Source organism: Acinonyx jubatus, chromosome E4 (assembly GCF_027475565.1).
Source record: "Acinonyx jubatus isolate Ajub_Pintada_27869175 chromosome E4, VMU_Ajub_asm_v1.0, whole genome shotgun sequence".
NCBI classification, from domain to species: Eukaryota; Metazoa; Chordata; class Mammalia; order Carnivora; family Felidae; genus Acinonyx; species Acinonyx jubatus.
Window position 1 is genome coordinate 13381680 of NC_069395.1, and position 144179 is coordinate 13525858.

At 42.2% G+C, this 144179-nt stretch overlaps 2 protein-coding genes and 1 long non-coding RNA gene across 8 annotated transcripts in view; 1 reads left to right on the forward strand and 2 right to left on the reverse strand.

Moving 5' to 3' along the window:
• Positions 1 to 4368: 4368 nt before the first annotated feature.
• Positions 4369 to 89692, reverse strand: TGFB2 (transforming growth factor beta 2). Of its 3 annotated transcripts, none has more exons than XM_027074984.2 (8): positions 87957 to 89692; positions 73331 to 73414; positions 37996 to 38159; positions 15306 to 15438; positions 15072 to 15182; positions 13395 to 13457; positions 12042 to 12195; positions 4369 to 8717 (listed from the first exon to the last, which is right to left on the reverse strand). In XM_027074984.2, the coding sequence occupies exons 1-8, from the start codon at positions 88300 to 88302 to the stop codon at positions 8693 to 8695; spliced, it is 1080 nt and encodes a 359-aa protein (XP_026930785.1). In that variant the 5' UTR covers positions 88303 to 89692; the 3' UTR covers positions 4369 to 8692. The 3 variants fall into 3 exon arrangements, with proteins under 3 accessions (XP_026930785.1, XP_014932862.2, XP_014932863.2); XM_015077376.3 differs by having other exon boundaries at positions 13395 to 13572; positions 87957 to 89691; XM_015077377.3 differs by lacking the exon at positions 73331 to 73414 and having other exon boundaries at positions 13395 to 13572; positions 87957 to 89690.
• Positions 89693 to 101275: 11583 nt separating this feature from the next.
• On the reverse strand, positions 101276 to 143696 carry RRP15 (ribosomal RNA processing 15 homolog). The gene is made up of 5 exons (XM_015077385.3): positions 143511 to 143696; positions 131536 to 131810; positions 128947 to 129044; positions 126361 to 126562; positions 101276 to 104532 (listed from the first exon to the last, which is right to left on the reverse strand). The coding sequence occupies exons 1-5, from the start codon at positions 143653 to 143655 to the stop codon at positions 104389 to 104391; spliced, it is 864 nt and encodes a 287-aa protein (XP_014932871.1). The 5' UTR covers positions 143656 to 143696; the 3' UTR covers positions 101276 to 104388.
• Positions 143697 to 143737: 41 nt separating this feature from the next.
• LOC113603931 (uncharacterized) overlaps positions 143738 to 144179 on the forward strand; it is a 38217-nt gene continuing 37775 nt past the window's right edge. For all 4 annotated transcript variants that reach the window (XR_008293297.1, XR_008293295.1, XR_008293296.1 and 1 more), the window contains exon 1: positions 143738 to 143809. This is a non-coding gene — a long non-coding RNA (uncharacterized LOC113603931). The remainder of the gene's footprint in view (positions 143810 to 144179) is intronic.

Sequence of the window (144179 nt, forward strand, 5' to 3'; positions counted from 1 at the left end):
ATACTGAGAACACTCTCAGACAGTGCCTCAGTTACAGAGTTGGGGCTGTAACACTATCCCAGGCCTTTCCTCAATTGAACAAACATTTATTAGACTTCCATGAACTAAATTGTGCACTAGGTGCTGGGAACCCAAGATAAATAAGGGCTGGTCCAAAGTAGGAAACAAAGGATTGGGATGGCTCTATTCTGAGAGAGATCCCTGGGGATGGGATGTGACCATGCCCAAAACCCCCCTGCAGCAGGACAGAGACAGAGAACAAAGAGCCACTTCTTCTGGTCACATGCAAGCAGCAGGTTGGCTTTTAAAGACTCCTAGTAAAAGATAAGAGCACCATGGGATTCCTCCTTTGAATCTTCCCCATGAAGTGAAGCCCAGTTGACCACTTTGTTTTGTATTTCTCACTACACTTGTTTGGTTGCTTTGGTATCACATACAGACATCAAACCCTTTGGTTAAATGTGAGCTCCCTGCATAGGTGCTCACTATCCCCCCCCCCCAACCACACATGCACTTCCCTTCCTGTCCCTTTCCCTGTGTCCCCTCCTTCCTTTCACTTCCACTGTGCCCTTAAGTGTTCACGGATCTCACTATTCCAGATCCCTGATGAAGAGTAAATAAATCAGAATCGATCCTAGCACCTCTGAGTTAGAGTTGGTTCTTGTGCCACACCACAACAAAATTGAAACACACACACACACACACACACACACACACACACGGAAAATCCTACAGGAGTAATTCCTCATTGTTGACTATCAGAGGCTGTAAGTAGGCATATTCAGGGGATGGCCAGACCTCCCTGGGGCTCCATGACACCTGCCACAGCAGCTTCTATTGAGTTCACCTCTGTCGGGCTCTGAATGCAGCCAGTGGTTTCTCAGAACACCAGGATATGAGCAGGGGGAAGATGCCCGCACACACATGGCGATGTGAAATTTGGTATTTCGCAAAATGAACCACCACCACTTGATTGAAAGTTCTCAGTTTTCTGTACTGTTTAATTTAATTTTGTTTCAAATGAAGAAATTAGCGTTACACCCATATTTGAGGACTAGCCAAACTGCATGACTTCACATCGCCTTTAGAGCAGTATTGGATTACATAACTTTTTAGCTTGTTTGCTCCCAACATCCTGAGATCCGGGATTTTCTATATGGTTCAGAATGGAGATGTGGGCCTGAGAGGGTTTCCATCACTGGGGCTGGCCAGACCTTCATGATGTCACCTGAGTAACACATCTGTGTTCTTTCAGTTGGGTTGGCATGTGTAGGAGAGAAAATCCTACTTTGGGGGAAAAGCCGGAGAGATTATATTGGGCCTTTTTCTTTACCACTAATTTCTTGCCTTGCTCTTTAATTATGTCTGTTCTCACAGGCTGATTTCCCTAGTTTTGATCACACAGTACAGAGCCTCCCTCAGTACGTTCTGTTCCTTTCACTAGGTCTCTGACCAATTACAGGAACATACTCCTCTCTTCTCCAAACAGCCATTACTGGCTGAAATCAAGAAACCAACTCAAAGTATTTCAGGGAAATTAAGACACAATCAGGAAAAAACCTGAAGCGATTCCTTCATTTTTTTAAAAATGCCATTAAAAAGGCATTCTTATTATAATTTCAGGTAATAACTTTAATAAGTTATTCATATCTATTGATATAATTATCAAATATGTATATTAACAATTTCTGCAATCTCATGGGATCTCGTTGGATATTTCAAAAGAGATCTAAAAATAACATTTCCTTCATTATCTCTGACCTGGAATATTATAAACCAGGATCTTATTTTCCTTTGTTCAGCACAAAAAACATGGTTGCAGAGTCACAGGGAGGGCAGAAAATAGAGCAACTGATTTAAAATGATTTAAAACCGATTTTTAGCAGATTAACAATAAAGAGATGAAACCCAGTTTTAGCTAGAATTACAAAGTAATAGTCTTTGATAGAAACAAAAGCATGTGTCAGCTTAAAGCCCAGAGGCAGGTTTGCAGTAAAGCTCTTAAAATTCACAATGTCCTGGCTTTTCATTTTTATAGGCCCTTTCTAAGGCTCTGAATCAAATTTTGTATTTGTAATTTCTATTCCTTAAAAAAATGACAAAAAACACAACTCCTCCCTTATGTAAGTTTCCTGAATATAAAGCCTAGATGCACCCATCTAAGGCCTATAAGCCAAGGAAGCTCCAATACACCTTATTTACAGATAGAAAAGCCATGTCTTCTCAAGACCAGTAACTCAAATGAGCACAATGAGTGTTTTGACTTTTTTCCCCCTTAGACACAGCAGTAAAAGTTCTCACAGGTATACAGAGAAGATTTCTATGGACTGAAAACAATACACTATTTCAATGACTCTAGAAGTAGGTTATACTGTCCCTCTTAGTAGCTTTGCTGCTATGTAACCATCCATTTTATCAAGAGTCTTGTCAGTGGGGCTTGTATAATATTTGTATTTTCATTACCACATTAGTCAATCGGTGCCAAGCGTTAGGTTGAACCCTAAAGAATTGCCAATATACAACAAATCATGACCTGAAAAACTAGTTTCATAGGGTTTAGCTTAATGGTGTTCAACCATATGTTAATTACAAAAGCAAAAGCTGGCAATATACCTTATGGGAGTAGTTTAGCTTTTGTTTCTAAAGAGAGTTGCTTCCAAATTCTACACTAGAGCTGTCTAATAGAAAAAGAACTTCCCGTTTCTGGTTCTGCATGTAAAGAGCTTGGAAGTGGCCACTTCATCTTAACAACTGGTACAAACCTGAACAGTCTGAAAAATCAGTAAGTCTTCTCGGATCCATAAAAGAGGAGAAAACTGCTGCCTCTAGAATTGGAGAAACAGACAGGCAAATACAGGCCATCACTGCTTACAAGGCTAGAGACTCACGGGGTGTCTGGGCGGCTCACTAGGTTAAGTGTCCAACTTTGGCTCAGGTCATGATCTTGCAATTCACGGGTTCAAGGCCTGCGTTGAGCTGCATGCTGACATTTCAGAGCCTGGGGCCTCCTTTGGATTTTGTGTCTCCCTCTCTCTCTCTCTCTCTCTCTCTGCCCCTCCCCTGCTCTCTTTCTCTCTCTCTCTCTCTCTCTCTCTCTCTCTCTCTCAAAAATAAAACATTAAAAATAAAAATAAAAATAAATAAAATAAAATAAAAAGACCAGAGATTCACAAGCAGGAACCAGTGCAAGAAACATTGCCAGGGTAGGAAAAACTGAACCATAATGCATGAATTGCAGAAGATTCAGTGCAAACAACTCTGAGAGATAAAAACTCTGGAGGGACACAGTCACACGGGGGACCCCACAATATTGTAAGATTTACCTCCAGGAGCTCTACCATGGGAGAACAATTCCATAGTACATCCAGCATGGAGAGCAGAAAAGTAGCCACTTTGAAATATACCCAAGCACTCTGCTCTTGACATGGCCTACCCTTGAGGGCAACTAATTAACCAAAGGTTAACTAGCTGGAGTATCAGAACTTAATGGACCTAGAAAAGGGAAAAAGCAACTCCAGCCCACTCTAACCATCATGTGCCACCTAATGGTGGTGGAGAAAAAAACTGGGAAACTCTTGTGAAGTTCACAGTCCAGAGGCAGAGGTTCCATAAAAGACTGAAACCTCACCAATAGACTACAGAATGCTTCCCCTGCTGACTCAACACTAAGCTAGTAAGACCTGTTTATAGCAGTTTCTTTTCCCCAATGTCGTGTATAGCTAGCAAGAAACAATTACAAGGCATACTAAAAGGCAAAAACATAATTTGAAGAGCCAGAGAAAGCATCAGAATGAGGCATGGCAAGGATGTTGCAATTATCAAATTGGGAATTTAAAACAATTTTGATTAATGTGTTAAGGGCTCTAAAGGATAAAGTAGACATGCAAGAACAGAGAGATGGATAGATGGACAATGTAAGCAGAGAGATGGAAATCCTAAGAACAAAAAGGAATGCTAGAGAAATAGAACACGGGGTACAAATGTCAGCCACGTATGTAATTTTAAGTTTTATGGTAATTGTATTAAAAAAGTAGAAAGAAACAGGTGAAATTAATTTTAATAATATACTTTATTTAATCCCATATAGCCAAAATAGTATTATTTAGACATGTAATCAGTATCAAAAATTAATGAAACATTTTACATTCTTTTTTTGTAGTGTCTTTGAAATATGATGTGTGCATTTACACTTTGTTATATCTCAGTTCAGATTAGACATATTTCAACTGCTCAAAATCCACATATGCCTAGTAGCTAGTGTATTGAAATTCTAGACCCTTCCCTTACAAACTGGGGGATCCTGGACACATGATTTAACCATTCTGCATCTGCTCACTTCCCTGTAAAATGGAGTTATATATATTTAAAAAAAACCTACACCATAAGGTAATATGTGAGGTTAAACAGGTTAACAGAGAACAGTACCTGGTAGGTGCTCAGCAAACTGCAATTATAGCATCATCATCTTAGGAAATGGGTCATTCAACTAGCCATTTTGTCTCTTTCACTTTGAATTTTAGTTGGTAGACATAAGCAAAGACTTACACGAACATTTCCCCCGCTATTTTTAACAATTTCTGGTCAGACATGTAACCAAAAGTTTAACAAATAGAATCACAGAATATTCTCAGAAATAACTGATGGTTTGATCCATTTATGAGATTAGAGTCTAGAGGGCTTACACATTCACTCTCAAGGTGGGGAAATATAGGCCCAGGTTACAGTCTGAATATAAAAAGCTCATTACAGTGGAATTGCTAAGAAGCCAAAGACAGAACAACTTGAGAAATATCAAGACTACCATTTACTGATCAGCAACTACAGGCCAAACACCAAAGGAAATTCTTTTCATGCGTAGATTCACTTAACAACAAGGAAGCAAAACAAACTGTGCAAAACCTGTAAAGCAGGCAGTCTCATCCTCATTTTAAGATTAAAGAAACAAGGCTCAGAGTGGTTGACAAGCTTGGCGAAGTTGATATGGCCATTAGGTGATTCTCTTCTTTACCTCGACACCCTCTTTTTCTTATTCATCACATGAAGGTGATGTGGGCTGGGGGGGATAGGCCTGGCACTGGCCACTCTGCAGAGAAGTGTGAAATAATTGTGCTCAAGTGAAACACTTCCTTTATCAAGGAGTTGAGTATGAAAGATGAAACACAGAGGATCACAGAAAAGGGACTATTCTCTATTCTACCTAAACACTTGCATTGATGGTTTGTTTCCATGTGAGGTTTAGACAATGGGCACAAACTGGTTCTTTCATGAGATAAAGCAAGACAACCAGATTGAGCCCCAACTGCTTTTCTATTTGTTCCATTTATTAAGAGACTGGCAACTCACTTGCAAAGTCTGGTCTTATAGGCAACAGCCAAAGCACTTTGCAGGAACCAGGGTTTTTTGGTGCAGTGGTCTGGGTGAAACAGAAGAGTAGTTGCTCCCAACACCCATCCCAAAGAGCAACGTGGCTCTTGTTATATCTGGCTGGCTCCGCAACTATCCAAGTTATGGGGCTACAGGGGATACTGTCTAGACCGGTTCTTTTGGCCCTGGGGTTGGCAGAACATGGAACCAGAAAGCCGAGGCATGGCTCAAACATCTCTCTGCATTTTTTCTGGTAGACAGTCAAGCTGGATGGAAACTAAATCTCAAACAATGACCAAATAGCAATAAACAAGAGAATAAAAAGACTGCACAGGGCTTTCTTTAGTCCTTGGTACATATGCCCTGGCTCATGGGCTATAAACCATGACATTTCTGAAGTGAATATCCTTGAGAATAAGAGCACAGTCTTAAAGATGTATGACTTTCCCAGCTTGAGATGATTCTCATTGCAGGAGAGGTGTTCTCTAGTCTCAATGATAACACCATGATAGGAAAAACACATCAACATAGAATTGAAATAATTTATTTACCACTAGAGCACCACAAAACAGACATACATCATGTTAAAATACAGCATAATCAGTCATCAAAATACAAAACAGCTAATCTTATAGTCCATTTCTTTTTAAACCATGCCAACCAGAAAACTGTACTGCTGCTTAACATATAAAAACTGCAGCCCCACCCCACCCGTATACTAACATCTTCCCTTTCCCTCCCGCATCCCTCCCTGCCCGTGGCAATATTTACTTATGGGAAGTAAAGACCTTACAGAACCCCCAAACTTAAAAAAAAAAGATTCAAGAGATCTTAAAATAGAGCATTTAAAATATTATCAGTGCATTCATGAGGAAAGACAAAATAATACAAAACAAACGTCATTCTATCTGAGAGGAAAACACCTGCAGAAATAAAAGTGATTTACATAGAATTCATCGAAAACGGAAGGAAAAAAAATCAACACACTCATTTCTGGGATTGGGTTACCCCCAACACAAAGATTGTTCACCGGTAGGGCGTCCCCCCTCTCGCTTTTCCAGTTTTCAAATTTGCGAATCCAATTTGTCATTTAATTAACGGCCAGGAAAAGTCAAACATCTAGAAGTACAGGTTATCAGACAATTTCACTTGGATTCGCACCTCACCATCCTGCCCTTTAGGTGACGCTGCAAATATTCCATTGGTTTTACCTATTAACTTTCATCTTACAGTTGAATAAGGGACAATTGGCAAACTGTCATCTCCTACAAACCCTGGCGGAAGGGTACCTTCCCTGCAACGATGTGGCAAATCATTCATTTATTAAAGCAAGGTAAATTCTCGCCTCAGATCTAGAGAAGTCTCATTCAGAGAAAAAAATCACTTTTTGATCATGGGAGGATTTGGCTTGTACCTTTACAACCCTCAAAGAACACACATGAAAACCTTAACTTCCGTGAAATAAACTGAGTGACTTAGGCTGACCAGGGCGTTTTTTTTTTTTTTTCTCCCTTAAAAAATAAATCAAGAAATATGTAAATCTTTCCATTTCCCCCCCAGAACACTAAAAACCTGATTAAAGGAAAAGATGTTTCCTATGAACTGTCTGATCTCTACTAACAATAGAATTCGGTGAGCATACTGTTTAAGCCAAGTTGCAGAAACCTTTCTTAACTCAGCCACAAAGATTCCGAGTTACAGTCAGATCCTTAGGCCTCTGCTAAAACTAAAATATTTCAGCTCAATTATGTATACATCTATAATATTCCCCAATTTTCCTAAAATAGAAGACTGTTAACATCTGAACTGATTAGTAAGGATGCTTAGAAGATGGAGGAAGACTACTGAACTTGAATCTGTCCTTTTTATAAAAGAAAATCTACAGGACAAGTGGACTCAGGTAGCTTATGTCATAATAATGGACAATGCACAAAGCACAGTGGAGGAAACACTATAAAACACAGATTTGTAGTGCAAGTCAAACTATAGGGGCTTTACTCGAAAGTACTGGCCAGCTAAAGGAAACACACAGTTCTGAGCGATCATTAAAAATAGAGCCCCAATTTAAGTCCAATCTAAATCATAGTTGACATTATTACAGAACATTAAAAATATGGTAAAAATTTACACATTGCATGTAAAGTAGTTAACGTTTTGATTTAATAGTTTGCAAAGGAGATCTGCAGATGTGTTTCCAATTATACTGGCTTCTATACCCATCTATTATAATAATATAGGTACGGTTACATATATCTGAAACGAAGGAAAAAACCAATAGCATAGCTATACGGCAATACTTTCAGGTCTGAAGTTTGACCAGTACGTATCAAAAACATTTCAACATTTCACTGGTTTAACTAAACTGACAAAGAACCATTTACAATTAAAAAGAAAAAAAAAATCTTCCAGACTTATTCTGACTGAAAGTTCCTTTATTAACAGGCTTTTCAGTTTTGAACCATACAAGAAGCTTCCTTAGGCAGTTGGTACATAGCATGTGCTTTCAGGGTCTTTATCTTAATGCAGGCTGGCTTGGTCATATAATAACTCGCTTGGGTTTTCATCCCGTGAATATGACCTCTTTTTTTCTGGCTCGTTTGAGTTCAAGTTCCTTAAGCCATCCATGAGTTTCTGGCAAAGTATTTGGTCTCCACTTTATACACCTGTTTTATTTTCCAAGGGCAATGAAATGTTCGTTATATAGTAACACACAATAAATAACTCACTGTTAACTCTAAAGGTAAGAACGGGAAGGGTCCCTATTGCATAGCAATACAGAAAAATCAAGTGAGGCATGGGATAGGAAAAGTATGTACAGCAATTCCACTTAATGGGATTTTCCTGTTTGTTTGGTTGTTCCTTTCACATAATTAACACTAACAAATTCTTCCAGTGTTTATTTTTGTCTTAAAAAAAAAAAGGTTTTGCTTCTTGTCTCTCTCACTTACAGAGTAGATGAAATGTAGAATAAAGCCTTCAATTTTTTGTTTTGTTTTGTTTCAGATGCCATTTTTAACAAACACAACCACAAACTTCCAACGTGTTTGAACTAGTACCGCTTTTTTCAAAATGTTTTTAACACTGTTGAAGCAAGGCTCTCTTACGTTTTCTTGTTACAAACATTGTCATTGTTCTTGTCGTCCTCCTCATCATCACCACCATGTGATTACCGTCCTGCTACTTCTCCAAGAATCTTAGCTGCATTTGCAAGACTTTACAATCATATTTGAAAGCTGTTCAATCTTGGGTGTTTTGCCGATATAGTAGAGAATGGTTAGCGGTTCTAAATCCTGGGACACACAGCAAGGAGAAGCAGATGCTTCTGGATTTATGGTGTTATATAAACTGAGAACCTGAAAGGACACAGGAGAAGGAAGAAAACATAGGAAAAAACCAAAAAAAAAAAAAAATGGGGTGGCAATTACTTTAAAAAGAACCATTCCATACTGTTACCTTATCAGTCACAGTACTCAGTAGACAATTTAAATTATTTTTGGTCAATTTCCTTCTCTTAACCCCCAATTATGGTCAACTTGATATGTGTTCCTAGCAATCACTGAATTCATCATTTTCCTACAGAATCCTTTTCTCATACATCGTAAACAGATGATTTTGTAGAAGCTCAGATCGCACAAAATCATTCATTCAACAGATTTTACAGTTTCCCCAATAATCCTTCACTTCGATCTCTACTTTGCTGCACATACTTGCCTGGCCATCGAAAAAGCTGATCCTCTCAGTATCTGTTCTTGTGTCTACACTTCTTTGTAACCTAGTGTATATTTCCAATTCCCACCTAGATTAGAGTTCCCTTGTGGTCAGAGATTCTCTGGACTTTGTTTTGACCTGATGGCCCTAGTAAGTCTTCTCTGGATGAAAGGAGACTCCTGCACTCGGTGAAGAAGTGAATATACGGAGAAGTGGAAGAATCACACGTTTCATTAAAACTACCACCCAAGCTTTCGTCTACCCTTAGCCACAGAAAAAGACACCTGTCTGCAGTGTGAAACCTCTCTGTGCTGTGTCCTCTCAGGCCAATTTAGTATCACCTACATTTTCATTTAAAAGAGAAAAAGATGCAAGTCTTTTCACTTATCATTGCTTCATAAATACGATCGAGAGTTCAGCAGTTAAGAGTTAATTAAGAATGATATTAAAAGAAATCTGTATTTTTACGCATTCACTTTCTTACGTTTTGCTTCAAACAACAATGATAATCAACCCTCCATTTAGATTTCACGTGGCAAATGGTAGTGCCTAAGTTGGAGGGCGGATAGCCAGCCCTAAAACGGAATGAAGAGAAAGTTCTAGAGTCGGTTCTATGTATGCGACTTTTACCAGTGGAAGTATGTAGGTTCCCCAGTGATGATAAAGAGACATTTCCAAGGATTCCATTAATGTGTTAGGCAAACAGCAAGTGACCTTTTCCTCGACATTCACGGCCATTTTTTCAGCCTAAGACAGAAGGTCTGTTCAGTGCAGCAACACTGACTACTTTATTAAACTACCTCTGGCTCCCTGGGTAACTGTCCAAACCACATATTTGTGACCATGACAGTTATTCTTCCTCTCTCCTTGAAAAACAAGCATGGTCTCAGCCTTCACACACTCCCTCTGTGTATCAGGGAGGGGAATTATGTTTCTACTTGGCAATTGGGCCTTGCCCACATTACAGCTACTGTGGCCACAGCCCAGTTGAAGCAGGCTGGCCAGAGAGCTCAGACAAAGGGACAGACATGAGCAAGCTTTCCTCACATGGCCAAGCACATGGTCAGCCTGGAGTGCCAAAATCTACAGGGGAGTTGGGAAAACAGCTGAAGGAAGGAGAGTCCTATTTGTCAATTTAAAGTCGAGCATATGTAGGCATTTATAAATAAATAGACTTCATGTTCTGCTAGCACATGATTTTTCATATGCATTAAAGAGAAATTTTATAATGCAGATGTTCTAAAATAATTGATAACCCCAAAACTCTTGAATTCAGCTGAATGCATTATGTGATCCTTCTGGCAGCAGATTCATTTTCCTACCCTGCAGTGAAGGCAATTTTTCTAATGCCTCTTTAATAAGGAGATTTACAGAGGCATAACCCCAATGTGTAGCCACATTTCAGGAATTAAACTCAGTAAGACAGAGCAAACGGAGGCCTGGTTATAAAGCCAGGAAGCCTGCCTTCCAAATGCCTTCCAAGTTTTGGTTTGTCACCAACTGTTTGATCCGGGGCAAGTAATCTACACAATCTGGACCCGGATTTCTTTAGAAAAATGAGATGTTTGGACAAGATAACTTTCCATCTCTAAAACCCTACATTATGAGGTACCAGGAAAAAACACTTGGCTTGGACAGGCATCACTACATAGAAAAAGTCTTTGCTGATCTGGGCTACTAACCCATGACATCCAATCTAGGACTTGCTCTCTGAATTAGCCTTCTACCCTCACTGAAGTAACTTGACAGAATATTTAGATTCTTGTTCACTTTGGGTTATAAAGACTTGGAGATCCTAATTTTCAAATCATTTTCACTTATTTCATCGTCTTGCTCTTTACATCTATTCTTGAGTTTGGCATTGTTATTTTAAAGATCACTTTTAACATAAACATTCCTTGTTACTGATAAGAAATTGAGGCTTAGAGAAGTTAAATGACTTTTTAATGTTTATTTTTTTTAATATAATTTATTGTCAAGTTAGCTAACATATAGTGTATACAGTGTGCTCTTGGCTTCAGGAATAGATTCCCATGATTCATCGCTTATATACAATACCCAGTGTGCATCCCAACAAGTGTCCTCCTCAATGCCCATCGCCCATTTTCCCTTCGCCCTTGCTGCCCCCATCAACCCTCAGTTTGTTCTCCGTATTTAAGAGCCTCTTATGGTTTGCCTCCCTCTCTGTAACTATTTTTGTCCCTTCCCTTCTTCTGGTCTTCTGTTAAGTTTCTCAAGTTCCACATATGAGTGAAAACATACGCTATCTGTCTTTCTCTGACTGACTTATTTCACTTAGCACAATACCCTCCAGTTCCATCCACGTTGTTGCTGCAAATGGCAAGATTTCATTCTTTTTCATTGCCAAGTTTTATTCCATCCATTGTGTGTGTGTACACACACACACACACACACACCCCACATTTTCTTTATTCATTCATCAGTTGATGGACATTTGGGCTCTTTCCATAATTTGGCTATATAAATGACTTTTTAATTGCCATATGCTTGTGAGTCACGATGCCATGCCATCAGCTGAGGTCCTCAAAGTTTTCTTTACTATGACAGTCCCTGATGTAGGTGATAACAGGTCCTCTTTTAGATGGGGACCTGGCTCCCTTCACATCCTAGCTGTATATGTGACACTAAGTGACATATTGATTTTTTATAGCTACCAATCACTTACAGCTGTTGAGAATATAAGATAAAAAGAAAGCAATTAAACAACACTGTCTTCGGGTTGCCTATAATCTCATCGGGGAGGCAAAACCTACTCTTCAAACTGGTCATTGTTACTTCTGATTTCACCTGCAGCCGGCATTCTTCCCCATCACTCAAAAGGATCTCTCCAGCACCCATTCAAGTGTGTTGATGAGTGGGCACCAGGCTAATTAGAATTCACTGGACATACTCTCAGCAGGTACACATTAGCAACCCAAGAATAGAAGAGACACAGGCCAAATACTTACCCTACTGTGCTGAGTGTCTGAACTCCATAAATACGGGCAAGCTCCAGCACAGAAGTTGGCATTGTACCCTTTAGGTTCATGAATCCATTTCCACCCAAGATCCCTCTTGAAATCAATATAAAGTGGACGTAGGCAGCAATTATCCTGCACATTTCTGTTAGAAGAAAGAGCGGTGGAGATTTTAAAGCTGATTTCCCCCACCCCTCATTCCAAGTCAGAAAAATGACTCATTCACTCATTCAAATGGCATCCAATGAGCACATTTCATGGGTCAGGTTTGAATGGTTTTATAGTAATCTCGAACGACTTCCACGATGGAGTGTTACGATGATTTGCTGGACTACTTTCCCTTGTGAATTCTATACCCTGAGTCTTTTGCCCGTACCCTTCAACGTCAAACCTTTCCCCAGAATGACTATGTAGACGCAGAGAGGTGGCTGGAAGAGATCAGTTTTGCCAACCAGCCTCGATTGTCCTTTCAAATATAAAATGAATCCAGTACGACAGCTATTTTCAAAGAACCACCTAAGACATTTTCCTTTGAGAATGAATCCTTCATTTTGTCTCATGTCTCTTGATCCAGGAACGAAACAGAGATCAAAAAACGTGGAGCCTTGCTTAGTGCAACCATCGACTGTGGCGAGCAAAAAAAAGCCATTTTACTCAAGAACTCTTGGAGCAGTTCTCGTCAGTGAGAACCCCTCACTGCCCACCCCCCTGCCCCAGCTCTCAAAATAAAAAGAGAAACTTCCTCTTATGAGGCTTGATAGGAAACCACAGGAGAACACTAGCACTCTCTCCACCATGAACTCTTATAAGAATGGGAAATAGATTTGAGTTGCCTTTAGTCCCTCATATTCTGTAGCTAACGACACAATAAATAGCATTCTACTTCTATTTCTCTCATATCTGTTACTATGACAAAAGGTATGACCATGGGCACTCTACTGTTGGGGGTGGGGGACGGGAGGGCTTTCCAATACAGATAGTGAGTCTTTCCAATTAAGGACCCATCACCATACCCCTCAAGTAAACTTATATTTGCTTTGGGGAGCAAGGGGCTCAATTTCTTCTTCAGCCCCCAGGTGCTTCCGAGAGATCTGGGAAACAACTTCAGGAGCTAATTTTCTGACTTCACCCTTGGTTCATTGCAAGAAGCCAATGACTACAACACAGAGAAACTGTTTCAAGCCTCTGGGAAGAATGACCTTGGGAGATATGATGGCTATACTGTACTGTATGTACCTGGCCTCAAGCAATAAGTGCAGTTTTTAGGTCAATTGGTAAGAAAGGGCAAAGGCAGTACAAGAGTCAACAGACATAATTACTTCGTCTTATTTTTATTTCCTTTACCTAAAACAATAGGCTGCATCCAAAGCACGCTTCTTCCGCCGGTTGGACTGTTGTGACTCAAGTCTGTAGGAGGGCAACAACATTAGCAGGAGGTGTGGGGTCTTTCCACTGTTTTTTTTCCTAGTGGACTTTATAGTTTTCTGATCACCACTGGTATATGTGGAGGTGCCATCAATACCTTGAAAAAATGCATTTGGGTAACAAACATTTAGCTTTACCTTCATCAAATATAACCAGCCTTTTTTTTTTGCTTTGTATTCTATCACAAATGGCAGTGATGACCACAACAGCATCATCACCTGGCTACAATCATTCCCCACGTAAATAGGACATAAGAAGACAATTGGAGGTGACAAGGAACACTTCTAACTGCAGCTGCTCTTGTCAGGAGGCAGCTCGGTGTCCAAGTCAGGGCTTGTTGGTTATGAGGATCACTACAGAAGAGGCCTTTGACCATAGTCCAAGGGCAACCTAGGTCGTTTATTTTAGTCAACCCTCAGTTGAGGCCACGTTCAGTCCCTCAGCGACTGAAAAGAACATGCCTTGTCACCCACCAGTCCACTCTCTTCCTAAGACTACTAAACTCAGAAGATTTCTCTAATGAACATAACCCGAGACTTACACTAAATTGCAGTGAATTAGGTTCAAGTGAAACAGAAGTCACCCTTACCTAATGCTATTTTGGGAAGCGGCGAAGAAAGGGCTTTTTCATTTATTTTATGGCATCCTCAACACTTTCCTGATTCCATCTGAGATTTAGAAACTCGAGCTCCCCAAAGCATGCTCAAGAGACTGCCAGTTTAAGCATTTAATCTCCACACTCTAGAGAATCATGGCTAGGTTAGAGACTGAAATAAATCTCTAGACTTCTGGGAGTGTTTTTCCATGAGTAAGGGCCACTGTAGCCTTCTGCATGAGGATGAAGGTCTCAGGTGGTGGTGGTTGGGAAGGGAACTCAGCTCCCAGATGCGGTGGTATGGAGTCCATACAGCACTAGCCCGCAGCACACTTCCTTCTTAACGCTCATCTCCAAGCTGGTTATCTAATAAGAGAAGTTGCCTCAAACCCTTGGTATCTCTTCACTCTCCTTGAACTTTGGCTAATCACTAAGAGGGAAGCAAAATAGGGGAAAACTAAAGACTTATAGTTATGTGTTTTTTAAATGATTATAAAAGTCTGATAAGGAAGCCGTTTGCTAGGAAAGGTGGAGTGTTCTGATCCGTATAAGGTTAGTTAAAGAGGCTGTGGTGTGAAGAGATTCCCTTCTGTGAAATACAGTTGTGAGCTCCCGACATTGGGTCTGGGGCATTATCAATGGATTTCCTTGAATGTCCGCTATCGTCGTCTCTAATACCAGCACGGGTGGAAAGTTGGTTCGCTTAAATGAAGACCAAATGGGTTAACAGACTAATAGTTTGGGAAGTTGATGAATCAAGCCAGTTACTACTGCCCGGTCATCACCGGGCACTGAGCAACATAAACAGGGAACCAATTCCTTTGTCCCAATCCTTTCTGCCTTTATATATCTTTATCCAACCATTTTTTTACCCACACAACTAAAACTCCCCAGGTCTCACCAAACAATCCCAATTTCACCTGCAAACTGATTTCGTCCCCCATGAGACTATCAATATAGGCCCTTCCCTCCCCCACCTCAAATGACCAAGTTTCAGTTACCTGCAAATCTTGCTTCTAGCTCTTCACTTTTATTGGGAATGATGTAATTATTAGATGGCACAAAGGTGCAGCAGGGACAGTGTAAGCTTATTTTAAATCCCAGGTTTCTGTCTGGAAAACATGAAGTCAAGGAGGTCATTTGGATGTGTGACAATACCCTTAAATCTGCAATCAACTTACAATAACTTAAGGTCACCGAACAGCTAGGGATGAACACAGAGGGTGGTTGTAAACCTTTATGGTGGAGCCATTCGTGAACGGCGTCAGTTACATCGAAGGAAAGCCATTCGCCTTCTGCCCTTGTCTTCACGACTTTGCTGTCAATGTAGCGCTGGGTTGGAGACGTTAAGTCTTTGGATTTGAGAATCTGGGGAAGGAAAGGAGAGAGAAAGGAAAAAGCTCAGCTGGCATATGGACAGCATGCCTAACCCAAAGCCATTAACGCTATTCCAATTCATTATCTAAACGTAGCTCCACTCTGGTATCATCCCCATGTATTGTCATTTAATAGCATGGCCATGAGCATAAAAACATAACACCAGGCCATTTGCCATGAAAAATAGAGCTACTAAGTCATCTGTGTGTTAGGATAAAGGTGACAGGAACCTTAAAGCCAAGTGTCTAAAAGAAAGTGACAGTAATTATTTTTACTTTGCTGATATAAGCTTTGCAAGATTTCAGCCATAAATTCTATTCCAATAAGTTAATGGCTTTGTTGTTCTGCTTCTCCACTTTTTTTTTAAATTTGGGGAGTTGGAAGGTGGGGAGGGACAGGAGGAGCGGGCCAGTTCAGAGGATCTATGCCCACACTCTGGAAGGCTCTGAATTAGAAATCTCCTTCTAATAAAGACAAAAAGGTCTCACCCTGGTTTCTAAATCCACCAACATTAATATATGTGGCATGCCTCAGCTTTTGAGGTAAATCTCTAGCTGGGATTTTTACTCTCAATATGACTTGTTATGATTTATAAAGATATTCCATATCCCACAGACCAAGAATGAATTTGGGCAGGAGCAGTCTGGCAGTGTGTATTAAGAGCCTGAAAGCAAATCAGCCTGAACACTGAGACTTCAGAAGGATTCATTTATTTCAAATACATAAAGAGCAACTATAGGGTTTCTATAGGAAGTGAATATTTTATGTGGTTTTTAAAAATTCTGTCTGTCTTTAAATGATAGTGTTTTATGAACCAGTCAAACCAAGATCCCAGGTCTCCTAGAACTTTATTAAATCCCTACCCAAACCTGTATCTTGCCTTTCCTTAGTGCCTGGGGTCTCAAGCCCTATTATGTGATACCTGCCCCTCCTGATATTAAGTCTAACTACTCTGTGCTCATTTCATACATGTAGGTTTAGTCTCTCCATCAAGTTCATAAGCTTCCCCATGGCCATGATCACATCTTTGATTTGATGCCATTTCAAAGCACTGCACTCAATTTAATCACTGTATATTACATGACTCTCTGAATACCCAGAAGACTTATTTACTCTCCTTTAAACCTTGCAAAACAAAAATGCATACACTTCTTGCTGATTTCAAAATGAACTTTTCTTCCCTGTGTATACATGATTTGTTTCAGGTACTTTTGCAACAAACGCTTCCTAAGATATTTGGCGTTATGGTCGACTTTTTTCTGGATTAAGTACATTTAGAAAAGGAGAGACATTCACACAATTGAATTTTGGGGGGCCTTCAGTGAATTTGAGACAAAACCTACTCTACAGTCTTGCCCCTGAGGTTCAACAAATCCCCACTAACTGAAGACAATCTAGAGGCAATCGTGATTCTACCACAGGCAAGAGATGTTCTTTGTGAATTAAAGGAAGCAAGTAAACATGGCTTGAGGGCTGTGCACACTGGGTTCTGGGCTTGGCACACATGATTTCATTTCATTTAATCCTCAAAACATTCCTGTAAAGTAGATTGAGGAAACAGAGACCTGGGGAGGTTAAGTAACTCATGCAGTGCCTCATGGTGAACACGTATTGAGAGAAGATTCAAAACAATCCCCTAATTTTCCTGTTTCACTGCTGGATTTTGAAGGCCAAAGAGTTATGGGGGTCAGTTTTGAATCATGATTCATGCTTACCCCTTTCCAGGTAACAAAAAACATTCAGTGATAGAAGCAGAGATTTTTTAATAAGATTATAATAAATGTTGGTACAAGACGGAAACATAATGTGTGGAATGTACACACAGTTAATGCAGTCATAAACCTATAACTTTAAAGGTACAGCTTAAAAGCAGTCCACTTCTCTGTAAATCAAACCATGTTTTGAAAACACTCCCAGTTGGGCAAATAAGACACTACACATCCAATTCATAATTAATGGTATGATTAATCTAACCTAGGATAACAATGATATAACAATGGTTGAGAAGTTTTCAGCATTTCCATCTGCCTCACTGCTTAAAGATTAGTAGGAAATCCAGGGGCCCTTGGGTGGCTCGGTCAGTGGGGTGTCTAACTTCGGCTCAGGTCATGCATGATCTCTTGGTGTGTGGGATCTAGATCCGCATCAGATTCTCTGCTGTCAACGTGGGGCCCAGTGTCTCCCCCACTTGCACGCGTGTGCACGCGCACGCGCTCTTTCTCTCAAAAGTAAACATTAAAAAAAGATTTTAAAAAATCAGTAGCAAATCCAGAACTCATTTTTCTGATGTTAAATTTCTTCCCCTCGTCAACCTCCTATAATGATGAATTATTTCATAATGCTTTTATTGGCTTTGCTCCTAATCAGCACATTGCTTTTGCTGTTGTATTAATTACATATTTTGCATATATAAAATATATCAAATGTCTATGATATCTAGCTCTGATATAAATATATAGAGAGTCCCACTGAAGACACAGAATTTGTTTTAACCACCACATTGACCAACTCAGCAGGGAAAACACAGACTGGCAAGTCTATGGAAATTCTTCACCTAGAAAGAAGAGGTAAATTTAGATGATCTTGCTTTAAAAGCAGACCAAAATGGAGCGAGAAGATTCTGATACTTGTTTTCTTTCTTAAATCTCATTTTCTAGTAAGTGGTCCCTCGGCCACAAAACACCAGGAGGTTCTGACAGCAGACAACTTCATATTCTCATAGGACTGAGAGGTTCTCTATGTCTTCTCACCAGCTCAAGAACAAGCCCATTTAAACCACCCAAGAATGACAGCTAGTTAGCTGCCCACTTCGGAAACAGAGAGGTGGCTTTGGTCTTGTGGGTTTGCTGTCTCAAACTTTATGGCCAAGGAGGTCTTAAACCGACTTGTTGCAGTGTAACTCCATTCTTTCTTACCCAGTCCTCAGTGGAAACAGGAAACAGCTGCTCTCCATCACTCATAGACTATCCTTCATATTCTTGGAGACTATTATTAAGTCCCCCTCAGCATGCCTGCTCTCTCTCTCTCTAAGCTAAATAAACCCTGTTCCTTTAGCCCATATTTAGAGGGGCAATTTCCCAAACCTTTAATCAGTTGGGTCACTAACTAGGATGAATGATGCTATGTAAAAATACTCCTCCTACAGCTTCATGGTGCTGTTTCAAAACTGGCTAGAAAACCTTCTAATCACATCTCGGAGTCTCAAATCTTAACTTGAAAGGTATCTTCTTTCTAAGAATAGGCACAGCCTCCCTATTCCCTGTTTATCTTCCATTTATCACCCACACAAAATTAAACTGGAAGGGAAGAAAATCAACCCACTGCTATTATCGATTAGTACTTCCTTAAATTCAAGAGTTCATACAAAAATGACTAGATCAGTCAACTCCCCACTCTATTTTAGCTTTTGCTGTCTGTCTCTCTCCTATCTCCTAACAAGTGTATTGAATGTGAACAGTCATGGGAATGCAGCTGTTGTTTTTTCTAGAGCCAAAGTCGCTTCTAAATTCCTTTATAGATATCGTATCATGACCAAGATAGTTTAGTTGAACAGTAGAAGCTTTCTTAGCTGTCCTCCACTTAGCTGGCCAGATTAACCAGGATTCTCCATTTGTTCTATAATATATATTAGCTTATGTTGGGGTTCATTTGCTGGAAAGCTACTCTCTACTATGTTCCAAGCACTTCTGATCTTACCCGTTGAGTCGTATGCTTAGCAAGTATCAATTGTACATGTTTCTAAACTTGTTTATGATAGCTGGACTTGATATTATAATTTTACAGGTGAATTAAATGGCCTAGAAATGATGAAATACAGGACCAAAAGTGAAGAGAGCTGTTGCTTCTGTGAAAACCAAGTTGAATGCTTTGGAAAGTCTTCATACATACAAGTTGCTTTAAAATAGTTTTTTGGGGGGGTGCCTGCGTGGCTCAGTCGGTTGGGCGGCTGACTTGGGCTCAGGTCATGATCTCGCAGTCCGTGAGTTCTAGCCCCGTGTCGGGCTCTGTGCTGACAGCTCAGAGCCTGGAGCCTGCTTCGGATTCTGTGTCTCCCTCTCTCTGACCCTCCCCTGTTCATGCTCTGTCTCTCCCTGTCTCAAAAATAAATAAACGTTAAAAAAAAAAAGTTTTTTTTTTTAACAGTTTGGTGGTTCCTCAAAAAGGTAAACATAGAATTATCATTTGATTCAGTGATTCCACTCCTAGTATATACCCAAAGAACTGAAAGCAGGGACTCAAACAGATACTTGTACCCCAATGCTCATAGCAATGTTACTCATAATAGCTGAAAGATGAAAACAACCCAAAGTGTTCATCAATAGATATACAAACAATCTAAATAAAATGTAGTATATACACATAACAGAATATTATTCAGCCATAAAAATGAATGAAATTCTGACACATATTACAACATGGATGAATCTTGAAAACATTATGCTAAGGAAGCCTGGGAGGCTCAGTTGGTTAAGCATCCGACTCTTGATTTTGGCTCATGTCATGATCTCACGGTTCATGAGATCGAGCCCCATGACTGGCTCTGTGCTGGCAGCGTGGAGCCTGCTTGGGATTCTCTCTCTCCCTCACACATGCTCTCTCTCTTTCAAAATAAACATAAAAAAACAAAAAACAAACAAAAAAAACCCCATTATGCTAAGTGAAATAAGCCAGACACAAAAGAACAAATATTATATGATTTCATTTACATAAGGCAGCTAGAATAGGCAAATTCATAGATACAGAAAGTGGAAGAGAAGTTACCAGAAATGGAGGGTAGGTAAACAGGGAGTTATCATTTAATGGGTACAGAGTTTCTGTTTGGGATAATGGAAAATTTCTGGAAATAGTCAGTAGTAACGGCTGTATGACATTGTGAATGCACTTAATGCCACTGAATCGGGTACTTAAAAAATGGTTACAAGGTAAATTTTATGTATATTTTACCACAACAAATTTTTCTTCTAATTTTAGATGTCAGAGAGACAGCTGTTGAAGAAATAACAATAGGAAAAATCTGATAAAAACCTAGAAGGATCCTGCACGCCCGTCGCTCAGCAAATTGGCCTGAAACTTCTTTCTTATTCAAAGAAACAAAAAACCCCAAATTGTAGATGATGCCTAATGGATGTTGTTCACGAAAAAAATACAACATGGGTTGGCAATAGGCAGAGTCAGAGTCCAAGAAAAGCCCTTGGCCTTTTATAAAAAACACATATATATGGTTTAAGTTAAAATACTCATCCCCCACACTCACTCACTCCTGTTTCTATAATCCGCCCGCCCCTTTGACTTTTTTCAAGTAACAGACCAACAACTGTCTGACCGAATTAGAAAAGACAGCTTCTAATACACTGACAATGAGATTTAGCTGTCTCTCACTTAGCTACCACCCACAGCGGTATGAATGTTACCTTCATTACATTATTGATATACACACATTATCTATAATACGTGCAAAATACCCACATACTGCCTTTGGCAAGGCAGTGAATTACAAGACTCCCTACACAAAAGGATCCATTCATCTCTTTGCCACTGGAAAGCAGCCAATCAAGAGTGGATGGAGGCAAAAGTCACTGATGTTACCCAATCTTTTGGGGGGAAAAGAAAGAAAGAAAGAAAGAAAGAAAGAAAGAAAGAAAGAAAGAAAGAAGGGACTAGATGCAAATTACAGCCAGAGGAAAGCTTAGTCTTAAAGGTATAATGTTGTAAATCAACTCAGGATTTGGCTTAGACACCAAGGGCGATACCCATTCCGCTCCTAGGAGAGGCTGCAAAGAGGTATAGAAAGCATTAGGTATTTTATTTTACTTTGCATATGCAAACATCAACGGACCCACAGGAAAACCAGGGGGCCAATTCAACCACACTTCTAATGGAGAGAGAAATGTAACAATAGGGCTGTAGAGAAAAACCGGATCCTGGTTAACCAGTTGTTGTTTTTAAAGGCATTTAATGTTTTTATTGTACTTAACATTTAAGTGTATTTAAATGTTTGCGGTTACTTGCACAAAGTGATTAGCAGATGCTGAATTAAGCGTTTACTCCATTGGCCACATTCTCTCAGATCTGCCTGACCTCACATTCTCTAACTTTACTGGCATGAAGCGTCCGTGTTAGAAAGGCACTTGGGGGCCATGTGTTCCAACCCATATGATGCATTCTCTAACATTTTGGTCTCTGTCTGAAGACTACTCATGAAAGTAGCCTCACTACTTCTTGAGAAAGGCCATCTCGCTTCTGAGTAATTTGTATGCTGTAATTTTCCTTATCTGGGATTTTCAATATCGGAGCGCCTAGGGGGCTCAGTTGGTTGAGTGTCCGACTTCGGCTCAGATGATAATCCCGTTAGTGAGTTCGAGTCCCACGTCGGGCTGTCTGCTGTCAGCGCAGAGCCCTCTTTGGATCCTCTGTCGCCCTCTCTTTGCCCCTCCCTCTCTCTCTCTCGAAAATAAATAAACATTAAAACATTTTTTTTTTTTTTAAATAAAATCTCCTCGGGGCGCCTGGGTGGCTCAGTCGGTTAAGCCTCCGACTTTGGCTCAGGTCATGATCTCAAGGTCCGTGAGTTCGAGCCCCACGTCGGGCTCTGTGCTGACAGCTCAGAGCCTGGAGCCTGTTTCAGATTCTGTGTCTCCCTCTTTCTCTGACCCTCCCCTGTTCATGCTCTCTCTGTCTCGAAGAGAAATAAATGTTAAAAAAATAAAATAAAAAATAAAATCTCCATCAACTAGCCTTCCTTAATGACAGTACCACTGCTCCACGTTCATACAATCACTTGCATTTATTCAAACATTTGCACGTTTTCATGTTTTTTAGTCTTCCAAAGAACGCTGTGAGGTGGACGTGATTATCTACAGTCTTTATTATCTACAGTCTTCAGCTAATGGAAAGAGGCTGAAGTACTTACTTGGGTTACCAACGCCCTGTAGGATAAGTCTGGACTGACATCTTGCCCTCTGAATTCCAGCGGAAAGGGCTCCCCCATGTTGGATTTTGCTCTCCGGAACAGATGTAAAATGCTTTTTCCATGTCAGGCACCAGCCATAAGAGGTGGCTTCTCTCCACTGCTCCTTCAGGACAAGGTTTGAGGTCCCTCACCATCTTTGTCAAGCCCCTTTTCAATACTCCTCTATAATAATTTCCTCAACACACTCAGGTGCAATCTAGCAGAATGTGGAGAATATTACAGAATGTGCCCCGTGTGGAAGAGAGGGGCTCTTGCCCTCCTTGTTCTGGTCGCTATTTTTGAAGCAAACTATTTACTTTTGTCACCAACCACACCACACCATTGAGTCAGGGTAAACGTTGTATAAAATAAAAATTTTGTCCTGACACAAACTGTTAGGTCAGATTTTCTACCCCAAATCCTTTCTGGAATGACATGGAATAAAGAGAAAGAAATGAAGGAAGGCCAAGAGGGAAAGGAAAGTTGGTTTATCTAGGCCCATGGTTCCCTAACTTCAGCCTGCATTGGAAACACCTGGAGGGCTTATTAAAACACAGATTGTGGAACCCCACCCCCCAGGTTCTGATCTAATAGCAATTTGCCCTTCTAACATATTCCTAGGTGATGCCCAGGCTGCTGGTCCACTCTGAGAACCACTGCCCAAGTCTATGCTTATGCAGTTCATTCTTGCAGTTGGTTAAGTGCAAATTACACATTATCTCTCTTAATTTGGAACTTACTGGACTCTGGCCTTTTGAGATCTCTCTGAATTTTGTTTGTTACTCAACGTATATGCTATTCTTTGTGGCCACATAGCATCAGCAACTGCGTGCTTCATCAAGGTGATGAGAACAATGTTAAGTTACCTAGAGCCAAAACCATACCCTGTTGCTGGGTCCTTGGGTACTTCTTTCCTGGTGGGCCCTGTTTCTTTGATCAACATCCTGTGGTTATGTTGCACGTGGCAGCAAAAAAGGAGAACTTTCACTCGTGTAAGTTGTGAGGCCCAATTTAGGCCAGGAGTCTTGCCCATCTTTGCCAACTAATAACCAGTCCTGTGGTCCCTTAAGTTTCTTTGAAGAACCCACGGGGTTTGCCAAGTGCCTTTGGAAATCATTAATGCAGTGAAAAGTTTCATAGGCTTTGAAGTCAGGCAAACATAAACTATCACTTACTGGATCTGTGATTTTCTTATTTATGAAATGGGTTAATAAGACACCACCTTCTATGTTTGTTAAGAGAATTAAATAACACACAAGCAGAGAAAGCACCTATCACATTGCTGGTATTCAGTAAATGGGAATTATCATGATAATTATGTTCCTTATCTGGTCAAACTCTTCCAGAGGCTTCTACTATCTAATGAATAAGCTTCAGATTCCATAGGTCAGTATTTCAGACACAACTTGTCACCAATCCGTCATCCCAGACTCACCTCTCATCCCTAGAAACCAAATCTAAAGAGTATCCCTAAAATATATATTCCACATCTCAACTCTGCATTTAGACCGGTATCCCTCAGGACACCTTCCCCACTCCTCCCATTTTTACTTAAAAACAAAAACAAACAAAACAATAATGAAAACCTTCCTATTCTTCAGCCTAGCTTTTCAATGAAATGGTTACTTTCACTCTGAAGTCAGTTTTCTTATCCTGGGCCCCCAGCAATTACTGGGGGTGCTGAATAGTCAGCCTTTTGAAAACAGTGGCCTCGAGGGTAATGCTGCATGAGTGTAAGTATCCATTTTTTTTCAACAGGATAGTAAGCTACTAAAAGAGAGAGGGAAGCATGCCCTTATTTATATTTCCATAATCCTTGCATTCCAGCTGGTTGACACTGGAGGCTTCAAGAATAACATTCACTGGGGTGCCTGGGTGGTTCAGTTGGTTAAGAATCCAACTTCAGCTCAGGTCGTGATTTCACGGTTCGTGAGTTCGAGCCTCATGTCGGGCTCTCTGCTGACAGCTCAGAGCTTGGAGTCTGCTTCAGATTCTGTGTTTCCCTCTCTCTCTGCCCCTCCCCCACTCATGTTTCTTTCTCTCTGTCTCTCTCTCAAAAATAAATAAACATTTAAAAAATTAAAAGAAAAAAGAATACATGTTCACTGATTTAATTTTGGAGATTCGACTCTCTGGGTCGAAATCTTGCTAATACCAGCATTTACTCTCATGCAAAGAGACACTCAGCACACTGATGAAAGTGTTTCTTGGCTTATCCACAGGAGGAACAACAGATTCTCCAACATACCACTTACATTGACTGTGGAGGAACCTTTCGCCCACATAACAAAAGCCAAAAGCCAAACCAACCTACATGTTGTAAAATATTTAATACAATCAGTTAATTTGTTTAGTTATTCATCCATTTGTTGAAAAATTGCTGGGACATCTTATATGTGCCCGAGTCCTCATTTATTCATTTGTTCCCATTTATTTTAGAGCTCACTCTCTCCAGTTTAGTTCAACAGATATTAAGCACTTGCTGTGAGCAAGGCATCGCCCTTCTGTCCAGGACAATAAGATGGTCCCTGTTCTTAACAGTCCACATGCTAGTAAGGGAACGCAGACCTCTCGACAACAATTTAAAGCAATGTGTTCATGGGGCAGAATGAGGTCACCGAAGCCGGGCACTTCCTGGAGCAAGGAGATAGCTATCAACGAGGTAAAAAGTTTAACTACTAACATCTGAAAGGCTGGCAAGAATCCTGGGCACTGTGAGAACGCAGTCCAGGCCACAGAGATGTGCTGGCTCATTACAAAAGAGAATAAATAAATGTGTTTTCCTTTCTCTGCAGGACTCCTTCATCCATCCTAAGCACTATAAGCTTGAACTTAGGGAGAGTTTGCTCGGTAGGCATGTTAGACTGCCAGGGCTGCCTTAACAGAGAGGCTTGAACAAGCAGAAATTCACTTTACCACGGTTCTGGGAGCAAGAAGCCAGAAATCAAGATATTGACTGGGCCATGCTTCCTGGGAAGCCTCCAGGAAGCCTTCCTTACCTCTCCCAGCATCTGGTGTCTTGCCAGCAATCGTTGGCATTCATTGCTTTGAAGCTACCTAACTTCAACCTCCGCCTTTGTCTTCACATGGCATTGTCCCTGCATGTCTGTCTTTATACAGTCATCTCTTATAAGGACGCTGATCACACAGAATTAGGGGTTTACCCCCTACTGCAGTAGGACCTCATTTTGACTTAACTGATTGCATCTACAATGACTCTATTTCCAAATGAGGTCACATTCTGGGGTCCTGGGGGGTTAGGACTTCAACATATCTTTGTCGAGGGGACATAATTCAAACAGTAGGTGTTCACAGGTTATCCTGGGTTGCGTATGTGCTAAATGCTCTATGAAGTCCTTCAGAGCAAAGGACATTCTGGCTCGTATTCCGCGGAGTCTTTTCCACTGAATTTGCACAGTCCCTTCTTGGTAAATTCCGATCGACTCATTAGAAAGAGGCACACAATCAAGTGACAAATAAGCCCTTGGACAATCAGTCTTTGAGAGTGATAGAAACGACTTCTTGGAATTTGGGGGTGCCAGGTGAGCATCCGACTTCACCTGTGAGTTCAAGCCCCACATGGGGCTCGTTGCTGTCAAGGCAAAGCCCTCTTCAGATCCTCTGTCTCCCTGTCTCTCTCGGCCCCTCTCCCGCTGTCACTCTCTCTTTCTCTCTCTCTCTCAAAAATAAGATAAAAACATTAAAAAAATAAACTACTTCTTGGAATTTTATGTACACACATCACAAAGATTATGTATGTACGTGTGTGTGTGTGTGTACATCTCAAGGACAGAAAAAAATCATCATCACTGTAAGCAATTTTATACTGCATTTTTACCCTTCTATTTAATACATCTCTTTGTGGAATAAATATAAGGGAGAAAAGGCAAGAAAGAGCATCTGCAAGGGAAGAGAAAGCAGGGCCTTACAAAAGAATCAGAAGTGGGTGCAATGGCCTTTCTTCCGCAGACACAAATGTAGCTCTCTGTTCCTGCTGCCCCGTAGCCCCCCATAACAATGCTGGGTCGCTCTGGGGGTGCTTGAGAAACTGACTGCTGATTATCCTTTAGGAGTGGCTGAGCAGACCTGGTACTTATCTTGCTGTTGCCACCGCCCTGTCTTGTAGTTGCCATGGCTCCTTTGAAATTGCATCCCTCTAAGGCTGTATATACCTCACAAGAGCTTCGAGAGAGTCTGCGCAGTAGACTCCCAGGGAGTACGTATCAGCTTCAAAAGAAAGACACACATAAAAATACAGTCTCTCTGGAGCTCAGATATCTTCATTATTATGTCACTACCTTAAGTCTTTCTCCTTATAGTGCAGAGTTCCTGTATTACGTATACTCACGTGTAATTATGATAAAGAGTGGCACATATAGATCATTAGTGGTCTTTATGGAAAGGTCACCAAATACGTCTTCAAGCTACACACACACACACACACACACACACACACACACAGGAAAGGCTTTCCTCTGTGATGAAAACACCTTATAATTCTCTATTGTTTCCTTCACGTTTTTAAATTCCTCTACAGATGGGCCTTTGTACTGACTGCACATATGCATAAACAAGTAAATTCATTTCCACAGGTCTGAGGAATGAAGGAGTCCTTTGTGAGAACAGAAAGTCTCTCAGATGTCACAGCTCAATAGCATTCATAAGACCGTCATATATAAATCACACAGCAGAGAAAACACATTCAACTGCACACAAGTCACATCGGTATAGGCAAGGAAAGAGATACGTGCAGGACAACCTTCAGTGAAAGCATCTGAAAGGAAACTATGTCAAGACATGTAGTCATGTCAGTCCTTGTGGCTGGACCACACAGCCTAGTGCTATGGAGTTTGATAATTCCAGTTGTTTCCTGCTGTGAGGGGAAGGAGTGTCCCCAAGAAGACTGCAAGCTCTCTGGGGCCACATCTTCTGATTTTCTTGACTGATCTCCCTTTCCAATTCCACTCTGACTTAATACCAACATACACATACTTGAAAACCACACTTCCAACACCCTTTCCTACTTCCTGGCTACCAATAACACATCTGGCCTACATTATAATTTAAGTCCCTTCTTATATTCAGCTGAGAACTTTAATTTAGGGGGTGTGATTATAGAGCAATGAGTCAAAAAAATAAAGTAATGAGCCTGGTTTTTCTGCAAACAGGGAGAGTTTATGGGTTACCTAAGAATATCAGTCTAATTAATCTCTTACGTAATTTTCTTTTACCTCCATGGTTATTATCCACTTAACCAGCATTAGCTCTGAATATATAGCAAAAAATGAGCAGGTAAGTGCTTCTGTCTTTATCAATAGTTAGATACCTTTCAAACAAATGTAGCAGAATTTCCAAACCCAAATAAAATGTTTCTCAAAAGAGTCCCCTTGGGATATGACACACTCATCTCACAACATTTCCTCGTACTTGAATCTTAGTTTGAAATGTTTCTTAAATTCATTGGAAAATGTTTGTTGAGCACCCACTACGCACCAGGCACTGTGTTCGGGGAATTTGTCCCTCAGGGTGGAGATGAGACCAGAAATGAGATAGAGACACAGCAGAAGACCAAGCACAGCTAAATGAGAAGGGAGGGAGCAGGGTGCAGCGGAGGGCGGAAGTAGGAAGTATCGGGAAGAGGGGCCCTGAGATGCTCGGGTGACCACGAAGGCCTCTCTAAGTGGGTGACATCCAAGGAAGCACCTAAGTGAATAAGAGAGCAGGAAGAAGCGTGTGGGAGAAGGGCACAGCGGCCATAGGCTTTAGGAGGGAGTGAGCTCAGGTGTTTGAGGCACAGCAAGGAGGCCAGTATGGGGGAGGCGCCTGAGTGAGGGAAGTCAGGCTGGGACAGGTCCAGACACAGAAAGGACTTTGGCTCCTAGGCCAAGTGAGGTGAGAAGCCATTGCAGGACTTTGAACAGAGGATTTAGATCTGACCAACATCCTAACAGGAATCACTCATAACTGCTGTGCTAAACACAAGCTCTAAGGGGGCCAGGGGTGGGAGTCGTGGGGGGTGGGGAACGGCCAGGCCAGCCAGAAGGCCATTATAGAAATTAAGAGACGAAAACTGCTTAGACAGGCTAAGTAGCAGCAGGCATGGTCTGAGAAGCAGCTGGATTTCAGATCTACCTTTTGAAAAGTGTTATCATGTAGGAAAATTCATTGCTTTCTCTCCTCCTCTTCAGCAGAATTTTGGCAGTTTTCAAAAATTAACACTACGTTTCTCGGAAGTTTGGATTTGTTTCCATTGAAGGAATTCCCAGTTATGTAGCTGTAGGCTCTGAGCACAGCCCTAGAACAGCAGTTCCAAAACCAATTCTGAAAACTTGCTATCAAGAAATAAACATCTGTCCTCCTTTGGGACAGTCTTCACTCCAGTGGAGGTTGTAGAAAAGTTGGCATACATTAACAATATTTTTAAAAACTGGAGCCTTATTAAAATCAATCCAGGAAGTATATATCATGCCTGTTCGTATGGTGGTGAAGCAGGAAGAGGTAATAAAGACGCCCGCCCCGGGTCGGCCACTCCATAATCATTCTTCGAAAAAGCTTTCTTCAGAAGAAAAGCAAGACACATCATGGCCCCAGCCCGCCATTGGTGCCCTTAGAGTTTCGATACAGCAAACACGTGGGGCACTGCAACCATGCCTTCTCCCCACAACCTTGCACTGCCCCAGTGATAACAGGAAATCGGTCAGAGGAGACCTCGTCCAACCAGAGATGACTGACAAAATCACAAGCCATCTCTAGGGGAAATACAACCCATGTTCTGGATGACATGCAATAACGCATGCCTCACACATCCAACGCGCCAGGCACTTTACATGGATCCTCCTCGTGGTAACTCATCAGACAAGCACCAGTATCTTCATTTTATGATGGAAAACAGGCTCAGAAACATGAGTAATTGGTAAGAGCAAAAAGCTAATAACCAGAGGTGGAAGATGAACCCAGGGCCCACCGGCTGCAAAGACTCTCTTCTCTCCCGTATGGAGCTGCGCATCGGGAACTGAATGAGACCTCCATGAGCAGAACGAGTTGGAAATAGTATTTCAGGAGGCTCTGAAGCAAACTCCGGGGACAGCCATTGAGAACCTGACCCTGCAGCAGTAGAGGCCAGGCTGAGTTTCCATTTTTAAGAGATTCTGAGCAGATCATACATTTAAGAGACTGTTTCTTGTAAAATTTCAAACTCAGTGCTTTGGAAACGATAGGAATAATAATGATAGCAGCCACGGAGTAGACCTGCCTTGTGCTAGGGGTTTCCATGTGTTCTCTTTTTGCTTTCCAAAGTCCCGGCCAAGTAGGTGTTTTTACCCACATTTTCCTGATGGAGAAATCGTCTCATTGACGTGAACCCACACTGGCCCAAGTCCAGAGCCCTCAGTGTTCCTACTTGTATGGTAAAGTGGTCCAGAGCATGGCCTCTGGGGCCAGTCTGCCTGGGTTCAAACATGGTCTCTGCATGGCCTGGGCAAGTTATTTAACTTCTCTGTGCCTCAGTTTCCTCATTTATAAGGCAAAGCTAAGAACCCACCTCATAGAGTTATTATAAGGATTAAACAACTCTATTTAAAGCACTTAAAAAAGTGCCTAGCATACAGTAAGCCTGTGTTAGTGATGATTATCATTACTGTTACCGAGTTCTATTACACAAAGCAAACATGGAATTATTAATTACTATTGCATGATTATCAACATTTCTTTGAATACAGTGGGGAACGACTACTATTCACATCACTTTTGGGGTCCTGTCTGCTCACAAGGTTAACAGACATTTGGTAATTTCATAACAATGCAAATGATAACGATCCGATTTTCTGACGAGGCAAGCATGTCATTCGATCTGTCTGAAAAAACCTGAGCTATTAACAGCCTTGTGCAAACAAAATATTGATTATACATACCTCATGGCTTTTTTAACTGGGTTACTTTACTGTATGTGTCTCCAATGTGGCACCAAAGTTAGGATCAGCATTAAGGGGACCGTATGCTGTAAAATTCTGTACAACAGGAGCAAAGTATAACTTTTTTTTTTTTTTTGGTAGCACTTTTTGCAAGTCTAATTGAACAGTCAGTTTTTTTGGCTGACCTCTTTTTATTTTACTTACCCTTGGGCTACATGAGAAATGAAAACCGACCTCTGTGTGTATGTGTGTGCCCACGCACATGTGCACGTGCATGTGTTTGGGGGTAGGGAAAGGGGGGGATTTTTATTAACCCCATTAGTGCTATGCTCCCCACAATGATAGGAACCTCACCCTTCATTCTGAAGCATTAGAGTCCCTTAAAAAGCAGGCCTTGACCGTCAACCTTGAATTTGCATTGTAAAGCCTCAGGGGTAGGCATAATTTAAAATCTTTTGCAGAGATTTTATATGTAGCAAATGTTTATTAAGAGTGGCTGGTGATTCACTCCTCCCTACTGAAATTTTTGCTTACTTATTTCACTTCACAAACATCAATTCATCCTTTCACCCCCAAATATGAAAAATCATTTAATATTTCCTGAATAGCTTAAAGCCAAAAGTAAACAGATACAAAACAGATACACTGTTTTATATATCCTTGCAAGTGATCTCCTAAAATGTGATTTCATCACCTTTGACAAACTGGTTACTGTCTAAATTCAAACTCAACCACGCATTAAAATCCAAATATCATAGCGCCTGCATGGCCCAGTCGGTTAAACATCTTCCCCTTGATCTCCGCCTAGGTTACGATCTCACGGTTCGTGGGTTCGAGCCCCGCATCAGGCCCTGTGTCGGGCTCTGCACTGACACGGAGTGCTTGCTTGGGATTCTCTCTCTTCTTTCTCTGCCCCTTCCTCCCTCTCTCTCTCTCTCTCTCTCAAAATAAATATTTCTTAAAAATAAAAATAAAATCCAAGTATTAAAGAAGAAGGTCAGAGAAAGCCGGAGGACGGATTTTACTTTATTCTTCTTTGTCAAAGGTCTAACAGAGTATTTTGTAAAGGGGGGGGGGATTTCCTCTTGTCAGGACGAAGGTGACCAAAGCTGGGTGTTCTACCTCCCTACAAAAGAGTGCCATTGCTTCTTCTAAGGTCACGGACAGGAACTCTAAGGTTCCTCTGAAATCCATTGAGCTCATTTCATCTCAGCACGTTTATCTTCTACTGACTAACAGGGACCCATCAGCAGATTGTATTCTACCAAGCTACCTGGCACCAATCCTGGGGGCCTCATACCTGGTGGCCATGTGAAAAGGTGACATTTTTCTCCCGATGCTATGAGGTATGAGTTTAGTACATCACACTGTCTCCCAAAGAATTACTCTGCGTGATTTTGTCAGTGGTCAGAAGCTAACACATTAATCTGAAAAATAATCTGGAAACTGTCTTTGGCTGATAATTCTGTAGACGACTCTTCTGCTTAGAGAAATCAAAGACTTTGAAGCCAAATTCTAAGAGAGGACATGGAAGGGAGCGAACTAATAGATGTCGCGTGCCCACTCTCCATCTGGCAGTTAAAAACGTTGCTTCATTTCACTCTTACAATAAATACCAAGCAAACCAGGATTATTACACAAACTTAGGTCACAATGTTCATGCCACTGGACACTCCACCGTGTTGCCTCACAAAGGGTGAACAGACAGCACAGACATAGTCATCGAATCCCACGATGTTAGTGTGCACATTGAAACACCATAAAAGGGGTTCCAACATGAATAAAAGAAAATGCTGTGCATATCAACTACCCAAACCTGCTCCAATCTCAATCCAGTTTATTCAGATTTCCCTACTATAAATATTGTTGGGCTCAAAGGAATCTCTTGATTTCGATAGATGGCTCCACCCAAGGAGACCACCCAAGACGTCAGGCTGCCCCCCCGCAAATTCTCACAGCACCCTTTCTGGAAGGAATGAGTCCTGAGGTATTTCTCTGGATCCTCCAGCTTTTGTTTTAAGAGCACCTTGGGTCTATCTCTATTAGTGGGAAGACTGTACTTTTGAGACATAGTGTCAAATAACCAATTGTTGTTTGAGGCCATGAAATTTTGGGGTAGCTTATTATTCAGCGAATAGATTGCCAAAACAGTCACAAAGGTACAAGTCTTATTATCCCAGAGGTGGTCAAGTTTGAAATGAGTAGTTAGTGTGAAAAAGGTGTGAGTTAGTGAGAGCAAGCTAGAAATATCTGAAAGCTCCAAGGTCCTCTGAAGTCAGTATAGCTATCTTAAGTATTGGTTGGTGGTCCCATGGGGCCATGAAGTCATGAATGCCCTTAAATAAGTTATAAATTTCTCAGGGACTCATTTCTTCACTTGTAAAATTGGGGCTTTACCCCAGTCCAAGATGGCGGGTGCCCTGGCTCATGTTGGTGATTCTCAATGTGAAGAATATTTCTTTCCTTTTCTCTCTCTCATAACTCTGGGCATGATTTTAATCATAAATATAGGAGCAAGCTAATCAAAGAAAGATGTGTTCAAATTTCCAAATGAGCTGAGAGCTATTCTAAATATTGTAGGTTCGAAGGGACTCCCAGAGCACTGGGGCTTTATCTGATCGTATTCCAATAAAGGCTGCCTTTGGCATAAAGCTTTAAAAACATGGTAAGGGTCATTCCCATTTGGAAAAAGTTCAGTTTTTATCCCTTTTTTTTTCCTTTTCTTTTTCTTCATCAATCAAAGGGCTTTATCTCTTTATTCCCTCTAATATTGGTGTATATTTGAAGTCATACAGTGATCACAACAGTATATGCTATTTAGAGTCTGTCAACAGAAGTCAGAGAGAGCAGGAGGACAGTAAGGCTTTATTTTACCACCATTCATCAAAGTTCTGGCAGACTATTCTGTAGAGACAGGAGAGCAGTGACAACTCCGAGATCCTTTGCCAAGCTAAATAGGACTTCCACGGAAGCTCGGGTGTCCTCACCCTCCCAGGCAAGGAGAATCAACAGATGCACAGCCCTGGACAAGTCAAGCTCTGAACTCACAGAAATGCTATCTTACGCCCTTCTAGCCTAGTATTCTGACTCTAGAGAGAATACCTATACACATTTTATGATACAGAATGACTCCAAAACCCTTCCTGAAATCTGTGATTCCCAGTGGAGAATGATCATATCCACATAACTATGAGAGCCTTTTCAAACCACATCTGTCCAGAAGCAGTTCTTTTTTTTTTTTTTTCTCCAGGGAGAATCAGAATCTCCAGAAAAGGACTGGGGGAGTCCTTGCAAAAGCTCCCCGCTGCAGGACTTTCATAGTTGGGGGAGTGCCTGTGCACACACATGAACCTGCATGTGCACACACATAGACACACACATTCTCCCCCTGCACAAAACCAATGCCCTAAGGAATCCTAACACATTATCCATTCAACCATCTGAACAGCCTGAGAACTTATTCAGTCACCCCACCCTTCTTCATCTAGGGAGCAGAATGTCAATTATGTGTCAATTAATATGGTAATCAAAGGGCATCTAGAAACTTTAGAGGCTTTGTTCTTCTGAAGAGTTGAGCTTTCCAAATAGCTAAATATCTTCCCATGTAAGCACCAAGCCTTTTTTCCCTCAAAATAACATGTCAAAAATTCTGGACATTAAACTCTCTGAAATTTTACTGCATGTGTTTAGTTTCCTGAATATAATTTAGCCTCACCTTCATAATTCAAGGCTCTTATCATGAGCACCGATTTCCATACTGGGGCTGGAAAAGGGAGTTTACTCCTGACGGCTGCAAAGGCCTCCAAATGGCTGCTAAAGGCAAGTGGAAAGTCGGAGAACAAGCCAAAAATGGGACTCCAGAAAGACACCACAGTAGACGTCAGAAGGCCAGGTGGGATGCCATAGGTATAAGGACCGGCTGGGTGAGTTCTAAACAGGGTAAGATTTAGCGAAAGTGTCCGCAACAAGCATTGCATTCATTCTGTGACCTGACTTTCTGGGTAGCATCACCAAGGTGCATGGGCAAAAATCTCGAGTCTAAAGCATCATATGCTCCCGTCAGAGTATCTCCCTCCAGCCCTCCCCTTCTAATTCAGTGCTTCTAATTTCCTGTGGTCCTAGAGATAACCAATCTGGTCACAAGTGAATAAAGGGCCAAAGACTGCCTTTCTGGTAACTCAGCTGTCTATGTATTTTGTGTCTTCTGTTCGGGTGTTCAGGAATCTCTGACTGACTTCCTAGACCTTGGCTGTGTTTCAGGAGGTTAGACTGCTGCCCCGCTGAGTTCCAGATAGATAAGGAGTTGTTTTCTTCTTCACTTTTCCCCTAAAATTATCTCCTTCCAGGTTCCTGTGTTCAGTGACAGTGAACCCGCCCACACTCCCCCTCTTCTTAAAACATGCTTCAATCTTTGGCTGTACCTTTTCCACCTGAAGACTCCAATCTGTGGATCTTATGGCCCATGGGATGGGGGCAGCAGGTGCTGCAGTAACTCTAAGAAGGTACACATCCTCTAAGAAATCACTAAGGACCTCTAAATTACCAGCCTCAAGGGACACATCCCTTCCTGGAGGTGAGATGGCCTCTGTGAGTAAGGCAAGTGATCAGTAACTCCACTATCAGAGGCCACTCCTCAGAGCACCGGGCCAGGGGCCAAAGAATGACAGCTTATGTTACAGGCAACAAAATGTAAGAGATCAGGCAATTGAAACAGGGCCTAGGAGAACAATCCATGATGCTATTGTCCCTACAGAGAGGCATGTGTGAGCAACTTAACTGAAAAAGAAGAAAAAAGAGAACAAGGAATCATATTCTTGTTTTTGTTGTTTGGAATCACCTTGCAATCTACCTGGCTATCCTTGATCTAACTTCTTTTTCAGAGAACCAGTCTTTGCTTTCTTTCCAAACATCAATCCACCTTCTAGCTGGCCTACTTTCTCTTATTTTTCTTCTATTCGAGCTGATACTGAGGCACAGACGGAGAGAAAGCACAGTGTGTGGTGAGAAGTGAGCATCTGGGAGTCACAGCTGGATTGGTATTGCCACCCTGCCACTTTCTGGCTGTGTGATCCTGGCCAAGTGACTTACTTTCTCTGTGACTCAGTGTCTTTCCCTGTGGAAAGGAGAAAGGGCACAGTAATAGAAAGAATACCTTAAATGGGTGAACGTGGGGTCAAAAGGCACAAACTTCTCGTGATAAGATAGATAAGTCCTGGGGGGTTAAGGTACAGCATGGTGACTATAGCTAACAATATCATGTCGTATATTTGAAAGTTGGTAAGAGAGTACATCTGAAAAGCGCTCACCACAGGGGGAACAATGTGTAACTTTGTGAGATGATGGATGTTAACTCAACTTACGGTGGGAAACACTTTGCAGTATGTACGTCTATCAAATCATTATGTTGTTCACCTTAAGCTAATATAATGTTATATTGCAATTATATTTCAATAATTTCTGGAAAAGAAAAGAACACCTCATCATGCCAGCTTCACAGTATAGCTGTGAGTATTAATGGAGACAATCCTTGTAACATGTTGAGCTCCAGTACCCAGGAAGCTGACTGTGACACTATCCTAGGGGACAGGAAGCAATGGCTGCCCTCACGGTGCTCTCAGAACATGCATTAAGATTTGAAGCTCTCCAAACACTAGGTCCTTGTGGATTCATTTTAAGAAGTAAGAATTATTTTTCATGAACACACATGTAAACTAGTACTTGAAGACTCTTTTCAAAACTTTAAAACTTATTGTCTGTGGGACGCCTGGGTGGCTCAGTCGGTTAAGCATCGAACTGTTGGTTTCTGCTCAGGTCATGATCTCACAGTTCATGGGTTTGAGCCCCGCATGGTGTGGAGCTTGTTTGGGATTCTCTCTCTCTCTCTCTCTCTCTCTCTGCCCATCCTCTACTCATGCACTCTCTCATTCTCTCTCTCAAAATAAATAAATACAATTAACAAAACCATATTCTCTGCAATCTCATCCACAACATTTATTACTATGGTAATTCCCCATTTTCATAATAAACACAAAGAAGATTCTCATCCAAATACTGAAGTTTCCAAGTTTTAGAATCCGGAACATCTAGAGGTTTCTGCACACAGATGCCGATTCCTTTCTTTTCCTCAAGTAAGCCCTCTCATTAGCCATGGAGTCGTACACGCCTCCTCCTTAGCGTCGTGGTTCTCTATCAGTTCTGAACACTTTTTGGCTTCCCCTCCCTCGAGTGTCTCCTCACCTCTCCTGAGCACCATCCATGCGGTTCCCTCAACAGGCCCTTCAAGACTGTTTTTGCACAGGTCAGTCCTCTGTCAAGAATGATCGTCCCTCATCCTGTTTCAAAAGATACTTCTCAAGGCCCCCTGCTCTAGAGTCCACTCCCTGGTGAAATCTCTCCAACTCTGCTCTCTACACACACTGTTCATACGACACAATGACACACGTAAGTTCCCCGGGCACCGGTCTGCCTCCATCCTCAGACTCGGGGCTTTTAGACCAGTGCTTTAATATGTGCGGATCACCCAAAGGCCTTGTGAAACACGTAGGTTCTGCTCCACATTTTGTGCATTCTGGTTTGGTGAGTCCGGGATGGGGCCTGAGATGCTGCTTCCCTCACAGCTTCTAGATAATGCTGATCTAGTGCCCTGCAATCCCCTTGAGAAGCTTTTAGGAACCTGAAATGTCAGTGACTTGGCACTTCTCCATCATCATCATCATCATCATCATCATCATCATCATCAACAACAACATCTTTTAACACAGCTGCCCAGCAACTGTACTTAAGGGAATGAAAGAGATGTCAGAGTCGCCTGAAATAATGCAGGTGAGGGGCAGACAGAGAATGGGGACAAGGATGCACCGGAGAGAGTGGGTAGAATCAGAAAAGGAAAGGAGTCAGAATGAGGTTAGTGAAGAGGCGGAGACAGCAAAGAGAGGAAGAAAAGGAAGTGAAAAACTACAGGAAGAGAGATGATAATAGGAAGGAGGGAAAAGGAAAAAAAAAGGAGAAAACGATATCCATAGGATGAGAAAAAGAAGGGGGCGCCTGGGTGGCTCCATGGGTTGAGCATCCAACTCTTGTTTTCCTCTCAGGTCATGATCTGAGGGTTGATAAGCTCCAGCCCACATCAGGCTCTGCACTGACAGCATGGAGCCTGCTTGGGGTTCTCTCTCTGCCCTTCCCCCTCTCGTGCTCTCTCTCTCTCCCTCTCAAAATAAATAAATAAACAAACATGAAAGGAAGAAAGAAAGAAAGAAAGAAAGAAAGAAAGAGAAAGAAAGAAAGAAAGAAAGAAGAAAGAAAGAAAGAAAGAAAGAAAGAAAGAAAGAAAGGAAGGAAGGAAGGAAGAAAAGAAAAGGAATGCCAGCTAACTTCTTCCCTTGGGGTGGAATTGAATCTACATTGTCTGACTTTCCAGATTGAGGGGTGGACTTCTGGACGCCATCCCTCCCAAGGGTGGGTACTCCAGCCATTTGTGCCATTGAAGAAGTGCGCTCAGACCTCCATCACTTCCTTCGAAAAGTTCTTCCTTCCAGACTGACTGTGGAATGAGCTGTCACTGGCAGAGTAATAGCAAATGAGAGCCTCTGTCAGGATTGTGCATGTACAGAGTGGTTGATATCAGCTCAGAAAATCTATGACCAAGACTTCACACTGATTTTCCACCAAAACAAACCCCACAAAAGTTACCTGATACAGTTCGATCCTTTGTTCGGGCACTCTGGCCTTCGGGTTCTGTAAACGAAAGACTCTGAACTCCGCTTTCACCAAATTGGATGCATTCTTCTCCATCGCTGAGACGTCAAATCGGACAATTCTGAAGTAAGGTCTGTAGAATGTGGGCGGGATGGCATCTGTAAAAAGTTAGGGCGATCATTGAAAATGATAAAATCCATTGTTCTCTCAAAAAGACTGTGCAGCATGAGATAGTCTCAAGAAAACATAAGGGATATATCTACAAGAACCATTTAGTTTCCAATGGCCAATTTAATACCGTTAACAATTTAACCAGAAAAAAAAAATAATAAACATGTGCATGTGGTTACAGGGGCAGCAGATTAGTAGAGATTAACAAACCACTTCCAACTCCATTTGAGGGCATGCAGTTAACCCTATCCTTTGAAAGTTGACAGCACAGTGGAAAATCCTAGATGGTTCTGAACTGGATCAAGATCTTGACAGTTGATGCCTGGAGAGAGCTGTTGGGCTTGCATACACTGTAATCAGATGTGCCAAGAAAATAGCTCCTAATGGCCAGCAGTTTGCCCATGTATTTTTTTTTTTTCTTGAAGTTTTGGCATCCAAATACTCTACTCTATCCAGGTTCATGTATTGCCTCTTTTCTGTCTTCAATATTTTGGTTTTTCCCACACATATGACCAAATGCACCCTCTAGTTAAGTCAGGGTGAGAAAAATTGAATTCACAAAAACTGAACCCCCAAATTGGCTGTATCAGGTCCAATCTTAAAATTCTTCACTTAACATAACGTCCATTGGTGGGAGGGAATCCCGGCTAATGAAGGGAAAGAATCAGCCCCACTTCGTTCTCTTCTGAGCCATGAAAACCACAAAGATGCAGATGGCACACAACAATTTCAAGTTCATGGGTTGCTAGAGTTTCACTATTGTTTTGGAGTAATCTGCCGTTGCCTTTGAATGCACCATTGGGCCGCACCAACAAAACCAACGGAGGTCCTAATTCTCTCCACGTGTTTCACACCCAGCACCCATTTATTGAGCACGTACACTGGGCAGCCCACGTGTTACAGATGTTTCTACGATTCTCTTCTATAACCTTCTGCAAACGTTCTCTCATTATTCCGGAATGCTCCATCCAAATCTTGTAGTTCCATTACTTTCTACCCTACTTCTCAACTATGTAGCTTCATTACAACATAATAATTCACAGTTGTTTATGGCTTTTTACAAGTGCTTTTATTACTTCTGTGTTATGTTTGTTTATTTTGTTTCCCCCCAGGAAATTTTAAGAATCTTGAGGGCAGAGACCATATTTGTCAGGTCTTCCCTATTCCACATACCTAGGGCAGGGCCCTGCACACATGGAATTCACCAACTACCCACTGTTTGTATAGTTGGTCATCAATGGGAGTCTTGAAAGACTCAGGCATCTGGCTACTGGCAAGACTAACTTCTTATTAAATAAATGAGCCGTCTTGCCAATCTTAAAATAGAAATAAATACCTTTCGTGATTTCTTGGGAAATCCATGCCCTGACGATTACACTGGGAAAAAAAAAAAATGCTAGGAACACACCGACATTTGCTGATCTTAAGAGCCCAGCACTTTTTTCCCTGAAGGGGGCTTTCCCCCGTGCCCTTCCCCGCGTCCTGTGACTCTCAGAAAGCTGTTCATGGGGAGGCAGTGGACTCCAAGCCACGTTCTGCCCGATGACTGCTTCACACACGCCTATGTGAATCGAAGCTTTGTAGCTCGTGAGCCAGGAGCCTCAGAAACAAACAAACAAACAAAATAAAAACCCCAAAAATCTAAAGCATCCCGGTGTCAGAGAAAAGGAAGTATTCATGCAGACACAGTGATGGCCCGCTGCGTTACTACCGTGAGTTAGCTGGTGGATGGTTTTCAGGCAAACATTCATCCAGGCAGCCAGGATTTTGGAGCCCCCTAGCACTGCAATTTGAAAAGGTAGCTGCTGGGAAGAAATCGATCTTTCTCTCCTCTGGAGCATGCCCACCCCAGGTGACTGGACAAGCTGGTACTGGCCTGACCAGCTCAGCTGAAAACCGGCCAGATGCCCAGGCAGAGAAGCTGGGGCGAGGCTGGAGCCAGGCTCTCTGGCTTTCTACACCCTCTAGTTTGGCCAGAACCTTCCACAGGCCTAGTGGCTGCATTCTGCCTTCCCGTTAGACAGCAGAAGCTTCAAACATGCTTTGAAAGAGCATCCTGAAACAGCAAAGCTAATTCAGCGCATTTCCTGTCATTAGGAAGAATAAACGTCCTGGGTGTTCTCCCCCCGCCCCCACTCAGTGGAACCCCACAGGCCAGCTCTCCTTCCCCAACCGCCCATCTTTCACACCCACCCGCCCCAATCTTATCCTTCCATCAAGTTTGTAAATAAGTGCTCTTGAGATTTATTTTTATTCTCTTTTGTGTTTATTAAACTTTGAACCACTTTCTTCCCTTTCTGGTCTTCTGCCCGAACTCACTCTTTCTTTTTATGGCTGCTTTGGACCATGAGGTCAATTTTGTTTCTTCTTCTTCTAAGCAAATCGTCCAATGATCCTGTCCTAGGCTTTTGAGCTTTGAAGGGGCGTTTGCAAATATTTACAGGGTAGCTTGATTAGTTAAGTGCAGCTGTTCTCTGCTCCCTATACGTTGGCAAACAGCCTTCCTCTCCTCTGGCTACTAAAACCAGTCATCTGTCTTCCAACTGCCTGGTAATACCAATCTGAGTGTGTTTTGTTTTGTTTTGCTTTGTTGGTGCTTGATTGAGAAAGAGAAGGAGTCAACGCACCAGGTGACATGACGGCTCAGCAGCCCCCACCAACGACTCTGCTTTGCTCTTGTCACCACAGTGAAGGGACCAGGCCAGGAGGAAGCAGCAGCCTCCCCCACACCCCCTGCTCCAGCGCATGAGAGCACGAGATCATTGGGTAAAGATCGTTGACCAAAGAACTGACTACCGCTTCCAAGGGCCGCCTGCAGCTGTCCCCTGCTGTCATCTGCTATGGGTCACCAGCCCCCTGCCCGACAGAGGAACTTGAATGACTTGGCATATGTTTCTACAATTGAAAAAAAAAAAAAAAAAGGCACAGCAAATTGCTCCGGCCTCGTCTGTGAACCTACCCTTACCTCATAAAAGCTTTTGGATGCGTGGTGTGGGGAGAACAGACAGTGGCCCATCTACGCCCAGCCGGGAGGCAGCAGGCTCGCTCCCTGGGCTCAGGGCGCAGAGCGACAGGGTAGGTATTTAATGGCTTGTGCAGCCCTGATCCACCCACTTAGCCTTGGAGGGATGGAGCTTTTTCCTCTGCATTCTCCAAGAACTCATTTCCCCCTTTGGAATGGGAGTTCTCCCCAAAGTCCTCTGTAATTCCAATCCCAGTTCCTATTCCATCGCCAGGTGGTCAGGTACTTGGGCTTGACCCTTGCCAACTTACCCACACTCACATCCTGCTTGGCTCTTCCCTCTCAATTTCTGACCCACTTTTTTTTTTTTTTTTTTTTTTTGGTTCAATCAAATCGATTTTCCTGCAAGCAACCCTTTGGATCAGACCACCAGGCTGATTCTGCCCCTCCTCCCGGGCTCTCCTGTGTGCCTGCCTCTCAGGGAAAATCTTACGCATGGGAGATTCCAGAATGACATCAAGTGAGTGGTGTTCCCCTCACCTCAACCCTGGCCACACATCCTTACCGAAACAAATTTTGGGGAATGGACGGAGGGGAAAAAAAAAATGAGGAAATCTAACTAGTTATTAATTGACAAAGTAACAGTGCACAGAAAGCCTAATTCTAGCACTTCATCACAAGCTGCTTTTTATAAGCATTGTACATTGACTTGTTATCTGTTCCAAATGATTCACTATTAGCTCGTTGTATATTATCTTCTCCGTAAGTAACCACTTCAAGTTCAGGAACATTTACTTGCGATTCTTTGGTTCTCCACAGCCCAGGGCTGGCTTCATGGATATGGGACCAGTACAGTTACACAGAGGCTCCATGCTCAGAAAAGCCTCACACTGAAGTTTAATGCTCTATGCTCACCATCGCGAAACCCTTAATAATTTCATCTTTGAATTTCAGTTTCAGAAGTTAAGTCTGATGGGATAGTGAAACAGGGGCAGGGGACATAAAACTTGGGCCCCTATGCTATCCCACCTCCCATGACCTGCAGGCTTCCCTAAGATTGGTCTTTGGCCTCCTACCACTCACCCTCTGGTGCCCCCAGCCTCACCTGGGAGAGTCAGGGTCATGTACACATAGCCAAACTATCTCAGCGCAGCTGCCAGGCTGCCCCACCCGAGGCTGGCAGTGTTGCAGAGCATTCAGAGGGCAACTCTGGCCCACTCTTGATCCGGGTACCAAGCACGTCACAGAGTTTGCAATCCTATGGGTCGAAGCGGTGGTCCCATAGGAAGGGAGATGCCAGGTTCGGTGTGGCATCAGCCTGGTAGCTGGAGGCAGGGGGAACCCAGCTGCCCAGCACCAGGGTAGTGGACAGGGCCCCCAGTGCCTGTGAGCCTGCTCCCACTCTGGGAGCATCCCCATACCCAGGGAAGCACGACATCAAAAAGCACATGGAGGGGCGCCTGGACGGCTCAGTCGGTGAAGCGTCCGACTTCGGCTCAGGTCATGATCTTGCGGTTTGTGAGTTCGAGCCCTGCGTTGGGCTCTGTGCTGATAGCTCAGGGCCTAGAACCTGCTTCGGATTCGGTGTCTCCCTCTCTCTCGGCCCCTCCCCTGCTCGTGCTCTGTCTCTGTCTCTCTCTCTAAAAAGTAAATAAACATTTAAAAAAAAAAAAGAGCACATGAGGGGCACCTGGGTGGCTCGGTCTGTTACGCATCGGACTTCGGCTCAGGTCACGATCTCATGGTTTGTGGGTTTGCACCCTGCATTGGGCTCTGTGCTGGCAGCTCAGAGCCTGGAGCCTGTTTTGGATTTTGTGTCTCCCTCTCTCCCTGCCCCTCCCCTGCTTGTGCTCTCTCTCTCAAAAATAAATAAACTCTTAAAAAAGTTAAAAAAAAAAAAAAAGAGCACATGAAAACACCACAACGGGTCAGGAGAGAGGAGAGAGAGAGCATGGAACAAAGGGGAAAGTTTTACATTTTAGAACCTTCAATAGTGTCTCTTCCCTGCTTTCTAAACAAGAGGCCCTACATTTTCATTTTGAAGAGTGTCCCACACATTTTACAGCTTAGCCCCACCAGAGTGAAATAGAGATACGGGACCTTAATGCAACGAGGGACCTTTAAGGCCATCTGAATTTTAATCCCAAGTCATCCAGAGCAGGCTATATGGCAACAAGGATGTTATTTGGCTTTTCTGAATCTGTTTCTTCATCGATACGATTTAAGTAATTGCCTAGATCACACGCATCGAACCATGCGGTCAGGATTACGAGAGTAAGTAGATGGAACATTTGAGCACTGGTCCTGCACTGATGTCACCTCAGAAAGGTCCCTTCCTGTTCCCTTTCCCATTCTGCAGCAAAGCTGTCAAGCGGCCATTGGGCCTTCCCTGAATATGTGCAGGGAGACTAACACCGAGAAGAGAAGGGAAGAAGCAGAAGGCGCTGAGTGTACTGGCATTTGGTCAAGGACTCTACCGGAGTCATCCAGAGTTCCCTCGGACTCTCCTCCACCAGCCTTCCGTATTCCACCTGATTTACTGAACCCTGACATCAGAAAGGTGACAAGAGAATCTTTCTTCTCATCAGACTTCTCTGCCTCAAGCTAGTCCACGATGCTCATAATAGGAGTACTAAAAAAGAAAAATTAAAAAATTAAAAAAAAAAAAAAAGGTGAGCAAAAAAACAAAATCCGAGGAAGGTTTTCCAACATCACCAGCATGTGATGAGCTCTGACAAAGAATGTGGATTTGGGGCCTGAAAGAAATACCCCCAAGAATGTCCAGAGCTCAGCCTTTAGGGAGGCAATGCCTCACTCACCCAGCTGTTTTTATTTCCAACTAGTTTTGTCTTCTTGCCCGAGGCCTTCGCCAATTACCTGAACCTTAAATACAAGCAAGTCTCCCCTTCAGAGAAAAGGCTGCAAGAGGCCTAGAGAGCAGTCCAGGCCCCTGATGGTTAGTGGGTGTGGAGTCTCCACAGTTTTCAAAGCGTGGGCATGGGGTAGTGGCACCCGCAATTCATCAATCTCCCTGGGCGATGCTTATGTTCCCTAAAGTCTAAGAACCACTGAAATGAAGGACAGAGGAAGAGAAATCCACACAGAAAGACAAAGGAGCACCTAAGATAGATTTTTAAACATTTTTTGAAAGCACTGATCATCTTCCAACATACTTCTAAAATTAAAAATATTAATTAATTGGTCTATTATTTATTATTTATTTTTTCAATGTTTTATTTATTTCTGAGAGAGAGAGACAGAACATGAGCCGGGGAGGGGCAGAGAGAGAGGGAGACACAGAATCCCAAGCCGGCTCCAGGCTCTGAGCTGTCAGCACAGAACCCGACGGGGGGGGGGGGGGGGTTCGAACTCGCGAACCACAAGATCATGACCTGAGCCGAAGTAGGTCGCTTAAACGACTGAGCCACCCAGGCGCCCCAATTAGTCTATCGTTTTTTTTTCCAATTGTTCATTTCCATAAATTGTCCATTTATATTCCTGGAGAATATAAACGCCATAGACTGATCTTTGTTTCGTACAATGAAATATCTGAAGTATCTAGGAAAGTACATAGAATGTAGTAGTTCAATAAATAATTTAGAATGATTTTTTTTAAAGGAAAAAGGAACATCTAGACCTTCTTAAGAAGAAAAGTTATTTATTTGGAGCATCTATATTTTTGGTCAGGCATGACAAACAAAGAGTAGGATGGAGAAAAGACACAATTGCAGCAACATGAGATTTTGAGGCTCTTATTATAGAAAAATAAAATCCCCCCATAGTTTGCACTAATCGTCTACCTTGACTACACCTTTCAAACTAAAGAACTTTGAAAAGAAGAATGCCTGGGACCCGGCCCCAAAGACTGTTTAATTAATTGGACTTGGAGTGACTTTTCTCAGCTCCTCAGACGAATCTCAGAGACAGGAGCGAGAGCCCAATCCCTTAAAAAGGAACTGATAATACTGAGTTTGAAGAAAATTCAACTTAGAGACACCAGAAAGATTCCAAGTATCTCAGGGGCTTGCACATGGGAAGTTCTTAGTCTCCAAAAGGGCAGGGAGGTCATAGTTTGGCTCAACATACAATTTTTCTAATAATTTAGAAGAGGTTTTAAAAAAATTCACTGTCCTTCTGGGTTGGGAGCTCTCACCTCACTGGAAGAATCTATTTGGTTGCAAGCTGAAAGATGCAGCGGGGTGTCTTGGGTCTGATGGCAGGTTGAACTAGATGGCCACCCAGGTCACCTGCTGCTCTGCCATCACATCATTCTCGTGTTCATGTTCCCCACTCATGAAACCTCCAAAAATTGTTTTCCTTCCCTAAATTCTGCATTAGATGATTGTCACTCACCGCCTGAGTCGGAATTACCTGGGTTGGCGGGGGATTTATTATTATTGCTGTCTGGCTCTATCCCCCAGACCTACCATCATTTCAGATGGTTCTGTTTTACATTCAGGTCTGGGAGCATCTGCCCTAGACTATGGTCCAACCACTAAAAGTTGGCCGGCCTTCCCTTCTCGTTACTCAGTGTCGTGAACTAGCCAGGGATGAATAAAATATGTCCATCACCATCCACACCCTAAGAAGAATGGCCTGGTCTCACTATAGCCTCAGAATTCTGTTTCATGACCCTTCCCATTTTATAATAGCTTTATATACTTCATCTCTGCTCAGAGGGTGCTTTGTTTGTTTATTTTTTTTATTTTGATTTTTTTTAGAAGGAGGGTGCTTGTGCACATGCATACAGAGTGGGGCGGCTGGGGCGCAGAGAGAGAGAGAATCTTAAGCAGGCTCCACGCTCGGCTTGGAGCCAGACACGGGGCTCTGTCTCACAACTGTGAGATCATGACCTGAGCCGAAATCAAGAGTCGGATGCTTAGCCGACTGAGCCACCCAGGTGCCCCTCAGAGGGTGTTTTTAATCCCCATTTCACAGATAAAGAAATTAAAAACAAGGGGAGTGAAATAGCTCTTGGCTAAGGTCAAGGTGAGCCTGCCCATTCAGTCAATATCACTGGCTTTTCATTATGATGCCTGCCTTGTGTGCAAAGGAGTCCCTTGCCGGGAAGGCATGAATACTACCCTGGGCAGAAATACCCACACGGGCATTGGAGCAGAAAGTCGCTCCCTTCCCACTAGAGATCAGCTCGACCTCGCCTTAAAGGTCAAGAAAGTTCAACGTAAGATCAAATATTTTCACTGATACTCCCTAAAAGAGTCAGGAGATGCTGGGGGCCTGCTCGGTGTGAATGTTTCCCTATGAGACGCTCTTTGCTAATACCGGTATTGTCCAGGATCTTATGGACCCCGTAAAGCTGTGCCTGGCGGCCGCAGCCCCACTACCCTCCGCTGACTCTTACCCCAACCTCCTCGAGTGAACACAACGAACTCCTCACCTCCCTCTCCAGAAATGACCACTTTTCCTGCAGGTCTGCAGTAACTGGCCCCGGACTCCCGACATGCTTAATGAGCGTAGCAGCCCCTCATTCCTGACACCCCCCAGCTCTGAGGGAAGCAGTTTGGGGTCCACTAGACATCCCCCGGAGCGCGGCAAGACAAGCGACCCACTGAATGGTTGGAGGGCAGTAAACTAGCTTCTATTTGCGTGTGCACAGACACAGCCAGCAAGAAACCAAGACAATTGCGTTCTGGGGTTTTCTGAAATTTGTCTTGGCACACCGGCTATGGATTTTATTTCACTACCACATCCCAAACGCTGCTGACATTCAAGTCACAGCAATTTAACACAAAACGACTGAGAAATAAACAGCGCATCAGCGGTGGTTTCTGATTTTCTCTCCCGGCCATCCGTCCTATTAAATGTAACACAGCACCAAAGCATCTGCCATTTAAGGGGGGGGGGGGGGGGGAGCGTCTCCAAGACGGGGACAGTGTCTCACTCGACATGCTGTTGGCATCTGCGAGGCTAATTGTGTCAGTGTCGGCTTACGTGACTTGGCCTCCGCCTCATTGCTATTTGAGACCCTGCGCACCGTCAGCCCGAGTGTTCGGGCCCCTTCCCGCACAGGGCAAAAGCGGTAAGATCACAGTGGTGCCGGCCCATGATGGTGGGTTTTCTTGAACTGTGGCAGACACGGGCTTTCTAGCGTCTGCTCCCCAGCTTCCATCAGGCTCCTAAAACCCCACCTACGTGGAACCGCCTCTTCCATTTCAATCCCTCCACGCTTCTCAACCGTCACGGTCAGGGCTACGTCGGAGACGCGTGTAGGGCCTGCTGGGCGTTAGCGGTAAAATCCATGCCTATGGAAAGGGGCGGGCCAAGCGGCGCTGCCGAGAGGCCAGTGGGTGACACAGAAAAGTATCACAGACAAAGAGTGTGGCGAGGGCTCCTGGACACTCCTCTGTGGGCAGGCATCCCATGAATGCAGCATCTCCTTTTTGAGTGACCTCACAATGGCAGGCTGCCCTCATGGTTGCAACAGGCATTGGTGGCGCTCTTCTCTGCCACTGCCTCATTCTTTAGAGCATATAGAGCTCTCTTGGTTTGGCTTCCTTCCTTCCTTCCTTCCTTCCTTCCTTCCTTCCTTCCTTCCATCCTTCCTTCTTTCCTTCCTTCCTTCCTTCCTTCCTTCCTTCCTTCCTTCCTTCCTTCCTCCTCTCTCTCTCTCCATTCTTACCTCCTCTCCTTCCTTTGCTCCATTTTCTCTCTCTGCTCTTGCTTTCTTCTCTTCAATGTGTGCTTTTTATTCTCCCTAGGATATCTAGGGGGCAAAATAGTCATGATTTTGGTTCCTTAATGGCACTTAGAGAAGCCAGTGACCCCACCACATAGTTATCCATACAGCTATTCTAGAATTCAGCAACTGCTCCCAACAAGGGCAACTGGGGAAAAAAAGGCAGTATGGGCTGACTTCACTAACAAATTAAACTTGGAAATTTAGTAGGTCAACCTTAATCTCTTCATGGATCAGAGGCACGCTTTTAATCTCTTTTTACAGACTGAGAAACCGAGGAGTAAAATCTTTCCAGGATTACACCAAACATTGACAAAATATGGATTAAAATGTACAATCTTAGGCATTCTTGTCCATCCCTGCAAAGAGAGCATTCTTATCCCCAAACTTCAACATCCCCCTTTCCAGAAACTACCGCACTTTCCCCTGCAGCTCTATAATGCTTAGCGTGGATTTTCAACATGCTTAATGGGTGCAGTGGCTCTTTCCTAGGCTGAAAACCTTTCTCTGATCTTTCTAAAAGTATGGCGGGGATGCATATCATGGCCAAAGCATGTCTGGTTCCGCGAGCTTCTGTGTTTGCTGTAAGCTTCTTGCTTATGGCCGAACCTCTCTGTCAGGCAATTGCCTAATTACTTTGGGGCGCTGTGCTGATCTGTTACTGCTCTGCCCTGAAGCTGAGCTAATAAGCCGCGAGGCACACCCTGCTAGCATTGCCAAGCTAGTTACCAACTTAACCAAGTAACATGGGCTATTATTACGAACGAATTAAATTCATGGCTTGGGAGTGAGTAAATATAAAGAGGAATGGATGGTCCGGATTATCCAGTTTGGGAGAAGGAAAACAAACACGGCCAACATTCTATCTCTCTGCAACTCTTCACTGCACTTAGAAATGAAGTGCAAGTCTGGCGCCTGTCAGGGCCTCTCTCGGTGTTGTTGGTACCTAATTCCTCTTACTGCAGTGTTCTCTCCAAGATGAGACCAGACCGTAGCTCCCAGAACTCCTCAGTGACAGAGAACTCAAACTTCAGGCAGATGGCCTCCTACGATCTCTGGTGGCTCCAGTTGCCCCAAATCTCTCCCCTATGCTGGGCTGAGATCTGCATGCTCACAGCCCTTCCCGAAGGATCCAGTTCTGCTACACGAGATGATTTACTTCCTTTCTGCTTGACTGTGCTCAGAAATTTTGAAGCCAGTTCTGAAGTCTCCCCGCCCGTATTTCTTTCCTTTTCTAAGAAAACGTCCTCACTTCCTTTCATTATTTTTCACGAAAGCCTTTTACTTTCGTGGATGTTTCCTCTTTGTTCCAATCTTAAACTCCTAGCCTTCAATCTGAACATAATCCCCAAGGCAGAACAGAGTAGACCTATCACCTCCCTTACTGTGGGAGTTACATTTTTATTAATGCATCCCAACAATAAATTATCCTTGCTCTCTTTTTTTTTTTTTAACATTTGCACTCATATTTTCTGTGTGTTTTTAATGCATAATAAATTACAAGTCTTGGGTCTTTTCCATACAAACTGTTTTACAGACGCTATTGTCTTATTTCTTACACCCTGAGGCTTTTTGCGTATGTGCGAATTTTACAATCATTCCACCTTTCTTCAAATACCCCTACTTATTTGACTTGATTCCTCATTTCTGGTACGCTGAGATGGATTTGAATCTGATTTGGCAAGCCTGTGCATTCATTTGTTAAATGATATTGCAGAGGACAGAATCTTAAAATCAGAAAGCCACTTGGCATATATTTCATTAAATCCCCTACATTCACAGATCATGAACAAAGTTCCTAAACTTTGCTTGGGTGAATACAGACGTGAATCTATTCTAGAACTTCTTCCTTTGAGGGGTCTCCACTGTGGCAGGCACCATCACTGTGCCACTCATCTCTGTGGGGACAGCCAAGTGCATGGGAAGGGGCCCCCCAATGCCACACAATCACCCACTTAGTGCCACAGAGGTTTCCGTCTGCCCAGCGGCACAGTTTGCTCAAGGCAGATTGGCAGGCCAGCTGTGTCCAGCTGCAGATCACCAAGCAAGTGGCCAACGGGACACAGCTGAGGAAGGTTCTGGAACCCACCTCCCCGCAGAATGCCGATCTTCTATGAATCAGCACTCTGAGGGTTAGTTTCCAAAGCTGCATGGAAGTTCTGAATTGTTCTTCGTGCTGAATGCCAGCCCTGAATCTCAACTATAACAATGGTAGGGAGTAAGAATTGCTTTGAAGGAATTTTCAGTTATCAGATATTCTTCTGAGCATTTCAGAAGACGGCCACTCAGTACCTTGCAAAAAAAATATTAGAGTTTCAAAGGATGGTGCTTTCCCTGGGTTGGTAGATGTATTCAGTAAGGGTGTGTACTCTTTCCCCATCCTGTTTGTACTGGCAACACAGCTATGGGCAATTAAGATATGGGACCATACAGGAATTATAGGAATCCAGATTAACTGCGGCGTGAATGCGTGCTGGAATGGAGCCGCGGGTGTTAGGCTTGTTTTAAGAAATCGTGTTCATTTGGGTGCTAAGCAACTTTCTGTTCAAGGAGGGGATGCCATTTTGCAGGAGGAGAAGAGACCATCTTTACAACAGGAAATCTCCAGGGCAGAACTAGAACCACAGCTGAGTACTTTAAAATGTTTGAGTATGGTTATTTTTATGTAAGTGTCTGAGAGCAAGCCCAATGGTTTAGCGTCAATCCCATGACTTGGGTGTACAGAGGCTATAAAATATGTGAAATTTAGCCTGCTCTTAGGGACTTAGAACTGATGGAACAATAAGACCCAGGACGTCCAAAGAGTTAATCCAACCCATCCACTTTCTTTTATACTCCCTGCAAAGATGGAAGGGGCTGCAATTTTGAGAAGAGAGAGAGAATTCTTAAGAAGAAGAAGAAGAAGAAGAAGAAGAAGAAGAAGAAGAAGAAGAAGAAGAAGAAAAGAGGTTCTCCTCTTTAGGAAAGCTTAATCTTCCAGCTCTCTAATTTTTCTTTGTTCCAGAAGACATCAGAAGTCTTTCTGACAAAGGGTCAAAACTCAGGTGGTTTCTGAAGCTTTCTCTATCTACTCTGTTTTCTCACGGCACAGGACAGACACTTCTCCTCAGTCCCAAGTCAGTGGCTCTCCTCCACTCCCTCAAAAGCATTTACTAAGTCCCCTTTAAAGAAGAGCTCTTTGAACAAGGCTGGTGCTTCTTAAATGAAAGCAAACAGAAGTCCCAGAGAACCAGAGTGGTATCTACTCACGTGCTTAACCAGAATAAAATAGGAGCACACGAAGGTAAAGAGATCGGGTGTACAAAGGTAGCAGAGGGCTACATAACGCACGTCCAAATGTACCTTAAAGTCAGTGGAATAACTGTTGCCATGTTAGGGGGAGTGGGTTATGCCTTTTTAGATGCCTATTTCTTATCATTTTGCACTGATTTCATTAAGCTGCTTTTTAAATGGAGATATAATTGACATATAACATCCTATTAGTTTCAGCTGTAACTTTAGACCATTTTAAAAGGCTAGACAACATATTTGAAAGACTTCCCTGTGTCTTGTCTCCATTATTATTGCTGAATAGCTATTTTTAGTGCCAGGAGCAGAAACATCTTCCTCTAAAAGCACAGCAGCCCGGGGGTGCCAGTGCGGAGAAGGGGCCGAGATGCAGAAAGGGACTGATGTTCATTTCAGGCAGCCACCTTGGGGACCGTGATATGCCATGACCTCTGTTAACTGGGACTCTGAGGATGACCTAGGAATGAGACAGAGAGAGGCAGGAAGAGACTCATGTCCCCCAGTATCAACAGGAGATGTGCAACCTCTTTAGAACCCTCTGCTCTCTTCCATGGTGGGGAGGGAGAGACTGGACCACAGGCAGCTGCCGTGGTGGCCGTAACAAAGACTTTGAGGCACCTTTTGACCGTCAGCCTCAATGACAAAATCACTTTTCAGAGTTCAGAGAGAGTCTGGGAGTTTATATAAATAAATGTGTGTGTGTGTGTGTGTGTGTGTGTGTGTGTGTGTGTGTGTATTAATTCTGAGAAAGAGCAGGGGAGGGGCAGAGAGAGACACACAGGGAGAGAGAATCCCAAGCAGGCTCCATGTTGTCTGCAGAGCCTGATGTGGGGCTCAATCTCATGAACTGTGAGATCAGGACCTGAGCTGAAATCAAGAGTTGGACGCTGAGCCGGCTGAGCCACCCAGGCGCCCGTACAGCACTTTAGAATTTCCCTTTGGATGTGGAGCACCAGCTGTGAGCTCCCTTCCCCTAAGATGGCCTCACAGAGGCCATTCTGCTTGGACAGGCAATCAGTGCAGCCCAAACACAGATGGACTTTTACAAACTCCAACTGATCCCTTTGCTAATTTTTTTTTTTAAACCAGCTGACCACACATTATGCTTTTGTTGTAGGAGGGAAGCTAGGAGGGCTCAAAAAGGCAAATATGGCTTCTCTAGAATGCTGTAACTCTACCCTATGTCTCATCTCACACCCACTGCTCTGTGGGTGCACTGTGTCCTCTAACTATGGATTCTAATCTTGCAGAACACATAGATGTGTGGCTCTGCTCTTGGTGGACCTTCCAGGCTGCATTCATTTCTTTTTTTTTTTTAAGTATATTTATTTATTTTGAAAGAGAGAGAAAGTGTGAGTGAAGGAGGGGCAGAGAGAGAGAGAGAGAGAGAAGGAGATAGAGGAAGAGAGAGAGAGAGAGAGAGAGAGAGAGAGAGAGAATCGCAAGCAGGCTCCATGCTGTCAGCACAGAGCCTGACGACATGTGGCTCAAACTCTAAACTCTTGAACAGTGAGAACATGACCTGAGGTGAAGTCGGATGCTTAACTGACTGAGAAGCCCCTGGCTGCATTCATTTCTATGATGAATAACACTGAGCAGGTGGGTGATAAGGGGATGGGGTAAGACCAACAGAGACATGAACTTCACGGCATGTTCAGCACCCTCTAATATCTTGGAGGAGGATCCCAGAACCCTAAAAGTACTTTAGAGAGAGAGGGAGATGGCCAGCATGGAGTCAGTGTTATTTTCCCAGCCTTCAGTCGGACCAGCTTTTCTCCTAAGTCCAGGGTGGGAAGTGAAAAGGTCGAGTGGGAATGGGTCTCAGCGGTGCCCATTTAGGCTGGGAAGGGGCGTAAGGTGCACAACGAGGGAGGGGCTTTGCAGAAATGAGACTGAAGAGACCGCGGTACTGTTTGTCCACAGCCCTCACTGTGGCGCATCAGCAAACCCTCCCGGGCTCAGTTCCTCCACACTAAGAGGATGCTGGGCTTGGGCTCCATGCTTCCGTCTAAGGCTGGGAGAGTCCCCGCCTTCCGCTGAGGTTGCTGGGCTTTAGAAAGCACGGACTCGGCTACAGCTTGGCATGCCTTTTCTAGAAGGTCGGGCACCACGGGGCCAAGCAAGCTCACCTCCATGCTTCCCCATCCTCTCCTCCCTCTTAATCTCCAACCACCGACGTCTCCACGATAGCGTCCAATAACTTCAAAGAGACAACTTCACGACACGACTGGCTTTGTGACCCTGTGACCCCAGCTGACCTTCCCAGCTTCACGGGCCCTCTGCCATCTGTCCTCCCTCCCGCCCCTGCCACAGTATATTCTGCCCTAAGTGCACCTGTGATTTCCCAACCGGCCAGATGCCGACCCACCACCACACCCACACCCCTGCGGCATTACTTCTTCTCCCAGAAACCCCTGACATTTGGCAAATTCTACTCATGCTGGAAGGTCCAACCTTGGTGCCTCCTCTCCTCAGAAGAAGTTCCAGCTCTTCCAGAGCGAAATCGATTTCTCCCCTCTTTGTGCCCCAGCGGCACTGGTCGTATCGTATATCATAGCCAGCTCTTCACATTTTTTACCCCATAAGATGTGAGCAGCGTGAGGGCAAAGACTCAGGCTCATTTCTGTTTTTAATGAGCTAATGCCAACTCTTGCCTCTAGGAACTGCTGTGAAGGGTTAGTTAAAATAATGAATAGGAACATAACAAGTAGCCAAAAAAAACGTAAGGTCGTATTGTAAATGACCATCCAGAGTAGCAGCAGGAAAGCTGTATCTACTCCAGGAGACTGGTGTCAAGGAGACTCTTCCAACCAGGAAGAAAGAAGAGGTCCCATATGTCAAAACTGCAGCTGTACCCAAAACCCTGGGGACGGGAGCCATCCTTTTCTCTGCTCTCCGGAATCGAACGCACACCCTCAGTGCAGCCCTCGGGTCTGCCTCTGCTGTTCAGTTTACAACGACGAGAATCAGAGACCTGTGGGCACAGGGGAGCCCGATTCAGTACGACGTGTCTTAGAAAACCACTCTCGGTTTCACCAGATTTGCTGACCCCCCGGCTTACTCCCATCTACACCAGGGGTAGAAGGAGACTTCTAGTGATTCTGCTATTAAAAGTACCCACGTTCACATACCACTTACAAAACACTTTCTTGCACACAATCTTTTGAAACCTAGTGACATCTCATGTAAGTACCGTCTGTTGACAGCGTCTGCTCTGCGTTAGATCATCCCACCCCTTGCGGCTCCCAGGGTATAAGTGAAAGGACTGGGGTTTACAGGTAAGCCACTTGTGAAGACAGCCAGAACAGAGAAGGGGCCAGAAATTGCAAACCGAGTCTCTCTGTTCCCAAGTCCACCCTCTATCCGTGGCCCCACGTCTCCTTCCGATAAAGGTCTGTTCTATAGTACTTTAAGGACCAGGGGGTGGAAAGTCCCAGAACAATGCAAGCTCATTCAAGCCTTCTATGGGTCGAAGCTATCCACAGAAGAAGCTGGTAATTTGGGAGCAGTCTTACGACAGGAGTCAAGGAGAGATGGCAGAACCAGATGGCCTTTCAAAGGCGACCCCCCTGAGGATCTGCACACTATGCTGAAGTTTATCAAACCAGCCTGGTACTAGCAGTTTGAACGTTCAGTTTTCCTAAAGAGGACAGAGGGAGGGGTCAGACACACCAAGAGTTCAGAGACCGAACTCGTAAAAAGCCTCATTTGGATTTTGAAGGAGCCACTCTGAGGTCTGGGTCACAGCTCCTTCTCACCAGCAGAGGACCCGCTGTGTGTGTGATTTGCTAGCCCCGGACCCGGACCCAACGCTGTCTGCTGTAGCTCAGTGGGGAGACTTTGACCTTCGCCTTGACATACGGTTTTATCAAAACGCTTCGGTTAAAAACTCCCAGACTGTACAGGGAAGGGGATGGGTGGTTTATGCCATTTCTTAGTAAGAATTCCCATTTGCCTCTGAAGCGGTGTTGCCTGGGGGACGACCCCATAGCCTCTCTGTGCCTGGCGAACTTGTGACTCGTTCACGGGGCTCCAGTTAGGTTCAAATAGGGTGACGTTAGTGCAAGCGTTTTGTCCAATGTAAAGCGACAAATAAGCGTAAGGTGACAGAGCTGTACTTAAACTTATTTTCAGGCGTCACTGAAGAAGTTCAGGCCGTCCACACACCGGGAAGTCATTCCAAGATAACAAGCATTTGCTTACAGTACCTTATTGAGTCCCCTGGAAATAACTTTGGAGATAGGTCTCTCTCTCTGCAGATAAGTAAACTGAGGCCCAGAGCTTGAGACCGGACAGCACTAACAAGCGATTACCAAGCCCAGATCCTGACCCCTGACAGGTGTTCTTTCCACTCAACACATCACCTCAGACTTGGGAAGGGTCCGTGCAGATTTCAAGGCAGAGAACTCAAGCCACCCTCAGGACGGTTATGTGCGATCCCTGTGACACCAGTCCCATGAATGACACTTGCCTGGGGCTCTGCCTGCACCCGGGGCAGCCTCAATACACCTGCAGCCAACTATTGTTTGCTCTCCCAGCTTCACTGAGTGGCCTTACAGGTCCCCCTTCCCGGTCCCAGGTCAATCTAACCATCCATTCGCGACAGATTTGAGTTTTGCCTTCTGTTCCTTTTTGGCCACACCTTACGGATGGGAATGGACTATCCATGGCCCCTGAACTTAAGGAGGTGAAGGGGTGCCTGGGTGGCTCAGCTGGTTCAGTGTCCAACTCTTGATTTCAGCTCAGTTCGTGATCTCACAGTTCGTGGGATAGAGCCCCATATCAGTCTCGGTGCTAATAACATGGAGCCTGCCTGAGATTCTCTCTTTCCCTCTCTCTGCCTCTCCCCCACTTGCACATGTTCCTTCTCTCTCTCTCTCCCTCTCTCTCTCAAAATAAATAAAATAGATCCTTAAAAAAAAAAAGGAGGTAAGAGGTGAGGTGAAGCAAACATATGGTAAATCCACTGCCTGGAAAGTCAGCCTCCCAACATGGAAAGGGCCAATAATAACACCAGCAGCTAAGAGCCTTCCCTGGATTCTCCCCTTTAAGGCTCACAAGGAATCTACGAGGTATATCCTATTTTCGTTCCCATTTGCAGATGAAGAGGTAAGGCTTAGACGGATTAAGTGCTGTATCACTGGTCACACAGGCAGTCAATGGTGCAGTCAAAGAAGTGTCTTACAACGGACCAGTTGTAGTGCATCACTTCAAAAGGTAACACCAGCCCGTATTACACACAATCCTGTTCATAATAATGGAGTATTTAACATTCTTGCTTTTCTCAGCGTTTCAAATCTTCCACATACCTGCAATGCTTTTCCATGTCAAGTTTTTCTAATTCTATTCTCACACACATAGGTATGTTGATTCTCTACAGGAAAAGGATTATAACTTTTTAATCCTATAAACCAATGAAGAACCAGATGCCATCATTAAAACTAAGAAAAGTACCCAATGATATTTAATTCCTTGTCTCTTACTTTCTCCTTTTTTTTTTTTAAAGGAATGAAGAGGTCCTGGAAGAGGAAGAGGGGAAAGCCCCGCAAATTACTTTATATGATTTAAATAAACTTTCTGTAGATCTCATCCCTATGGAACTGACACACCACCACAAAATTGTCATGTGTGACAAAAACTCCCCGATGCCAAAATGAAGGAAAGGGTGGAGGGGAGGCATTCTAGGTCATTTCACAATTCTCGGGATGCTCCAGAATGTGGTACTTTTTTGTCAGTACATGTTGACTCTCTACCTTTTTAGGTGGGGAAATCCAAAGGCAATATTTTTTTATTTAAAAATGCCCTTCATAAAAAGTTCTTCAGAAGCTTGTGGTTAATTCTGTTGCAATTTCTAACTCTTTGCAACCTGACTCATGAAACATATCACCAAATTTTGTGAGCCCTCTGACATGCACTTTTGTTGAAATTCGTCAGTAAAAAACTCCCAAACATCATAGTTAAAGGGATGAGCAGTTTCTGCAAGGATTTTCTAGTTGCCTCTGAAGCCATTAGGAGCCTGAGAATCTCCTTCCTGCAAGTTACCAGCTTTCCCATCAAAAAGAAAGGGACCTCCGAGGGACAAATTAACACTCCTGTCATTACAGTTCAGAATGTTATTGTGTTTTTGTTAGTGTAGGTTTATATTTACAATGGATGATACATTTTTTTAAAAGACACATGCTTTCCAGCCTTGCATTCTGAAACCTCCTAAAAATCCCTTACAAATCCCAGGAGGATTAAACATGGAAAAAAACAGGGATTTCAGATTCTGTCTACACGTGAGGTTCTTTTGCACTCACAGTGTTCCAATTAAACCCCCGTTTCCATCATAAATGCAGTTCTGCAGCTTTCCTGGAATATCCACGGGCAGAATCCAAAAGTTTAAGACTCTTTCACAGTTTTCTTTCCTCCTGGTGGAGCGCTGCCTTTCCATTTGCTGTTTTACTCTTCCCTGAAACCCTTCTTTGTCATCTAATGTTGACTTTAAAACCCAATTCTTTCCAAGAAGACTCTGAAAGCAATTTACAGTAGGTTCGTGTCCTATCACAACCTCCTCACCCCCATAAAGACTTCTTTCCAAACACCGAGAGAATGACGAAAAGACTGACAGCACGCCATACCTCCATACACCCCCAGTGCTTGGAAAGGAATGTCCGCGAAGCTGGGAGCTCCCCCAGAGACTAGAAGTAGCCGTTTGAAGATGGTCTCACACGGTTTGGGGAGCTGGGGTTGGTAAATCCGGTCCTCCTTTGCCTAATCCCGACTCTCTTCGCACTGGCTGCATCACTGCAGACCGGTCACCCTACTATCTCCTGCTTTTAGATTTCAAATGATGGACTCAGTTTCCTGTGTCCAGATGTTCCACAGGACCCAGTGGCACTGAGAAGCCAGGGGAGAAGAAAAGCTAAATTTCCAGAGCATGAACCTGACTACCTCCTTTGAGTTGGAAGTGAAGCCGGGTGCTCACAGCCCGTCCCCGGACCAGGCCAGCATCGGCAAGAACCAGTGCCTGCTGAAGTCTCGAGGTCTGTCTCTGCACGGACGACACTACCAGGGAGCTTCATTTCCCCTTTACTTTTATGATTTTTCCATCTTCGGCTAAAACCACTCCTTTCGGAGTGAGATTCAACCAAAGCACAATCCCCCAAAGCAACACGCACGGTGGTGGAATAAAGGCTCTCGCACGGGGCCTCAGGGCCTTCTTGGCTCTTCTGTGGATGTTTCCAGCCTCATTGGAAGACAGCCCCGAGCACGAGCACGAGCACTACGGGGGCGGAGGTGAGGGTGGGAGTGAGGGGCTGGGGCTGAATTTCCTGACGCTGCACCACCCGCCGCGCACCCCCCTCCCCCGCCCCGCCCCTGCCAAATCACAGCTCTGTTGAGGGTCCTAATGGCAGAAATGCCCATCTGGTAAAGGCAGAAAGAACTTTCACCATCTCCTTTCGCTGACCTTGGGGATCTTGTTCTCGGCACCATTTACTCATCAGATGAAGTGATAACGAAACTAAAACACAGGACATGATACGTGTATTTCTCTGGCAACGGCTGCTCCCTCTGATTTGGGAATAACGCTCGTCCGTTCCAGCCTGCAACTCCCCACGGGTGCACACGTGTACACACACACACACACACACACACACACACACACACCCCTAATAAAGTATCTCATTTACTAGCTCTGTATCGACATACGGGGTTCAGGACGGGCTGTCTGCCTCAAGCCCCTTCTCTTTTCGGAACAGCACACAATGCTGCGTTTGCCCAGAGCTTTGGGGTTTGCTTTTGTCTGTAATCTTGGTGCTGGCACCTAATGGAGACTCCCGCTTTAGCACAAGGAGACTGAAGTTTTGTAATTCGGTCGGCCCGGAGTCCACTCCTGGCTTTGCCACCGAAAAGCCAGCCTTGGGACAAATCTCTTCGCTCCGTTAGGCCTCAGTTTCCTCATTTGTAAAATGTGACTAACACCCAGTTGGAGGGTGGCTGGGAAGGCCAGAGGAAGGGAGAGTCAACGGAGGGGCTCGTCTGACCCGGCTCGGCCGCCCTCACCCCTTGCTCTTAACCAGTTTCACTTAAAGTCAAAATACGGACAGACTTTGGAACGCAACCCGGGCAACCCACTTCAGCCTTGAAGACTGCACGCTCCCCATCTGCGGAATGGAGATGACACAGCGTCTCCCGCAGAGCCATGGGGGTGCAACAGGATTGGGACCTGAGCCTGGCGCTCGGTCAGCACCCCAGCACGCGGGTTGGGCCTCTATCATTTTTTTCCCGGACTCCAAGTTCGTCAGCAAAAGGGCTGTCCCTGGCAAATGTCTGTTCACCTTCCCCGCTACCTACTCATTCAGAGATTCCCCTGAACACCCAGCTCCCTTCCAGGCGGCCTGCCCCGCCCCCAATTCGGCTCAGCTCTGCTCCTCATCACCAGATGAAGCAAAAATCTGGTAAATATTACACTTACAAGGTAACAGGTCTGGAATGCTTGGCATCCCGGGCCGAGTGCTGTTACTTGTTGGCCCCAGACACGTATATGCTGCAGCCCAGGGCCAAACTACATTTGGCTGCTTTGTGCAATTCAAATAAAGATATTAAAAATCCTCCAAGTCTATAAACATTTGTACTGTTTGCTAATCAAAGGGCTACGTTTCTTTCTATTTTTTTTTAAGCCATCCGAAGAGAACTTGGCATGTGGATTGCTCTTTTCTGTTTAGAACGCAAGGGGCACTGTGCATATGTGTGCCACATAGGCTTCCAATACACATAGACACATGATTTATCTATTTTAGTCCAAGTGGACTCTACTTCCAGAGGGGACTGCCTTTCCCCGAAACAACAGACCTAAGCAACTTTCATTCCAGAGTCTGTATCTGTAAGCATCGCAACGAAAATCACTGCTTTTGGGGCGCCTGGGTGGCTCAGTCGGTTAAGCGTCCGACTTCAGCTCAGGTCACGATCTCACGGTCTGTGAGTTCAAGCCCCGCGTTGGGCTCTGGGCTGACACCTCAGAGCCTGGAGCCTGCTTCCGATTCTGTGTCTCCCTTTCTCTCTGCCCCTCCCCCGTTCATGCTCTGTCTCTCTCTGTCTCAAAAATAAATAAACGTTAATTAAAAATAATAATAATAATAATAAAATAAAAAATAAAAAAAAAGAAAGTCACTGCTTTTGGGTCACATGATTGGTGACTGATAGGAGCTTCTAATTCATGGAGGTGACAGCTATGGGGGGTATGTGTCCTGTCTTTACCACTTAACTGCTGTTGAACTTGGGCAAGTTATTTAATCTCTCTCTGTGCCTTGATTTCCTCCTATGTTGAATAGAGACAATAATAATACCTATCAATTATTGCCAGGATCAAATGAACCAATATCTCTGAAGTGCTTAGAAAAGTCCCCGGAGTATAAGAAGCACTACATAAGTATACGTAGTAAATGTTATTGTTGTTGTCATTATTGTTATTATTGACCAAATACCAAGTGTAAATAAAAGACAGAATATAAAGATCCTAGCAAAGGGTAACTTGTTCCTTAAGCAGAAGAAGCTAAACGCAATTAGACTTTACTAGGCCTTCCTTTCTCCACTAACAACAAGTAGAGGAAAATGGTAAAATTAGATTATATCACAGCCAGCGACTTAAAGTTGGACTTCACCAATTCAGATGTCAGGACTGAACTTTTCTCGGTCATAAGAACAGAAAAAAAAAAAAAAATACCATTTTTTTCTTATTTTTCAGTTTCTTACGTATTTATTTTTGAGACACAGACAGAGTGGGGGGGGGGGGGGTTAGAGGGGGAGGGAGAGGGAGAGGGAGAGGGAGACACAGAATCCCAGGCAGGCTCTGTGCTGTCAGCACAGAGCCCAATGCGGGGGCTTGAACTCACACACCATGAGATCACAACCTGAGCCAAAACCAAGAGTCAGACACTTAAACAACTGAGCCGCCCAGGTGCCCCTAACCTCAGAATTTTTAAATAAAACCTCGGCCCAGATGGCCACCTTGAGAAAGCACACGAGTGGTGGCTTTGAAGCACAGGTAGGAACAAAGAAAGGGGCAACATTTTCCTAAGGATAAAGAAAATGTCGCACACTCTCTTGGTTTGCTTTTGCAATTAAAGGTAAGAGTGAGGCCTTACTTCCCCCATGGGTGACAGAAGGTCATGTTTCAAGGACAGCTCGAGCCTGCTGGCAGACATCCCTCTGGCTCACTGGCCCTGGAAGGTGCTGCTTGAGCCGGTGATGGCCATGGGCCCAAACAGCGAGCAGGTGAAGGCTACCTTTGTGCCCTTTCTACACCTGTTTGTCTCTTACCCTTCTCGTCCCCTCCCTGCGTCCCCCTGGCTCCCTCCACCCCTCCTAGTACATCCACAGCTCTTGCTGTTCATTCAGGTCCCTTCTGTGTAAGAAACAGAAGAGACAAGCACTACAACATAGACAATGAATTAGAACTAAGGAGATGGTGGCAAACAGGGGGCTCCCCGCTCACGTTACCGAGGAACAGTTAGAAGCCAGTTATAGTTGTTAGAGAGACAGAAGGAATTTGTATCCAGCAAGACCCTCTGGGACCTCGGACTGCATCCTTTGGAGGCATCTATCTCGCCACCCCGTGACATGGGGTAGACTTTCTCTCTGGCCACAGCCGGACAAGGTAGAGGAGAGGACTGGGCTTCCGGGGGGTCAGCAGGGGCAAAGCTATCCCACCAAGGCTCAGGCACCAAGCAACAGAACAGGACTTCTGTTCTTTGTACTTGAAGAAGCCTAAGTCTCTCTCCATATAAAGTATATTAGGGGGAGGAGCACTGAACTGAATGAATCACAGTGCTGATTTGGGGGTGGGGTTGGTGGGGAGGGATGTCCTTGTGGTTAACCACATTTTACTGGGGTTTTTTTATTGATTGCAGTTGTATTGAAAGAGACATGAGTCAGACATACCATATCCGAAGCCACGTATAGCGCTGGGTTCTAATGGAATTTCAATGTAGGAGAATGTCACGAACCTTACTATGAAATGTGAAAAGCTTTGTTATCGACATAGACCTCGTTTGCTTCTGTCCTTCAACGGCTGAAGAACAGGCTGAGTTTTTTCTAGTTCCCTTCTCCTTGTAAGGCTGTGGCTATTCGCTGCTGAGGTACACACACTGTTCCGTGGACAAGTACAGGTGGCTTCTCTTAAAAGGTGGTTTCGTTAACCAACCACCTTGCCCTTGTGCTACCATTGTCCTTTGTTGTAAACATCATTCAGCAATTTTCTACGATTCTGCTTTGTAGAGGGTTGCCAGTGTATAGACCTGTCCCCACAAGCAGGCTACAAGTTACTTGAGGGCAGATGTAATAGAACAATAACAATTTAAAAATTACAGCAATAAAAGGAACATGACTTGTTTGGAAAGGCGTGCCATCCGTCGCGTACCCCACCAGGATTATCGCATTTTGGTGGAAGATAAGAAACTGAGGCTTAAACAGGAAACATGCCCAACCCAACATATGGAACTAGAAACAGTGCCACCTCGACTGTACCTGGATTATGTGACCCCAGCGTATTCCTCTGGGCAGTGCGCACTGCCTCTTCCAGAAGGCACCCACTTTGTATCCGCCCGTGTGGTTCAGGTACCAAGCCCTTGAGGCACTATATGCTCAGTAAATATTTACCGAATTAAACTGAATAAAACAAAATTTTCCACATCAGTGTTTCCAGGGACAAGCCAGGCAGGGATTAGAGACACAACAAGGGAGGCAGACGTACCCACTTCGTTGCAGAAAGAGTTAACAACACACATAGTCCTTTTAGGCAAGTTCTGAGAGCTTCAAGCCCTCCGGAGAAGACAAAGAATGTCATTCTGCCTTACTTACTTCCATCAATTTTTAAACAGTATCTCTGACATTATTTCCTCTTATCAAAGTTGCTGGCACTTCTTAAAATTCTTTTCATAGACTTTTTAAAAAATGTATGCTTGGTTTTCTCAACGTATGGAAATTGAATATTAAAAAACATGGGCTGGAATTTATGGTTTCTCTATAGTTCTCAGGGTACAAAAGCTAGAAAGTGAAGATGTCACTGATCACCCTGAAATGAATGAATGGATGAATGAATGATGATGGTTTACTTAGCCCCTACCCTGTGCAAGTTATTTTTATGTATTATTTTTTTTGAAGTCCCATTAAAAAGCAGATTTTTAAAAATTCATTCTCATTTTAGAGAAGAGAAAGATGAGGTTCAGAGAAGGTAGCTGACTTGCCCGATATTACACCGTTAGGATTTTATCCAGGTCTCTTTTATGCAAAGCCTGTATTTTCTTTCTATTATATCATAGACTAAGTGCCACACTCAAGAGTCATCTTTGGCTCATGTGTGAGTCACTTTCTTGGCTTTATCAACCATAGGTTAGGATCAAAAAAACCAAAGGCTGTCATCTTCACAAGTTTAAAGGAAGGGACCACCGTCTGTTATAACAAAGCAAAAGAAACAGAGAGGCCCATTATATGAACCCGTCTGTCTAGACAGATGACTAAACAGGGGTCCCTCCAGGGTTAGACTTGAATTTCCTCCGTTCAGCCTGTTGGATATTTAGCAATAAAAAAAAAAAAAAAAAGAAAGAAAGAAAGAAAGAAAGAAAGAAAAAAAGAAAAAGAAAAAAAAAAAGCGCTGCTTAAAGGCTGTAGTGCTAATCCACCCCCTTCTACACTACCCAGAGAGTAGTTTAAAAGTCATTCCAGTGCAGCCTGCATGTGTTAAAGTTTCGAGCAGAAATCAGATTGAGACAAGAAGGGCCCTAAAAATACTTGTGCTGTCTGGCTAAAGACCCAAGAACACAGGCCTAACCGTCCCTTTATAACTCCAGTGACAGCAGTGTGAACTCGCAGAGGGAGCAGGGTGCAACCCAGGTGTCCCCGTAGGACTCCGCCTGGCAAGCCAGCATCAGAGTGGGGCTTCTCCTCTTTCACGCGGGCTGGGAGGTAGCTCCTCCTCCTGCTCCTCCCGTGCCCTGGGGACTCTGCCCTTTTTCTAACTTACAATATGAAAGACACTACTGCCAGCTGAAGAACAAGTCTGCCTCCTTTCATCAAGGCTAAGAGAGATAAGCAGAGGCTGGTGATGTTTTCAAGCCCATTAATATCCCTACACTTTGTGTACAGAAAGGTCTCCCAGGTAGGCAATTAGGAGTTGGCTACCAGACTATGTGGCCCCAGGCAGAAACTGGAAGCTTACCCATTAACTAAGATCTTTCTCATCGCCCCAAGAAATCCTTAGCAACATGGAAGGCACTGTTTCAATCATGGCCCATATTTGCAAAATTCATTCACTCCCTCATTTAACACATAGTTACTAGGTGCCCGAATCTACAGCATTCTTTCACATGTATGGGGATACATAGGAGTGCCAGGAACAGGTGGCAGAATCTCTAGGGCCTTAGCCTGGTACCATTCTGGACTTTTAACAGGCATTCAAGGATAAATGCAGTAGTTTAAGTAAGGACTCAGATTTACCAGCCTACAGAAAAACAACAACGATAACCACAGAAAGGTTGGTCTAACCAAGGAACAAAACGAGAGACGCCCGGATTCTGTGTTCCACACTCCAGTGATTCCGCGATCTGGACAGCAGAAGAACTACAAGGAGGCACCACACTTCATGGGAGTTCACATCACAAGAAACCATTTCCATTCCCCAAATGGGGAACACGGAACACAGACGCGCTAAACTCGGAAGTCACCGCCTAATTCCCGCATCCGTGTTCAAGCCCTCAGGTTCTGGCGCGTGCCTTGAACTCTGCTAGGTTTTTAGGAGCGAAATACCGTATTTAAGGGAAAAGAACAAAGACGTCCAAACATAACATTTTTTCTTTTTTCAAAAAAGAATAATTTCTGAATACTATAGACACATATTATTCTCAGTGAATGCCCCTTTTCTGACATCTCATCCTTTCATCCAAAATTTTATAGTTAAGTTTACCATCTCAGGGGCCTGACTGATAGGATGAGCTTTGGAGTCAGAGAGACCAAGTTCGAGTTCTGGCTCTGTCACTTATTAGCTGGGTGACTGTGGGGAAATTCCATGATGCCTCTAAGCCTTGGTTTCCTTACCTGTCAAACGGAGAATGATAATTGTGTTTACCTTATAAGGCTAATATTTAGCACGGCACCTAGTGCAGCTATTCGATAACCGATGGCCAGCGTTGGCATTATTTTTCACCTTAATTAACGTCACTAAAGACAGAAACTGCCCTCTCCCTCTACCAATACCCCTACTCAAACATATGCCTTTTCTTCATGCAGAAATTCACTCTAGCTGGACAGAAAATCATAGTTTCAACGAAAGCTATGGAAACCCCCAAAACAGAGGTTCTCCACTCTAGCTGAACATTAGAATCACCTGGGGTTCTTTGGAAAACAAAAGATGCCCGTTCCTCCCCTGCCCCCACCAACCGAGTCAGAACTTCGGGAGGTGGCCCCACGTATATCAAATGCCCCCTAGGTGACTCAGTGCGCAGTGACGCGGAGAATCTCGACACTACAGCCCTCAGACGGCGACCGAGACGTCGACAGTCAATGCTTCCAATGAACGGTCTGAGCACGGTGCTATCTGAAGTCCACGGCCAAGTCCCTGCCACGGGGCCAGCGAACCTGTAGGTTAGCTGTCCTTGGTGCTCCCCTGATCCCTCTCCGAAAAGACCGCCCTCTCCCTAACACTCACACTCAAGGCAACAAGCCCTGAAGCGTCCGTGGCCACAGTTCCAGAGGGAGCCGCCCTCCCGCTCCCCTGAGTGTGGGCAGCGGACAAGGTAAGTAGCAGCCTTGGAAAAACAAGCCACACTGACCAGGAAAACAGAGACGCAACCCCTGCTGCCGGCACCAACGCATGCGAGTCAGCTCCACTTCAGAGCAAAGGTACGATCCAACTGAATATTAGAAAAACGTGGTCTGACCGTTTTGATTTCAGAGGATCCAAGACCAATTGTGACTCGAGTCAGCGGACAAAGTTCACATTCAGCAAAACAGCCCCAGCAGCTGCCCCAGGCACACAGCGGGCCGATTCAGAGACACAGATGTCCAGCCGTGCGCAAAACAATGCTTTCATTTTTTTCTGCTCTTTCCCACCACGGACCTCAAGGGCAGGATGGAAAAGCCCATCATCTGCGGCCACTAGGGACAGGCCGTGGAGATGATTATGAGCGTGCCAGACCAAGCCACCGAGCTTGCTCAGGGGCCATCAGCACGGACAGGCGGTTGTCACTGTGTTGAGAGTCACACGGGAGATGCCCCATGCCCGCAGGGTCACTCTCCATTTGCTCACTGGACACAGCAGGAGGGAGCATGAGTCTAAGCAACCTACCTAGTAGGTCGCTGTCAGGAGACCAAGGTTCGGGTTGGACAGGATTCTAGGCAACCACACGGCACGTGACGTTTCCACTGTCAAACGGGCATGGAACTCACACGCATCTTGTGACCTACTCTCCTGGGACGCAGCCTGGGTCTTACTGGGGACAACATCTATCAGATACTGCTGGGCGCGTCAGGACCATGGTGGCAGTCTGAAACCCTGAGGCTACGGGATGTCACTACACTACATGTTGGGGAGGCAAGCTTGAGTTTTAGGCTTTCCCGGACATACGTAAGTTTCACCTAACACATCAGGGCTTCCTTCAAAAACCCAGTACTTGCCAACTGCGCCATTTATACCAGATAAAAATGGAGAATGACATTTATGTCTGTCTTATAAAATCAACCTACTAATTACTCAGTAAATATCCATTGTAAAAGTCCCCATAATTCCACAGACAAAGCAAGAGTGCGAATCCAATCACGTCACACACGCGATACAGAAAGTTTTCGACATGAATGAAATCTTTCTTCCTTCCCCAACTCCTCCACCTACACTGTGGTGAATGGTATCAGTTGTTCAAAATGTCTGTCCCTCTCCCCTGGGCCCATTGCCCCCTGGTGTTCACTTTCATGCTCCCTTCCTGTGCTGTTGAAATCAGCTGTGGCCAATGGAACCTGGGCATGGAAAACAGCCATATCTCCTGGTCCAGCCAGGAGGTCAGCATGCCCAAGTTAGAGGCTGCTCCTTTACGTGGGTCCCGGAATGAGGATGTCATCGAGCAAAGCCATAGCCAACCCAAAAATCCTTATAATATGAGCGAGAGGTCAATTTTGGGGGTATGCCATTGAGAGGAAGACAAAAGCTCTAGATAGTGACCTTGAGCTTGTAAAATAATGCCATATTCCACAGAGTCCCATGTGACCACAACACATCACCATCTAATAGATTTTATAGGCAACAGGCAAATTGTGTCTGCTGAATGTATCACCCTTGGATAAGAAATACTTGATAGAAAACTCCTATCCCCTAGGCTCAGTATTTCCAAGTGGGTCTCCTGAAGGAATGTATCAGTTTTTTCAAAGACCACACCAAGTGCTCTGCTGTTTCATGATTCATTAAGATGGTAGTCATGCAAACTCAGAGAGGAAGGAAATAATACAAAAAGGGAAATCTCTTCCTTCCAGAAAGCATACACAGCTTCCTATTGCTGCTTGAGGACTGCCAAACGGTAATTTCAAAGTTTGTCCCTCAAGCGGCAGGTATCATCTCCCCCAAGAAGACCTCCTTCACCTCTCCAGGACAAGTTAAGCAATTCTTCTTATTTAGAATCGGGCCTCTTACTTAGATAGAATCAACCATCTGGTGTTGGCTTTTTGGTTTTGCTTGGTTGGTTTGGTCTGCCTGACTTCCTCACTCAGTTACAGGCTCCCTGGGGATAGGATCCACACCACATTCCTCCATCTGTTGGCCTACCTAGCACAACACTTGGCCCACAGTAGACTGGATAGATACTTCTCGTACAAACGGATGAAGGAATAAGATCGACATTCCAGTCTTACGGTTCAAAACTTAAAAGTTAGAAAGCAAACTCTGGTCCAACAGAAATGCTTTTCAACGAATAAGAGACACAGTTTTGCAAATTCCCTGGCTTATGACCTCATTTCAAAGTTTAGGCAAAGGCACTAGGCACATCTGGACACATCCAAATACGCTTCTAAGCCCAACTTTCTAGTTGACACGAGGAAAGGTAGTTTGTCCTTCTTCCAGGCCAGTACATCGTCCCCAATGAGTTTAGTGCCCCGTGTCCCTGGCCGCTGAGTCAAAGATGGCTGTGAAGAGGCATTACAGAGAGTATGAACCCTAGTTCTGCCATTCCACACTTGTCAGCACAGATGGGAGACCCAAGAGGTTATCTGAAAGATAGCTTCTTCCCAGAAAAGAAAGGGCAGGTGAGTTGACGATAACTCAGGAATATTAATTTAAAACACTAAAAACAAACCATGTTCTATATACAGAACCCATGGTAGCTTGCCTATCAGATGATTACTAACAAAAGAACTCAGCACTGTTTGAAATGCTTGATATAGTGAAGTTTCACGTGGAAATGCAGCTGCCAAACGGCCGTCGCGATGCATTACGAAGACCTCCTCACTGCACCTCACGCCCCTACGTCAGTCACTCTGCGGACTATTCTCAACTTCACAGCCACCAGGACAACCTTGACTAAAACCACCGTCCTCCCTCTGTTGCTCAGAGGAAAAGCCACAGGCTTTACAAGGACCTGTCTGTCCAATACCATCTCTCTCATCTCCTCTCCTAGGACACTTTTGATCATCCTGGAACACAACCAGAGCAGCACTGGCTGTCCCCTTTACCAGAAGCGGTCTTTCCCACACAGCTCCAGGCTCCTCTCTGACCTCCTTCAAGCCTCTGCTTAAATGCCACCCTCTCCACAAACGCTTCCATGCCCAGCTTCTCTGAAATTCCAACTCCCCTCTCCAGCCACGACCCTGCTCCACGTTTTCCGCTCTAACGTTTTCAAAATTCTGCCATTCTTATTTCGTTTTTTAAAATGAATTATTTATCTTCCTCCAAAAGGTGGTGGACCTCTCTAAGGACAAAGGTGTTTTGCTGTTTGATTCACTTATCAGGGTCACTCACTAGTGCCCAGATCGGTGCCTGACGCACGGCAGACACTCGGTAAATACTGTAGAATGAACTGATATCATAAGAGTGTCCTGTTTCTACCTGTGCCTTCCCACAATCTCTGCATGCATTTGACATTCGTTTCTCTCAGAACTGTACCTGTATTTGTAATTAATGTAGAGATCTTTTCATTAAAAGCTTTGGGGGGAAATAGTATTTTTTTTAATTTTTTTTTTAACGTTTATTTATTTTTGAGACAGAGAGAGACAGAGCATGAATGGGGGAGGGGCAGAGAGAGAGGGAGGCACAGAATCGGAAGCAGGCTCCAGGCTCTGAGCCATCAGCCCAGAGCCCAACGCGGGGCTCGAACTCGCGGACCTCGAGATCGTGACCTGAGCTGAAGTCGGACACTTAACCGACTGAGCCACCCAGGCGCCCCAGGGGGGAAATAGTATTAATGCCATCTGCGTTCATTCTTTGCATACTTTTCATTCATTGCATTCTTTTCATACTTCAATCGTGTGGGATGGTTGGTGATATAGTCCATGTAGAACCGAACATTTCTGTAAATAGTTTGATAGCCCCCAAATCCTACAGTAGTTACAGAATATCCATAATGTGTGGCCGGATTCAAAATACTTACGGTTCCAAAACCACATCAGAATAACAGGAGGTACAGGACTGCATAGATACCAAGCAACTTATCATTAACTTTTCTTTTCAATAGCTGGTCAGATTTGCACCTGCTCTACTACCTCTCGTTGAGAAAAACAGCATTTGGAAACAGGAAACTGCCGTTACTCAAAGCTGAGTTTGGCTGAGAGAGTGAGTAGAGTTTACATTCCATTGTCGGCTAGATCCTTACCCCATGGAATGTCTGAGAACAGAATTCAGGCCATGAAGAGGTCGGCAGTGCTTTGATCCAACAGAACGTCAAGAAATTAAACACTATACGTGGACTTATACGTTCTCTATGTCACTTACACATAATACACGAGTTTTCCAAATTCTCCTTCCGCTCACAGTTGCCCGGTTGAAGGCACTTGAGCGGAAAAATTCACCCCCAAGCATAACTTCCAAACTAGGCACCCATTACCCCGTGTGTCTAATTTATTTCCTCACGCACTCATCGCTCCCTCTGTGGTGAAGAGTGAGCAAGGGAAATGTGTGACACTATTGACAACAGCCCTACCTCGGTATCTGCACGCACGTGGGAGAATGGAAGGCTCGGGGCCAAGATTCTGCTGTGCCGTGGATTAAGGGTCCCACACTTGCAGAACCAGCTGATCAAACAGAAGCCCTACTGGGTCTGAATCCTTCCATGCTGAAGGGCTGTGAGTACACAGACCTGCACAATCGGAGCATCCACAAGCGCCAGTGAGGTCAGAACAGCCCTCGGTGTCTGCTTAGGTGTCCAGGTGCCTCCACTCCCCCCGCCCCCCTCCACGGATCTTGAGATCCACGGATCTGGTCTGAGACCAGGCCAGGGAATCTGCTTTCTGTGACACCTCGGGAGATACAAATGCAGGCCACGCTTTGAGAAACACCATCTTTAAACCTTCACGGGGCTACTTAACAGCCTCTCATTCAGTAAATTCTCAAAAAAAACAAAAAAGCCAAAACCAAAACCAAAACAAAACCCCAAACCACCTGAATTTGCCTTCACAATTTTCAATCCATTTATCCACAGGGAGCCCCTTCCAGTTGCTGATCTGGCTTCTTCTATCTCATTAGGAAAAGCTTCAGGCAGGCTAACCTGATCTCAACCAAGATTTTGGGGGGGGGGGGGGGATGATGAATTTAAAAAGAGAAAAATGATTCAGCGGCCACATGGGCTGTGAGAAGCAAGGACCATTTCGTCCTCCAGAGGATTTCATTTCCAGCTGATGAAGCATCAGCACCGCCAGTCCAGTCGTGGGTGTCAGAACACGGAGTTATCAACTACACCCAGGTTAGAGAGTGAGAACAGCAAGAGGCGCCACAGGCCCAGCTCCCTCCGGCCGCTCCCAACATCTCCTTGGAAGGGAGAGGCGGTTCACACAAGGTGACAGGGATGGCCGTGGAGCCGCTTGGCACAGGCCAGCCTCCACTTAACGAGCGCTCAGAATCACACTCAGCATGGAGAAATTCACCCTGACCCTGGACACTTGCCCCCTGGCACCCACTCACTTACATTTTTACTCAATTACTATTTCTAAGAACAGAGACAAAAAAAAAAAAAAAAAAATGCAGAGCCCCACTGCTCAGCCGTCTTCTATGGAAGGTCTGAAAGGGGTCCGCAGGCTCTTCCCACAGGCCTGGAGGCCGGGGGCGGGGTGACAGAGCCTCCCACTGTACGGAAATCTACATGGGGCTGGTGCCCTATCTCTCCTTTCCACACCCTCGGAGACACTCCTGATCTTCCCAGACTCGCTGAAGAGCAGGGTGGGTTTCCAGTGTTTTTTTTTGTTTTGTTTTTTTTCACCAAAGAAAGAAGGAAGCCTGTAGCAATTAAATGACCGAAAATAACCCCAAGTGAGGAGTGTCTGAGAGGAAAAACCACACAAGGAAGCAGAGTGGGGCTCTCAACACGTTTACTAGGGGAAGAAAAGCGGACAAGGAAACGAATCCAAAGTAGTCACCGAGAAAGTGATAAAAATGAAGGGGACGAGATTTCAAAGGGGACGCATAAAGGAGGCAGGAAAGTGTGGGAGCTCCGTGGCCTGGTGGAGGGCATGGAGGCCAGACCTGAATTCAGATTCTGGCTTTGCCTGTGCTGTGCCCGAGGACAGGGTCTTTCCCTGTCCAAGCCACGGTCTCCTGACACGTGGGGATCGTCATCCAGGCCGTGCCCAACCCACCGACACGGGGAAGGGGTCAGGATGATGCCTCTTAAGTGCCAGGGACACAGGAGGGAGTCAACAAATGTTTTCCTCCTCTCATTCCATCCTCCCTTTCCTTTTCCAAAAAGCTAGTGGGACAAACACCAGATAATTAACTCTTCTTGGTTTGGACAGTGAAATGAAGTACAAATTATGGATGGAAAACAAAATATAATCTGTCTCACAAAAGGGAAATCTAAAAGCATGGATTAAACTTTTCACTCTTTCCACATGGCAGTTCTTAGCCACTTCAGTTCATGAAAATAAATGTATCGTCTCAGTAGAATCAGTTCTTTTTGAGGAAACCCGGCCTAGCCCATTGGAAATAAACTACTTTAATCCTTCATTCCTTGATTCCTAAGAAGCAAGGTTGGGCATGGTACATTGCAGAGGAGGATATACCAGTGAATCAGGTATCTACCAGGGTAATAAAAACATTTCTTTTGTCCCTATCCGGGACCTCGGCCCACATTTAGCACCAATATCATCCAAACCTTCTTGGGGTCTCAAAAATGCAAGTGAACCAATGCCAGGATTGCAAATTCATTTCATTTCTTCCTGAACATGGATCAGGGGCAACTTCGGACCCCTGAGTTCTTGAATACCTCAGGATCATCTGAGTCCTATTTTGCTGTGGTCTCCCTGCTCGGCATACAGTAGGCACTCAATAAAGGCTGGCTGAATTGATTACCGTTTCGAATCAGAAAGCACTGAGACCGCTGGCTTCAGTGCCCCTCGGCCTCGCACGTGGTACTGGCTCTGAGGGGTGTGCGCTTGTGCTGAGGGTCAGGGCTGAGTGGCCAGCTCCCACGTCCAGTCGGCCAAAGGCCTGACCCATGACAATCCACTCTCAGGCAACCCACAAATGACACCATGAAGGTCAGAGATAATGGCAACTTTCCCCTAGGCTTCCTTATGAAGAAGAAAAGCTCCTTCTTCCCCTTCCGTCGAGTACAAGAAACATTAATTGAGCAACTACTGTATGCCGGGCAGAAGAACATAGATGCAAAAAAGATAACAAACAAATGACACTTGATGTTTTAGCCATGCTGTTCAACCCCTCAGAAAGCATCCTCCATGGGTCGGGGGGGTGGTGTCGCAGATCCGTCTTTCGGATCACTATGCCACCCCCCGGGACACACATGTCATATACCCACAATCCGTTCTTTCACATACAACAATTAAGTCATCAGTTACTGCAAAGCTGTTCACAACTTTTTCTCAGGTAAACTGTGACTGACACTTCGGGGCGCCTTTGTGACTATTCAGCAACAAGGCTGCACTTCAGAATTCGATCTTGCCTCTGACAAGTTCCCCACAGGAGACACACACGAAAGATGGACTGGATGTCACTACATCAAATGAGGTATAAAGCAGACAAGTATACTCACCAAGGTACCCACAGAGCACCTGGGAATGTCTGGAACACAAGCTGCCCACTGAGCCAGAGGGTGTTGTAACAACTGGGCAGACAGCTAGGAGTTTTAAAAAGCACAGTCATTAGCTATTTTACTGAGGAGACGCCTCGCACAGAGCTATACAAAGATTCAAAGTCCAAGGGGCCTCTCTGAACATACTTATTCCCCCACATACATAAGGTCCCTGCTACTCAGGGACCAAGGAGTTACGAGGGATTCTGGATTCTGGTCCCAGATCTGTTGATCTCTTAACCACCAGCCACGCTCCTGAATTCCGTTTTCCCTTTAACACTTAGCTCTAGTGTCAAAATAACAATGCACAATTTATATACGGAAATGGTAAAATAAATACCGTGACTTATATTAAAGATGAACAGGAAGGGCCTTGACCTCTTTTGACAAAAGACAGCCTACCTATTGTGAATGAAACTAAATGTTTCATTTGGTTGGCCTAGATTTCAGTTTTCTTAAGACCCCCATCGTCATTTCTAACCCGCGTGTGGAAACTCTTCGAATAAGTCAAAAATGCGAGTGGATCTTGGTTCGGGGCTGCTGAGCTACAGTTTAGAAATCTAGGGCTGCGTGGGATGGATTAAACGCATCTGCCATGACAGGTACCCATCACGAAATTTTCAACTTTTCTTTCTCTAAAGTAACAGCAACTACATCTCGTATATCGCCCACCATATTTTTATAAAAGAAAATGCACCGAAAAATACCTCTAATTGAAGAGAAAACACTCTTGAGTGTTCTGTCTGGGGTGGAGTGAGTGACAAATGGATTTTTGCATAAGAACATGTAGACTGAGGGGCGCCTAGGTGGCTCAGTCGGTTAAGCGTCCGACTTCAGGTCAGGTGGTGATCTTGCAGTTCGTGGGTTCAAGCCCCGCGTCAGGCTCTGTGCTGACAGCTCAGAGCCTGGAGCCTGCTTTGAATTCTGTGCCTCCCTCTCTGTGTGCTCCTCCTCAGTTTTTGCTCTGTCTCTGTCTCTGTCTCTCTCTCTCAAAAATAAATAAACATTAAAAAAAACAAAATGTAGACTGAAACCTTTACCCTGTCCCTGGTTTCCTGTGAAACTCTGAACAAATCCCTGGCTTTACCCAAACCTCTGTTTCTGTAAGATGAAGCATACGTAACGCTATCCCTGAGGGGTTTTAGAAGATCACAATGACACTGGCAAATTGAAGGTGATCGAGGGAGGTAATACTATGAGTTATCTCATCTGATAGACGAATCCCCGACCGGCTTCCAGACCTGGTGTGAACCTACTTCTTCCCGAGCTCCCCACCCAGGTGTAAAATCCATGTACCTTCCGTTCACCTAGGGTACGTCCTCCAAAAGCGGTTATCACTGCCACTCTTCAGACCTGACTTGCAAACTTCTTTTGACCAAAGACAAAAGCCTTGTGGGTGGATGCTTCTCTCTCTCTCTCTCTCTTTTTTTTTTTTTTTTTTGCCAGATTTGTGCCTATTTTATCTCTCACTTTGAAAATGGATAAGGAAGCCTTTTTTTTTTTTTTCCATACCCTGTAACTTACCGTCTCCAACGTTCCGCCCACTACCAAGACCCCAAGGCCATGCTTTCACATTTCTGTGGGTTACACCTTCCGGTCAGAGCCCTGTTTCGTGGAGACTCTGGGACTCCGGATGGCCCGGATGGCATGGAAGACGAAGGCCAACACCCAGGTTTCTGCAATATGCCACTATCATCTTGCCACCATATGCCACTACCAGCCGGCATCTGCTCACACGTGTTCTCCCCAATGAGCAACCATGTTGTTTATTTTTAGAGCCTCTACACAGCCTTAACAGGGAGAAAATTCCCTTGAATAACCCGTCAGCCAAGACAGGAAGCTACACTGGGTATAAACTGTTTGTCGCAAGATTAGCAAGTCAAACAAAATCCTCGTTCATATCTGACCTCCAACAAGAGATGCTGAAAGTTATCTTAAATAAAAATCTCCAAGACTATAGCCAGAGAAAGGCAGAATATACAGAGGAAGTCGCTTGGCTAGCAACACTTTTTCTTCCAACTATGGCCCTGTGCATTTCTTGGGGGGATTTAACTCCTTTTCCTGGGAAACAGCACCTTCTTCAGGCCAGTGGATGTCGTGGTGCCGGAAGAGGGACAGTTCTAGTAACAGAATCCCGATCTCTGAAATGCCCCAGGTCACCCAGGTCAGAGGAAGTCTGGGTGGGACCAAGGCAAGGTAACTACCGTCATTTGCAATTTCCAGCAAGTAGTCTTCAAGTATGCACCTTTGGTTTACTTTTACTCTGTTATAAAGCTGCTGTATTAAATCCTTTCTTTCCTTATTTTCTTGCTTTGTTTTGTTTGTTTGTTTTTAAGCAAGGCCAAAAGGGCGCTCTGGTGCTGATCCATTGTGCAGAAGTAAAGACCGGAAATCGGATGGAGACAGAAGTGATGCTAATAGTGATTATTTAGGTTAAAGAAAGCAATTCTTAGTTTTTAAAAAAATCAGTCTCAACAATCCATATGACTAAAGCGGCACTGTGGTAGGAATATGCTTTTTTAGATCAATGAGTCTTTGGATATGTATGAAATGCTGTATAAAGTGTGAACACCTATGAAATTCCGAGACATGAATTAGTTTTAGAGAAACAGTCCTTTTTAGAAGTATTTGGGCACTCACTGACTGATAATGGAGGACTATCACTCGTGTTACGTCGGAAGATAGAAATGGTCCTGAATTAAAATTTTGCATGGGTAGTTTGCAAAATGCCTAAAAGATTACGATATTAACTGTAAAAGTTGTAAGGTTCATTTGCCATTTGATGACACAGCTAAGGAATAAAGCTAAGGAACAAAACAAAAACAGAGTGTTTCTGGAGCGTCTTCTGGAGCTCCTGCCTAAGAATCACCTGGCTTTCTTGTCAAAGGGCAGGTTTCTGGAGCCCACCTTAAAACTACTGAATCCCGGGGCACCCTGGGTGCCTCAGTTGGTTAAGCATCTGACTTCAGCTCAGGTCATGATCTCACAGTTCCTGAGTTGGAGCCCAGTGTCAGGGTCTGCACTGACAGCTCGGAGCCTGGAGCCTGCTTCAGATTCTGTGTCTCCCTCTCTCTCTGCCCCTCCCTTGCTCCCACTCTGTCTCTCTCTGTCTCTGAAAAATAAATCAACATTTAATTTTTTTTAAATAAATAAACAAAACTACTGAATCCCAGTGTGGATGGAGGGTAGGAGACAAAAGTTTGAGAAACCCCATTTATAACAAGCACTACTACTGACATAGGGAATTCTTTTGCATGGTAAAATTTGAGAAACTTTAGTATAGGTATTTGTGACTTATAGTTCAAAAAGGACTGTTACAAAATCTCACTTGACCTTGAGGCAATCCAACCAGGTGGATCAGGGAAAAATCAGCCTCTCATAAAGTCTACTTTTCTGGGTAAGTAGTGGTTTTTTGTAGTGTGAAAGTGTCTATGAAAGAGAAAGCATTTCTGGCTGCAAGACAGCTTAACCATAATTAAATGCCATTACAAATGCTCCAGTAAACTTGGTGTGGAATTAGTCCCCACCTCAATCCCTCCAAACCTGCCCCACAAACATCCTTCTCAAGACTGCAGCAGTTTCGTACGTGGGTACTATCATTTCTTCCCAACACTTACTACAATGCGTCTCTACTTCGCGAATTCCCAGCAAATGTTACTGAGAGAGGGCAGACTGCTGATCCCAAATGTATAATGACTCGGGGTCAGCTGGGCTCGAGACCCTCTTTCTAGAATCTGGATACTAGTGCCAAAGAATTAATGAAATTAGACGTGACTCTCTACACATAGTTTCATTGTTGATGGTGACATTTTGTGACAGTGGAATTCTCCCAAAATATGTCTCTCTCCAAGACAAATCAGCACCAGTCGCCTTATTCTATGGGGGAGAGAAGCACAAGTTTAGGGAGTAGGCAAAACAGTGGCGGTTCAGGGTTTAGTTCATACATCTGACCAGTAACTTCCATTAACCAGTGACTTCCATTAACTTCCATTAACATACTTCACTTTCATTAACATACTTAACTAGGGCTTTATACTCTGAGGGGGTACAAATGAGTGACTAAATTATTATTCAAATCAACATGACTTTTTAACAGACTATTTATTTATGAGAGAGAGAGAGAGAGAGCACGCGTGTGTGAGCAGGGGAGAGACAGAGAAAGGGGGACAGAGGATCCAAAGTGGGCTCTATGCCAACAGCAGTGAGCCTGATGTGGGGCTCGAACTCACCAACTGTGAGATCATGACCCGAGCCAAAGCTGGATGCTCAACCAAGTGAGACACTCAGGTGCCCCAAAAGACTTATCTACAGGTGAGCACGGATCCTTCCGAGCTTGAGGAGGCGGCCAGAACTCAGCTCTGGTTCTTGTCCAGCTACTTCCAGTTAAAGCTAGGAATTCTGGCTCACTCCCATCTCTGTTTCTTCCCCACTAACATCCAGAGCCCCAAATGCCAAGGTATGAGCTTGGATGTGGGAACATTTCCCCTCAGAAAGCCCAAACAGACCTCTGAGGGGGCAGCTCTTTTTACCAAATCGCCTAACTTCTGGGGAAAAAAAAAAAAAAAAGTCCTCAGTCTGTGATTTTTTTTTTTTTTTTTTGTCCTTCTAAAGTAGACTCTGAATATGTCATCCACTCTTTTGGGTGCTTTCTCAGCCAGCAACTTACTTCTAAGCCTTTATCATAAAGCAGGGAGCAACAACTTCAGTGGTATTGTCATTAAGACGTCAAAGCAGAAGTGAAAATGAGATTAAGCCAATGGATGGAAAAATAAATGACCAAATAAGAACCAAACTCCCAAGTGGAACCACTGTTCCACTGCCGAATCTGGTCTAGAGAGAATAATCTCTGATCGATCTGGTCTAAAAACAGCACTGAATTACCAATACTGAAATGAGTCCAAGACTCAAAAATTAAATTATATTTTCCCGAAAATTCCCATTGACGTTTTGAAAACCATAAATGTTTTAGTGCGCTTAAAAGACACCAAAAAGTGCTTCCGTCTAGATTTGCAAAGGCCGCTGGACTTGTGGTCTTTCTCAAAACCAAACTCTGCATTCCTATTCCCAAGATGAAGTAACAAATAAGGATCCTTACAACAGCCTAAAGTTATGAATGAGTAGTTATTTGTGAACCGGCTCGTCAAGACAGATGTGGTATTTGTCAGCGTGGTGTGGGTCAGATAGGGAAAGCCAAATGAGCAGAGCCAAGGTCTAAGTCGCAAACATTTTTCTTTTTCTTGCAGGAGACTGGAAAGATGCTGCAGGATTTCCTGAAACAAACAACATCTCCCAAAAAAGCCGTCGCATGCTGAAATAGACATTGTCAGCAAGCCAGTGTCTCTGCTTCAGGAAGAGCCCGCTTCCCCGGTCCCAGCATGCAGGCAGCAAGGAGGGCCTGACCGAGAGCGGTGCTCTCGCTGAGGAACGCGTGGAACGTGCCAGCAAGGGCAGACAGCTGCGGGGGGAGCTCGGAAATGCATCTGAACTATTTTCAGAAGGTTTGAGCTTCACAACCTCCAGAAAGCATTTTCCGTTTGCCTCCAATTGCTCAGTCCCCGCGGTTAAGGGGTATCGAAGCCCCACGCTTCCAACTTGTCGGGTGATAACATATCCAAGGGCTCATGCGAGAGAACGAAGGGATCGTCCTGGTCCACAAATGATGGCTTTCTCGGCTGTTGAGAAATCCAGCAGAGGCTACATCCGGTAAACGTAACTCCGCCTGGACGGCAATGTTTTTCTCACACCAATGAAATGGCTTCACTCGGCTGCCCCAGGAAAGCAGGAGGCTCCCTCGCACGGAGAACATCTTGCACTGGGAACAGCCGCCCAGGGCCTGGTGAGGCCTCTCCTCTCGGCTATCACCTCCCAAGTTTTCATTTCCTCCTCAGACCCTTTGTGGTGACCCTGGGCCACCCTCTCTCCTTCCTGCCATCCATCTTCCTCGTGGAGACTTCTACTCCCTGATGTCATTCGTCGCTAAGGAAGGCCTTTTTAAAAATGAATCACCTGACAGCTGAGAAACTGTTGCGGGCAGTGCTTGGTTATGGAGGTGAAATGAGGTCCACCACAGCTTAACTTTGGCTGCCTGACCTGGCTCAGCCTTGAGTGCAAATGGCCTGGATTCCATCTCAGCAGACTCTCACTTGGTGGGAGCGGGGGCGGGGCAGGGGCAGGAAACCTGTGAAGAAGGACTGAACCAGGCCCAGAAGCACCTTACACAGAAGCACCCTCTTAGTATCAGCTTCTTAGGAACCACATCCGCTCCCTGCGTCACTGCATTTCAAACTTTCTGGCCGAGAAAGATAAAGGGGTGAATGCTATGTGAGCCATATGCATAGTCAGAGAGATCGGTTAAAATACTTGAGACATGTTTTCCCTAAACACGTATATAACCCTTGAAACGGTTGGTAACATCTTGAGATGTCAAAAAAAAAAAAAAAAAAAAAAAATCAAAACTGGAAATTAACGTGCTGAACTTGCGCCACAAGATGCCCTTGAGATTCAATGCAAAGCAAGCCTAGTAGGTGCCAGAAACAGCTACACTTTTTTACCCACGTCTTCATCAGTCCTTTCTGACGCTAGGGAATGGGTGTTATTGTCTTCATCTTTACTTTTTTTTTAAGTTTATTTATTTATTTTGAGAGAGAGAGAGAAGAGGGAGAGGGGCAGAGGAGAGAGAGAGAGAGAGAGAGAGAGAGAGAGAGAGAATCCCAAGCAGGTTCCGTGCTGTCAGCACAGAGCTGAATGCGGGGCTCGAACCCACAAACTGCAAGATCATGACCTGAGCCAACGGTCGGACGTTTAACTGCCTGAGTCACCCCAGTGTCTCTTTCTTTATCTTTAGAAGAGAAGAAACTGAGGTCAGGTTAAATAAGGGGCCACAAAGCCACGAATGGCACAGTCAAGATCGGAATTCAGCAGGAAGCAAGTTAAACGTCCCTCAGGCAGTTTGGACAACAGGCAACGAACCAGCGAAGCTGCTAACTAGCTAACTAAAACAAGACCACCACGTTCTAACAACTGCCATTGGCCTTGTGTTTGATGCTATCCCCGTGCTCCTTACCACACCAACCTGCCTTCCCCAAAACACTAATTCTCTGAAAGAGACAGGATGAATCCTCCTTCCATCAAACCTATCAAAACGTTGGTGAAGAAACGGCTGCAGCTCCAGGCCAAAACCAGGGACTTGATAAATCAGCATTTTTGCATCAACCAAATATAAAGATAAAAGTTGAATGTGTTAAAGGCAGGGAAGAGGACCATGGGAAAAGGACCATGGCCTCAGTGGTATAATGCCTTCTGTAGGGAAAGAATTCAGAGCTTAACAACATAATTCATGGTAGGAGAGGAGAGATACCACTCTTCCGCGGGTGTGCTACATCGTTTTGCAAGAGGGCCAGGAAAGTCAGGCTCTCCATTTCCTGGTCTCTTATTTTAGGGTCTCGATTATCTGTGGTAACTAAGAGCCTTACTTTAATAAGTCACATCCCTGATAGAAATAGTTACGTCCAGGTCCTCATATGTCCCAGGGAAAATACTAGTACGGACTTTATAGGGTTACTGGTGAGGATCCAACGAGGACTTGCATGTAAAATATTTAAGACTGTGCTCGACACATCGTCAGCGCCCAGCGAAGGTTGGATGCCATCATTATCATTCTCACCATGATGCTCTTTATTATCTGTAAAACCGGAAACAGGAAATGTATGGGTACGAGAAGCCCAGTGCTGCCGTTCCCACAGCGATAGGATCCATGGGGCACATTCTCCCTGATAACGAAGGGGAGTCGATGTCATCTCTACATCTCCTGGTCCTGATGCTTGGGAACCATAAATCGTTCGTCTGGTAGGTCGATCTTATTCTCTAAAGAAGGGAAATGCTCGTTCATTTATGAGGCAGGTATTGAGCAAATACGATGCACTAGTTTCTGTGAGAGTCAGCTCCCGTTCTGAGGCAATTTACAAACCGGTGGAGAAGCCAGCTGCAATTTGGCTAGATTTTCCCAACGGCAAAAGAGAAGAGGCCGCTTGCTGTAGAGATGAGTTATCCATCTTGTGAGGCTGCACAGGATGAACTAATTCACAAATCAAAGGCTTTGACATCTGCCTAAAGCTCAAAGGCTGTTGAAAGGTGTTAAAAGATGAATCTCCAAGCAGAAGACACAGCACAGACAAAGGCCCGGAGGCACAAAAATTAATGGCCCATTTGGGTAAAGGCAAACAGGCCGCTGCGGCCAGAGTGTAGTTTTCATGCAGGGATTTAGCAAGACGTGGGGCTGAGCAAGGAGGGGCCAGACCCTGAGAGGTCTTGGATTTTATCTAAGAAATCTGAAATCTTACCTAAGAAGCCTAAATTCTCAAGGGCTTCCTATACGAAGACAGACAGCACTAGACCCAGTGAATTACCAGCCCTTCCCGCCTTTGTTCCCCAGTCTCTTACGCAACCAAGGTCACCTAAAGCCCGATCCAAGTAAGCAAGGGAAATGGATCCATTGAGTGGAAGTAATACAAAGACAAGAATGAAGTGAAGGTACCAGTGATATTCCAGGCTGGCGGGAGTAGTTCCCGGAGCCCTGCTTTTAATCCCACTTTAATATCTCTAAAATCCCTCTTTTTAATGTGTCTTACAATTAGCGGCATGGTAGAATTAATGGTCAGTGATATTGCTTTCTTGGTGCCACACAAAATAATGGTGCTTCTGAAAATCAATGATGTTTGAGATTCAATGAACCAATAGCTGCAAAGAAGACCTACTACGTGCTGCACGCAGAGCTAGGCGCTTCTTTCCGCAGGCCTTCCTCCCCCCCGACAACCCTAGGACACAGGCATATTCTCCATCTTTAGAAGGGAAGAAAGCGAGGCCTGGTAAAGTGAAGGTAACGGCCATGCACACAGATATTCCAGAATAGCTGAAGAAGAAGGTAATGCAGAGACTGTGGGGAAGAGGTCAAAGGGCAGTTTTATGCAGAGCCAAGGCCACCAAGCCGGCCCCAGGGCGCAAGGTGGTCACAGGGCAGTGCAGTTCAACACCCACTTCCGGATTTCCGACGTTAGGAAAGAAACAAATGACTACCCACCCCGCGGTGGTTGCAGCAGGATGCGAATTTCTCCTTAACAAGTGAAGAGGCCGGCTTTGAGTCTAGGCAAACCCATCCAAGAATCTTTAGCGAGCTATTTAATTTAAAATACCTGGAGAAGGCTGAATTCCTAGGTTTAAAACGATCTTTGTTTAAAGAATATTAAACAACAAAAGCGCACCATATGGTTTCAAAATGACAATGGAAACATTTGTTTATCTGGGCCAAAAGCACATTTCATCAAGCTGTTCCGAATCTGCAAAGTGGAATACACCCTGCAGGAGAAAGGCTGCCTGCGTAGAGCGAGCACATCTGGCAAATCCAGATCCTCTCTCCAGGATCCGTCAGGACCGGAAATGCTACATCAAGACAGCTGAAAGGGCTGTTTTCAGAACTCCTTCTCGCAGCCTCTCTGCCCTGAGGCTGCTCACCTTACAGCAGAAAGCGGGGAGGGGGGTGGGAGCGGCGGCAGGGGGCGGGGTCGGACCGAGAGCCACCCGGTGGTCGCCAGCACGCCCGCCCAGGGCCCCGGCTCCTCCACTCCGTCTCCCTAACCTTCTAAAAATGCAGCCCGAAGTGTGTTGTAATCTCTGGGCGAAGGCCTAACAGTCAGTGACCTCCTCGGTGCTAACCCAGATTTGATGTGGGATCAGCAGTGAGTCATTAGCCCTTTTTTTTTTTTTTTCGCGTCTCAGTTTCCTCTAGGAAAAATGATCTGTCATTCTTTCATATCTTTATATGAAAGATGCTCGGACTAGGTTACATCAGCGTCTTCTCGCCAGGGAAAAGTCAGAATTTAGAAAGTGCAGCTCCGTGAGTAGACCCCAGGGGTCGCTGTGGAGACACAGAGGGCTCCAGGTCCCTCTGCCAGGTCAAGAGGTCCCCACCTGCCCCTCTAGCTTCGCAAAGCCCAGCCTCCACGGGATGGGGACGCCTCAGGAGAAGCTTGCAGCGAGCTTGGTCTCACCTGGCAACAAAAGCGGCCCAACTCCTTCGGTTATAAACAGCATCTTTCTCCCAGTCTTTGAAAAGCAAAAGGAGGAAAGGAGAGGAAATCCTGAAAGAATGTGACCTAAGTTCAATGGAACCACAGTCAGGCACTAGAGTTAGGACAAGCAATGATACAATTAAAAATGCAGAAATTAAAGTCTGGTCCATTGTGTGTTAATAACTCAATCATGGTAGAAGTCAAGGGGTCAAATCCGCTTGTCTTTGATCTTGCTCTCTTTCTTTCTCATACCTCTGGACACACAGAATCTTAAAAAATAAAACCCCTGAATATAAAGCAAAAATACTACTCTGTTCCAGCAATTGCTAACATTTGCCTTCATTGGGCAGCTGGCCAAGAGTCCAGCAATCTGTATACAGAAAGACATGTCCATGAATAGAATCTTAAGTCGAAGTCACCAAAACCATGGTGCTATTGGTATTCATTCTACATTCCATGATTTCACTTGGAAAATTACAGGGGAAATAGAAAAGGAGGTTGTTTGCTATTGAATGCTTAACTCTCATGTGCCACAATTACAAAGGAAAGCTCATGGTGATGTCTCGGGCTGTAGCTTTCAGTTTATCTAACTCAATTGGATAGAATGAACCAACACAATTATTTACTTTCTTCCGGTGCCTAGGGTGGAGGGTCTACTCTTCATTAACACGAACTGCTGATTTTCCTTGCAAGGAAAATCCAAGACTGCTCCTCACTTCTTCTTGCTCTGTTCTAACATCACATTGCTGCTGCCCGAAGTCACTGATGGGTGGGGCAACATCATTATTTAGGCTAAATGAATGGGGAGTTTTGATGTCTTCAATTTAGGTGCTCGAAGAGCATAATAAGAATGTACATATCACACCAAACTGGTCCAGTACATACTCGCACTTAATTAAGATAACTTTCCGATTATCTTTCTATTCCATGCTCTCAGGTTAATGTCCTTTTGGACACTCAGTTATTTTATGGTTAGGATATTACTTTTAAAATGGCACTCCTAGCAGAACTGAATAAGCCAAAATCAATACCAGGCTTACTAGGGCTTCTCAACATGCACATTGTTGACATTTGGGGCTGGACGAGTGTCTGATGTACGTGGTGGTGGGAGTGGAGGGGGGGAATCTGTCCTGTACATTTTAGGGGGGTCAGCAACAGAACCCGGCCTCTACCCAGTCAATGCCGGTAGCACCCCTTCCCTACCAAGTCATGACAACCGAAACTGTTTCCAGACATTGCCACAGGTTCCCGGGAAGGGAGGGGGAGGGCGGAATCACCACCTGTTAGGATCCCAACACTGCCCGATCTGTGATGATGAAAAAAGTAAGAGGAAAGATAGAAAGTGAAACTTTCTCTTTCTTCCCTTGATTGTCCAAGCCTCTACCGATTCCAATTGTCAATCATTTGGATTCTTACCCTAGTTGACAGAATCACTCTCAAAATTTCTAAAGCTGTGTGCAGTGTCTTTCAAATCAATGTGCCTTGAACATCAAGTGCATTGTCAAAAGGACTAGACGGCTACTAATTCCCACTGGGTAAACTATCCGTAAACCTTAGCATAACTCCACTTTGAGCCTTAAACCAACAGCATGTGAAAAGATCAATATGAATAAATTCAAACCTAATCAGACCCCTTCTTTAAATGTTGACACAGTATTATTTATATCCCATAAATACCTTCTTGACTAAAATTCATCCTAGGAGATTGGCACCTGGCCAGTTCTATTCATATTTACTATATTTATACAGTATGCTGGGCCAAGGATAATATTTAAAACAAAATATGCCTGAGGGCATATACAATATCTCTTATATTTTTACTTTTAAATCTCCACATTGCTAAAAATATTTAGTCTGAACTGTATAAAATGTCCCACAAAGGGCTATCAGCAATCTGTAATGATATATAGCTCATTGAGTATAATTAGAGCATATTTGTAATATTTGAGCTGAAGTCACTCCCTGAACACTAATAAGTTGGTGGTAAAAAGTGAACCAGTGATCTTTCCCATGCCTTCATCTCTGGGGCTTATGACCCTTGCCGGATTCACTGCAAGAAATGACAGGCACACTCCTCCCCACGGTTACTTCAGTGACGCCCGAGTTAAAAGCTGGGTGGAATGTCCTAAAGAGGGAAAGCTGGTATATAAGCCAATGCTGTACTTTCAATTTGCTCTTTAAAAATATGGTGGAGTGATTTCTTCTTTTCTCCCTTTTTTTTTGGAAGGCTTCACTATATTCCAGTATAACTAGAAAGTGCTGGAAAATCAGTTAACCTACTTTCTATAAAATTATCCACAGCCCTTGCACAGTAGTATCGAATCTGCTCTTAATATGGTTTTCTGCTCCTAAACTTCCATAGAAGGCTGCATTCTTTGTATGAAAACTGATAGGATCTGCATATATTTTTTATACCGGACTTATCAGAGCTTTTAATCTATTTGGTGGCCGGAGGTAGGATAGAGAAGAGAATCCACAGGCTGATCTTCAGTGACATCCTCTGAAATCCCAACAATCTGAGGATTTTTCCAATTTGCTGATGATCATTATTCTGGGCTGGATCATCTCAGCAATTTGGACCGAGATGCACCAGAAAGGGCAAGGAATCAACACCCTCTTAGGTAACTTGCTCTCTCCACACCTGTCTTAATGAGGAGCAGAGATCAGACCTCCTGTCTGTTATAAAAGTGCTGGCAATTCATCTGAACTTTCGCAGGTAAATACGGTGCAGATTCTATATAACCTCCCTACCTACCAGCCCAAATACCCGTAGAACGGATACACGTGCTTGAGAAAGCACACGGACTCACTCGACTTTCTGTTTGGTCTCAAGCACTGTGGGCCAATTACAGTCAACTTTCTTTCCTAATATCTCCTTGGCTCCACCCCAGGTAGAAAGCTTTACTTCCTGAGGGGTAAGCGGGGTGTCTGCATTTATCACCGCGGTTGAGGAAGGCCCTCATGACGGTACTAAAACCATCCCGCTGGCCAGGATCCCCCGCATCTGCTCTGCTCTTGAACAAGAAGTCGAGAAGGTGCAGCCAAAGAAAGGTGGCCAGGAAGACTGGGGTTAGATACACGGGCTGACGTTCTGAGACCTGCAAGTACAAGCCATGGGAAAAGTCGCAGGACTGGGACTTGTCAGACTAAAAAGAAATATTAAGAAGGAGAAGTACCACCCTGCAATTAGAGCCTCTAGGACAAAAGTACTAAGATGGCCATATTATCTATTTAGGCAAGACACAGAGACTTTGTGAAGGCGGCCAGCAAGTATATAGGGCATGGAAAGGGGAGGAGAGAAATGGGCAACCAATGAAAAGTTTATGACTGGGGATTTGGAATAGCAAATGTAGAAGCTTTTTTTCTTCTTCTTCTTCCTGGTATTTAACCCTCTCAGGTATCACTGGAGGATGATGCTTTTTTTTTTCTTTCCTTCTTTTTTTTTTTTTCTTTAAGAACTTGGATACCATTCTCAGCTAACTGTCCTCTCCCCCCCCCCCCCCCCCCCCGCCCAGGAACTGCACGATAAATCACTTTACTACTCCCTCTGCTACTATATGCCAGCTGCCCTCCGAGAAGCCAGTTTAAAAAAAGAAAAAATCGGCTGTCTTCTACCCTACGTGAGATTTAGGAATGCACCAAAGTTACTGCAAGGAAGCCTGTGCAAGGGCCGGGAGCCGAGGCTCTAGGAGTAGGAAAGATAAACGGTAAACCCCGTGAGGAAACCGATCTGCTCCAGCAGCGATCTTAAGACAGGTCTGAGTGGATTCTGGAAAATAACGCCAAGTAAAACGCTTTTAAGCCCCGTCAGAAGCGACGTTGTCCCTTCTACCACTCCAGGTGAACTCAAAAGGGGACATGGTGACGAGGGCTCGCTCTGCGGGGAGTGTAAACACCCAGCTGTGGCAACAGATGCGAGAGTCGAGGGTGTCGAGTTAGTGTTCGAGGGGTCTCCAAACCGGGTTTTGTGTCAACGATGCTGACATTTTTCGGGGCGTTAGAGACAATAGGGAAGGCTTGGGGAACCCGCTGATAGGTCGGCCCGGAAAGGGGCGCCTTCCGGAGAGGCTAGCTCTGAGCCACTTTTTTTTTAACCCTTGGTGCGCCGGCCCGGCGGGCTCCGCGCCAAGCCAAGAAAACGAGCCCACCGGGACGTCGCAGCTTGACCCTGCCCTAGGGAGCGCCTCTCGTTTGACAGAGGAGGGGGGGCTGACTCCTGGCTGGTGGCCGAGAAGAGACTTTCGGGGGCCAGAAGGACAGAATCGCGCCTCGTACGGGACCGAGGCGTTGGGGGAAGGGAGAAATGGAGAAAATTAAGTCGAAAGTCGCCGACTGCAAGCCTAACGTTCTCAGGCACCCGACTGGCGAGGAGGTGGGTGGGACGGAGGACGGGGGGGGGGGGGGGGGGCGGGGAGCGCAGACGGGGACCCGGAGCGGGAAGGGCGATCCCTGGAGTCGTGGCGGCCCCGAGAGCCTCGGGCAGCGCTAAGCCTCGGGGAATGGAAGCGAAAAACAGTACTTACTTTCCGAGGGGAAGAAGGGCGGCATGTCTATTTTGTAAACCTCCTTGGCGTAGTACTCCTCGTCGCTCCTCTCGCGCTCGCAGGCGGCCGCCCTCCGGCTCGCCTTCTCCTGGAGCAAGTCCCGGGTGCTGTTGTAGATGGAAATCACCTCCGGGGGGACTTCCTCGGGCTCGGGATAGTCTTCTGGGGGGCTGGTGAGCTTCAGCTTGCTCAGGATCTGCCCGCGGATCGCCTCGATCCTCTTGCGCATGAACTGGTCCATATCGAGCGTGCTGCAGGTAGACAGGCTGAGCGCGGCCGTGACCAGATGCAGGAGCAGAAAAGCGCTCAGCACACAGTAGTGCATTTTTTTTTTAAAGGTGGAAAAAGTTAAAAAAAAAAAAAGGTAAAAAAAAAAAACTAAGAAAAAAAAAAGAAACCGACAACTCTCAAGTACAGATCAGGTAGATTTTTTTTTTTTAATGCGAAACTTTTGCAAACAATCGAGAGTCAACGTCCAATGGAAAAAGGTATCTTGCTTGAATTCCTTTAAAAAGAAGATGCAGGTCGTTCCAAAAGTGGAAACATTAACACACGGTGGGCAGGGAGAACCCTAACTTTGGGGAGTAAGAAAAAGTTTTCTTGGAGCGACGAGTTGGGGAGGGGGGGGGGAAGAGACGAGTGGCTATTAGGCAGGAATAAATTTAAGAGGAGGAAACGGAGTTCAGTGTGTCAGTTTCGGGTGCGGAGTGGCGGATCTGAACTCGGCTCCTCCGGCCAAAAGGGAAGAGATGAAAAGGTCCCGGGGCTGGCAGCTGGCGAGCTGGCGGGAGGGGCGCCGGGAGCGCTGTGCGGGGGGCCGCCGAGGCTGGCCGGGCGGTAATTTAGGTATTTAAAGAAGGAGCGGTTCGGCCCTGCCTTCCACTGCGGCGCTGAGAGCAGGAGCAGCCGCGGCTCCGGAGCGGAGAGCGCACACGTGTGTGAGTGTGTGAGTGTGTGAGCGAGTGTGTGTGCGCGCGCGCGTGTGCGCGCGCTGGGGGCGAGCCTGGCGCGCCGCGGGGAGGCGGGTGCGCTCCGCACGGCGCTCGGGACTCGGTCGGGTCCTGCGCGGGCCGCGGCGGCGGCGGAGGCGGCGACGATCCTGCTCCCGGAGCTGCGCGCGGTGGCCGACACCCCGGCCGGCGCGCGCCGACCCGCCCGGCTACTCCACGTCGTGCCGCCGCTCGCAGACGCGTCCAGCCTCCAGCGCCCTCCTTCTCCTGCTTCTCCTCCTCCGCTCGCTCCGGACGCCAACCCGGCCACCGACGACCAGCTGCCGCCGTCGCCTGCAGCCCCGGGGACGCGCTGACTAGGGAGCGTTATTCCTTAAGGGGGCTGCGAGAGGGGTCCCTTGGACTCTCACCCTTCCCCACCCTCTCCTGGGTTCTCTCCCACTCGGACTTTCTCGCTGCGGGTAGGTGGGCACTTGGCACCCTGAAAGAGACCCTGTCCTTTTCCTTTCTGCAGCCGGGCAGCTCCTCACTTTGTTCCCGAATGGCTCCCTAGACCGTTATACTATGTTCCCCATCCCTGTCCCCGTGTCTCCGTCACTTGCGCTCCTGCTCTTCTGTTCCTTTCTCTGCCTCTCTCTCGGTCTCTGCTTCTCTCTCCTGTCTGCCTGCCTCTCTCTCTCTCTCTCTCTCTTTCTCTTCGGGAGCTTCTGGAGCTCCCCTCGGAGCGGACCTTCTGCTGCCAGCAGATAACATCACGATCTTGCCTGGGAGGAGAGATTTATAAGTTCTCCCTGAACCACGTGTTTGCCTTCAACAAAGTGACGTGCTAGGATTACAGTCAGAAGTCCTCTCGTTTACTTAGACCACGAGCTCTCCCTGAACCGTTGAGGGGGTGTGGAAATGAGGACGGCTGTGGGGAAGGGAGGGAGGAGGTGGAGTGTGCGCCCTGACAACAGTGATTTATGGTATTTACTTTATATAGTCATTTTGGACGCGTCTGTTGAAGGACAAGCTATCAAGCCTCCCGTTTTTACTCAGCATGGCTCACTCACAGCCTCCCAAACCGAATCACTTGCTCTAGAATGTCTTTCCTCTTATACTGTACACACACACACACACACACACACTCTCTCTCTCTCTCTGTCTCTGCAAATGAGCATCAAACAGTTTATTCAGGATTCACCCAACCCTGAGACCTGCTTCCAATCCAAGATTCACCTCTTACTTTTTTAGTGGAATTATTTTCTGGGATTCCACCAGACTGTTGCTAGTACCTTTATCCTGAAGCTTATTACAGTTTGCTGTTTACTGTCTAGTCCTCCATTTGACAGTGAATTGCTGAAAACATAAAACAGATCTTCATCTTTTTTATCTAGAGAATGAAATCCATTTACTTGTTTCATTCTTGAAATGAATGAATGGGTATCTTAATTGGCTGCCCACACCACTTTTTGCTATGGCTCTCTCTTCACCTTCTTCCCCAGCTAGACATGAGTAACCACCTTCATTCTTTCCATAGCATACATCCAGGAAGCTGCAATTGTAAAGTGTTTGATGTCTGCTGTTGGGCACTACATACAACTTGACATTTTCTGTTTCACTCTAGCCTCAGATGAATCCAAGAATGATTCTTGCCACTGTTCACTTTTCCCTTTGTCTTTATTTTATTTTATTTTATTTTATTTTATTTTATTTTATTCAGTTACTCAAAGTCAGCATTTTCATTTCATCATGACTGTGGCCATACTGCCTAGCAGATGATTTCAACTGGAAACTCTGTTGTTTTCCCCCAAACTCAAAGCCTCTACATTAATTCCTTTGTTCAGATGTTTCTTTTATGATAGAAAGGTCACAAGGAACTTTAACTTCAGGAGTTTACATGGGGATGGGGCCCGTATCATTTGTAACTAAAGGGTTGAATAAATAGTCATAATTATAGCGGACACATACTACCCTTAGTAATGTGAGACAGATAGGTAGAAGTATATATATGGTCATTTAATCTTTACAAGAACCCTAGAAAGTATTACAATTATTATTTTGCAAATGAGAGGACTGAGGTGCAGAGAGACTAAGTACCTGGTTCAAGAGCATAGTAAGTGTAGAAATGGATTTTAGAGTCAGGATCCATTGTCTGTGTCCTTACCCACTATGGACTTCTAAGATGCCCTGGGCACACGGCTATGTCTGACAAACGTGGATTCCATAGTGAAGTAAGTTTGGGAGATACGTGGGTCCCCGTTGCTTCTTGCAGATTCACAATCCCCATCATCGTGTTAAAAGCTCTGAGAATCTTGCAGGAAAAAAACCCAAAACTGTTCTGCTCTTTTATCTAGCATATTCTGAACTCTTCTGAACATGGAATTATTTACCTATGAGGGCACATCGGAAAACTCTGAAATCAAGAGACTGTTCCAATCCACTTCTGAAAATTATGTATAAATCAGCATTAACAGTTTCCTTTCCTTGAGGCCAGTTTCAAATCCAAGCAGCTCGAAAAGACTTGGACAATGAACTGCCATTCCAATAGCCGAGGCAAAGTGTCACCCAGAGGAGATGCTGTGGGGCTCGCAGTTCCAAGTTGCTCTCCCCTTGAGTTCAGTTTGAGAACTGCAGTCTGCCTGTACACGAAGGGGAAAGGTGAATATTCGTATACCTCAGGCAATTCTAGAAAGTAGAGCAAGGCTTGCAAACAGGACCTCGGGACTACAGATGTTGCCTTTGGAGTATGGCCGGTTACCTCCTTCACGATACTCCACTGAGGACATAGGGTCAGCCTCCCCGCAAATCAGGGAGACTACCCCCTTGGTGTAGACACAAACTCACCAGAGGTTGAGTAAACTCAGATTAGAGTGGGTTAGGTTAGCAAAAGTCCACCTGCATTACTTCCAGGAAAACAACGGAAGCCCTAAGTACTTCTGACAGCCCTTCCCAACAAAAACAGACACACTTATGCCCATAATACTTGGTTTGTTGAGCACTTATTGCTAACTTAACGCCTTGGACCTCTTGCTTATTCATAATAAACTACTTTTAATTTCCCCAAAGCCCAGGAAGGTAGGACAGAGGAGGGGTTGGTGAAATGTGGAATGGACAAGTAGAGCCACTTGAGGCCACTTGAGCCACCTGATACAGGAGACGAGTCCCTTTCTACCTGTCAGGTAGAAACCCTTTGAAGATGTAACAGGTTAACCCTGTAAGAGATGCCTCCCTGAACACCACAAGTGGATCCTTTCTTCTATTAAATAACTCTTTTGGAACCTTTTCATCTCTATATTCAAGAAGTAAACATTCACTAAATTTATTGAGATCTTATTATGTGGTAGGCACTTTAGACAGTCTTCACAGTAAAAGGGTGTTTAACCCAGATAGATCATCTTGATTACCTCAAAATGGTATTTAACCTACATAAACAGGCAGGCTCTAGAGTCAAGTTTTCATGAGTTCAAGTTTCTGCCACTTTTTGTTTTTGTGATCCTGGCCAAGTTACTCAGATACTGTGTCAGTTTCTTTGTCTGTGAAATGGGGATAATGCATGGTACCCACAAGACTACTGAGGATTAAAATACACAAGGTACACAAAACAGTTCCAACAAACCTGGCACGTAAAATGTGCTCGTTAAATGACCCACCACTTTCATATCCTGTCACTTCTTCATTTTTTCAGGGAACGTGTAACAAAACACATGTGGCCTCTCCTCTTTCTCAGATATAAACAGAATGAAAAAGCCAGGGTAGATGCTAATAAGACTTTGCCTCATGGTTACGCCTCTGAGGAGTTTGGGGAGGTACATTCCCATTCAGTTGTTTTAAACATTATGGCTTTTTGCTCCCATTAATTCTAAGAAGAAAGGACAAGAAAATATACTTTGGGTGAATAGAACTCTAAATGACTGAAGTCCAGTTAGGTTGAAATTCAAGATTAAGGTCTCTTATTATTTACCACCCTAAAATGGACTTCTTTGTTTCCCAGATCAGAGGGGAAAGGGTGCAGCTCTTTCGAGCACTAGCCCTTCTCTGCTCATTAATGGGTCCGTTCACTAAAGGCCTGCAGAACTCCGACAAGATGCTAAACAAATGTTTGATATCACAACTACTCATCTCTGTCCAGGGCTTTACCCTCTGGATCCTAGGCAAGAGTTTATGATGTCATAGGTCCTTCCTGACTCTAATGAAAGAAGAACTTTATTTGCAACAACTTTGAAAACTTCCCACAAGGGTTTCAACTATTAAAACTCAGGAGGTAGAAAAAAGAAATCTATAGAACTACTGTAATTGATTACATTTTCCTCTAGTGATAAATGCTAAATGCAAATAACGCTTGAATGTGAAAATATGAAGCCTTTTTTAGTTCTTCTAATTTTATATTTGATGCAGTTCAGAAACACTGGCCGTGTCCTGTTCTGTTTGCATTTCTAGAAGTAAACAAATTTCTGCTCTGGACTAATGAAGCGGAAAGGTTAGTGATTTCCCCAATTATTATCTCCATTTTGTAGCTACAGGTTAATCTAAGACAAAGTGATAAAGAGAAAGGAGGGAACAGCGGGCAGGGAGAAAGGCTTAAAGAGAAGATCAGAGGTGGTGAGAGATAAAGGGATAAACTCACGAGATAGGGACAAGACAAAAACAGCACAGCAGAGATAAACACCCTTTAATGATACTCTGTGGGAACATTCGTCTTACCCTCTGGAATTATGATTAGTTGATGGATTACTGTGTTGGCTTTTGGACACTCCTATCTCTGCATATCACTCCATTTCTGCTCTGTGAGAGTTCCAGCAGGAGGAAGTCTTTCTTTCGGAGGCAGTCTCTCAGTGGCCTGGGCTTTGTCAGCCCCAGGGTCTACTAAAATCTGGTTTGCCTCTGGTGAAGTTCATCCACTAAAATAGCATTTAGGGACTGATAGAAAGAAATGAACATACGAGGACAGTTGGCACAGAGTATAAAATGGACACCTGCTTAATAAAATGCTAGTGTTGTTACAAAGAAGCTAGCCGTGGGATTTTCCTCAGTCGGGGCAGCGTTTGCTACTGAAGCTTACAGAGCGTCTATGACTTTCCTCACCCACCACCCAGCAGTCCAGACACACTTCCCAAAGCAAGAAGCCAAGAGGAGTAGGTTGTTGGGGAGAAAGGCAGAGAGAGAAGTATTTCAACAAGGCACAAATAAAAATGAAAGAAGAGTAGGGAAAAAGAAAAGGCAAATGATAAAGACACGATTAAGTTCCCATACTTAGAAAACATGAGCATCACAATGTAAAGTAGAATTTTTATTTCCCAAGATATGTCATCTTCTAAATGAATTTGTCATCATCTCAGTGGGTATCACTGTGTGAAATTCTGAACATGTGCATTTTCATTAGTGAAGTTACCAACCTGTCTCAAACAACCTTGTCTTCCCGTTGCCCCGATTATCCTGCAACTAAAAAATGAAAACGACACAAAAGTCAACAGAGCATAGTAATTGCACATAAAAAGAAAACCTGGGTGTAGCTTTTTATGTTAGAAGGGAAAACTAGTGAATAATTATTTTAAAAAACAGAATATAAGTATACTCAATAAATACTTTAGAAAGCAACATTATATGAGTGGCAATAATCTGTAAAACCGGAGACTCAAGACTACAAACTTTCCCTGATGTGTAAGTCTCAGAAAAGAAAGCTCCTACAACTGGGGTGACCATACAATTCATCACACAAGCCTGAGCACTTTCAAGAGTAAAGAGGATGCTGTTCATAAATACATTAAGATAAAAAGGGTAAACGAGGATTGTCCCAGATAGTTACCCTATTTTGAAACGAAGCCACTTTAAAATCTGAATCTGTAATATCAGACATTCACCCGTTCTTGGGTGAAGTAGTGATATATTTTGCACATTTCCAAGCCTCTTGGTTTTTATCGATGCTTCAGATTCCAATAATCACTATCAGAGCTTAAATTTGAAAATGCTTCCTTGTACAGCGTTAACATTTATATATGCATGCACCACCCCAAACTGAAGCCCCTAAGAGGTGCTTGGTCAAGATTCTTTTGAGCTCCATGAAAGCCAGTCTCCCAATGGAAAGGAAGAAGATATTAATAATTGGGATTAATGAGCATTTCATGTATCCTGTCCAAAAATTGGTTTTTAAATTTTGGAAAAATAACAATCGATAAACGAATTCGAAAAGTAAAAATGAATTCTGTCCTCTCATTTTAGTGTATGGAAAAAAGAACAGAATGTTTCTGTTTGCTATCTGGTGCTTATGGGTCACCTAATACTTTTTTACATGTTGATCTCCCATGTTTTAATAAACACTAACAGCTTCACAAAACCAGAATTCCACTTAATTAAAAGTGTTGTTTCCTGTTAACTTGAAAATTTTTGCGATGGAAATTCCTACAATTTCTTCCTCCTTAGATTATTTCAGTTATGCCTACATGCTCCTTTAAGTACAAAGGCAGTATCCTTACAGTTTCTGTCAATGGCAGGCTATTTACCGTAAACGAAAGAAATACATTTAGAAAATGGGTGTGTGTTATGATCCAAAAACAGACTTCATAATACACAAACAGGATTTTGGTTGCCTGGTCAGTACAGATTTGGTTTTGGGTTTTGCTTTTTTCAGAAATCATCATCTGTTAAGGTTAATTAAGGTTATTAAACAACAGACAATTACAAAGTCAACCTAGTTATTTGATGAGTTGTAAAAATTAAATCTAATCAATGCCACAGTTGTATCCATTGTTCAGAAACTAGCCACTCATCTGGTTGTAGGGGGAAAAAAATTCTATCAATCAGTTAATTCAATGATAGCTTAAATCATGCCACCTAGAGGAGAGCAGTGATATTTCTCACAATTTACTATTCGGAGAAAACCAACATGCTCAATTTTCTGAGTATTTTCATCACAGCTTATTAAACAATCATACAGTTGTCATTTTGCTGTAACACCTTTTAATAAAAACAATCAACGGTTTCTCAAGAATATTTCCCACTGATTTGTTGTTTCATTTCCAGAGGAGAACCACTACCTAACGAAAACTACCGCACAAAAAAATGAAAGCTACAATTTGACATTTTGAGAATATACACTTTTAGAAAAGATCCCAGGTCAGTAACAATGGAACTTCCTTAATTCTAGTTATCTCCCAGTCGGTATCATTCTAAGCTAAAGCCTAGTCTTCATTCCTAAAACATAATTTAAATATCTAGATTCGTAATAGCAAAAATGTCAGCACTTACATTTTTATGAATCATCGAGTGTCATTAAGGAATGAACAGAAGCATCTGGGCCATATATTGTATCTTGGGAATGAAAGGAGCAGCCGTCATGTTCTAATAGACAGAACTACTCGATGCTAACCCACTAGTGATGGCAGTTGCATTTTGCAGGATCCAGATAATTAAAACGTTTCAATTACCAGACATACTCAAGACCTACAATAAATTCTTCAATAGTACATTGTAAGCTGACAGCAGCTACCAAAATGAAGCTTGAGAGGATAGGTGTTACTTAAACTCTAAAATGCCACTTCCAGGAAGGTTTTCGCCTTTTTGATACTTATCCGTTTCAGGCCATAGGTTGGTGTCCTAAGTAAATGAGACTGCAAAATAGAACATGTGCATTTAGTTTTTCGGAGCAAAGTTGGATTTCTAGAATCTCACTGTCTATGAGACACTAATATCATCTAAAATGTAAGGAATTACTGTTGTGGATAGCAGCTCTGTTGATTCAAGCTTGGACTTGACTGTATTGGCTGTGACCTTGCCTGTTCCCTCAACTGTTTTTTGGGGGACAATAACAGCATCTAAAGGCATTATAAGACACTGTACTCACATCTGGCACATGATAATTACTGTATAAATGTTTGTTGTTATAATTACTTGTTCTGTTCCAATCTAAACTTGAATGAAGGATGGGATCAAAATAAGATGGTTGAGTGTGAAACAACATTTTTAATAAATCAAGGAAATATTCTTATTTCAAAATAAATTCTTATCAATCAAGAAACACAAAGTGACACATGAAGAGACAAGATTCACATTTTTTTATGTTCGATGGTCAAAGCCAGGTAACTACTAACATTTAAGAGAAAAAGCAGGATTCTAGCCAGCAGGACTCTTGCTACAGTCGTCTTTGCCCTTCTCCCTATCAACCCTTCAAGGGTCCTAGGTAAGACGGCATTTTAATGTTTCAGTTCTGGAACAGTGTAAGTAGGCAAAAAGATAGGTTTTATTTTAATATCTCATTAAATGTCACAATCTTTTTACTCAGTGTGAGACTTGTCTTCCACACTGTCAAACTTATCTTTACAAAAGAATGTATTCTTATATTCATCTACTGAATTTTTGGCATTTAAAAAAACTGATCCTATCCATGTTTTTCATTTCACCTTTTCAGTGACTGTACCACTGACACATGTGTTTCCACCGGTCTTCAGAGCCATCATTCTAACTGGGAGCAGAAATGTGGAAGGACCAAAACTGATGTAAATGATCTCTTATCACTGAACCTGTAGGTTGTCCAAAATTTCTTGCCATTTAAAACAATGCTACAGGGGGCACGTGGGTGGCTCAGTCAGTTAAGCATCCCACTCTTGGTTTCGGCTCAGGTCATGATCTTGAGTTTGTGAATTTGACTCTACATGGGGCATATGAGGCTTTGTGCTAACAGTGGGGAGTGTGCTTGGGGTTCTCTCTCCCCCGCCCCTCTCTGCTCCTCCCCCACTCGCTCGCTCTCACTGTCAAAGTAAATAAATAAACCCTAAAAAAATTATTAAAAAAAAAACCAACAATGCTGTAATACTGTTCACACAGCATTTTTATAATCAGGATTTTTTCCCGAGTAGGGTTTCTAGAAGAAGGATCACTGGGTCTCAATATGTATCTACTATCTGCAGACTATAAACTTTTGTTGGGAGAGGGGAGAGGAGACTATCTAGAAGAGAAACATTTACCATTACATAGATCAGAAACGAATGACAAGTCTACATGCACAGCACCTGGCCCTCGAAATGCATAGTAGAGACCCTCCCTACTCCACAGCAGGCACTGTGCTAGACAGGCATTGTGAATACATTATCCCAATCCTCATTATATGAGCAAGTGTATCCCAATGCCTGATTTATATGCTAGTGATATGTAATTTCACCTATCAGTAAGTGTACCTGGGAGAACCAAAACATGGCCCTCGTGTGTCACATGATCTAGTTATTACTAGTGCTTGTAGAGAAAGATAATATGACCTGGAATCTTGTGAACTATCAGCTTTTATATTAATAATACATTTAAGAGAGCCCAGTGTTCTTGTCCAAAGACAAATATTATATAGAAACAACCCTGCCGTTATGCTTGGGACTACACAGTATTTCAGGGGACTGCTGTGTCTGGCTGCCTTGCTGGTGTTTTGAGGGCTGATGTCAAGCCACTGTGTATGTCCACTCCATGGGAGGGGACACATTTTTACCTCAGATTGAAGTCTGGTTCTGCGAGCGCAAAAAGGCAACTGTCTAGTAGCCTGAGGGTGAATGGACAGCTGCAAGGCCACCCACGTGTAAGGACACAGCTCTCAGCTGTCTCTCCATTCAGAGCCCCAGTTGGTCCTGACCCCATACAAATCTGGTGTTCTCGCTTTGATGTTTATGAACCGATTGCATTGAAAATGCAGGATAATGATTCAGGGGTTAGAGAAACTGTTATTTATACAAATGTGGTTAACACCTCATCATTTTAAACTGGCCGTGCTAATAATGCTCATTGCGCTCTTTGTTTTCTGTTTTTTTGCCCAAATCTGCAATCTGCATTTGCTCTGGCAGGATGTCGAGTGTGTGCTGAAATAGACTGGAACTGGACAAGTCTAGAGCCCTGCAACCGAAGGCACGTCTTCAGGGAACTTCCTAGCTTAGATGTGATCTGGGATCTGCGGATCTGGCAGGTCTCCAGATGTCCTTTCTCCTGTATCGGGAACCTGTTCTCTTAGAGAATCAATATGATTTATTGGTGTATTCATTCTGAAAGCTGCAGACAATTATACTTAAAAAAAGTGAAATGATATTTGTTATTTTTTTTTTTTAATTTTTTTTTTCAACGTTTATTTATTTTTGGGACAGAGAGAGACAGGGCATGAACGGGGGAGGGCCAGAGAGAGAGGGAGACACAGAATCAGAAACAGGCTCCAGGCTCTGAGCCATCAGCCCAGAGCCCGACGCGGGGCTCGAACTCACGGACCGCGAGATCGTGACCTGAGCTGAAGTCGGACGCTTAACCGACTGCACCACCCAGGCGCCCCAATGCTATTTGTTATTAATAGTGGCCTCACATTTGAGGGCAATAGTTACCTGAGAAATAGTGTTAATTGTAAAGCAACTTAATATATCTTCTTCAAAATACAAATAGTAAAAAAGAGAAATCGACAAGAATTCAATCGATAAAATGACACCGATATTTGTATGTATTTAAATTGTATCCATAAATGTTTGTCAGAACGCATAGACATGATTTCAAAGTTTACTGATATATTATCAGACTAAATATATGCTCTGTAACATTATTCTCTTTAGTTAGACCATGACTAGCCACATGTAGCTGTCAAAATTTAAAGTAATTAAAATTAAGTAAAATTTAAAACTCTGTTCCTTTGGATCACTAGCTACATTTGAAATACTCAGTAGCCACTTGAGCTACTGTATTGGATAATGGAGATTTAACATATTTCTAGCACCACACATGTTCCTATTGGACAGTACTGACTTGAACACTGAAATTATAAGGAATTATTTTCACTTCTTTAACACACATGCCTGCTTACATCCTTGGTTGTGAATGCTACTTACAAAGAGCATTTTAGCAGAAAGCTCAATATGAACCCCTGCTATTGGAGGGAGGGGCAAAAAAAAGTGGGAAGAGGTGAGCAGTGCTAGACTGGTGATTCTTGACAAAACATGTTTTGTGACTCTCTCAGGACACCTCTTGTGAGCACAAAAGGTTTATCACACATGTAGATAAAAAGCCCTACATTATAACTCCCTGAAATTATGCTTAGTAGTCCAGATGAAAAATATTACTGTGGTTCTCTAAGCTAAAGAGCACTCTTTAGAAAATCGAAAATTATTTGAGAAGCATTAGAAGTTGTCTTCCACCTATAAAATTGTGATTAGATTTGTTGCAACTTAGTATTTTATCACTGTTCTAAATGTCTTCACATGAACTTCGAAGACCATTCTACTTCCAAACCTGTTCACAGGCCCTCTTGATTAATACATCTAATTAGGTCTCAGGAGAAGTTCACCCAGTGAAAAAGTTCATCGGGCCTACCTTTGCAGCAACAGTCACTGAGATTCATGTATCCAGCTGGCCAAAATTCAGACTCCTGTTTTCTTGGGGAGAGAAAGGAAGAGTTTTTTGTAGGCGTGGAGTAGTCCTTCCTCCTGTTTCCAGAATTTGTTCTTACTGCCAGTTCACCTCAAACAGTCCTCATACTCCTATCTCCAAGCCTTAACAGTCTCTCTACCTATCACTAACATATCGAATGGAGACAAATATGTCACATTAATTCTAAGAGGTGAATTTTAAAAAAGAGCAGAATGAATTCAGCTTCCTTCATTTAACTAATTGTATTAAATTTAAGTCAAGAAACAATGGTAAAATTATTCTACATCTAAGTTAAAAATGTACAGCTTGCTATTTTACACACTGCTATGGATTGAAGATGTGTCTTCTCAAATTCATATATTAAAGCCCCAATCGCCAATGTTATGGTATTTGGACGTGGAGCCCTCTGAAAGGTAATTAGGTCACGAGAGTGGAGCCACAGGGTTAGTGCCCTTCCACAAAAGACTGAGAAAAGATGATCTTTCTCTTCCCCAAGGAAGACACTGCAAAAGGTCAGCTGTCTACAAACCAAAAAGAGGGTTCTCACCAGACATCAAATCTGCTGGTACCTCAATCATCCCACCCTACAGAACAATGGGAAATAAATGTTCTTTGTTTTAGCCAGTCTTTCATATTCTAGTATAGGAACCTAGGCTAAGACAGACACAGAAAGACAGACACACACGCTTCTCCTTAAGAAATTACAAAGGTTGGGTGTCCAAACACTTTGGGTCAGGTCATGATCTCACAGTTCGTGGGTTTGAGCCCCATGTGGGGTTGCGAACGACAGTGCAGAGCCTGCTTGGGATTCTCTCTCTCCTCTCTCAAAATAAATAAATAAACTTAAAAAAATTACAAAGGTCCAAAAATGTATCTACTAATTTTTCAAATGTTTGTTTTTAAAAGTGAAATTCATGTTGCACAAACAGATCTACATACTAAACACAATAGTAGTACTCTGAAGTCATTAAAAAGACTGAAAAAATAAAACCTACATCCCATTTCACTTCAGACTCTTTATTTAGCACATATATTAAGATAAATAGTGAGCAAAAAAATTATCCAAAGGTTGTGAAAGTATCACCTTATTTATTTGACCTCCTCCTCTCTCTTCTATAGAAATACTTATGCTCTTTGGAGATTCCTTTTCAGGCATGGCCTAGGCTTTACAATTCCTTTAACTCCTGAGCAACACAATTTATATCTTCAGTCTGTCTATGTTTCTGTTCACACTTCAACCTCAGGACGTCTCTGCTACTTATGTTTAACTAGGACATCTTCAGGCATCCGTCAACTGTAATCAGATGGCTTTGTAATGACGTACTGTACTCTCATGGCCTGAAGACCGGCACAGGGGGCAGGATTCGTTGGTGGCCACTGAATATTAAGTATATTCATAAACGCAAAACACAGTGATTAAAAGAGTCCTAAGAGGTTTTCCAGAATATAAACATTCCCTTTTCACTCCCTTGTAAAACACACAAAATATTTTAAAGAACTTGGACTTACCCTCAAATAAACCTTCCAGAACCTCCTAGTGAGTCATTTTCGGCTCTGAGTACTGAAGGTGAGCCTTTGAACTAGCCCATCTAAAGGGTTCCGAGGTATGCTTTTCAATGAGAACCATACTTGATCTATGTAGAATTCTAGGGAAGTTGAAAATAAATCCAGTACTCCAACTCCAAACTACAGTGCTAAACTACTAAGTTTTTTCAGTCTGAAACACGTATTAATTTTGACTTGGAGATTTCAATGCCTAAAAACAATTACTGACCAATACTAAACTACGCTAAAGATTGAGAGCATTCACCGCAGCCATCTAAATATCCGGATAAGGGGATAATACCTAGTGACGAGTTATCTGGTTACTACTTTTCATATAGTCTTTCTAAACAAAAAAAACTTTTTATTATTATTGTCTTCTAAATAGTTAACAAAAATACAATCCAAATGTTATATTTGGATAAATTGGGGGGGGGGGTCCACCAGCGCAGTTCTTTTTCTTTTCCCTCCTTAACTCAAAGACAATATAGGAAGATGGGAAAAATGCAGACTTATCTGGCTGATGTGAGAACTTAAATGTTGTAAGTCAAGTACTTAGGGTAAAGATGACAGAGCTAGAATATTTAAAATATTCATCTCCAGATACATACTTAACTTCTAAAACAATAGGCTGGTACTTGGATTTACATTCATATACGATGATATTCTGGCTACACATTGTACAGCCAAGAGGCACCATTACTAAGATGTATATCAAACATCCCATCTTTATGACAGAAATCATTTCATGTACTGTGAATATGCTTCACAGCCTTCTGAGAGAAGTGATAAAATTTTTTCTTACACTGGCAACTCATTTTTATTTTGGGATAAAATAATTTCCAAAAGAAGAAAGTTTGCATATATTCTTTCTTACTTTCAGTTAAAAAATCTTGACAAAGTTTTAAAATTAAACCAAAAACCCTAAGTGTATGTTTCAAAAGTGTTTTCGTAAATGAAAAGTGATTTGCCCATTTCTATCACCCAAACGTCCTATTTAGAAGAAGTTTTGCACCGTTTTCATACGCTCCAGAATAAGATTAGTAGCAAAAAAGAAGTATAGCCTTTAATTTTAGGGAGAAAAAAAGCTTTTAACTGCTGCAGAGAATTTTCTTTTCCAAAATTATGTATGCATTAAGTTATAATAAAATACCTATCTGTGTTAAGTTATATCGTGATATTTAGCACTCTTAATTACTATGGAGGAGTACTTGTCCACATTTATTTAAATTATCCTGACAAAATGGTAGTTCTATAAGTTAATAAGACATTAAAGTTCAAAAGTTGGGATAATTACAAAAATGTATTTTTAGCTTTGCTGGTTTAATCACTTGATCTTAGGTGGACACCTTCCTTTATGCTGACGAATACCAGGCCACGGACTAATTCAACCTTAGATACCTAATACCTGTGACACTCAAATGGCTTTGAAAATATCAGTATCTCTGCTCCAGCATAATTTTGAGGTGAGGATGCAGGTATTTGCAAATGAGAAGGGAATCATTTTATTATGGAAAAATGGAGAAATTTATTATGGAAAAATTATGCATTAAATAATTCCTCCACAAGCTTTACATCTTAGGCCCAGTCTCACAGAAATTTTGGAATGATATTCAACAGTCTTACTTTCTCTTTTCTTTTTGTTTAACAGCTAGATACTAAGTCACCCAATGTAATCACTTTTAAGGCAACAATAAAGACCCGAATCTCCAATCCCATAGAGGATTCTGAAGCAGACTACCAGCAGTCTAACTGCCATTTCACTGGTTTTAGTCAGACCAAAAAAGAGAATTTAAGCTAACCCAAGAACAGGGAAAAGGGGGTGGGGGGGGGAGCTAAAACATGTCAAATATGCTTTCTAAGAAATTAGGCCTCACCGCATAAGTTAAACATGAGAATTTCCGCCCCAGTAAGTCTCTCACACAAAAATAACCTAACACTTAAGATAAATCTAAACCATTATATATTACTCAGCATATAAAGGATCATAATATAAAAGTAAAGATTTGGTGTGCTCCTTAAATCTTACTAACCAGAAGATCTAAAAATGAAATCATCACCCTGAATCAGAAATACTGTATCACTTTAAATGTCACTACATAGGTTTTCTTAATAGCTCACCCAAACGAATACCCCAAATCCACCCCCCGCTGCAAACACACACACACAGGTCTAAGAAGTTGGAAAGCTGAAACATACTGACTTCAAGGAGTTCATTTTTAATTATGAAGAGTACTGTATTTCCAGAAACTAGTGAAACTGGAAGAAAACACCAATGTCCAGACCAGTGTGTAAAACTTATAATGTCCTGGCAAATTGTGCCATCTTGCTGATCAATAAGGAACACTTCTTTTCACAAATGTTGTGAGGAACAATGCTTAAAATTATACATAGTCTGAAAACCTAATTTTCACAAAGTTTTCATGAAAAGGAAAAACACCAAGTTGGTAATAGTAAAAGTCTTCCGGATTTCTTACAAATTTTAGCTTTATAAATGTCCAACTCAGAGAGCATGAGGTATTTTTCTAGGAAAAATACGACGACGGTATATGCGTTTCCTCTACAGCCTATGTGTCGGAGTCGCTCCCAGACCCTGGTCTGCTGTTATCCGCGCCATCACTTTCTTTGTCCCAGTCTTTCATGGACGCTCCCATCATGAAATCATCTCGTAGGATTGTCCATCCAGGGCCCTCTTCTGATTTCCCTTCAGTCTGAAGGCAATTACAGAACCAAAATATCAAAAGGCAATTTAATTATAAGGAAATAATAAAACCCAAGCTACAAAACAAACTTATCAACACTTACTTTTACAATAGGAATGAAAACAAGACAAATTATAGACTGATTTAATTTATATAGTACAATATATGCACAAATATGTAATAGAGCTATACGTTACTATTTTAACCCCATAAAGGAACAATGAAAGCAAAATAATTTTTTTGCAGGGGGAGGGAATATAGTAAAATCTAGGTTTATTGCCAATTTTTTTAAATCTGGCAATCAAAACCAACAAATATTATTTAACATTCAGTGACAATTTATTAGAAAAATGTTGGCAAATTATTTTAAAACAAACAGAAATTTAACAAAGGCTTTTAACCCCACCCCCAAAAAAAGAAATAAAAGGAAAAGTAACTTGGTTCTGTGCTCGATTTTTATAGATGTTATCTCATTTAACACTTGATAAAAATTTGAACCAAATGTTCTTTATTTAAGTTATGATCTCATTGCCTGACCTAATCATGTAATCAAAAGACTAGTCACATGCTAAAATGATAAATAACTGAAGCAGGCAATAAACATAATAGGTAGTCAATTCATTTTGCTTATTTACAGGATTTACGGAAAACTGTATGACAGCCTAAGAATTGCAGCCTTTCATTTCATGGTACAACAGTACCACCTTGTGGTATTAATTAAGTAATACAATATGTGCGGAACTCAAGCTCTGGGATTTCTTTCCTTCATTCCACAAACATTTACTGAAAACTGTGTATCAAGCACTGTTCTTCATGTTGGAAACACACTGATGAACAAAACAAAGTCCCTGTCTTCCTGGAGCTAACAGTCTATGCCTTTCTATTTATACCATTTACAAAAATACACAATGTTGGAAAAATCTCCCTAAACATGTAAGAACCCAGGATATTTGGTTAGAAAATAGTGTTATCTTTATTGGGGCTATGCAATTTTTAAGAGAAAAGATATTAAAGACATTTTCTAGGTTACAAGAGACTACTTATCTAATTCTGAAGCTACCTTTTATTTTAAAAAACATAGCCCTGGAACAGTCACTCCATTTAGGGGGAAAAAAAAAAAAAAAAAAAAGAAAGAAAAGGACACTATTACAAACCAGAAAACATGTCCTACTGGATTACTCGTGTCTTCCTGGGATCAAAGAATCAAGCAGAGCTTGTACCCAAATATAATGGGAAGACTGGAGAGCATATAAATAAACGTGAGCAAAAATTTCAGAACTGACTTAGTATGTCAAAAGGCATACTTGTACTATAATTTAACCAACGTAAAGAACAAAAAATATCTGTGCTGGTTAAAAACCAACAGTAAAACATTTCTAAAGGCTCTCCTGCCACACCCATAGGGGAGCAATCAAGTAAGAAGGAAATCTGGAACTCTCCTCATGGAGTATGCTAACACCTTCCCATCCCTCGTTTCTATAATATCAAACCTACTTTCCTAAAACTATTTTTGCTTCTGTTAGATTAAGTTACTTAACTGGAAAAAAGGCTATTTTTATTTTCTTTGCTTCAACCGAAGTTTTGTTTGCTAATCTCCTCACCTTAATTAAGAGAAAGAGTTGTTCCCATGAAGGGATCCACTTTGACACAACAAGTAAAACACCTCCCTGCCAAATTAATCATTCAGTTTTCAAGTAAATTCTAAAAAGTGTATGCTTCCTGGTATAGCCACATGCAAGTTACTGACTAGTAAAGACTTACCCTGACATTGAAGTTCGTGTTTACATATAAATATGCAATCTCAACGGTAAGCTTCCGTGTTCAGACAAATGCACCCAACATGCTATCAACATGTTACCAACCAGAAGGCAGATCCCACATGACTGAGCTCAATCCAGACTGTTCCTACATGAGGGCTCATCCTGACAGCCAACTTCTGCTGGACTGAGTTACTCCTCTACCAGGCGGCGCCACTAAAGCTCTTAGCACCTGAAGAAATGAGGGAGGCAGGAAGGGTGGGAAGGGACAAAGCCTCACACCCGTAGTTCAGAAAGAAAGAAAGGAACAATAGTGGACCAAAGGAAAGGACTCCTTAATTAAAATGTTGAGACCATGCTTGTCTTGAAAGACATATTTTAGGCGAGGGGAACAACAACAATAAATTCAAAGCATCTCTCAATTGACCAATTTGAAAAATAACAATGAAGTTTTACTGGGGAATTCTGGTGGTACTGTTTTGTTTTTTAAGCATTCAGTATCATCTATATCAGTAATTTTCCAAGTGTGGTCCTCAGACCAGCAGCATTAGCATCAGTATCACTTGTTAGAAATTGAAAACCTCAGACCCCACTCCAAGTCTACTGACTCAGAAACTAGAGGTTGGAGCCTGCAGTCTCTTTCATAAGCCATCCAGTGCTCCTGACACTTGCTAAAGTCTGAGAATCACCAGTCTATAAAGAACAAATATTTCTTAGTGAGTTTCACTCACTGCTACAAAACCAAGTACACTTTATAGCTGGAGAGAAAAGATTTTAAGTTTTGGAAATCCAACGTTAGACACATCACTGGATATTTTATAAATTGCCATCATTCAAGATTTCATATTACAGTGGTATTTTTATTCTGTGAAGCAAAAATATGGAGAGAGAAAAAAAACCAGACAATAGAAAACTCAGTATAAACAAGTATGGGTTAATACATTTTAAAAACAGACTTTTTCCTATAGTATCTGTCCTGATGGCAGTTCAAGAAAGAAAACTCTGTCTTAAAAACAAAAGGATAACCCTTTACTTTCTATGCCTACACTTGATAAAGAAATACACAGCAAGAAAAAAGGCAGGGGGGCACATAAGGGGATAGTTTGAACAGAAACAACTAGTCTTGCTCAACTGCAAAACTCAACAAAACAACAGAAGAGTGATTTGTTGTTTTAAAGATATAATCCACAAGGAGAAGTTCCAAACAGACAACAGCAACACAATTTTAGAAGGTGAAGCAAGACGGACTACCCTGGCAAACCCAAGAAAGCTGACTCCTAAGACTGCAATTGTCAAGCTGCAACCAACCCAGTTTACACTGTAGGATCTTCAAAAACAAACCAACCAACCAACAAAACCCCCAGGAACTGGCATTGACTGGATACTTTTGGAAGTGAGGGTAGGAATGGAAGGATCAAAATAAAGAGAACTGGGCAAACGTGATGTTGAGAATCAGATCTCTGGATCTCCTCCCAGTCTCACACAAGCTTGGTGGAAGACTGTTCAACCTCTGGAGAGGTCACAGGTTGGCCCAGATGAAGGCGCATGTACATACCAGAAACAGGGGATTCAGTTATATCCCCTGCCCGCCAATAATGAGTCCTAGCCCCCTTCTCACATTGGGCTCCTGAAATGCTGGGAGGCAGACCCTTTCCTTCAGACAGAAGATCAGGAAGGCTCTAGAGAAAATCTAGCCAGTTGCTAATAAATAATCGAGAGAATGTTATACTAAAGTTCATGTCACATGGGTAACACCCACATGGTTCAGAACTTCAACCGCCTCTGGGATTATTTGTTCTAATCATGAATAGACATTTTAGGATTATCAGAAAGAAAACAGAGTATAACAAACACAAATGTTTCGAAAGCAACTTGTAGGAAAGCAACACCGTTCAGAGAGAAGAAAATTTAGGGGAAAATACCATTAATATCCTCAAAGTTAGGAGATTACAGCGCACCCACAAAACAAAAGTAGTTTGCTATTTATAAGATTTTTTAATTTTTTTTTAATTTATTTCTGAGACAGAGAGAGACAGAGCATGAACAGGGGAGGGGCAGAGAGAGAGGGAGACAGAAGCCGAAGCAGGCTCCAGGCTCTGAGCTGTCAGCACAGAGCCCGACGCAGGGCTCGAACTCACAGACCGTGACATCATGACCTGAGCCGAAGTCGGATGCTCAACCGATCGAGCCACCCAGGCGCCCCAAGTAGTTTGCTATTTAAAAAGAAACCTTAAGAGAATAACAAAGATGTTGAAATTAAAAATGTGATGGAAGAAATAAAAAATGAATACAAGGGTGAGAAGATAAAAGCTGAGGAAAAATAGTGTAAAAAGAAAAAAAAGTAGTGGAAAACAGGAGGATGAGTTCAGGGGGTTCAACATACAAAATAACAATTATACAGAAAGAATGCCAAAAAGGAGGGGAGGAAAATCAATGAAACACTTTCAGAAAAATTTCCCAAAAGTAAAGGACACACATTTCCAGAACGAAAAGAGCCTTCCTGAAGGTACAAAATACAAAAGAAAAACCAAGCCACATCAAGGTCATCTGTAAAATTTCAGAATTATAGATACTAAAAGAATATCCTATAAGCTTTCAGAAGGAAAACAAGTCACATACTTAGAGATGATCAGGAATCAAAATAGATACAGATCTTCCTATAGCTATCCTGGATGCAAGAAAGAGACAAATTCTTTCAAAATGCTGAAGGAAAATAAATTCCAATTTAAAATTTGATACCTAGATACGTTGTTATTCAAGTATGAGGACAGAACAGAGGTACTTTCAGACATACAAGTTACCCAAAAGTTTACTTCTAGTAGTTCTCAGGAAACTACTGAGAATGTCCTCCACAAAAAGGTGGAGTAAACCAAGAAGAGAAAGACACAGGATAGAAAAACTAGGAGGTCCAACACAGGAAGGAGAAGAGAAACTGCAGGATGAGAGAAAATGGAGACTCCGGAATGGTAACTAAGCATCAGGCAGACAATCTGGAGCATGACCATCATTTTAACCTGACAAAAACATGGAGGAAATGCTTTATCAAAACAGTGGGAGTAAACCAAGAAAGAAGAAGGAATGAGATCCAGGAAATATGGAATCCAATCCAGAAGAAACTCCAAGGATCACAAAAAACTTAAGTCCCAGGATGACAACTGTGAAGCAGCCTCAGAGCGCAATCAGCCCAGAGAAAGAACGGAAGACTCCAGGAGAGAATATCTCAAAGAAAATAATTAAAATAGATGTATTGCCTGAGGTAAATGGATTGTGAAAACCTAAACTAAGAAAGTTACATATGAAGACCAAGACAATAATTAACTTCAGGAAAAAACAGAAAGGAAACGAGTCAAGAATACAGAGATGTGTATTCAATGCAATTCCAATCAAAATTGCACCAGCATTCTTCTCGAAGCTAGAACAAGCAATCCTAAAATATGTATGGAACCACAAAAGACCCCGAATAGCCAAAGGAATTTTGAAGAAGACCAAAGCGGGAAGCATCACAATCCAGATTAGCCTCTACTACAAAGCTGTCATCATCAAGACAGCATGGTATGGGCACAAAAACAGACACATAGACCAATAGAATAGAATAGAGACTCCAGAATTGGACCCACAAAAGTGTGGCCAACTAATCTTTGACAAATCAGGAAAGAATATCCAATGGAAAAAAGACAGTGTCTTTAACAAATGGTGCTGGGAGAACTGGACAGCAACATGCAGAAGAATGAAACGACCACTTTCTTACACCATTCACAAAAATAAACTCAAAATGGATGAAGGACCTGAATGTGAGACAGGAAACCATCAAAACCCTAGAGGAGAAAGCAGGAAAAAACCTCTCTGACCTCAGCCGCAGCAATTTCTTACTTGACACAAAGGCAAGGGAATTAAAAGCAAGAATGAACTATTGGGATCTCATGAAGATAAAAACCTTCTGCACTGCAAAGGAAACAATCAGCAAAACTAAAAGGCAACCAATGGAATGGGAAAAGATATTTGTAAATGACATATCAGACAAAGGGCTAGTATCCAAAAATCTATAAAGAACTCACCAAACTCCACACCCGAAAAACAAATAATCCAGTGAAGAAACGGGCAGAAGACATGATAAAGAAGACATCCAGATGGCCAACAGGCACATGAAAAGATGCTCAACGTCACTCCTCATCAGAGAAATACAAATCAAAACCACAATGAGGTATCACCTCACGCCAGTCAGAGTGGCCAAAATGAACAAATCAGGAGACTACAGATGCTGGAGAGGATGCGGAGAAACGGGAACCCTCTTGCACTGTTGGTGGGAATGCAAACTGGGTGGGTGTAGCCACTCTGGAAAACAGTGTGGAGGTTCCTCAAAAAATTAAAAATAGATCTACCCTAATGACCCAGCAACAGCACTACTAGGAATTTACCCAAGGGATATAGGAGTGCTGACACATAGGGGCACTTGTACCCCAATGTTTATAGCAGCACTTTCAACAATAGCCAAATGATGGAAAGAGCCTAAATGTCCATCAACTGACGAATGGATAAAGAAATTGTGGTTTATATACACAATGGAATACTACTTGGAAACGAGAAAGAATGAAATATGGCCTTTTGTAGCAATGTGGATGGAACTGGAGAGTGTTATGCTAACTGAAATAAGTCATACGGAGAAAGACAGATACCATATGTTTTCACTCTTATGTGGATCCTGAGAAACTTAACAGAAGACCATTGGGGAGGGGAAGGGGAAAAAAAAAAAAAAAGAGAGAGAGAGGGAAGGAGCCAAACCATAAGAGACTCTTAAAAACTGAGAATAAACTGAGGGTTGATTGAGGGTGGGAGGAAGAGGAGGGTTAGGAGGGCACCTATTGGGAGGAGCACTGGGTGTTGTACGGAAAGCAATTTGACAATAAATTTCATATTAAAAAAAAAAAGAATACAGAGATGTGTAAAAGCCAATATAACAGCTAAAGGAGTAACAAGTGGTTGCCCTAGGGTAGGAGTCGTAGAAAGTAGGCAGAAAACTGTTTTATAATAAATAACCCTTTTGGCAAAATGAGGCCTTTTAAACCACATGGATAAGTAAAAATTAATTTAAACAGAAAAAAACAGGACAGAAAGAAAGGAGAAAACGAACTATCCCTCAATCATTTTCACAAACAGAAGTTTTACAAGCCTCTGCTAAGATCTTTCCCAAAAATCTCCCCTAAGGCACCCTCTGGTTTTATTAACCATATGATTCTGTTTTCCTTTCCAACTTTTTCAAATGAAAAAAAAATATTAAAAACATGAATTATACTAGGAAGCTATTATATGCCGGACAGCTTACATAATATTGCTTTTTTTCTAAGTCTCTTAAGATTCCTAGCCAGACAGTGATTGTCTTTCTCACATCTTATATAAGGAAGTTAAGGCTCAAAGAAGTGAAGCAACTTACTCAAATTCAGTTAATAAATGGCTGAGTCAATACTCAAACCAAAATCCAGGATTCCAAGTCCAAGCTCTTTCTGTAATACTATACTGCTCTACAACTTAATTGATAACAACTCTCTATATTACCATATCACCTGTTATAACCTATACATTACATAGTAGAATAAGTACTAAAATACACTGAAAATGCCATCTATAAAAGTCAAAACTTGGGAAAATTATTTTACACAACAGATTTACATACTGTCAATTTACTTTTTTTTTCCATAAAGATGACCTGCCATTAAGTATAAAAAATTCCTGAATATCTAGAGCATCCACAAAGAAAAGATGCATCAGAGATAAATATAAGAAAATAAGGACGCCAAGGGAAATCCTGTATGTGTCATTCACTGGAAAAACTTGCCTAAAGTGATTTGTAAGTAGATTTCATTATGTGTTCAGACATCATGAGAATTAGGTTTTTTGTTTGTTTTTTGTTTGTTTTTTTTTGCTTAGAAAACAGAGGTAGAGGTAATCTGATACATTATTTTCACACCAGGAATGAAAACCAAAGAGTTCTGGATTTGAATCACAGTGAACTATTGATTACAACACTGAAAATCAGAGGGTTTAGACATCTAGGACTTGAAAGAAATTAAAGATAATTCCCTTAACCTTGGTATATAGTGCATATCTATATGTATTCACTATACTATATATATTTACTACATATATATGTATATATTTACTATCATCAAATGGACACTGTATTAACATTAAACATATACACTGGAAGGATCAAAATTTAGCAGCTTGTAAAGCCTGTCAGTGTTGCTGCAGGCAGTACTAATTCAATCACCAAAAGCAACCTACGAGACATCTCTCTGGGCCTGCATCAACTGAAAAGGAGAACTGATTAAATGCAAAAACTTAATGAAAACCACATGATACAAGGAAACAAAATAGTCCCTTCTCTCATTGGCCTGGTTTTATACAAATATTTAATCAAGATCATACAGAAGCAGTCTGTGTCAATTTTGATGATGACAACTCTTAAAAACGTTAATCAGCTTCCATTTCAAGGTTCAAACATACATTGGCAGCTAATGAAAAGAAAACTGAAAACAGAATTTTGGAATTATTCATTAGTCTAATACCAAATAATTAAGAGCTTAACCTCATTTCAGTTTTGAAGGGGAAAATTAAAGTCAAATCCTAAAACAATAAACAGTATAATCACATCTATATTTAGCAATCAGCAATAGTTGTGATTTCATTGCTTTCCCTGAGAAGAACGTTCAGTTTTCATTTTAATTTGGTTTCCCCTAAATTAAAAAAGGTTCTTAACACACTGGCTAAATTCACCTTAATACCTTTGTTGTCGCAAATTTTTTTGTAAGCTGTTTATAGCTGTAGTTAGTAATCTCCTGATTACTGACTACCACTTATCCAAAAGTTCTGCTGGAGAAATGAAGGATATATGGGAGAGATCCCTTACATGAAAGGTATACTCTGGCAGAAATCAACAAAAGTGAAATACAGCCCCAAATGTTTATAATTTGAATAAGGACATCAATGATTTTCTCATCATGTCAGTTATTAAAACATCCCACTAACCATAAAGGATTGGAAATTTCATCATGAAGCATTAAAATTTTCAATCTAGAATGTGTAAGAGTTCTAATGGAGTCAAGCTTACATGGAAGATCCCATATCCGTACACACTCAACTTTTCTCTGATTCTCAAAGAATTTTTTATAAGCAATTTCTAATTGTCTTGATCAATTTGTGCCTTCTTCATTCCTTCACAAACTTATTTTAATTCGCCTTAACTATATTACTAGAATGGTATTCCAGGCAACAAGCCCATTTGTGCTTTGTTTTTGTTAACTATTATATAGCTTCCAGGTTCTTGTACAGTTTACAAATTTAAACAGGTCACTAATAAAACCCAAGCAAACTAGAAAAGATCAAGATGCTAAAACTATGTCACCTTTAGGTATAGTCCAAGCACATGTTAAATGTATAAAGTTCTCTAAGAAAACCTAATTCTGTGTAGCTTGCCAAGAATTCAGGCCTTAAAAAAAAAAGTTTCCTTAAAAAAAAAAAAAAGTTTCTTTGATGCAGTTTTTTTCTTCATTCTGCTGCATTCTTTTTTATTTTAATTTCATTTGCTGCCCTTGGTTTTGCTATGTACGCAATACATATGCCTTTGCTCAAAGTGATTCTATTTGGTGGCTTCTATTCTAAATTGCTATCTAAACACCTCACTTCAGAGTTAAATCTGAGAAAACATCCATGCAATGGAGCGTCTCCTCATTGTTTATAATATCTTAAGAATTGCTAAATTAAGTTGAAGTTGACTAAACTGCCAGGAAGGCAAATGTATAACACCTCAAGGAGCCTTTTTGACACAAGTGCTCTATGTACTTTTAGACTCAGTTAGGAGCTTGAAACATTCAGAATACATTCTGCCGATTAGTCTCTTACAGCCCATTCTTTTACCAGCTATACTACGTAGTAGTACATAGATGAGAATTCAGATTTATAAACTAATTAGGAAAGCCTAGTATTCATCTAGAAAACAGACACTGATGTTTTAATATCATTAATTTGTTAAAAGGTTTAAGTGAGAAAATACTGTGAAAGTTCTTTGTAAAACTATGAAATATAAAGAAAAGTAAGTAATATCTAGTAGAAATATGCATACTACCAATCTACCTACTGAAATCAACAAAAAATTTAAAAATATATGGACAGTCCTCACTCAAACTCCTGGAAAAGCATGTGATTCTGGGTCTGTAATCTAAGAGCTTATTGTCCCAGAAACCAAGAAAGTACGCCAAGAAAAATGAGGTCATGTCAGAATGGCACAAGAAGCTAGTTTGCACTGGTTCTCATTGTTACATTTGTGAATTTAAACATCAAAAGAAGCATAATGATACTAAAATACTGAAAAACTAGACACTCATTCCTATGTCTGTGATATTAAACAAAGGCAAAGAAAAAAGGTGGGGGCGGGGAGAAGGTTCACTTGCTACTACTGGAGATGACAGTTAAGCCAACACCTTACTCTGGAAAGCAATAATTAAAAGGAAAGGAACATTAACCCTCATCTTTTGGAACTTAAAACATATTCCTAAAAAAGTAAGTAGAAATAAATGAGAAAATCACCATTTTGCAAATTCCAGTAACATACCTGTTTTAAGCAGGGGTCATCAATTGGCGCTAAAAGACAAAAGATAGATGGGGAAAGGTATATTTGCTCCTTTCATATTATTCATCCCCAGAAATTACTCTCTAACTGTAGAGGGGAAAATGCACCTTTAATAAGGAAAAATTTATTACCACTTGAACCAAATGAAACAGGACCATCACTAATATGGGACATTCTGATAATCTGTCTCCTGATGTGACAGCATACTAACTATACATTTAAGTATCACACCTATGAAAACAGTTATGCCAAAAAAAGTTTAACTTAAATCCTGACCTTTGGTCCTAACTTTCCACTTACAGTGAAAGGGCACAGAGGAGAAAGTTGAAAGACATGATGTGACAGACAGATTTAGAACCTGGATTCCTTGTTCAAGACACCTAGTTTAGTTATAAGTGAAACTTCTGAATTGTATGATATATGAATTTTATCTCAATAAAGCTGTTAAAAAGAGAGAATTTCTAGGATAGTATGGGTATTACCTTCAAATAATCACCCCAAACAAACAAAAACTAGATGGGGATAAAGACAGGCAGATAGCTCTATAAAACAAACACACAGACAAGTGTCAACAAATTTAGAACCCACGTGAGAGAAATACTGGTCTTTCCTTACTTTCTTCCTGTTTGAAAATTTCCATAAAGTAATAGGGGGGGAAAAAGATTCTAAAATTTCTATTAGGCAAACAGTGATTAAATGCAGAATGCATTTGATATCCAGTAAATTTTAATTAATTCCTTGATAAAAGAATAGAAAGTCAATTCTAACAGTAAACTTATAAAGAATTCCTTAAACGAGTTTAATGAGTTTGTTTTATAATTCTGAAATGTTCTACCATGGTAATATTTTTATCTTCCTTAACAATTCAGTTAAGTGTCTGACTTCAGCTCAGGCCACGATCTCACAGTTCAAGAGTTTGAGCCCCGCGTGTTAGGCTCTGTGCTGACAGCTTGGAGCCTAGAACCTGCTTCAGAGTCTGTGTCTCCCCTCTTTCTGCCTCTCCCCTGCTCATGCTCTCTCTCAAAAATGAATAAACATTAAAATTGTTTTTTTTTAAACCTATCAGTCTGCATGTGCTGCTACCCATCCAACAAAGGGGATGTGAGACCCAGGGAAAAAAACAGACTGCAAACCATCTCTCCCATCATCCTCCTTCTGGGCTGGGGCAGGGGTGGGGGGAGGGACCATGTTGCTCACTAGCCAGACCCACCTCTTCTAGCTCATTTAGGTGAGAGAGGGGAGGACACAGTTTTCAGTTCTGCTTCTAAATAGAAGTGCCTCAAATCTTCTTAAGTAGCAGGCACAAATGACTGAAATGATTCTGGAGCAATACAGACGAAGTTTTAATCCAGATTCTACCAATTACTATCAATGTGACCTGGGGCAAGTCACTTAATATTTCTGATTTGGGGTTTCTCACCTCTAAAATGAGAATTCCAGTACTTCTTCAAATGGTAATTATATAAAAACCCCTTTCAGTACCTGGAACAAAACAAACACTAACAAGCCCCCTCCTGGTCCCTCTACCACCTTTCCTACTTAGTAATGCCCTGAATCATCACATATATGAACAGAATCCCCAACCAGGGACATGTGTAATCTTCTAATGATGTTCACAGTGTTCACAAAGATGAGAGCCTTCAAATACCATAGTACGAAAACACCCGTTTAGAAACCAAACTTTCCTTGGCAAGAAAAATCTTGTCAGTAACAGAGTTAGCTTAAGCATAGCTTAAATGTTTATTTATTTTTTTTTTTAAGTTTATTTATTTTTGAGACAGAGAGAGACAGAGCATGAACGGGGGAGGGTCAGAGAGAGAGGGAGACACAGAATCGGAAGCAGGCTCCAGGCTCTGAGCCATCAGCCCGGAGCCCGACGCGGGGCTCGAACTCACGGACCGCGAGATCGTGACCTGAGCTGAAGTCGGACGCTTAACCGACTGAGCCACCCAGGCGCCCCCAAGCATAGCTTAAAATGTGGAAGAAAAAGTAGACAAATTTCTAGGTCCTCAAAACCGAGTTTTATTATTTTGTAAGAATTATACATTACTAGAGTAGATACACTTAAAATTAGAACTTTCCAAATCTAAACATAATTTTTATTAAATTATTGGATAATTCAAAAATTCATAAGCAGTAACAGTTTCTTTTCAAATTGGTTTCCAACTGAAATTCATTTTTGACTACTATCTGTTAGGAAAAATAAGAAGTAAATACAAGGAACACAAAATTTAAAAAAAGACTGCCAGCATTTATTTAAGCACAGTTCTAAGCACTTTACCTATACTAACTCCGTTGACTCTCTGTTATCTCTAGGAGATGTTTACTACTACTAGAATGATTATCTTAAACACACAAGAAACCTGAGGCATGGTTTGGGTAAGTAATGCATACACAGTAAATGCAGACCAAAGGGTTTCAACCCAGGCAGTCAGGTTCCAGGCCTTTGCTACCATCTAATTCGTCGTGCATCCCCATAAACATTCTCAGCTGCCTACAACTCAAAACAAAAAAACAAAACAAACAAAAAAGCCAAATCAAACCCTAAAACAAAAACCCCCAACTAACCCATAGATGATTTTCAGCAAGAAACAGCAAAATATTCTTTAGATTTTTAAAAATGCACCATCTAAGGGTAAGCATGTAGCATAAGACTCACCGTGCACAGGACAATTAAAAATTAAAAAAAAGCTTCAACCTCGCCGATGAAAATCCTAAACAAGCATCCACTTCAACTTCAAATAGAACATTTCTTAAAACAGGGCCAGGAGACATATGGCACCGTTAGTAATTTTTACTTTAATGGTAACTAAAGATTTCTACACAAGCCACGTAATTAGTTCTTTTCTCCCTCATACCCATACATCCCCCATGTGAAAATGCTGCTCGTACCACTGTGCCAAACATAAGTTGGCTTTGATTACAACTGCTGTCCAAATCTGAAACCACACTACATTCAAGCTAAACAGCCTATTTTAAAAGGAGTTGAGAAACTGGCTTTAAGCTGTTCCCATCAACAGCAATATGTACAATCATGCTCATTCTCATTTCAAACTTTGGAGTCTCTCTTTTGTCTAAACTCTCATCTATTTAGGCATTTTCAGTAAACAAACATGAAGCTGAATTATTTACAAAGTTAGCATTCCACACATTCCAGCCGGGGCTGCTTTCATGTGCAAGTAAAACACTGTTGCCGTGTGATGCGGGGGCAATTTAAGGACAGCATCCTTCTCTATCAGCTTGCCTGCCTTCCATTCCCCCAAGAAATTAAATCCTGAAAACTTCTGGGGGACCACCTAGGGAGCTGTGTGAGGGGTCCCTCCATTCCTAGGTTTCTTACTTCAAAAGCAGGAATTTAGTAGGTCTCTGAACCAGTTTTAACAGAATACAGCAGTGCAGAGTCTAGGTCTAAGTTACTAAGATTCCAAAGAAGCCAGGTATTTGAAAAGTATTCCCATCACTAAATACCTAGCTATGAAGGCAATGTGACTGCCATTAATGACAAATGTATGAGAGACACAGCCCCCAAACTTACCTCTGTGTTTGACATGCCAAGTGTTTGTATCACAAAAATCAGGAAAAAAAAAAAAAAAAAGAACAAAAGCAAAACCTTTTCTCCCCCAGTAATTTTTTCTCCAAGGGACTTTTTTATAGAAATTTGTTGTCCAGCCATCACAAAGAAAATTACATTTTAACAAAAAACTAGCTAACATTTTCCCTTATTATAACAAAAATTATTGTCATGGCTTCATCATACACATAGGTGAACGTGATATATTGGCAACTTCGAATAAATGAAAACCACACAAGTGTGTAATTCAAGAGTTTGAGTACCATACAGTCAGCCAATGCTTTCCTGTAACAGCAGCCAATATATTATTCTTTTAAGATTCACAGACTTAAAATTAGTCATATACATAGTTGCTTAAGGCCCACCTTTAAGGAAATAGACCCTTAAATTCTAAGAAATTTGACTAAATTTAGTCAACTTTTCAAGAAAAGAGCAAAAGGAATAACCACAAATTTGGAGAGTATGTGAAAAAAAATAGCAGCTCCAGATTATTAAAATCTTGACTATTCAATATATTGGGACAGCACAACACTCTAGATAGGTACGTGTTCTGAATGCAGGAAGGAAAGAGATATTCCCTAAGGGATTAAAACTTAAAGTTTTAATGAGAACCTTTCTTACACAAAATGTAAATTTTGTTGCTTCCTTAAACAGAGTGTCCTCAATACAATCTTTTTAAAAACCATTCAGGGTCAAAATCAAGGAATCAGTCAATGTGCCTTCTCACATGTTGGTATGTGGCTGATATGGGGCTTCATTTGTTTAGTTCAAGAGTGGGATCTTTAGGTCCTGGATTATAGAACTCTCTCCAAATAACTGACAATTTTTTAAACCTAAAACATTTAAACCTAATCATGTGAAAAACTCTCTAAAGTACAGCAGGCATCTTCCCTGACTAGGTAAACGGGTTCAGTTGTTCTTAAAATTTCAGGGCCCTAGAGAGACATACAGGACTCATGAACTTCTGCAACGAGGGGCCTCAAGGTCCATTGCTATTCTGGCTGTCTGCTCCTCTGTGCTCATGTTTCCTGCACTAAGCCAGCGCTCTCCCTACACTTACTGTTTTTAACCTGCTCTTTACGGTCATTCTTCTCATTCTGACTACAACCTGGAGCAGACTTCGTCCCATAAAAGTCTTCAGCTCTAGAGGGGAGGGTGGGAGGGGAATGGGTGAAACAGGAGGTGGGATTAAAAAGCCCACTTCTCGTGATGAGCACCGGGTGATGTATGGAAGTGCTGATTCGCTCTATTGTACTTGGAAAGCTAATAGAATACTGTATGTTAACTACACTGGAATTTAAAATACAATAAAGTAAATAAATAAAGGCTTCATCTCTCAAACATGTTCCACCTTTTATAGTTTTGATTTTGTGAAGCAGTCACCACTTTTGAATCTCCCAAGGCATAAACCTCACAGTCCTCACAACTGTCCCGAATCAGGTCAGTCCCAAATCAAGTCAACCTATTCCTCGAAACTACCTCTCCAACCTGGCTCCTCTCTTCCGCCAACCCCCACCTCACTACACCTTAGTTCAGGTCTCCCCTCTTGCTTTATGGCAACAGCCAGCCACCGGCTGGTCTTCTGACAGTCTTTCCACCCTTCAGCCTTCTCTTCCTTAAAAAGAATCAAATCCCATCAGGTTGCGTACTGATGAAAATTTACAGCTGGCTCCCAAATCCCTACGGAATAAAGTCCAAATTCCCTAACAGAAGACAGGAGACTTAAAAATCTGACCCCAACCTACTTCTTCAGAATCCCTTTTTCGGCTTCCCACCCATCAGCAAACACCCTGCACTTCCAACCTCTATGAAAGAAAAAAAGAGGAAAGAATGGAAATTATAAAGGATGTGAAAAATTGGAGAACTGGTAGGCTTTCTTCCCCTCTAGTAGCACGATGACTGCCAGTTGCTTTTCCTTGGATTACTGCTGCTGAAAATGTCTATTCATTATGACTTCATTCTTTGACACTTATTTCACTTCTTTTCAATGTTTTCAAAGACGCTGTTTCAATATAGACTAGTTTCAACAGCATTGAACACTGGCTCTAATTTATGACTTTTTAAATGAAATTCTTTAGCTTACAGGTAAACATTTCAACAGAAATACCACTCACTGGTGCTTCCTTTCCTGTTATCATCAGAATTCACATCACAGAAAGGAAAACGCTTCTTCAGATACTCAAAGCAGCTTTATCTACAGACTAGGTTAGTCCAATGAATAACTAGTGCCTTCACTATGCTTGTCTTGACATTTTAAAACTATTTAAAAGCTAAGTGTCCTGTATTCTCTGGCAGCACATTCCTCTTGAGAGTCCTGTTTTCTGTGAACATCCTCCCATCATAATTTTTCTGACTTCCAAACCTTCTAATTTCATAAGCAACATATCACGTATATTACCTCGAACACTTGTTTAAACAATTTGCAAATGGCTTCTCTTCTTGTTTCCTTATAAGATGTCTGGTGGACTGATTTATCCCAAGAACCAAACCTCCACTGAATTTAACACTCAGTATCTTACCCAAAATTTCTACCGTTTGGATAAGAATCCCTCTTTTCTTAGGTTCTCTCACTTCCACTAACAGTGTTCTTTCTCATGGCCCTATCTCAGAAAAATATACATGAAATAAAAACAAAAAACAAAAATTATCTAAGTCTCTACTATTGATTTAACAAGAATTTTTGTGACATGACATGCTAGTGAATCAAGAAAACAATGGGCATTACTGAGAAGCAGACATAGGGTGCTGAAGTCACAAACACAAGTGACTTCCTTCTGTACATAAGCTTTGTAATATAAGGAATTTAAAAGAAAAAAATAGATGCTACATTTGTAAATGACAGAGATGTAATCTACATTTATTACATGTACATGTAAATCTACATTTATTAAAGTGATGGATATCCACTGTACAAATGGCCTGAGTTAACATAATGAAAAAGATGTGCAATTGTTATTAAGAAAAAAAAGTTAACCCTTTCATATGTAACAGAAGAAACAACTCATTTGTTTAATAGATGAAAAATACTTAGAATACTACTTACCCTAAGTTCTACTGAAGGCTTTTTGATTTACAGATATTAGCTGTTATCTCTTCTAAAATGAGCCCATCAAGTACCTTTTTGTTTTACTTTGCAGGGTCCAGGCTCAGCTCCAAGAAATAAAGTATAGTAATTAAGGACTCAAATGTAATTTAATATATCAGTTTGACATCTTTTAACTTATGTCTTTTCAAACTCCCTTGCCCTAAAAATGATCTTTAAAAAGCAATTATAGCTTTTTGGCTTCTAAGGAAGGCTTTCCCAGAAAGCCTTTACTCCAGAAATAATGACGGCATATAATAAAATTAAGAAAAAACAGATTTAAAAAATTCAAGGGCAACAATATTCTCCAAGTCAGCAGAATCAGAAGATTAAAAATACCTTGATAAATAGCTAATGATATGAAAGGCAGTCTTTGGAACATATAAAAAATATGCTCCTATCTAGGGATCAAAAGCCTTTGAAAAAGATTATGGTTTTCAACCATTAACAAGCAGACTTTTAACAGTTAAAGTTGTAACTCACAAAAATAATAAATATAAAAATATAAAATGAAATAAATCAAATGTAGATGTATGCTGCATAATACAAATGACCCTTCAAACAGATTTAAAGGAAGGTCACAGCTATGTGACGGTAAAGAGATGATTTACTAATTCTGCTTATCAGATTAAAAAACAAAATCAATATACTATATATATATTTTTTAAATCATACCCTCTCTTTTCTTTATTTTCTAAGAAACAACGTTAACCACACACATGCCGGAGCATGAATTTAGATATCTAAAGATCCTAAAAGGAATAGGGATGTTCATAAAGCTTGCCTCCAAGAAGATGCAGACCCAGAAAAATGCAGGAAATGCACGTATCTGCTTTACATGGACATTTTCCCCTCCATAAGGCTAAAACTTTAGAAAAATGTTTATAAACAAGTAGTTTTTAACTAATCCACTTCAAAACATTAAAAAATCTCTATTATCAGAGCGCCTGGGTAGCTCAGTCAGTTGAGCATCCGACTTCAGCTCGGGTCATTATCTCACAGCTCCTGAGTTCAAGCCCCACATTGAGCCCCACATTGGGCTCTGTGCTGACAGCTCAGATTCGGTGCCTGCTTCAGATTCAGAGTCTCTCTCTCTCTGCCCCTCCCCCACTCACTCTCTCAAAAATAAAAATAAACAAAAATTTTTTAAATTTTCTATTATCAAATATTTAAAGATTTACTGTTAGTGAAATATTTTTACAATTAATTTTTTTGTTTACTTTTTAAAAAGTTTTTATTCTATTTTTTGACAGTGCATACGTGTGCAAGTGGAGGAGGGGCAGAAAAAGAGGGAGAGAGAACGCCAAGCAGGCTGTCAGCACAGAGCCCAACATGGGGCTTGAACTCATGGGGCCTGAACTCACGAACTGTGAGATCATGACCTGAGCGGAAACCAAGAGTTAGATACTTAACCGACTGAGCAACCCAGGCACCCCTTAAAATTAAAGACTACCAATAATTCCATCAAAGCAACAGGAAGTTACAAGATTAACCTCTTTGCTTTTAAAATAAAAAGGAAAACTTCCAATTACATAGCAGACATGTATTTATCTCTAATTCTTATGGAAAGCCAACTAAAATCAAAAGTATAAAAGTTATAAACAAACAAGGAAACAACACAGAAGGGGAAATAATTATAGACACAATATGCCAACAAGTTTTGGGATATAAATGAAAACTGGATAGAATAGTGGTAACCAATTAGAAAGAAGAAAAAGCTAACGTTTAAGTGAGAAATTGGATCTATGCTTAGGAACTGGACGCGAGGGGGCAAGTGGAGGTGAGACGGTGTGATAAAAATACAAGATTGGCTGACAGTCTGTGTTAAGAAGCAGTTGGACTTCTAAGTTCCCTCCCTGGCTGATGGAGGCTGGTGACAGACCCTAACATGGACAGGTAGTTTAGTCTCTGAAGATACTGAACCAGAAAAGTCTTGAACTCAGGAACACTGATTAACACGGGAGACTGTACTGAACAAGCCTACATACTGAATGCTGTCTGCCTCGTGGGCCACATCACCCTCCTCTCTGACTGGTTACTCTGCCTCCTCCTACTTCTGTCTGGCAAATCTCCCCTGTGCATCACTTGTAAGGATACTTAACACTGGATTTAGAACCCACCCAGACAATTCAGAATGATCTCTTCACCTCAAGATCCTTAAATTAATTACATCTGCAAAGCCCCCTTTTCTAAATAAAGCACATTCACAGGTTCTGGGAATCAGAACATGGACTTATCATTTAAGGAGCCACCATGCCACCCACTACATATAATCAGCCAACACATCAGCCCAAGTTCTAAGTGTTTCTGAAGAATAAAATAAAGCAAAACAAAACCAAAACAAACGCACTCCTAATGTATGTTCGTATAATGGATCCAATCTCTAGTTTATATTATTATAATTCTACCCGGCTTTCTTAACATGAAACTGCTGGCTTTTTTTTTGCTTTTGAACATAAGACTTTAATGCCACAACTACGAATAACAGGACAGGGTTAAGGAATTGAAGACATAAAGAAGGTTTTCCAGACTGGCATTCTGATAGACAGCTGCCAGTGAATGCAGTTTATACATGGACTGACTCTAAATTTTAAAGATTTCATAACATTAGGAATACAGGATGAAAAGCCTGGGTTCTGACCCATTATGCCCAGGAAAGGGACAATGAGAACTTTCACAAAAGCTCTTCTGTTAAGACTGAGAAGGGAAGGGGCATCTATTAGGAAGATGTGCAACAGCAATAGCAATGGTGCTAAGAAAAGGCAAAATAGGAGAAAAAAAGGAAAATCTTATTTTTTACTTAATTAATATCCTCCTTTATCCATTTCATTAATCTATTTCTAATTTCTGAATAGCATTTTGGCCCACCATTCCCACCTTTAACTTGTCTCCTTCTCTTCAACTGCTTTAAAATCCACCCACTCTGGGGCACCTGGATGGCTCAGTCAAGCGTCTGACTCTTGATATCAGCTCAGGTGATGACCTCACAGTTTGCGGGATCGAGCCCCGCGATGGGCTCTGTGCTGATGATGTGGAGCCTGCTTGGGATTCTCTCTCTCTCTTAAAAAGTCCATCTATTTCAAGTAACTTCATAGGTTTGCTGACCTACGTCCTAAATGCATATTACAGTTAAATCAAAACTTCTCCCACAAAAAGGGCAGTCACTGAATTTACCTCTTACTATGCCTAGTGTAACTGATAACGTGCAGTCTAGACATATTAATGTAGAATCTGTTAATCTTATTTACCTTAAGTCATCTGTCTGTCTGAATTGTAAGACTTTAAAAGATACAACGATAGCACCAGATACAAACAGGCACTTAGTAAATATTTTTGATATTAATAAATGACCCTATCAGAAATACTATATTACTTTTTTTACGTTATTCACATGCAAAACCAAGCCCAATAAAAATAATGACTCTGGTGGTTTTCCCACAAAAATGAAATCACAGTGAAAGCAACATTTTAAAAATAAATGTGCCAAAGTGTTGTTAGTATGGGGTAAGAAGTTTTAGAAACAAATTATTTTGAGAGCAAAGCCACTGGTTTGACAGTGATGTAGAATAAAAGGAAGTCAAGGGCAAAAATGCAAATGGTAAGAAAGAAGAAACAATGGCACTGGAAAGAACCCTTTATGTCTTTTCACAACTCATGGAAAAAAAAATCCCAAAGCAAAACAAATGCTTCTATTAAAAATTATTTTGAAATGAACAGAAAAAAAGAAAAAAAACAAAGATCTTTCTTTTTCCATCTTCCCGCTAGCTCTTTCTTGCTCAATGCTGCTGGGTCTTTCTCTAATTTTTAGAGTAAAATGTCCCTTGTGAGAACAAAGGTTAGATTTTTTTAACTAAAAAGCATACATCCCCAAATACAGTATTCATGTGTTTATACGTAATTCTGACAAACACTTTAAAAGAGCAGCACCAGTGAGCATCAGTATCATACAGATAATTAAAAAAAAATTGGGGCCCCTTAATATGCAAGAGATAAACAGCCTAGAAAACTTTTGTCAAAATTAGGTAAAATGGCAACTTAGTCAAATAACTTGAAAAAATACTTGAAGCCCTAGGCTAGCATGAAATTCCTGAATGCCCTTCTTGCCAGAGGTTCAAATGGCAAACCGAAAGATAAGCAAACAACTTCTAACAGAGACTCCATTCCCCGATGCAACAGAAATGAAGCCATCAAGTACACCTGCACTTCGCTTTCATTGAAAAACAAAACAAACAGCCCTACGGAGAGTGCAGCACATTTCAGAACCTCTCACCTGGCACATTAAGATGGAAACTATTGGGGCCCACAGGTGGAAAGAACTGGAGAAGCAAAGTTACGGTGCCAGACGTTACAGACGGTAGTTATACTCTTATCTTCCAACCGGTCAGACATCACCAAGCGGCCTCAGCACAAGGATGACTCTCCACGGTGTTCCCCAAAGCTCGTCTCCACCGTGTTCCCTAAAGCTCCGACCCTTCATATTTTGAAGTTACACACCATCACGGTTACCTCTGTGAGTGAACATCTCAAACCAAAGCCGTATCCCTCACTCAGGTTTCTATTCTCCAAAAGGCACAATGGGCAGGGTTTCAGATACAGAGATCCCGCTGCATCTCTGACTCCCCTGGTTCCCAACCACTAACAGCAGGGGTACGTATGTCACTTTTACCTGGCAACTTCCATACTGAATAAATCATCATGAAGCTTAAGAATCCAAACCTTTACATCTGCAGTGTGCTTTTTCACCCCAAAACTTTAGTTTAAGAGCTAAAAGTCAGATGTACTGAATCCTACATAAAAGTCTTACCTGTTTGGCTTTCAAGTTCTTTCCACTCGAACTTTTCTCACTTGTACCTGCATCCATCCCTCTCAGAACGCTGATGAAATCTTTCTTGGAAACAGTCGATATCAATTTAGCACGTTTTCTAATTGAGCTTCCGGCTTCCTTAACCTTTTCGTCAACGTTCTTTTGATGCTTCTGAACAGCATTGAATAGCTGTACCACACCCCTATAGAACAGAAAATGACCAGAACAACATTAAATACAATTACACTAGAGTACAAACATGGAGGATGAAAACAATGTATTTTTACCACTTAGGAAAGAGGCAGGCATTTAATAGGCACTCAGATGAAAACAGCTGAATCTGAAAAATGAACATACATTTCAACGAAGGAATATAAATTTCTGAACAGAGAATAAATATACGTGAATTTATAGGTGATTTTTCTTTTCAGCTTTCATCTTTCTAAATCAACTTCTGTGCAATTAGAACTAAAAATTACTTTTAACAAAACATTTATTTCTCAAAATAGAATTCTACAATAACTGAAGGCATCATGATGTGCTGGAAAGAGAGCAGCCTTCACAGTTAGCTGTCTAACCATCTGACTGTAACATCTAGAAGGTTTTCTAGATCTCAATTTCTTATATAAATGGGAAAAATTATACTCAAGTAGCTTAAAAAATATTCAGTTATATTATCTGCAATTCTTCTAATATAAAACTAATTTTAAAATCCAGTTTTAAGAAATACTTATTCAAAAAACTTTGTTCTGTAGTTAAGTTCATTCCAAGATGAATTCTGAAGGTTAGGACCTGCAGTGTCCATTACAGTAGCCACGAGCCACACAGAGCTAGTGAGCCATGAAATAGAACTGGCTAGTCCAAATTGCAATATACTCCAGGTTTACGATACACACTCAATTCTGAAGACTTAGTATGAAAAAAGAGGATTTTAAAATCTCATTAATAATTGTTTTATACTGACTATATGATAAAATAAAAATGACTTGGATATAATGGGTTAAATAAAATACATTACTCAAGTTAATTTCACCCCTCTCTCTTTTTTAACTGTTTTCAATGTGGCTACCAAATAATTTCAAAATATGTATGTGGCTCACATTATATTTCTAGTGGACAACACTGATTTAAACTATTAACATCCTTTCCAGCTCTAAAATTCTATCATTGGGAGAGGTACTCTGCCATGGACCCTGAGCATCTCTGTACATTCTTGCTAAGTTTTTCAAGGATGCAAGGCCCTGACTGTTCCTTACACAGGTCACTTCTGAGAGTTAGTTTACGGTATGCAACCTTGAGGGAAGAGGTAACATCTCCCCAAGACAAAGAGCAGGCTTGTTACCATTCACCATAAAAGCAACAGATTCCCAAGAACAGTGTTCTCCTGTAACACAACCCATCGCACACTCAAGCATCCATACAGGGCACCTGTGTTGCCCCTGAGGGACAATGGTAACCAGTGGGAACGTGACGCTCTGGCTACTGCTTTGCCAACAGTCCTTTGTCTCTGACCCAAAGTCTCCTGTCTTCTGCCAGTATCCAGGAAACTAACAGGCTAGCTTATTAGCTTATAAGGAGGATAAAAATCCGTAGCCTTCCAAGCAGGGCTGGGACCAAAGTGAGGAAAGTGAGGTACCTAAGGTATAAAATTTAAGGAGGTACTTATTCTTGTGCACAACCATACACTTTTCTAAATTCTTTTTATGTTTTTAATTTATTTAATTCTCAGAGAAATCCTGCAGGGTGGACACAATATTCTACTGTTTTTACAAGTAAATAAACTGAGATGGAGAAAAATTAGGTAGCACGCACAAGGACACACAGATGATTAAGTCGGCACTGGGATCTGAACCCAGCAGTCTGGCTCTACTGTTCAAACTCTTATCTCACTGTAGAACAGTCAGATGGATTTAAAAAATGACCCAAATAATGTAGGTAACTAGAAAATTAAAAGTAATTCCGTTACATATAATTGCTATATTCTTCAAGTAGCAGCTCAAATGTTCTCTCCTCTGTGAAGTCTTCCCCACTGCCCTGACAATCTGCTGCTGTATGTTCCCAACACACAGGATATACCTCTGGTCTCAAAGAGACTAGAATTCCTACAGGTGAGTAGGCAAGGACCACCCAGCAGCCACCAGGTTCTATTTATCTTTGGACACAGAGGGCATCAAGTAAACATTTGGTGCCAATGATAAAAAATGCAGAGTGAAAGGCCTGCATAAAGCTGCTATAATGCAGAATTCCTTATGCCTCAAGTACAATGCAAGATAACAAAAACAGTCATCTAGTGCCATAAATTCAGACAATCGTCATAAGAGAAATGCATGTCTAATTACACTGTTCTCGTGACTATAAAAACAAGATGATCTCAAATTGGTTCAAACCAAATATACACTGAGGACATGGTATTCTTGCCTCACGAGACCTGCAAAACCTTTGGCTGAATTCAGTATTAAGTAGGCAGGTTTTGATATAAATCACATGGCTCTGAGAAGGCAGAGCTTAAGAATCAGGTCTAGTCAGAAATGGATCACTATCAAAGCTTTAGTATACTTATTTTTTAAAGGGCAAGAACAGTCTTACCTTGTTGCAATTCTCTGAAGATTTCTCTCTGTTTCTTTGTCTTTGACAACATCTGGCTTTACTCTGCACATCATTTCCCATTCCCGCTTCTTATCGAGCTGTGTTATAAATATTGTTATGTGAAAGAATATTAGGCATTTTTGAAAGTACAGCATACTTTGATATGATACTCTGTGAAAGGACAAAGGTAATAAATCATTCTGGCTTAGTTTGTCACAAGGACTGAAAAAACCCACATTTGGGGGGTTCAGCTCAGGGGGCCTGTGGTTAGCACTCAGCATGTCACGTGAGAAGCACAAAGTGAGTTTCCGTCAGGCTCTCTGACAGCAGGGGCCTGGAGAGCTGCCAGAGCAGGGGCCTGACTGAGCCAGGCAGGACAAGGTGGGTGTGAGAGAGCCACCTACCTGACCTGCCACCACCAGATCATCGGAGGTTAAGCATCAGGCAGACCCCAAACTACCGTCTTTGGTAACCACAAGTTTAAACATTCTTTATTTTTCAGAAACTGTCTTTCTCAGTAGTCAGAATTGTTAAGAATTTGTATCAGCTTTTAAAAGCAGAGCATCATATCCATTAGTACTCTGGTCCCAGGCACCTGACGTGACACATCAGCACACTCCATTGGCATATACTGCCGTCTCGGGCCAACGTATCACCTAATATCAAATACATCAAATACACCAAATACGATGAGCTCATCCCCAAGAAGTTGGTGAACATCAAAGGCATAATTAGAACCAGTAGGAAAAAATCTCCTTTTATCTGTTCCTTTTCTCCATCTGTGTAATGTCTCATTTTGTATTAATGAAAACGTCTAATCACAGTAAAATCAAATTCCTGCTCTTGCTATAAAAGATTAGCCAGATTCCTTTCTAAGGGAATAGATTCCTCCCCAGATCAGATAATTTACTTTAACTGTCATGAAATTCAGTAGATTATGCCAGAAATTTAAAAATCTTACTTGTAAGTTTAAAACAGCTGAGTCTTAATTATCTGTAGTACCCAAGGCATGCATAATCCCCAAATACTTTTTAAAAATTTTGAAGTATATTTTTATACTTATGATTAGAAATAAGTACTTGATATTCCAGAAACTGACAATATTTAACAGTAAAAAACAATGTGATTTGCATAGACTCTACTCAGAAATATATAAGAGCGTTTGTATCTATTGTGTCCTGTTTCTGGTATCAATAGGTGTTTTTTTTTTTTTTTTTTCCCCCTTTGCAAATGTATATTTTTTAGTGTTTATTCACTTTTTTGAGAGACAGAGACAGAGTGTGAGCAGGGCCGGGGCAGAGAGAGAGGGAGACACAGAATCCGAAGAAGGCTCCAGGCTCTGAGCTGTCAGCACAGAGCCTGACGCAAGGCTAGAACCACGAACCGTGAGATCATAACCTGAGCCGAAGTTGGATGCTTAACCAACTAACTGAGCCACCCAGGCGCCCCAATGTTTTCATACGTTATGCGAACAGTATCATCTCTAGCTTACAAAGCACTGTCTTGGAGCAGAGTGAAGAGACCCATTTCTCTTGGCTTCAAAATGTTCTTACCTTCACTAGAACACTGGGGCTAGAAGTAATTAAGGATCTTATTTTTAAAGCTTCCTCCAGCTTTTGTCAGAAAATAAAGATTCAACTTTTCAGTTGAAAAGCTATTAGTAAGATTTAGAGATAAAATTTATCTTAAAGTAAAATGAGAATACTGAATTAATAACTGTTTCTAAATGCAACACTTGAGAAAGCTCATCTTCATATAGCCTTCTGCACAGAGTAACTAGCATTAGAAACAAAGAAAACAATTCCCTTGAAACAAGGGAAGGGGGATGATGAACTTAAAAGGAAATATATGCCAATTCAAATGTATTTTTCTTTTTTTTTACCTAGGAAGTACCTCTTGGAAATCAGTACTTTTACATTGTCAGTAAGATTACAGAAAGTTATTTTTCTTTCATTAAAAAGTATTTTAGACATAAAAATACATCATCAAGTACAAGAGATTTAAAAATCTTGTTTCTTTATTTTTATAATATACAATGGCAAACTGAAGTCCAACTTCTGCCCTCTAATCAGCAGACAGTGTGAGTCTAACTTCTATCATCAGTGCTTTAACCAAAGTTATAATGAATTCAAGTTTATCTAGCACTGAAATAGTCCGTTTGCAGAACTGCAACCAATCCCTGAGGATGACATCTTCATAGATTTATATTACAAAATAGGTTTTTAGCAAAAAGTAACTAACAGGATTATATTGGTTCAGAACCTAATGATGATGATACAAACAGCAAAACTGAATGAAATACTTAGCCCTAGGAGTCACTGCCACATGTATAACTTACTTGCTTTTAAAAGGATAAATTTCTTGGGAGTTTAATTTCTATTTCTTTGCTTAGATGCTTAAAAAGTGAATGTGCTCAACGGAGTAATTTAGATGAGGTTTCTGAACAAAACTGTGGTTATTCACCCCTGTGTCAGAAGCCAGTTAACAGCCAGAATGGGAACGGGACCAACACCGCCAGGAAGGATTCGGTGCAGATAGTAACCAGACGAGGCAAACAGTCTGATCTACAAAACAGCCAGTAAGACACACCTGTTTTCTTTTCTCCAGTCTCTCTTGTTTTAACTTTTCTTTTTCCCTTTCCAGCTCTCTGTTTTTGACCAGAATCGTGGGTTTGCTTTTAGGAGTTTTTTTGTTAAGAATTTTGGCCATGGCATCCGCCCAGCCCACATTAGTTCCAACACTAGCTTCGGGTGCATTTCCATTTTCATTGCCGTTGGGTTCAACTTCATCTTCATTATCAGCTTCCGCTGCTTCATCATCAGAAGAAAAGTGATCCTTTTCTGGCCCACAGCTTCTTACAGAACCTAAGAGTAGAAACAAGTTAACTCTAACACCTGAGGAAGAGGCTGCCAAGGCCATGCCGACCCCCAGGGCCTTTCTAAAGCTGACAGTCCTCCATCTGCCTCTGTTCCTGCAAGAGGGGGCTTTTCAAGTCCCGCAGCTCAATGCCAGCAGAGGGCAAAAGGACCCTCCACCCTGCAGTCATCAGGCCCCAAAGACCTGGCCCAGTCATGCTGGGCCTCAGCACCCAGGACCCAGGTAGGAGAAACAAATCCGACAGCCCACACCACCTCTCAGCCATCAAGGTAGCAGCAGGTACTGACATGGGGGCAGTGCACGGTGCGTTCAAGTCCATGGGCCTTAATTGTGTCATTAAACTACTCAAAGAGACTAATGAAGATTATATTTTTAAAACGATTAACAAACAACTTTAATCATCAAGAAAATGGTATAATGTCTCCATGGTACAGGAAGTCAGAATAACCTCTCTGGAGATTTGACCCAGAGATTTAAAATTCTCTATTTGTGTGTGTGAAAATCTATAAAACAAACATAAAAACACAGTCTTCTTTTATAGAATTTGCACGTAACATTATAAAGTTAGGTGTTTTAACATTTCTGAAAAATAATCTAATAAAGTAACATCCACTGAAGATACTGAAGATTAAATGGCAACTGAATGACAACATCAAGTTCTGAGCCGCGGCTATGAAAGTGGACTGCTGGAATTTTATCGTGCACAATCTCCACGAAAAGTACAGATGGGTTATTTGCCACCTGTCCATCTGGGTTTTTTTTTTTTTTAATGTTTATTTATTTTTGAGAGAGAGAAAAAGGGAATGCAAGTGGGAGAGGGAAAGAGAGAAGTGGGGACAGAGGATCCTAAGCAGGCTCCATGCTAACAGCACAGAGCCCCATGTGGGGCTCGAACTCACAAACCATGAGATCATGACTTGAGGGGAAGTCAGACGCTTAACTGACTGAGCCACCCAGGCACTCCTGCCAGCTTGTTCATCTTTTAAGACTCAAATAGCTGGGGTCAGAAGGTCGGCAGAAAGAAGAGTCTAATCAGTGGCCTTGCCTAAAAATCAACTTGCTGAGAAGCTCTTGAACTTTAAGTTTTGCATGCTTTCTCAACTTCCGGAGCTCAATGCACTTGACCAACAGGACCACCAACATGGTATGCCTACATTGACAAGAGCCACAGCCTTCTGGACAGCTTGTTTTGTTCTTCAGAAGCCTATGGAGCTTATTAGGAAATCCTTCAAAGGAGACAATCATCCAACAGCTTAGTAACTTGGAATATTTCTTCATAAGCAGAAGAGGAGCTAAAACAGCACCGCGTTCTGGGGAGTCTGTGCTGGGTCTATCTCCCCGCACCACAGCGAAGCATCATAACCAGGACGTCTGCTCCTACCTCTGAGAAGTCTCATTGTTTTTTGTTCTTACTTCAAAATAACCTGCCTGCCCCTCAACTCAACTCCCCCCTTCCCTAAGTAATTTCAATTAAATGTGCATATTGTTTTAAATATCCTTTCTTTTTTTCCCTTAATTCAGCTTATTGTCGTGACAAAAATAAAAGGAGCTGAATGTACAGTCAGCTGTTAACTTCTGGGTGATCCTCTCTACTATCTCCCCTGTAGGTCATGAATTAAGAGAGATGTGCCAGAAAGATCCGACTTTGCTAGTCATTGTAATACCTGCAATTCTGCTATTAATACCTTTATTTAAGTATTGGGAATTTATGAAATGAAAAAGATGTAAAACCAAATTATTTAATACATTTCAGATGAAAATTTTTAACATTAGGAAACGGAAAATAAAAACATATGAAACATTTTACACATATAGAAAAAAATGAACCTCAAGCACATAAGCAAAAATAAAGTATCTTCAAAGCGTGATAAGTGTGTCAATGTTATCAAAAAGTAAATGAGATAATGGGAGAAATTGCTAATAATTCTACTGCCCTACTATGCTATGCTGCACATTTCTTTTCCCTTTTTTTTTTTTTTTTTGTTGAGAGAGAGCGAGCACGAGTGGGACAGACACAGAAAGGGGGGGGAGGGGAGGAGAGACAGAGAGAGAGAGAGAGACAGAGAGAGTCTTAAGCAGGCACAGAGCCCAGTGAGGAGCCCCACACAACTTTGAGATCACGGCCTGAGCTGAAATAAGGAGTCAGGACATTCTGCACATTTCTTTATAAAGGGAAGAAAAATTTTAAGTAGAAACTATTTGCCACATATTTAATCTGAAGCTTTCTCTGTATCCTGCATGCTGGGTAAATGTACAAAATCTAAGAAAGTGTGACTGTAAGCTTTGACAAGCAAATACAGGTGATTTAAGAACTTTATTATTTATAAAACATTTTAAAAAGTACTTAGATTTTGCCAAACAAAAGCTTTTAGCACCATCATTCAATTCAATGAGTCTGACTGTCTACTATATACCAGATTTCAGAGTCACACAGTTTTTCCCTGAGAAGCATCTCCTAGGACCAGTGTTCCCTGGAAAGTACACTGAGAAACAAAGTTTAGAGAATGTAATTGGACGAAAAAAAATATACATGTTTTATTCCTGAGTTAGTAGCACTGCACCGATATTAAAAGCAAAATAAACAATTCTGTGACAAGTGCTTCTCCTAGTAAGAAATGAATCTAAACGTAAAGAGGCATAACAGCTTAAAAGTTTGTGTTGATGAAGAAGAGCTGGGTGATTAAAAACAGAAGTCTACCAGCTCCTGGTAAAATGTCAAAACTACAATACTGACATCTAGTGTTTTGTCCTGATGAATTCACACACAAACTGCAACAAATTTCACGTTTTCAGTTGCACTGTAAAGGCAGCCAAAAGACTTTACGACTGTAATAAGCTACTCCAATTCTCTATTTCTAAACTTTAGTTATTTTTCTTGACGTTTCTTACTCAGACTATCGCAATATGCATATTCTAGGCACACAATAAATCCATGAAAAGTTTTATAACACCATTTTATATAACCCATATAAACCAATTAAAAAATCCCAAAATATCCACATGATTCATAAATTTTGATCTTTAAAAAGAAGTTCTAACTGAGAGGTGTCAGGCATTCACTGCAAAAATGGAAATGATCAGGTTTTATATAAATAAAAAAACGCCAATGTAATGAGGTCCTCCAGCATACTAAAAAACAGGATTTACTTCAAGGATACCGAAGATAAAGCAAATCAGAAAGTAGAACTGGTTCTTAAAATTTCACTGTACACTATGAAAATGAGATTTTTTTTGAATTTTCTACTAACTGATCTTTAACAACAGAAGTTAAGTGAATATATCCACAGCACCATATAAGTAAAACCTCCTTTGAAGTCTTGTGTGTTACCTTAAACATTAACTCTAAGTTTACATCCTATTTTTAAAATCTGGAAATTAAGGAAGGGCTACAAAGAATGCTTACTGGAAGTAATAACTAAAGGTTCCAATGTAACTTTCTGCATTCATGGAAATATTCTATCGGAGCTGCCCACTAACCACCAGGTATTAGAATCTACTGAAGTGCTTCCAATGAGGCCAGGACACCTGAGGAACTGAATTTTTAATCCCTTTACATTTAAAAAGCCACGTGTGGCTAGCGGTTACTACCTACCATACTGGCAGGCCAGGGTTAGAGCTCTGCGGTACTGTGGTAGGCATGGGCATTTCCATCTCCTGCTGCCTTCTCCCCAAACTTCCAGCTCCCTTTCAAATTTACCATCTGTCTCTGATCCCAGATTTAGGGAGCTACTTTCCTTAGCCTTTGGAAATGGGATAAAGTTTTAAGAAGACTCAGTCCTTCAATATTTACTGGGCATTCATGAATGATGGGGAAGGAAAGGGAAAGTGAAAAATCTAGATGTAGGTTTCTCTCCTTGAAGAAGTCACATGTTTTAGTAGGGTCGATAAATCCATTAACCAACTGCAAAAGTTGGTTTTACAATTTGTAAAATTCGTAAGTGCTCTTTTGGAAAAGAAAAGGTAATGAGGAAAGGGTGACTGGGGATATCTTTAACAAAGGATATTAAAGTTACTTCTTAGGTTAAGCAAGGGTTTCAATAACAAGAGAAGGGAGGAGGCCAAGGAAGTAAGATTCCACAACCCAGGGGAATTGAAAGAGGCAGGGGGCATGATCACTAAAATCTAGAACCAAAAACGTCCTAGATCTGAATCAATGCCCTGTATAAAAATTAAAATTATTATGATCATCATTATTATGGGCATTCCAGGCAGCATAAACCAGCACGTCCAAAAGCATGGGAATGTTAAAGGTGAAATGTTTATGAAATGACAACAAGTTCAGACCAGCTGAAACCGGATCTGGGAACTGGAAAGTAAGGACTGAGTATAAAAAGCTGGCTGGTTTATAAAAAAGCTGGTCTGATTTACGATCCAAGAAATAAAATATGCACATTAACCCCCAAATTAAAACCAAGCAGTTTAAAATTACAGCAGTATACGTGTTCCAGTAAGAGGCCAAATTTCTTGTGTTTTTTTCCTTTTGGTACTTACCTTAGGACTTTATTTTTAAACAGTTTCTCTATTGGATTAAGAAGGTTGTTCTTTTAAAATACAAATACCATCTGGGAGCATTAAGGCTATTGGTTAATATTTAACTTACTTCACACCTTTAGAATTTACTCTAAATCAAACAGAATCCCTCATAAAAACTTGGTAGACATCAGCTAGTGGTAGTTAAAAGTATGAAAACAGAAGTCTGGCTGCCTGAATTCAACCTCAACTCCAGATATAAATCTATGTGACTTTTCTGACGGTTATTAAGTTCTCTGCCTTAGTGTCCTCACTTGTAAAAATGGCAATAAAATAGTATCTACTTCAGTATCTGATACCGTTTATGACGATTAAGAGTTAATATATATAAAGTCCTTAAGAGAGTGCCTAGCCCATAGTAAACATTTAAGTGTTGATTACATACCACACACATCAGACACACATGATAAGAATTTTAATGTGGTTGTGGAGAAGCAGAAATGAACAAGCAAGGAACACCTCTGGTAGCTGGAATCTACAAGACATGTGAAGAGTTGAATGGGAATCTTTGGACGACCAGTTAGTTATACAGCTCAAGGATGACAAGCTCAGGTTATAAAATCAGACAGACTTGGCATTAAGTCCTGATTCCATTACTTCCCAACAGTATTGTCTCCTCTTTGTCTCAGTTTCTTTGTAGCAAAACAGGCATGAAAACAGGATTTACCTCATTGATTTGTTATGTTGATTAAATGAGATAACACATGAAAAGCACTTCCTACAGATCTGGTAGTCAACATGAAATAAGTAACAGAGAGTAACCAGGCAAACAAGGACACTGAAAACCTGGAAGACAGACCAGAGATGAGAGATAGGAAAAGCTTTAAGGATGCCAAAAGGGGCGCCTGGGTGGCTCAGCCAGTTGAGTGACTCGGGCTCAGGTCATGATCTTGCAGTTGGTGGGTTCAAGCCCTGCGTAGGGCTCTGTGCTGACAGCTCAGAGCCTGGGGCCTGCTTCAGATTCTGTGTCTCCCTCTCTCTCTACCCCTCCCCGCTCATGCTTTGTCTGTCTCTGTCTCTGTCTCTCTCTCTCTCTCTCTCTCAAAAATAAACAAACATTTTAAAAAATTTAAAAAAAGAAAAGGATGCCAAAAAACAGAGGATAAAACAAATTTTGCTTCCATTACAATTCTATCTGCTGTCTCAGTTACAGCCTATAAGGCACGTGCCAGGGAATTATCAAGTGAAGACTAATTTTGACTTTATTTTAGAAGTGATCAACGTCACTGTCCCATGACTTTTTTTTTTTTTAAAGTAAGCTCTACACCCAAAGTGGGGCTTGAATTAACGGCCCCACGGTCAAGAGCTGGATGCTCTACCAACTGAGCCAGCCGGGTGCACCATGTGCCACAACTTTTCAAAGTACTCTAAAATACTGACAATTCTAACTAGCTAACATGTATTTAGAGCAAGACACTATTTTTATTGTTTTTAAAGTGTATTTGAGAGAGAGAGAGCACGCACCAGGAAGGGACAGAGAGAGAGAGAGAGAGAGAGATAAAGAGACAGAGAATCCAAGCAGACTCTGATGTCAGCACAGAGACTGATGTGGGGCTTGATCTCACAAACTGAGATCATGACCTGGGCCAAAGCCAAAAGTTCGATGCTTAAGCAACCAACTGAGCCACCCAGGCATCCGGATGGAGCAAGATACTATTTAAATAAACACTTTTTATGATTACCATTTCATCTTCAAAACACTCTATGAGTTGCTCTTATTCTTCTATTTACACAGGGGATGATTCCAAAGCTTAGAAAAGTTAAAAATCTGTCCAAAGTTACAAAGTTAACAGGACAGAGAAATACAACTGTTTGATTCCTGAGGCCCTAGAAAGCTTTGAATCAAAGATTCAACTCAGACTAATCTGTACTGAGCTAAAACAGAAAATATTCATTAAATAATTTAAGAAAGCTTGAATTAAAAAGAAATTTCTAGGGGCACCTGGGTGGCCAAACTGGTTAAGCATCTGATTCTTGATCTCAGCTCAGATCGTGACCTTGCAGTCTTGAGATTAAGCCCCTTGCTGGGCTCTGCAGGCTTGGGATTCTCTCTCTCTCCCTTTCTCTTTGATCCTCCCCACCTCACATGCTCATGCTCACGCTCTCCCTCTCCCTCTCTCTCAAAATAAATAACTAAACACTAAAAAAAATTTTTTCTAAGCCTCAGTAACCAGAAGAGTCCCTTCCTCATCCCCATTCTGAGTCTGCCTAAGAATGCACATTGCCCTAGTTACCAAGAGTTTTGAAACTACTGCTCCCCATTCTAGTTGTAAATCATTTGTTCTGCTCAAGCCACATGATCTTTCCTGCCAATTACTACTGAATTTAGAATATTCAAAATTGATGTTTTAAAAAATTTTAAAGCACTTATCTTTGAAAAAAATGAAATCATCCCAGCTTTCCATAAAAATAACCAAAATTAAAATTAAAGTTCTACTATAAGACAAATTAAAAGATGTGCTATCTAGGCAAGCCAAAGCATAGGGCCTGGAGGTAGTTTGTTTCCTGAGTCTGTCCTATAAATTGCTAAACTACTCAAGTAGGACTACGATATATTTCATTTCTTAGACGTGTTCCTTTGCTATTTTTAAGTAACTTACATGATGAAGGAAGCTATAAGCTACAGTTTGATGAAAAGCACATTTATCTGCTAGGTTATTATATCTAAAATACAGCTTTATAGTTTATCAAAAATGAGGCGATAGCTCTTAGGACCTTCTAAACTGGATTGTTATCAAGTCTTGTGTTAGACGTATATGGCCATTTTTCACATATGTGACCAGAACAATTTAGAAAACATGAAATTACCATTCTTCTCTACCAGGTTACAGTCACATGAGCCCATGCTATGAGGGAGGGGTTGATTGCATCATTGCGCTGGATAATGACTGAGGCTTTTTTCACCTGGGTTAATTTACTGACTACAGAATCTTTTTTTTCAAACAGACTACAAGCTTAAGAATAAAGTTAGCATTGTGTCTAAACCTCCAACACTGCATCAATTCAATAAATCTGAGTAGTTCCAGGATAACACAGAGGTGGAGGTTATCAACCTCCCCTGCATGATACCTGATATCATCAACCATTGTTTTTACGTCTTCACCTGACTTGTTTTACCAACTAGGGAGGCTATGTGTGCCTGTGTGTGTTTTAAGAATACAAACTTAAGAGCCAACTATACACTGTATCAGAACCTGCAAGAAGGTTCAATAAATTTGAGCAGTTTAAGGTTAACTCAGATACAGGTGTCATCATCCCCTTTATAATGCTTGATATTTTACCTCCCACATAGCTCTGATTTGTAATCACTTGTGATACTACTATGATCAAATTCCAAACCTTACTGAAAAGTATTACAATTTACTAAAATTCAGTCTGAATCATTTTGCTATCAGGTAAGTTTACATTATATACACTTTGTTAATTTTACCCTCAACAAAACCTACTACAAGAGAAAAGTGTAAAAAATCACAGTAAGTGACACTTCCAATTTATTCAGTGACTAACTAAATGGATATTAAGTACTATATCATGTATCAGGTTCTATGCCAAATTCTGATACTGCTGTTACCAAAGCTGACAAACTCTCTTATCAGAACCAGGAAACTTCTGCAAAGTCTCACAACAATACTTAAGAGTTTTACACTGGTAAAAGCATCTATGTATATATACACTTTTATGTTTCTTACATAATGTGTCAAAACAAATTAAAGCCAGAGGGAAAAGTTCAAACAATGCATGGGTTATACCTGTGTGTTTTCTACGAAATTTAAGTAGCATCTTGCTAAATGAATTTGCTTGCTTTCAAATATTCATGATAAGGCACATCTTTATCAATTTTTAGGATCCAATTAAAGTTCAAAGAGAAGCCTCTGATTCAGTTTCCTGATAAAATGAGTCGGTACACTTCACTTTAATAAGCCTATAATTTGCACACTGATTCATTGATGTGTCTGAAGCCAAATTCAATCTTCTGCCTTTAAAGTTTCTCAGCGTCCATTAGCTGAAATTTTTTGAAATCTTATTAGTTCTGCTAAGGCCACACGTACATAAATAACCGAACTACAAAAGATGGGTCACCTTTCCAGAAACAACTGATTTCATGAGAGGAAAACAGCGAATCCTTATATTAAATAACAAATTCTGAATTAGACAAAGGGAGGACATGCCATCTTATAACCAATGGACCTACATTACTCAATGTATTATTAAATAAAAGGCTTTTTATAATTTACCTCTGTTGCAGAGGTACAGTCTAAATCCTGAAGGAAATCCTGATGGAGACAACGAAGTCAAAAACTTACAGGGTACAGAGCAGAAAGTGAAGAGAAAAGAAGTAGGGGTCAAGAGTGTAGACACTAAAGCCAAACTTCAATAATGGCTGTCATTTATCAACCCGATGATCAGCTTATGTATTGGGATAAGCAGATTATAACTTCTCTGGGGTCTCAGTTTCCCATAAGTAAAGTACAAATAATATCTATTTCATAGGGCTGTTGTCAGAATTAACTGCACTGATGCACCTATGAGGAGCATAGAACAGTACATAGAAATGTTCAAAAAATATAGCTGTTATTATGTAATTGCTCTACCAGTAGAGTACACCCCAAATTTATGGTGCTACGAGTTTTTTGGTAAGTTGGTTATTTGGAAAACTGAATGTTTTCCTTCTGAAAAACATTTCAAGTGGGTCCCTTCTCTCTCTTCAGAGTCCTGTCCTAGTGCAAGCCCTGACACAGGTTTGCAACTGCCAATCAATGGTTCTGGCCTCCATGTCAGTCGCCATAGAGCCGGCAGTGGTATTTATAAACATGTGTCATCCTCTGCCTTAAAAGTTCTCAATAGCTCCCTACTCCCTACAAATGGAGAGTCCAATCTCCTTCATATGACACACAAGGCTCTTTACAATCTGGCTTCACCCTCTGTTCCCAGTTTCACTTGTTTAACTTCTTTGAATAGCTACAGCCATAGCAGACAATTCATTGTGTCCTAACTAGCCCACGCATCTTAAGAGACTGCGTGCCATCGTACTTGCTTTTTCCTGTAGGCCTGAGGAAACCGTCATCTCCACCCCCAGACTTAGGAAATTATTCATCCTTCTAAGGCCTAGATGAAATGCCACCTTATCCATTTATTCAACAAGAAAATCTACCTAATACTAAAATATGCAAGGAAGGCCCTATGAAAATAAATAGGACATAGTTCCAGCATTTGGGAAACCTGTATCTATAAGGACAAAGACATGTTAAAATAAAAACAGAGTATACTCTGAGCAATACATGTAAGACAGAAAGCAATGCCTAAGCTGGGTTCTACAGGATATGGGTTTCTGTTTCCATCCTTATACCATTTTAATTGGACCGTGATTGTAACAACTACTTTTTAATAATACTCAAAACATGTTGCAGTCCTGTGTTTAATATCTATCTTCCCTAAGACTATAATTCTAGAGCAGAAGTTTATTCATCTTTTGTATCCTCAACATGAAGTCATCCAACTACATTAGATAATTAGGTTTCCACATTACCCCAGACCTTTCTTAATCCACAATGTAATGGATCTACAGTAGTGAGAGAACCTCAGGACCTAATCAGCATTGACAATACTGCACTGAGAAGTCAGAACAGCTCTAACTTGGAATTATTCAGTACTTGAGCAGACAAATCTGACTGACACCCAAATTTGTCAGCAGTACTGACATTCTGCTTCAAATGCAGGATTTCTTTCTCTGACAACCCCACATGAACTAGACTGTTGAGTACAAGAAATATCAGAACCACAACTTCTAATTCCTGCTCAACAAATGGACCGTTTTCCTCAACTCCTTTGAAAGGGGATGAGGAGTGTAATTACCTAGAGACTGCAGTAGTAAATGGCAGTTTCTTCTTCTTGGTCTTGGGAAGTCCAGGTTTATCCATTCATTTACTTAAATTTCTGTGAATAATCCAGTATGCAGCAGGCACTGTTTTACGTACTAGGAAACAGCAATCTCTATTCTTAGGGAACGTACATTCCAGCTGGGAGAGATGCAGAGCAATTACACAATATGTCAGATGATTGGGGAAAGACAGAAAAAGAAAGCCTGAGAAGTCAAAAAATGAAGGCAGGGAGGCAAGATGAAGGAAGAGCAGTGGCAGTACGTTGCGGAGGGTGATCAGGGACAAGTCTTGCAGATAAAACACTGAATCAGAGATGGAAGGAAGTGAGGGAGAAACACCCAAGCATTTGAAAAATACTCTAGGCAGTGAAGCCCCAGGGAACGCTGAAACCCTGGTGTGGGAGCCTATCTGATGTGTTAAATCACAAGGATATCAATGAGGCTAGATTACAGTTAGTAGTTAGTGGGGGGCAGAGTAGGAAATTAGGAGAGAAGATGGCCTGAAGGTCACCATACAATCTAAGGATTCTGGATGTTATTCTGAGATGGGGAGCCACTGGACCATCTTGAGCAGATAACTCCCATGACCTGTACATTGTAAAAGAGTAACTCTGGCTATTGCAAAGCTCTAGCTAGTACAGAGGAGCAATAACTGGACCGCAGAAGGCCAGGGGCTGTCTGTAATTTCTTGTAACCTAAGAAGTTAATGCCAAGGACGAAGGTAAAGAAGTGCAGCACGGTCACATCAGGGCTGAAGGCCTCAGAGTATCTTTCCTTCCTTTCAATAGCAAGCGTTTCTGAGAGTTCAACTGATACTTTTATTCTACTTCAACCACGTACTCGTTTCCTTCCTCGCTATCAGGTCTCTAACTCCCCGAGTCACGCAACTACCACACAAGAAAAGTCAAGTATACCACCTACCTCCCTCTAACCTCTTTTGGCCTTTTGCTCCTTCCCTACGAAACCTATCCCACTCGTAATTTCAAATGGCCCCCCTTCCTTTTGCCTTCCGTGTCTGTAACCTTTTTGCTTCTGTCATCACTAGTTTCATCCGTTTTCATTAATAACAGTGACAATGGAAATGTGTAGTAAAAGAATATGGAGTTTCAAAGCGTCTGCCCCCTGAACACCGCTTCCTCGTCTTCTCACTGGGCCCAAATCGCCCCTTCGAGGCCACGCCGAGATAAAACTAGCGGCAAAGCCACTCGCATCCCCTCCTTGCCACAAGTTCAACCGGGCCTTCTTTTTCAGCAGCCAAAGCTCAACCCTAGTACGTTACCTCCACTGTCGGCAGCGTCTTTGCCCTCTTCTTCCAGCTCCGAAGCCACTGCCCGGGCTACCATTTTCATCTTCTTTTTCTTCTTCAGTGAATTTTTCAGCCTTTTCCCCGCACCCACACGTGAGTCCCGAGCGGCCGCGGCCATCTTTCCTCAGCGGAAGCGACCCATGAGAATTGCGACCGGTGGTAACAAAAAGAACTTCCGCATTTAGTTCCGGGAACACAAGGTTCCGGGGCGGGGCCGTCTAGCCCGAAGTTCCGGGACTGGGGCCTCAGACTGTGAATTGGTGAGTGTCCAGGTGAGGTCCGCTCTTGGGAGAAAAACCATCGGTGACTGTACGTTCTCAGCCGACTCCTCGGCCAGCTCGCCCTTGCCCTGGACCGCTGCCGCAACCAGGAGCGGTTCACTTTGATTTCCTCCCTACACCGCTTCCCTTCTGTGCCGCTTTATTGAAAGTTGGTTTAGGAGGTTCCTCCAGTGCCCCTTCCGGGCCTACTAACCGCGCCCACAGCTGGGAAGCGAGAAAAGCGTGCTCGGCGGTGCCGATTAGAACATCTGTATCCTCCCCTCTCCCCAGGCACCACCGCCAGAGACTCATAGCGCAACACACTGGATCTGTCTCAAAAACTTAATCACACAATATCTCCCTCTGATTAACCCTCGCCGTG

Excerpts from the sequence above, each read along its gene's own strand:
- TGFB2 (XM_015077376.3), bottom strand. The coding sequence starts at position 88,302 with ATGCACTACTGTGTGCTGAGCGCTTTTCTGCTCCTGCATCTGGTCACG. Across the intron at positions 15,439-37,995 it reads AAAGGATCGAACTGTATCAG|ATTCTCAAATCCAAAGACTT; the intron begins GTAACTTTTGTG and ends TTCCTTCCCCAG. Across the intron at positions 13,573-15,071 it reads GCTAGAAGCAAGATTTGCAG|GTATTGATGGCACCTCCACA; the intron begins GTAACTGAAACT and ends CATTTTTTCAAG.
- RRP15 (XM_015077385.3), bottom strand. The coding sequence starts at position 143,655 with ATGGCCGCGGCCGCTCGGGACTCACGTGTGGGTGCGGGGAAAAGGCTG. Across the intron at positions 131,811-143,510 it reads AGACGCTGCCGACAGTGGAG|GTTCTGTAAGAAGCTGTGGG; the intron begins GTAACGTACTAG and ends TTCTACTCTTAG. Across the intron at positions 126,563-128,946 it reads CTTCAGAGAATTGCAACAAG|GGGTGTGGTACAGCTATTCA; the intron begins GTAAGACTGTTC and ends TCTGTTCTATAG.